At 41.2% G+C, this 144,179-nt stretch overlaps 4 protein-coding genes across 10 annotated transcripts; 2 read left to right on the forward strand and 2 right to left on the reverse strand.

Annotated features, from left to right (window-relative positions):
- Positions 1-8,375: 8,375 nt before the first annotated feature.
- TSPAN6 (tetraspanin 6) lies at positions 8,376-19,377 on the reverse strand. 3 transcript variants are annotated; one of them, XM_050777700.1, is made up of 9 exons: positions 19,292-19,377; positions 15,943-16,440; positions 14,890-15,078; positions 14,509-14,583; positions 13,252-13,350; positions 12,733-12,867; positions 11,815-11,898; positions 10,068-10,175; positions 8,376-9,297 (listed from the first exon to the last, which is right to left on the reverse strand). In XM_050777700.1, the coding sequence occupies exons 2-8, from the start codon at positions 16,027-16,029 to the stop codon at positions 10,107-10,109; spliced, it is 738 nt and encodes a 245-aa protein (XP_050633657.1). In that variant the 5' UTR covers positions 16,030-16,440; positions 19,292-19,377; the 3' UTR covers positions 8,376-9,297; positions 10,068-10,106. The 3 variants fall into 3 exon arrangements, with proteins under 3 accessions (XP_050633657.1, XP_050633658.1, XP_050633659.1); XM_050777701.1 differs by having other exon boundaries at positions 16,128-16,440; positions 19,292-19,375; XM_050777702.1 differs by lacking the exons at positions 15,943-16,440; positions 19,292-19,377 and adding an exon at positions 15,526-15,536.
- A 3,801-nt stretch (positions 19,378-23,178) lies between these two features.
- On the forward strand, positions 23,179-53,097 carry SRPX2 (sushi repeat containing protein X-linked 2). 2 transcript variants are annotated; one of them, XM_050777699.1, is made up of 12 exons: positions 23,217-23,525; positions 24,213-24,253; positions 25,204-25,415; positions 29,752-29,832; positions 41,091-41,282; positions 44,001-44,177; positions 44,481-44,607; positions 44,774-44,895; positions 45,993-46,172; positions 46,506-46,639; positions 48,452-48,573; positions 50,008-53,097. In XM_050777699.1, exons 3-12 carry the CDS (start codon positions 25,334-25,336, stop codon positions 50,186-50,188), a joined length of 1,398 nt encoding a protein of 465 aa, XP_050633656.1. In that variant the 5' UTR covers positions 23,217-23,525; positions 24,213-24,253; positions 25,204-25,333; the 3' UTR covers positions 50,189-53,097. The 2 variants fall into 2 exon arrangements, with proteins under 2 accessions (XP_050633655.1, XP_050633656.1); XM_050777698.1 differs by lacking the exon at positions 24,213-24,253 and having other exon boundaries at positions 23,179-23,525.
- Positions 53,098-53,671: 574 nt separating this feature from the next.
- On the reverse strand, positions 53,672-109,453 carry SYTL4 (synaptotagmin like 4). Of its 4 annotated transcripts, XM_050777697.1 has the most exons (18): positions 109,326-109,453; positions 108,734-108,827; positions 80,824-81,003; positions 80,354-80,569; positions 80,115-80,224; positions 79,792-79,894; positions 70,344-70,445; positions 69,799-69,874; positions 69,307-69,397; positions 69,094-69,197; positions 67,564-67,653; positions 66,275-66,453; positions 65,887-65,989; positions 65,198-65,359; positions 60,422-60,530; positions 58,516-58,615; positions 57,579-57,787; positions 53,672-55,360 (listed from the first exon to the last, which is right to left on the reverse strand). In XM_050777697.1, the coding sequence occupies exons 3-18, from the start codon at positions 80,931-80,933 to the stop codon at positions 55,212-55,214; spliced, it is 2,013 nt and encodes a 670-aa protein (XP_050633654.1). In that variant the 5' UTR covers positions 80,934-81,003; positions 108,734-108,827; positions 109,326-109,453; the 3' UTR covers positions 53,672-55,211. The 4 variants fall into 4 exon arrangements, with proteins under 4 accessions (XP_050633654.1, XP_050633653.1, XP_050633651.1 ...); XM_050777696.1 differs by lacking the exon at positions 108,734-108,827; XM_050777694.1 differs by lacking the exon at positions 53,672-55,360 and having other exon boundaries at positions 55,370-57,787.
- Positions 109,454-134,178: 24,725 nt separating this feature from the next.
- Positions 134,179-134,813, forward strand: LOC126945714 (thymosin beta-4-like). Its single transcript, XM_050775842.1, has one exon. The coding sequence runs from the start codon at positions 134,257-134,259 to the stop codon at positions 134,389-134,391; it is 135 nt and encodes a 44-aa protein (XP_050631799.1). The 5' UTR covers positions 134,179-134,256; the 3' UTR covers positions 134,392-134,813.
- Positions 134,814-144,179: the final 9,366 nt, after the last annotated feature.

The raw sequence follows: 144,179 nt of genomic DNA on the forward strand, positions 1-144,179 counted from the left end.
CGCTCACCATTTTTATTGAACATTGTACTGGAGGTTCTATCGGGAGAATTAAGCCAGAAAAACAAACATAAATCATCCAGACTGAAAAGGTAGAAGTACAATAACTCTATCTGCATATGACATAATCTTGTATATTGAAAGTCCTAAGGAATCCACAAAACAAAACAAAAACTATTAGAAGTACACCAAGGCCACAGGATATATGATCAGTGCATGAAAAAGATTATGTTAGAGTCTCATCTCACACCATACAGGAAAATTTATTCTCAATTTTTCATAGACTTAAATGTAAGAGCTAAAAACAGTAAGATGTTTAGAAGAAAACATAGGATAAAATCTACAAGACCTTAGGTTAGGTAAAGGTTTCTTAGATATGACACGAAAAGCACAGTCCATCAAAGAAAAAAATTGATAAATTGAGCCTTAGGAAAATTCAAAACTTTTGCACTTCGAAATGACACTATTAAGAGAACAAAAAGACAAGCAACAGACTGGAAGAAAATATTTGCAAAATACATATACAATAAAGAATTTCTATTTAGAATACAGAAAGAACTCTTGCAAGTTATTAAGCAGACAACCCAATTTTAAAATGTACAAAAGCTATGAGCATACTTTTCATCAAAGATGATCTACAAGTGGTTAATAAGCACATGACAAGATGCCCAACATCAGTCATTAGGAAAATGCAAATTAAAACCACTATTAATACCATTTTGCACCCGGCAGAATGAGAATGAAAAGTAAAACAAACAACAACAAATGAACAAATGTTAGTGAGATTGTGCAAGAATGCAAACTCTCATGAAATGCTGATAGGACCGTAAAATGGTACAGCCACTTTGAAAGCAGTTTGACAGTTCCTCAAAATGTTAAACATATAACTTCCATACAACCTGGCAATTTCATTCCTAGATATCTATCCAAGAAAAATTAACACATATGACTACACAAAGACTTGCATGGAAATGTTCACAGGAGCATTATTCGTAGTAGTCATACACCGGAAACAATCTAAATGTCTATCAACTGGCAAATGGACAAAGTGTGGCATAATAGAATACTACTCAGCATAAAAATCACAGACTACTAACACATGCTGTGTCATGGATGAACCTCACAAACATTTTGTGAAGTGAAAGAATCCAGGCAAAAGAAACCACATATTGTATGATTCCATTTACATGAAATTTCTGTAAAAGACAAATATTTGGAAATGGAAAGTAGACTAATGCTTGCCTAGGGTTGGGGGTGGGAACAGAGATTAACTGTAAATGAGCAGGAGGGATCCTTATTAGGAGAGTGAAAATGTTGTAAAACTCATTTATGATTGTACCACTCAGTAATGTTACTAAAAATCATTGAATTGCACACTTAAAAGGGGTTAATTCGGCTGGATGCAGTGGCTCATACCTGTATTCCCTGCACTTTGAGAGACCCAAGGCGGGCAGATCCCTTGAACCCAGGAGTTTGAGACTAGCCTGGGCAACATAGCGAAACCCTGTGTCTACAAAAAATACAACATATTAGCCGGCCATGGTGGCGCGTGCCTGTAGTCCCAGCTACTGGAGGGGTGAGGTGGGAGGATCACCTGAGCCTTAGAGGTCGAGGCTGCAGCGAGCCGTGATCACGCCACTGCACTCCAGCCTGGGTGACAGAGTAAGACTCTGTCTCAAAAAAAAAAAAAAGCCGAATTTTATGATACGCAAAATATATCTCAATAAAGACCCTTTAAATATTAGACTGACACTTATATAACACTGTCTTAAGTGTCTGGCATATAAGCAACTCATTTAATCCTTATAACAGCCCTATGAAGCAAGTAATATAATTTATCTTTTCATAAATGAGGAAACTGAGGCACAGATAGATTAGGTGACTTGCCAAAGAGCTCACAACCAGTAATTGGTAAAGATGGAACTCAAACCTAGTCAGTCTGGCTCTAGAGTCTGCGATCTTAACCATGGCTTCCATTTGTGGGAAGAAAAAACTGTACAAATACACATGTATATGGCAATGTGTGGAAGGAATCATAAGGTACTTTAATCAGTGATCCTCTCTGGGAAGTGGGAATAATGAGGGTGGGCAGCAAAACAAGACTTTCACTTATTACTTTATACTTCTTTGAACTTTGAAATTTTTATACATTTTTCTAATAATTCATGTACTCATTTTGTAGATAAGAAACTTCTGTTTTTAAATCAAAACATTGGTTATCTTTGATTTGTTACATTATACACTTTTAATTTCCCTGAACATTTTTACATTTTCCATGTTCTTTGGGATATGTGTGTCTTCGGGCCAAGTTCTCTAATAATTACCATGACATGTTTTCTGCTACATTTTGTCTAAGACAGTGTCAGAGTCCCAAGATGGGGCTGAGGCCAAGAAGGGTCGGGTAGGAGGCTAAGGAAAACGTCATGAAAGAAGGGCCTGTATTGCTTGCTCTGCTTGGGCAAGACTGTGATTGGGCTGGATTTAAGGCTGTCCTGAGCTGTAGTGTGCAGCTCTGAACTCCCTGGATTCCCTGGCACACTCTAAGGTGGGGCTAGCTGCTTCAGAAATTGCTTCTGTTCTGTAGGGGAATAGATTATCTGCATGCATGTGCACATGTGCGAATAAACCCATTTAATGAAAGCGGGAGTTTGGACTTGTACCTAAAGGGTAGGAGTGATTCTGCCCCCATGTGTGAGTGTGTAGCACAGGTGTTTTTGTTCTTGTTTGTTTCACTTAATATTTAAAGATACTCAAATGGGAATATGTTATGAAAGCAACTAAGTGTTGTGGAGTATCTTTCCTAACATAGGAAATATTAGTTTATAAACTTTAGGAAGCATTAGACTGTCAAGATGCTTAAAAGAAAATGGAAAGAGTTGATGTTTAGACTGCTATTAACTCTTTGTAATCATTCCCTTGGTTCGATAATGTTGAGGAGCTGAGGAGTAATAACAAGGTTGGTTGGTTTGTTTTTAATATGTAATTATTGTACACTAACACCCTACAAAGGGCATATTGTGAGAGAATAGGATATTCTTTCACGAAGGTTTTCTCTTTAAAGATTTCACATTCAATAAAGACTGATTAAAAGATATTTGGAGAGGTCGGGCGCAGTGGTTCATGCCTGTAATACCAGCACTTTGAGAGGCTGAGGTGGTCAGGAGTTTAAGACCAGCCTGATCAACATGGCAAGACCCCCGTCTCTACTAAAAATACAAAAAATTAGCTGGGCGTGGTGGCGGGCGCCTGTAATCCCAGCTACTTGGGAGGCTGAGGCAGGAGACTCGCTTGAACCTGGGAGGCGGAGGTTGCAGTGAGCCGAGATTTTGCCACTGCACTCCAGCCTGGACAACAGATTGAGACTCTGCCTTAATAATTTTTTTTTTTAAAGGATATTTAGAGAAGAGAATCTTTTTGTTTCTTCCTTCCATTATCTGGCTATGGGCCAGTGTCACACAATCCCCTTTGCTATTAAGATGCACCAAAATCCAATAAAAGAAGCATAGGCTTCAGAGTCAGATTTCAGTTAAAATTCCAGATCTGCCACTCAATGGCTACGTGACTTTGGGCAAGTTATTTAACCTAACCCTCAACTTTTTTGTTTTTAGGGAAAATGAGGATAGCACTACCTCCCCACACAAGGTAGTCTACTGAAGCAATTAGTAAATGCTCAATACACATTAGTTATCTTATTTCCCCACTATAGGAGAAGAAACCGAAGAGGGGGCTGGGCGCGGTGGCTCACACACGTAATCTCAGCACTTTGGGAGGCCGAGGCGGGCGGATCACCTGAGGTCAGGAGTTCAAGATCAGCCTGGCCAACGTGGCGAAACCCCGTCACTACTAAAAATACAAAAATTAGCTGGGCGTGGTGGCGGGAGCCTGTAATCCCAGCTACTCAGGAGGCTGAGGCAGGGATAATTGCTTGAACCTGGGAGGTGGAGGTTGCAGTGAGCCAAGATCGCACCACTGCACTCCAGCCTGGGTGATGAAGAGAGACTCTGTCACACACTCTCTCTCACACACACACACACACACACTCTCTCACACACACACACACACAGGGGGAAAAGGGTCTTTTCAAATGGCCTACCTTCTCTTATATGCCACTTTCTTTTTGTTGTTGTTGTTGTTGTTTTTAGACTGTGTTTTGCTCTTGTTGCCCAGGCTAGAGTGCAATGGCACGATCTCAGCTCACTGCAACCTCCACCTCCCGGGTTCAAGTGATTCTCCTGCCTCAGCCTCTCAAGTAACTGGGACTACAGGCACACACTATCACACCCCACTTATTTTGTATTTTTAGTAGAGACGGAGTTTCTCCATGTTGGTCAGGCTGGTCTCAAACTCCTGACCTCAGGTGATCCGCCTGCCTTGGCCTCCCAAAGTGCTGGGATTACAGGCCCTTATCTGCCACTTTCCTGCTGAGGAAGTGCATGGCCTTTCTGGACAGGAAAATGTGTGCAGAATCTCTTACGCTGTACCCTAGGTTGCCCTGTGTACATAATGTTGCCCTGTGTACATACTTTACCTTTCTAGTCATGATTCTGAGTATATATGTACCCTCCTATATACGCTGTATATAGCCATTGGTGAATTGTCTATATCCAGGCAAGTGCTATGTCAGTTTGATTTGCTTTGTGGATGTTGCTAATAGGTTTGTGTTTTCCCAGAAAAAGAAGTGGTGAGAAACTTCGACTGGAAGAAATAAGAGCCTTACCAACTCACCACTTCACTTTTTTTTAATGAAAATTTTGAGGATATGGTAATGAGAACACCATCAGATGAAGCATGACAATCCCAAAGAACTGATGTGCACTTGATAAATGCTTGTGGTTAGAACAGGTGACCCATTTTCCCCAGTTTCCATAAGCCATGTCCTCCCTGGTGAAAGAGCCAGGTAGGTCAATGTCAAATAAGTACTTACTGTTCATGTGTTAGATGTTTACAGGAGGAATATTTAAAATTTTTTAAGTGTTTGGAATGCTACTAAACTTTTAGGTATTGGAGAGGGGTAGGAATATAAGCAAGCTGCTATGACCAACACATAACTAAAGTGCATGTCCCAAGAATAAGAGGTTAGGCCTGATGATCATGTACATTTACTTCCTCAAGGTAAGGTCAGCATAATCTAAGAGCAAAAAGCTAAATATAAGCCCTTGGGGTCAGCCACACTTGAAAAGGCGGAGGAAATTCAAACAACAAAGTAAACTAGAAAGAGCAGTAAAAGGGAAGAAAATCAGGATGTTACACAGTCAAAACAAAAAAAAAGAAAAATATTTTTAGTGGTACCAAATGCAACAAAGACTTCAAGAAAGAGAAGCAGCAAAAAGCGATTTGACCAGGAGGAAGTTAGCAGTGGTTTCTGAGGTTAAGTGGTTTCTGACTGGGCAGGTGGTTTCTATTATATAAATGGTGGCTTACATAGAATGAGATGTTGAGATCATCTTATTTCACACCGAACATTAAAGGGCCATTATAATTAGACTCACTCATTCATTCATTTACTCCATTAGCATTTACTGTGCTCTTACAAGTGCCTGATGCTACTAAGCTCCATGGGGTCAGGGTACCTAATAGAAAAACCATAATTAAATCATAGTGGCTTCTCTCTCACAAGCAATCTGGGTGAAGTTTTAAAGCAATGACTTAAAAATGAAAGTCTTATTTCCCTATAGCTGTTTCAGTTTATATATTCATTTCTGACACATTAGCCTTTTTTTTCCTTTTTAAATTAGTAAAGTTTGGTTTGCCACATCATAAAGTGTCAACCTAGAAAAGTAGCAAACTTAAAAAAAAATCAAATCTCAAAGTATCTTATATATACTGTGAGGAAAAGCAGAAACGGCATTAATATCTTAGGTTATTTTTTTTTTCTGCAAACACAAAAACCCTCACAGAATAGTTCAAAGGAACCAAAGTTTACTGTTTCACAAGAAAATGCATATATGCTTTGTGTCTCTTTTTATTTATTATATATTTTTTTGAGACGGAGTCTTGCTCTGTCGCCAGGCTGGAGTGCCCATCTAGTGATCCCTCCCATCTAGTGATTCCCCTTTCTAACCAGCTACTCTAATTAGCAAACTATTAAAGACACGCGATCTCTGCTCACTGCAAACTCCGCCTCCCAGGTTCACGCCATCCTCCTGCCTCAGCCTCCCGAGTAGCTGGGACTACAGGCACCCGCCACCATGTCTGGCTAATTTTTTGTACTTTTAGTAGAGACGGCGTTTCACTGTATTAACCAGGATGGTCTCAATCTCCTGACCTCGTGATCCACCCACCTTGGCCTCCCAAAGTGCTGGGATTACAGGCGTGAGCCACCGCACCCGGCCCTGTATCTCATATTTTAACAGGTTTGCTTGGGTGCATCACCAACTTGGATTCTGACAGGAGGCTGAAAACATCAAGTCCCAGAGATTCTTTTGTGAGCTCTGAGGAAAACCAGAAATGGTATTTATACCTTGTATTAGGTATTTATTTCCACAAAAGTTTGATGCTTACAACATAAACCCAACAACCCACCTGGAATAGGCCATTGAAATCTACCAAGCTTTTCACACTTTCAGAAGATATACCTAGAGATCTCTGCTTCTCAAAATGTCACCTTGCAGTGAGGAACCTGGTGCCTGGAAATAAGGCAACCCACATCAATTTTGGGACATCAAAAATGAATTATTTTAAACATGGATATTAAATGAAGTAAAATGTAAAATTCTCCAGATTTCTATAAAATAAAACTCAAAAGCTCAAAACCCCCAGCCTGTGCCACTGAGGGAAACTCACTCCCTCTGCCATTAGGATTGTCACCATGGAAACGAGCAGACCTACCGCCTCCTGTGGAAACTGGATCTCTCTCTCCCATCTAGTGATCCCTCTTTCTAACCGGCTAGTCTAATTAGCAAACTATTAAAGACACGTGAACTTTCCTTTGTACCTGTTATCATCAGGTGAAATGTTTCCTCATTACTTTCAGAATTAAGTATACAATTCAGCACGCATATGCACATATCAGCTATAAGTGAGTTTTCTAACTGGCTATCCAAAATAAAACCATCTTAAAAATAAACCAATCCATCTGAAGAGTGATGTGTGGTGTTTTCCCTCTTTCTACATTCTATATTTTAATTTTCTATAATTTTTCCTTTTTAATAATGAGGGAAAACTTTTTTTTTTTTTTTTTTTTTTTTTTTGAGATGGAGGTTCACTCTTGTCGCCCAGGCTGGAGTGCAGCGGCACGATCTCGGCTCACTGCAACCTCTGCCTCCCAGATTCAAGTGACTCTACTGCCTCAGTCTCCCAAGTAGCTGGGATTACAGGTGCTCACCACCACACCCAGCTAATTTTTGCATTTTTAGTAGAAATGGTGCTTTACCATGTTGGCCAGGCTGGACTAGAACTCCTGACCTCAGGTGATCCACCCACCTCAGCCTCTCCAAATGCTAGGATTACAGATGTGAGCCACCATGCCAGCTGAGGGAAAACTTTTTAAAAAAAATTCTAACTATAACTTTAAAACGTTCTTCAAAACCACTGCAGTGAAAAATATGTATTTGAAAATTGCTGATAATCCTTTAAATATTTGCTTCTTTAATCTCAGTAGTCAAAAATCTGATTTGCTATACTTGAGTCACTATTTTTCAACTTAATTTTCTTATCACCTTATCTTACGTCAAAGGCCACACGTCAAATGTTCTAATGGAGAATATCCTTTTTCTGCAATAACTCCAAGCATTTTAAAACCCATACTCAAAATTAATGATTATTTAACTAGCAGTTTTTGCCCAGTTTTTTTTTCTAACTGTAACTAACTCCCCCTTACCATCAATTCAAGGACTGTGGCAATCAGACTAGATAGGTTCTACTAATGGATGTATAAAAAGACTCAAAACCAAAGAAATAATTCCCTGACTTCAACTCAAATTTTGGTAATTATTATTTTCCTTATTTCCTTATTATCCTGAAGATACAGGTTACATTCCTCCCTATACAACTTTTTAATGCAAACTATACAATCAAAAAAGTCTGATCTCTAGGAGAACACTAATCATATGGTATTTTATAACATGGAATATAATTTTTTCACAGGGAACAGTTAATATTTGCACTTTAAGATTTTTTGTTTACATTAAGTTCTGGGATACATGTGCAGAATGTGCAGGTTTGTTACATAGGTATACATGTGCCATGGTGGTTTGCTGTACCTATGGGAACAGATTTTTTAAACAAGAACATTAATTTTTTTAATACAGAGTTAAGGCCTCAGGCTTATATTTCACATCTAAAAACAGTACTCTGAGTAGAAATGTAGGGCTTAGCGTTCTCAGTGGAAAACAACAACCATCCCAGCAGATTTTCTACAAGTTAATTTAAACACGATCTTTTTAGAGGAAAACAGTATTTATTGTATAAAAGAGATATTAATCAAAGGCACAAACGAAAACTAAGACTTAAAGTTGACCATAATATTAACAAGTCATATCAATCTGGTACCAGCTAAATTTAATGAAGATAAGTTCCACTGAAATCCTAAGGAAAATACAATAATTCCGACACCATTTAATAATTAGAAACTTTCAAACAAGAGGGAACCTATGAACATCATAATAAATGCCTCAATTTGGAGGCAAAGAAATGTAAGTTGTGTGCTGAAACCTGATGTATCACAGAACATCAGTAGTCCCTTACTGTTATCACCATCTGGCACCTTGATGAGGGATGCCATCTATTGACTGACTGAAATTAAATCACACAATGTGACTCTCTGCCTGTCATCAGAACAGAGAGTAATAAAACATTTTAACTTCTTGGTGCGAATTATACAATCAAACCAGATAACCTTGACTGGGAAGGAGCCAGTTCAGAGAGGTCAATTTTCTATCACACTACATCAATAGCAAAGTCAGAGGAATCAATTTTCCATCTTGTAACACTACATCAAAATAGCAAATTCACAGTGCCTTCCAAAGGCCCCCCACTAAGAAAAATAACAGTCAAGAGGAACACAGGATCACTTCATTTACAATTTACTAGCTCTTCCAGTGTTTCAAAGGGATACAGGGTTTCAACGATCTAACACGAATGGGACAGAAGGTGGACTTAGAACATAGCAAACACACATCTTGATTGAATCAGCCTATTGCGAGCACAAATCTTGATTGAATCAGCCTATTGGTGTAGTTTTCGGTCTACATACATCTTGATTGAATCAACCTACTGGTGTAGTTTTTTGATCTATCAGTAAGTAGTGTCGTCAGTTCTCCAACCAGGCAATTTCTAATTCACGGGGGGAACCTAAATGTCCTAAAATTAAACAAAAACAGTTAATGTACTTGTTACCCAAATTTCAACATCCGTATTTGCTTACATACATTCTAATCTATTCCTGCTAATGAAGGCCTTCCTATGTGCTCCTAGTCAGTGGCTCAAGTAAAATGCAAAGTGTGCCCTAGGGATCAATTCAGTCAACAACAGTTCTCATAGTATTTTACCACTCAAATACTAATGCCATTGAAACACACGTCTTCCCAAAATCTGGTTCCTTACTAGACCAGATGAGTTTACGGCTTGAACGATAGCCCACCAAAAACATCTTTTTACCAAGAAAGCCACACTCTCAACGACTGATGGACTGTGGTAAATGAAAACTATGAAAAGGACTAGGGAAAATGTCAATATTGGTGATGAGCAGAGTGCACCTGCCAGGGAACCTCACAAGTAAGGTCATTATTGGGATTCTTTGCTTCTCTTCTCTCTAGGCTGAAACATGTTAGAAAAGGGACCACTTATGATCTCTAGGCTGACATGTGTATGTAAATATATAAACCCACACGGGGACTCTTCTGTTGCATAAAAACAGAGAGCATGCATAGAGAAGCTGTAGCTAAGTCATTACTTTCTGACCATGCCCTGTGTATAGAGACCTAACCTGCCTACACAGGGCTTACATAGCACCAGCTAGGTTTAAATATACTACTAGACAAGACGTTCTTGGCAAACTTAGTCCATGCATCATATACACAGGCTAGAATAAATATCAACACTGACAGAGCTGAGGACCAAAATGAACCCACCTTAAAGGTAGAGAGGAATAGGCCCGCAGATACATTGGGTTACACTATCTCATACTGGTTATTTGTTATGGCACGAGAGAGGCAGTAGGCGAGAAAGATTCCAATCAGCTAGAAATGAAATAGGAACAAAATTAAATACATACACAAAACAGCTTGAAGACCTCAAACTATATTCCCCTCTCACTTGTAATTCGCCTATAAATTTTCTTCCTTGAGTTTTTCTAGAGTTATGTTTAATACTCTGCAGCATCTAGATCACATTCAAAGAACGTAAGTGAAGTTTTATTGCCACTATGACCCAGAATTTCACAACTCTTACCAAAGGAAAATCCAGCAAACTGTCACTCAAGGAAGATTCAGTCACAAGTTCTGGAGAAACTTTTCTTACTCTCATTTCCCAGAAAAAAACAAAGACATGGTTTTCAGTAAGTATCTTAACAAGTGAAATCTCCATCAACGAGGGCAGAGATTTTCCTGGAAAGATCCAGAGCAGTGCTACAGTAATGAAAACGTTCTAGAATCCCTGTACTGTCTGATATAGTAGGCAGCAGCCACATGGTTACTAAGTATTTCAAATCTCCAGCAAACTGAGGTTTTAATTTTATTTAATAATTTATAACAACTCAAAGGTGGCTAGTGGCTACTGCATTAGCATAGATTTAGATATAGCTTTGCTTGCTACTTTAAAAATATATCAAGACTAAACTTGAATTAGTCTTATTTCTAGTGTTTAATCTAAAAAAGAAAATCGTTCAGAGCCATAAAACAAACTTCATGCTACAGTGAGAAACACAACTTGAGAAACATAATTTGATCTACAACGTGGAATCAACCCAAAACAACTGGTGCATAATGAATATGGGGGTAGCATCATCTAAATTTTAATAGGTTGGAACTTGTATGCAACTCATCAGGCAGTTGCAGCCCAGGAAAGATCCTGATAACGTTTTAGAATCTTGACTGACCGCAGAGAGAACCAAGGTTCCTATCTAATGTTTTGTTTCATGAACTATGATACTGGAAAGTTGCCATAACTAAGAGGGCACTGAGTCTTTCCACAGTTGACTGCTTTCAAAAGATATGTACTGCTACCAGTTAATTCTAAATCTTACATTTTTTCTTCTTTTTTTTTTTTTTTTTTTATTATACTTTAAGTTCTGGGTTACATGTGCAGAACGTGCAGGTTTGTTACATAGGTATACACGTGCCATGGTGGTTTGCTGTACCTATTAGCCCGTCATCTACATCAGGTATTTCTCCTAAATAAAGTATTTTTATACTGTGACCAGTAACTGAGAGTTTTGTGAAAATGCAACTTCCCTAAAAATGTCCTCACTATCCAGGCCCCTGAAGCAAAAACTTTAAGCCTTAAAAGTGAAAATATTGCTGAATGCAGTAGCTCACACCTGTAATCCCAGCACTTTGGGAGGCCGAGGTGGGCGGATCACTTGAGGTCAGGTGTTCGAGATCAGCCTGGCCAACATGGTGAAACCCCATCTCTACTAAAAATACAAAAAAATTAGCCAGGCGTGGTGGCACACACCTGTAATTCTAGCTACTCGGGAGGCTGAGGTGGGAGGATTGCTTGAACCCAAGAAGTAGAGGTTGCAGGGAGCTGAGATGGCACCACTGCATTCCAGACTGGGCAACAGAGCAAGACGCCAACTCAAAAAAAAAAAGTGAAAAAATTTCTAGCTTACACCTACAAGAGGGATGAAATATTTCCTAAGTAACTACAAAGACTTACTTGGAAGCAAGCAACTCCAAAGGAAATTCCTGCAACGACTCCCATTTCTGACTCTATAATGGTCATCACCTTTATAAAACAACCCTAATGGGAGGAAAAAAACAAAGATTAAATACAGTACAAGCAGCCTGTGCTTTTCTTTATGGTAATAAATACTTTGATCATATACCTCTGCAGAAAGATATATTTAGGGTAATAAATACTTCAATCATATACCTCTGCAGAAAGATGTATGTATCAGAGCCTTTGATTTTCATTTTATTGAAATCTACTCTCTTCCGTATGTTCTCAACAGAACAAATAATTATTCCCAACTATTTCCACCTTTTGGATTATATATTTAAAAGTGTTACTTCACTTGAACCCAGGAGTTCAAGGCTCCAGTGAACTATGATCACACCACTGCACTTCAGACTGGGTGACAGAGAGAAACACTGTCTTTAGAAAAAGTACTAAACAATAAATAAACAAAAAAGTGTTACTTGCTAGCTATCTGAACTCAAGTCTTACCTGCCTTATTTCAGCTTATATTTAAAAATTAAAAACTGGCCGGGCGCAGTGGTTCACGCCTGTAATCCCAGCACTTTGGGAGGCCAAGTCGGGCAGATCACGAGGTCAGGAGATCGAGACCACCCTGGCTAACACGGTGAAACCCCATCTCTACTAAAAAATACAAAAAAGTAGCCAGGCGTGGTGGTGGGCGCCTGTAGTCCCAGCTACTCAGGAGGCTGAGGCAGGAGAACGGGATGAACCCTGGAGGCAGAGCTTGCAGTGAGCCAAGATCGCGCCACTGCACTCCAGCCTGGGCGACAGAGCGAGACTCCGTCTCAAAAAAAAAAAAATTAAAAACTGGGTCAATTTTGCATTCAGTTAAGTCCTCAAATATTGTCAAATAGAAAGTTTTAAAAGGCACCTTACTTCATTGTTTACTTTGTCTGCATCTCTCTGTGGAGTACAATCTTCACGTTTACAGCAACTCTTAGGAAATCCTTTTTCTGAGTAATAATTAGTATTTGTCCAATCTCTATAATCGGTGACACCACAACAATGTAACTGAAAAACCCAACAAAAGCATTTACAGTTCGTATTACAACTTTGTAGTCAAACATTTAACCTAATATTGCAATTTGTGCTCAAAACACTTACTAATCTCAATGATCTCTCTCCTGAATTGATTCAAGAGATGAGCACTGGGTCCTTGATTAGCACCATGCATGACAGTTTTGTACTGGCTTTACTTTCCTGCTATAGTTGGTACTAACAGTACCCGGACTATGATGTAAGCAGGGACAGAAGAGAACAGGTGCACATGTGAGGAAAATGAAACACGTCACACTTCTTTCCCCTACAAGTGGATAGCATCTAGTAGCCAGATTCTACTCTTTTCTCTGAGGCAGCAGGGAATGTGTTCCCCTCTAGGTGGTGGTGACCACTTACCGTACTTTGGATCTTGTCTACTGCATGGCTTCTATAATCTCCTGTAGAGTTATACTGCTTCAAAGCCTTCTCATAATTATTCTTAAAGCTGTTCTTAATCTATAGCAAAGAAACACAATGTCAGTAAGAAAATCCTCTAGAAAGTTCTTTTGGTTTCAGGTCAAGTAACTTCTTGAATCTGACCAATGGTCATATCTTTGACAGCAGCAACATGTATGGTAATTAACTTCCATGGTACAATCCTGTCCTCTAAGGGATATAGGTTAGCTGAGGGGACTACTAAGCAAAACATTAAAATATATGATGAGAACCACTACAAGTTCAAAGTGCTGTGGGAATATGTATTTATCTGAGTGGCCATGCAGTACTGCTGTATTCTGCACCCTGCTAATCTTTTTCCACTTTAAACTGAGTACAAATTCGATGCCTATGGAATTTGTAAGCTACAAAACCTTACTTTGGGAGACTGTGCTACCACTTTATAAGAACTCTCATTGATGAGCCTTTGCTACTCACCGAATGATATTTGAACTACCCCAAGTTTACCTGATTTCTAATTCAATATTAAACTTTTTTTTTTTTTTTTGAGATGGAGTCTCACTCTGTCGCCCAGGCTGGTGTGCAGTGGCGCGATCTCAGCTCACTGCAAGCTCCGCCTCCTGGGTTCACGCCATTCTCCTGCCTCAGCCTCCCAAGTAGCTGGGACTACAGGCACCCACTACCATGCCCGGCTAATGTTTTTTTTTTTTTTTTTTTGTATTTTTAGTAGAGACAGGGTTTCACCATGTTAGCCAGCATGGTCTCGATCTCCTGACCTCGTGATCCGCCCGCCTTGGCCTCCCAAAGTGGTGGGATTACAGGCGTGAGCCACCACGCCTGGCCCAATATTAAACTTTTGATGATTTGCATTAAGTATATCTAATCTTTTCAAAATGCAAGGCATAAGAAGGTTATCAATTTTGTGCTTTGAATATTTTCCTATCAGTAAAGTTATAAATTGTACTATCTCTGTTTTAATAGGTACTTACACACAGAAAAATGACAGGAAATACAAGTAATTTTCTTCTGGTGACTATCAGTCTTTACAATTTTCTAAATTTTCTTTTAAATTAGAAGTGAACCAGAATGTTTACAAGAAGGCCATTACTGTCAGCTACAGGTTTAAATACAGAGGTCTGACTCTTCTACTTAAATAAATCCATTTTTATCTTTTAGAGGATAAATTTAACATGCTAAGCTTCCCTAATTCAGGCTTACCTCATGTCTGAAAACAAATCCTACGATGGCAGCGACCAGTTCGACCAAAAAAATGAGAGTCAGAAACATTGCATACTGCAGGATAAGAAAGAAAGTCCAAGTCAGCATAAATAAGATATAGCACAGCTGCAAAGGGAGTCAAAGAAAAAAATAATGGTCGTCTTCTCAATTGGTTCATCATGTTTTCATTGAAAAGGGCAGGGAAAATAACAACATGTCTATTTTGAAAGTGGAAACTGGCAGCTGAACTGTTACTTGACAAGTTTTCATAAGGAACAGGAAAAACTGTAAAGGGCCATGGCCAGTTCCAAGAAAGGAATCCTATAACATACAAAACTTTTCTAAAACCAAGAATCAATTCTAATGAAAACAAGGACTCACCAGTTTTAGCATCCACGCAGAAGCTCGGCAGGTAGCAAAACAACCAAAGGTGCCCAAAAGAATAATGACGGTACCAGTACCAATGAGCACGAAGGGGACATTGGTGGCCTTCTCATTTAAAAGAGAAAAGTAATTCTCCAGGCTCACCTTGCCCCAAATGCCAACTGCAAGAAGGATAACGCCAGTGATCTATGTGGGAATTCAGAGAATACAAACAGTTACACACTGTGTATAGTAGCATCTTCAAAACACAAAGCATGAGGTATTTAAAGCACAATAGGTGTGATATTCTGGGATATGGCAGATAAGGGGGAAGAGTAGAAGGGATGAGGAGCAGAGCTGCACACAAGAGTAGGCCGTGGACAAGGCATCTTATCAAAATTCTTAAAATTCATCTTTTTGTGTGTAAACACTAGCCCATGGCATATTTTACCCTAGGGATCAAAACTTCCTTAATTGTCTTACTCCAACCTTAGGAAGAAAACCTTGAAGGTGAAAAAAAAAAAAGTGATTTTATGAATTCCAGAAACTTCCCCCGTCCTCTCCAGTTAGGGATGAGCACAGGGTACAAAGGAATGGTACACAAAAGCAAGCCCAAGGATAGACTGGCGGGAGTGGAGGCATACCCATACTTACCTGCGAAACACTCCTCTCTTATGAAGCAGTGAAAAGAAAGACACTATTATGCAAGTGAGCCCTCAATGGGGCCGGGCAAGCCTTGCTTGCCTCTGCAAATGTCCAGGGTCACCGTCTGCTTGCTCTGGGGGCTTAACGCCCACCTCGCCTCCCGTATCGAACTCGAACGCTGGTACGTCTGGGTCCCAGCTCAGCCTGTCGGCTACCTTCGTCCCGCACTCCGACCCCAGCGCCGGCGAGATGCCTGAGCTCTTTGCTCGAGGCCCAGTCACTGGTCGCCGGCGTCAGGGTCCCAGGCGCGATGGCCGCCCAAACCCCACCCCATCCCCGACCTGAGCTCCCGCCGCTCAGGGTCACACCCCCCCACACCTAAAAGCCCGGGATCCCCTGCCAGCCCCAGGCGCCTTCGTCTCTCACCCAGAAAATAAAAGTGTAGATTAGTAGGACGCTCTTGAAACAAGTAATGACTGGTTTAGTCTGCAGTCTCCGAGATGGGGACGCCATGACTAGCCCGAGACCCTGCACCACCGCACCGGGCGATCGGAACACAGAGAGCGAGACGCGGAGTCCCCGAGTCTCCCCGGAAACTGCCGAAAACTTACGAGCGTCCACAACTGAGAAGGGCCGGAAACACTGTACAATTTTCTAGAGGGTAAAGTACGGGAGGCTGTCCGGAAAGTGGCAACAATTTCCAAGCGCCCCCTGCCGAAGGTTACCGAGAACTATATACAAAGGTTCTAGTGTCGGAAATTTCGTAGGTCTTCTAGTGGAGCTTTCTTCATTTTTTTTTCTATCCTAAGGAATCTTTCCCGTCCCCCCCCACCCCTCCCCTCTCCTTATAACTTCACCATATTGTTTATATCACCAGCAGAGCCCGCAGCGCTCTGAGATTGGGCCTCCCTGGCCCCTGGTGCCCTAGAGAGAAGAAAAAGAATGAAGAGGTTAAAAGTGACCTAGGAAAATACATGGGAAAATACCCACAAGAAATATATTTGCAAAAAGAAAGCGGGTTGCAAAGCAATACATACAGTCACGTGTGCTTAGACAAAAACTGAAAGGAACAGTGAAATTTACCCTTGGTGGAATTAGGCTGATTTTTTTCTCACTTGTGTGCTTTTCGGTTTGTGAACATTGTTTTATGGGGTAGGAAGGGGAAATATGAATGAATTGAGGAAAATAATAACCACTTGTTGAAAGAATTTCTAAGCTAGGTATTAAAGATAATAATGACTTTTAGAATTTCCCTGTAGGACTTTGCAAAACCCCAGTATTCCTCTCTTCTTTTATCCCCTAAGTAATTGGAAAGTTGAAGGAAAGTATTTTTACATAATAGTGAAATGTAAGTTCAGCTATTCGCTGCAAACTTTTAAAAAGAGAGTGCTATGGAAATTTCATCCCTGGTGAGTGTGACCTCCTCTTAAATGTTAAAACAGAAAGGCACTGTATATTCCAGCCACCTGTTTTTTCCCATCAAAACCCAGCTGATTACAGAGAGGTTAAAACCTAATGTTATGTATTGTGAACATATCGGTTTATGTTGTTACAGCACAGGAGGTGTGTTAAGGTCTGATTTCTCAACAAAAACGTCAGCTCTTTGAGGGCAAAGACTGAGTGTTAAGTGAGTATGTGTTATCTCTAGAGGAATGGGGTTAGAAGGCTATATCAGTTCCCTATGCAATCCAACCCTTCATCATTGACACAAGCTTAATATCACAAGTGGCTATTTACTTTATTGCCATTGCAAAAAGACCTGTATTTGTGGAGGAGAGATGAATACTCAGACTTTTCTGCTTGAAACGTTGCTCTAAACGTACATCTCAGGACCAGAACACAGGAAAGTTCCATTGACTTGGTCACACAGAGCTTCCCTGTGCTTCGAATATTGACCTAGGACCAGATCCTATAACATCTTGCCAGACGTCTGAGGTGCAAGGCAGCAACTATTGGAAAATTAATTATTGCACTGCCAGGCTTTATACTAAAATTTTTTACTAAAATTTGAAAGGCCTAATACACAAATACATGGAGAATGGATAAATGTACATCTACATACACCTTCAAACACTTTGAGGTAAAGTCGTTAGGAAATAGCAGATATTCAACATGGTGGAGGGAGGTGTCTAAGTACATGCAAAGATTTCTCCCTAGGCGAAATGACCCCAACTGAGGGGTTCTTATACTAAAAACAAGGGTCAAGGGAAGTCTTGATAACTTCTTGTCATCTTAAAGAGAAGTTTCTCTGAAATTTAGATTTGTACTATGTACTGGAAGGGATTTACAATGTGAGCCCAAGAGCAAAGAAATATATCTGTAGCTGAAGAAAAAACAAAATAGCAAAGCAAAAGCCACATCTTATTTCCAAGAATGTGTTGACTTTCCTCCTCTCCCTTCCTCTACCACTCACAACGCTGCTTTGTTTGAATAACACTCCGTGCCAAACTAAACCAAATGCTGACCTGGAAATTCATATTCCTATGGCCACAACACCTTGCACCATTGCCTCCTACTCTGCTACACCCACTTCCATCTCCCCACGCCCACCATGGCACCAAACCCAGAAATTCAATTTAGTTCAAACCTAGGCCTGGGTCTGGGTACAAACCCAGACCAAAGGGGCATCTAATCCCATTTAAGGCAATTTAAGAAGTATTTCCCTAGGCCATTAGATAAATGTATTCTTTAAAGTATTAATAATGACTGTGATAATGAGCATTGACTATATACCAACCACTATCACTAAGTGCTTGATACACGTTACCTCATATGCACGCATCACAAAAACCCTATTATGAGGTTGACACACCTAGCACCTTCATTTTACAGATGAAGAAACAGATTGAAAGAGGCTAGGTAAGCTGCCTAGGACTAAACCTGGGTAACTTCTGTGTCTTTCATCAGAAATGGGGCCCACTTTGTGATGAAACATAGCTGCTGTTGTACACACAGCTGCCTCCTCTCAGAGTAACCTGAGTAAAGACTGCTGTTGCACAGACATTTAACCACAAACAAGGGCTCCTCGGAACCTCTGAAGCTTAAGAACCTCAATGATTGCCCCAATTCTGCCTTGCACTTGGGGTTTTTTGGTTGAGTTTGGCTTTTGCCTTCACTCCAATAGCCCAGTCACCTAGGAAGTAACCCTACCTGCCCCAGAGTGATAAGGCAGAGAGTTCAGAACTTTTTCTTGTTCAACCTCTTAATTTCTCCCTCTTTCTGAGCACAGAAACACAATTTGATGCCAACCACGTAGGAAAAAAAGGAAAATACTTTAAGTATTGTTACTGCTTGTTTTACATTGAACATTTAGTACTCTCCCTTCCCAATTAACTTCCTGTAACCTTCAAGATTAGGTGTAAATGTTTTTCATTGCTAGACATCAGGCAAGCGAAATGACATAAACAAGGGCTCACTGTTAAGTCAGACCTCCCTTGTGCCACCTCCAACCTCCCTCCATCCCTACCAAGCCCCTCATCCCAATACAATCTCAACTGATTTCCTACTGCTTTTCCAATGTGAATTTTCCGCTCTGTACCAGGTAAGTACGATCAACCCCCCAATAAACAAGTCCTATTTCCTAGTCCCTGCCCACCCTCTACTTCACTCATACTTTCTGCTTCTACTGAATATCCAGCTCAATCCCAACTCAGTAAAAAGCCTCTCCTCCCTCACCTCTTTCTCTAACAGCATAACTGTCTAAACTACACACTCACTCCCATTAACTCAGCCGTTTAGTCAATTACTGCAATATCTGCTTTGCATTTCTACTTACCTATTCTACATCCTACCGTCTAGATGTTCAGAAACTACTGAAGAGCTAGTGTGGCAGGGCCCCTGTGTCCCCTTTTATACTGTCCTCAGTACCCTAGGACATAATGCCCTATTGATGAGTTCATTTTCTGCTCGGCCAATCCCTGTTGAGCTGATTGCTCACTGAGGTCATAACTGGTCTCTGGGAGTAACCATACAGTAATTACTCAGGATTGATTGTTGAAATTAAATAAAAAATTAAATGTCTAAGCCATCCCAGTATCACACTATCATAAAACAGAAAAAATTAAATTGAGTACCTAGATAATGTCTTGGGACATTCATACTGTCTCTCTTAGGAACCACTAAAAAAAAAAAAAAAAAAAAAAAAAAAAAAAATCAGCTGTATCACTGAGAGTACATCTTATCTCTTATTCACATAATAACTTTACCATTTTCATTTTCTAATCCGTTTTCTAGCATCCCTTCAATTACCTTTGGCTAAGTGACTATCATAGAATTTAAAGGCACATCCTACTTGTTTTCTTAATGTCTCACATTTTGTATTACAGCCATCAGATACCTCATTATTTAAAGAGCTAATTCATATGTACAGTTTTAAAAATCCGTTGCGTTAATGGAATATCTCCTTATTTCTATTGTCTCTTGTGTATTTCCATTCTCCTTCTCTGAAATTCTATTCTTTGTCTATTTTTATTCCTTTTTTTTCCCATCCACTCCTTTCAGATGCTCTGTGAAACCTTTACTCCCTTTCCATCCCTGATCTTGCCTTCTTCAAAAAAGCTCATAATATATAGTTTGGGACACACAGACATGATAAATACTTTTAAATGGTATTAAAATTCACAATTCTATGTCCATTTTCTAAGAAAGTTGTTTCTAGTCTAGCCTGGTTGAGCTTTCCTGAGATCTCAACTAGGGAAGTCAGTTTCCATATCTAATATTTCATAAAACAATACCTTATTTACTGCTGAGGGGCTTCATATTAAAAGTCTTAAAGTTGAAAATGGTACTGAACTTTAAGAAACTTAAGAAATTGACTATGCCTGGATGCTGTCAGTCTCCTTATCTACCTTTGTCTTATCTTCCCAACCAAACCATAGGGAGAGGTGTTTTATTTCACTTTATAGCCTTGCAGTGTCTAACATTGTGTTTTACACACTGAGTACATGCTGCAGAAACATTGGGGTTATTATGATTAACCTCACTTGTTTTGGGTGAGCTCTTTATATTATTTAATCCCAATGCTTCACAAGAATGCTGTCCCTCTCCTCTGACATATCCCCTTACTTTGATCTCCCTATGATTTCCATATTCTCCCCCTTCACGTTCTTCTTTAACCTCTTTCTGGAACCCCTCTATCCCACTCCTTCCAGCTTTCAGTGGGATTGAGGCCTTACGCAGCATCTTCACCCTGGCATGTGCTAGGTTTTGTGTTGGATGGCTGGGGATATGAAGAAGACTAGGATAAGGTTCTTGCCCTCTAAGCACTCATAGTCTAGTAGGAGTCAGAGATAAGTAAAGAACAATGTCAATAAGTGTGAAAAGTCCTAAAATGGAGATATGTACAAAGTGCTGTGAGAGAAAAGGCAGGCAAAGTTAACCAACTTGGGCTGGGATGGGCTGGGGGAAGCTTCTCAGCAGCAAGGGTGGGTAGAGCTCCAATAAGCCAAGAAAGGAGGGAAGGGACTATAGAGCAGAGTGAACACGTCTGTGCAGAGGCTCCGGGGTGCGAAAGGAAGAACAAGAAGCTCAAGGAAGAGCATGAGGCGGAGTGTGTCCAGAATTAGGAGGCATGGGATGTGCTTAATACTAGGCTAAGGACATAGATGGGGTTTGCTTGTGAAGAGCATGGTATGCAATGCTAAGGAACTCAGACTGTACGCTATGCCAAGAGGGAGCCAGTAAAGGGGGGTTTAAGAAAGAAAAACTCTGGTAGAATGTATTACTTTACTTGTTCCCTCTCTCTCTCTCATATTCCTCTCTCTCTCTCTCTCTCTCTCTCTCTCTCTCTCTCTCTCTCTCACACACACACACTCAAACACACAGACACACAAATTTAATATATTCACTATTTTCTCACATATAAGTTTAAAATAACCTCCTATATCTGATTTTCTGGCCCTACCCTATTTATTCAACTTTGTTTTCTGTCTCTCCCTGAAACCTGTTAGCAGTCGGCCCCTCCCTCCTCTGACCTAACAGTGAGCTCTTGTTGATGGCATTTCCTTTGCCTGAGACTAGACCAAGGCCCACCTCTTCTCAGATGCCCCCCTCCTCTGACCTCCTCCTAGCGTCCTTAAAGTCTGTAATGCAGCTTTTGGTAGTTTATTACCATAGGGAGTTGTATTGTTTTATAATTGATTGTGTCCCTTTTCTCTCCCCTACTAAACATAAACTCCGGGAGCTGGAGAGTAAGCTCCATAAGATCAAGAATCACACATTACTTGCTCACCACTGTATCTGCACTGCTCAGCTTATAGTAGATGACCAATAAAGATTCCCTAAACACACGCAATTGTAATTAAGAACATGCTTGTTTGATGTCTGTCTCCTCTGTTCCATGAGGGCAGGGATTTTTGTCTGTTTTGTTCACTGATGTTTCTCAAATACCTGGAACCACGTGTGGCACATAATAGATGCTCAACAAGTATTTGTTGAATTAATTATGAATTACAATGCCTGGGATTTTGTCTGTCTTGTTCACCACTACATCCACCACTCTTGACGTGGTAGATACTTGATAAATTTATGGAATGAATAAGGCCATGACGATCACGTCTTCTTTTTTTTTTTTTTTTCTTCTGAGATGGAGTCTCACTCCCTCACCCAGGCTGGAGTGCAGTGGCGTGATCTCAGCTCACTGCAACCTCTGCCTCCCGGGTTCAAGCAATTCTCCTGCCTCAGCCTCCTGAGTAGCTAGGATTACAGGCACCACCACGCCCGGCTAATTTTTTTTGTATTTAGTAGAGATGGGGTTTCACCATGTTGGCCAGGCTAATCTTGAACTCCTGACCTCGTGATCTGCCCTCTTTAGCCTCCCAAAGTGTTGAGATTACAGGCATGAGCCGCTGCGCCCAGCCACATCTTCTTTACATAGGTATTACTCTGTTAAGCACATGGTAGATACTCAATACATATTTGTCACAGGTGGATTGGAAATGAAGCAGGCTCAGGCTTGCTTTTGAACTTTGTATTATCATAAGTACAATTCTTCCCATTATGACTGAGAAGGGGTTACCAATTTGCTTGCATACACAGGAGAAACACCCTTTCTACAACAGCTTAAAATTCTTCCTTCTATAACCACTGATTTTCCAAGAGATGGAAATGTCAACTGTGAGGGGAGGGAGATTGTAAGTAGCTGGTCTGTGCTATGGCAGAACAGTCTTACTATCAGATACTAAAATGAAAAAATCTTGCTGAGTGAAATGTAACCCTCCATCAGAGACCACTGGGATGCAGCTAGATTTGCTCAAACAGCCTCCCACTAAAGCCTCTCCAGGCATGCTTTCCTTCCATTCTTAGTAAGGGAAATCAGTCTTGATTCTTCAGGCAAGAAGTACATGGGGTTTTTTTGTAAACAATATAATCTTAACAGAAACTGAAGTCCAGAGAAGTTAGGTCACTGGCATGAGGGTTTCAAAGTGTATCTGACCTGATACCATATAGATTGCAAGATAATTCAGAGTTGGGAGCCTAAGGAATTACAGGAGAAATCTTGTAGGGAATGTCAAAATCAGCTACATTCTTCCCCTCTCTTTGGTGTTTCTGTTTGTGAAATTCCTTTTCATTCAATTCTTATGTCATGCTGAGTCATAAAAAGAAGTGTTCTTCAGTGCAACACATCTCTGGAGGCCGCTTAAGCCAGCCTCTGTGTTAGTCATCACTATACTCACAGGCTTGGAGCCAGTGCCATTCACACTTCCCCCTCTTCTGCAGCAGACAGACTGAGTTCCTCTAATCCCTGTGTTCCTTCTCCCCCATCTTTCTAAAACCCTTCTCTGAGAGAGGAATAACTATAGCTTCGGGGATAATATAGCTTTAAGGAAACTTTTGGCAGATGCGGACGTCGTAACATCTGGGCAGTGTTAACAGAATCCCGGAGGTCGGGACAGACCAGGAGCCACTCGTTCTAGGAATGTTGAAGTAGAAGGTTTTTTCCAATTGATGAGAGGAGCAGAGAGGAAGGAGAAAGAGGAGAGAGAAAAAGGGCACAAAATACCATAAAACAGGTAAGATCTGCAACTAATCCCTCCACACTCCACTACCCCAATGCACAATTGTGAAGGGGATAAGGAGATCCAGAACTTGGGCAACATGGCTGGGGGTGGAGGTCGGGGGAGAAGTTATTTTATGAAGCTGGATCATATGCTGCTTTTCATTTATGCTGTGACCTGACTGCAAACACATGTTCCCAGCAACTTCTTGGCCCACAGCAGAGGGATGGGATGGTTGACTCTAGTGAGTCAAGTATTAAGCCTGAGATTGGGGAGAAGCTGGACACGTAAGAGGTCACAGGTTCAGAGTATTGGGTCTGAAAAAGGAATGCCTCTGCTCCAGAACAAAGGAACTAGATGGAGGCTAGATGTGGGAGAGGGGTTGGTGATTAGTTATCTGTTTGTTTTCCCAGATCTCTCTTTAATCTCCTCTTTCTCCTCCTTTTGTTGCCTCTTTCTGTGTTTATCCATCTCTTTCCTTCAGCTCTGTCAGATTTTCTTTCCTTCCATCCCACATCTTTCTACTTCCCTTTTCTCCTTCATTTACTCTTTTTCTCCATCCTGCCTCCCTGTCACTTTCTAGACAAAGTCTGAAACCAAGTAGCAATGAATTAGAAAATAAAATTTTCCCTTTCTTGGGCTTTGCATGTCCCTTAGGAACTCTGGCCAGAATCTACCACCTTTTTGTTTCTCTATTTCTAGGACTGACTCCTCCCCTGAGCATGGCATTTCATTGAAAGCATGTGAGTGAATGGGTGCTTGCTGAAATGCCCAGTGGCCAATTTATACCAATGGGCAGCAAATTTTAATACTGTCATTTACAAAGTATTTGCCTACTGGGAACCACAAAACTCTCATCCCATTAGGGTGAGGACAGGGCAGGAAGTGAGAGGGCAATTGGAGCTTGTTCACCCTCTCCTCATGTACCTCAGCAGGTCCTCCTCTACCTCGCTGACTTCCTGCTGGCCCAGCAAGGTAAAACTAGAGGGTTAGGCTGGACTTGAAAGCCAGAAGCCACTACCAAACCACTAAGCCTTAAAACCCAAAGCTAAGAACAGAGCCAGAGTATAGTTACTGCCTGGGAAACTAAAGAAGGGAAACATTCAGTCCTGTCCAATACAAAATTGGTAATAATATTGTCTAATATATAAATTACTTCCCTATATGACAGGCAATAATCAATTCATGAGGTAGAGAGTATTATTATTCCGATTTTATAGATGAGGAAACCGAGGCTCAGAGAAGTTAAAAAATTTGTCCAAGACCCCATAGCTAACAGGTGACAGAATTGGATTCACATCCAGACCTGTGTAACGTCAGTGTTCAAATTCTTAGACCACATATGCTAACACTTTCCCAGATTAGTGGCTAGGAAATGTTAGTTAAATGAACGAAACCTAATGGTAGCCTTTAGGTCACCAGGTTCCCTACTGGTTCCATGTAATTTTATGTTGGCCTTTTCCTAGTCTCAGTACTTCAGTGTCCCTCTCTATAACTTGGACCATGGAGCATTTGCATCTGATCCCACCAGGGTCAGTTGAAGATTGGTTGTTTTACGTCCTCCTCCTCCTGGGAGGAAAAGGGACCACAAATAACAAACAGAGTCTTGTTATTCTATAACATGAAAGATTCTTATGAGGGAGATAATATAAAAAGCATTCATTAATTATAAAATCTCTCTTCTTCCTCACAGATCCCATATTTCTGCTTCCCCACTTTTGGAAGTTAATTGATGGCTGACTTCTGAAAGTCACTTTCCTTTACCCTGGTACTTCAGGCCATACATACATCTTTTCTTGTCTCCATAATCCTCCCTTTCAAGGATGGCCAGTCAACTAACTCAAAGAGGAGCTCTCTCTCTGCTGTTCTTCCTGACTCCAGCAGTGACACCAACATGGTATGCAGGTAAGTTCTAGGAGCTGTTGTCTGTTATTTCCCGGAAGGATAAGTCCTAGACCAAGACTTGGAGAAGAAAGAGTTAGACTACAAAAAGAGACACTTATTTTCTATACAGAAAAGTATTAAAGGACAATAAAGATGGTTAAACATTGCAACAGACTACCAAAGGAGGCTTTTAAGGCAGTCTAACAAGAGCTATTTGAAATAGGCCACACTAGTACAAACATGAGAAGGTTGGACATCACCTTTGAGGCCATTGTCTCACCTGCTTGTGTACTTAGCTCCCTGAAAACCATTTTCTAATATGAAATCCTTTATGAGTCAAATCTTTATTAATATTAATCCTTTTATGAGTCAAATACCCTTGTCAAGACCACAAAAATGGACTTAGACCACAAATCTCATTTGGGAAAAATAAGGGAGCAGGCAATCTATTCAAGGGAAACAAGAATCCATCAGACTTCTTCCCTCCCTCCCTCCCTCCCTGACCTTATTTATAAAATGAGATTTTTATAGCCCTTTTATGCCAAAGCTGTTAGTGGTAATACAGATCACATCCTTTTAATCAGGAATTTCCCAGTTTCTTTTCATTTGTTCTTTACTTCAGAAGGGATGGAGTTTTCTGGATTCCTGAACATTTCATTCTTCACCCAGAGAGCCAGAGAACAAACTCAGTGAGAAGAGGGAAAGGGGAGAGGGAAGGGATGAGGGCAGGATAATGAAGTGGCATACAGAGGTTTTATATGGGGCCCAGCTGGCATTCCAAGTGCTAAGAATATTCTGTGGCCTGCAGTGTCTGCCCTCACAGGGGCCAGTAGGGAGGAGTGGGGGAAGGAGACAGGCCCAACCAATGGGGTTAGGAAAATATCCAGAGATGAGTAAATAACAAACTGCTCCCATCACAGCCACAGTCATTGCAGCTAAAATTTTCCACATGCCCTTAGCTCCTGGTGGAGGCCTTTGGCAGTAGCTCTGTTTGTCTGGAACAGCTGCATCAAGTTTTCAAACAAATATGCAAACTTCTTCCCCTTTTTGGCTTAACCTGGCTTTGTAGGGGGTGAAGCACAAGGACTGACATTGAGATGAAAAAATTCAAGTCAAGCCCTTGGCAGAGCATATCCTGTTTGGGGTTAAAGGTGCCCCAAGTCTCCAGGAGATAAATATGCGACTGTCCTCCCCAACCTCCCCTAGCTTCAGTTCATTTACAGAGACCAAAATCCAGCCAAAGACCACAGGACTAAAGCAGTGGAGATTACATGGCTCGAAGCCCAGTTCTGAACACCTGTATGAAACCTCATGGCACGCAAAGGTCTTTACCTTTCCCAAAACAGAAGCCTGAGCTGTTGGAGTCGTGAGCACAGAGCAGTTTTTTAAAAGTTAGATTCAGTTGAGGTTCTCAAAGGGCTATTTGAAAAGATGGAACTCCCCACTTCCACATGAATCACGAGTCACCACTCCTGAGGAGCTCAGATTGGTGAGGCCTCCGCCAGCCCTGCAATCCCACTCATCCTTCCCTCTTCTATCCTTAGGAGACCACATGATGAGAGACATTTCCCCTACACTGCTAGCTCAGCTGTTGGGCTTGCCTTCATGCATTTGTTCATTCATTCCTTCAACAAATATTTATTGAGCACTCTTTATGCATCCAGGACTGTTTTGTTTACTTCTACAGCCTTGTCTTCAAATGAGCATAGCACAGAAAAGCAGCCAAATGTGGATTCAGGGCTAATCAGAAAAAGGGTCCAGGAATAATCAGCAGTGGTTGGGAAAAGTTAAGAATATAAATAAAGCAAAGAATGGGTTAAAAGTGTGTGCTGGCGTATCTGTGCAGCCCCGAAAGTCAGACTGTATTTGTCATCATAAACCAAGGATTAATATGAATCTTGAAATAGTCTTTTAACTATCAATTACATGTCTAACTATACTTTTGTGAAGGGCAGTGCTTAGAGGGCCTGACTGTACTATGGAGGTTGGAGGAGCCCAGTAACAGACCACACAGTAACCAAGCACTGATTGATCTAAAGGAACTGAGGAATGCTCCCCAAGTCCTTCCCCCAGGGCTAAAGAGGGACAAGCAGACAGAATAATGTAGGGAGTGTTCCCCTTTAATTTCATTCTTATACCCATCTAAGAATTCCACCATTTGCAAAAAAGAAAAAAATACTCAAAGGTAGGCAAAGAGGGGAAATGGGAAAATGGAAAGGTGTAAAGTGGCAAGGTGGTCTGAACTTTCTCCACACAAAGCGTACTTCCGCACCCTGATGGAGACTGTAATTATCTTATTGAGTCTTCCCCCACAGTTTTCCTACATCCCCTGTAAATCTGGAATGATGTAAAATGCTTGGTGGCCTTCGATCCCACACACACAGTAAAAAAGCTGGATTGCAAAAGAGATTTTGGACTTTTACCCCAGTTGGACATCGTCAAAAGCTCTCCCCTAATCACCATCTTCAGTGGAGTGTCTGAGTTTGGTATCTAGGGGGTCAAGCAGACCTGGGCTGGAATGCCCACTCTGCTACTTAATAACTGGGAGACCTTGGACAACCCCCTTGGTTCCTCAAGCCCGTTTCTTCGGCTTTATATTGGAGCACATTAGTAATACCTACCCTGCTGACATGTTATGGTGACATAACGAGCTAACATATGTCATGTGCTTAACACAGAATGTAAGCTGAGAGATGTTAGCAGCCATTGTCATGTCTTGTTGTTGTTGTTACCATTATCAAGCCACAGGGCTTTGACACTCCTGTTTTCTCTTCTGGTAAACAGTCCTTTGCTCCCTGCTGAGCATTTCTTCAAAAGCTGGACTCTGTAACCGGAGCAGGGAGACCTAATACTTTAGGGAATCACACACATCTGGCCTCCTGTTTACAAGACCTATAAGGCTTTGAGGCTAATACCAAACTGAAACCGCTGACGAGAATTCCATGACCCCCCCTCCTCCCCCGCGCCCACCAATGAAACCTCCCGTTATGGGAGAAAAGAGAGCAGGGGAGATGAGGCCTGAGAAGAAATAAACAGAAGCCAGAAGAACTGAAATGGGAAAACAGAAAAAAAGAAAGAGGGGAAAAAGAAAAAATGAACTCTTTCCTTTGGAATGAGGGCAAACCAACGAGGACATGATTTCATAAGGCAAACTTTCAATTGATTCATTCCCTTGTTCACTAAATTGGACTGGTTTCCCAATACCTCACCTCCCCCACCCCTAGTCTGGGCTTGTGGGGAATGGAGGAGCTTCATCATCTCGCCCTCTGCTCCGCCCTTTAGTGCAGGGGGCCCTGTGCCTCTTCCCAAGAGGAGGAGGCGAGCTTGTGGCCTGAGTGTTTACACAGGCCAAAGGGCTCCAGCACTAAAACCCAGCCCTGTCCTGGAAGCACACCCTCTCCTGGAAATAACGGAATTGTCTCTTGACTCCAACACAGCTGGCTACGCTATTCTTGTGCGTGCGTTAGGGCTCGGGGAGGCTGGAAGGAAGGCTTCCGGAAACTTTGCTCCGGAAAGGACCAAGTTGTTTTCCAATTAGTTCGTATTCATGACCGATTTCCTGCCGTCTGGTGGAACACACTGTTTAGTCTCCCAGACAGCCGCAGACCTGCCTCCACTAGGGACTGGGCCACTTAACTGGATGGAGATAGATTAGGAATGTTCCCTAGCTCGGCAGCTCCGTTAAAGTTCCTTGTGATTAGAGAAACAGAAAATTTATCCGAAGGACTCTGCCGTCTCTGTTCTCCAAACCAGGGCAAAGTGCTCACAAAACTGCTTTCATTTCCTCTTGCCTTATAAGTCACCCCTCTTGGCCTTGGCACGCCACCCCCAGCAATGGTAATCCAATGACAAAAAGGCCCGTGCCCTGTGGGCTAGTGGAAACCTGAGTAACTGTTTCTCTTTGAGGACTGTGAGCAGGACTGTCACTAGGGGGAAGACACAGGTTCTGTTTTTTCCTCCTATCTGGGACCACAGTCCATTCTCACAGCTTAGTCCCCAGTGTCTTACCAAGACTCATGTGTTGCTTCAAGGAAATGGGTCATTTATAGTCCAGATTGACAGGATTGATGTATGGTCAGGTTCAATTTTTTTCTTTTAGATGGAGTCTTCTAGTGCTCGCAGTAACTGGCCCCACAACCATGAGCCTGCCCTCTATGCAACTGAGGTGCTGAGATTCACCCACAATAGTTCTGCTGCCTTACAACACAGGATTTCCCCCACTAAATATCCACCTGGCTCCCCACCCATGGAATGCCATGTCCTAAGGAAGTGACAAAGTTGGACGAGAGGGGGAAGGTTGGGAAGGACTTGAGTGAGAAATCAAGACACCATCTTGATATTGTCTTCCTTATTCTAGGTTCTGGCTACTATCCAGATGAAAGCTACAATGAAGTATATGCAGAGGAGGTCCCACGGGCTCCTGCCCTGGACTACCGAGGTAATCTACCCTGCTTCTCAAGCCCAGAAAAGCTCTTTTCTGGCCTCAGACCTAGGCCCTTCCCTGAAGCATCCCCATCAGGCTTGGCTCACATGTGCCCAAACTGCAGCACAGGGAATCAGGGGCTGTGATTTCTCGTCATGAACTTGGGTTACTGACTTACTGTGTGACCTCACCTCTCCAGCCTGAAGGTTCTCCATATATTATTAATCATTAAGTATCGACTAGTTACTCAATGCCTAATCTTGTGCAAGGTAAGCCTGTGGGTGATACAAGGTCTCAGATAGGGTTTTGTCCCCATCATGTAGCTGACATTCTGTTGGGGGTGATGGGGGTGTATAAAATTAGCACATGTAGGGCAAGTAAGTGTGAAGCTATGTGATAGCAGTAAATGCAGTAGGATTTAAGAAAAAGAAGTCAGGAAAGGGGTCACGAAAGATGACGTTTAGGCTAAGCTTAGAATGATAGGTGGGATTTTGAGAACTAGAAAGGGGAGGGGAGAGCACCCAGAAAAGCAGATGGCTAAAAATGTGGAAGTAAGAACAAACCTGGTAGAGAAGGGAGCTAAGAAGAAACCGGCCTGATTGGAGGAGATGGAAGGTGAAGGGAGTAGTATCAAAGAAAGTTAAATATAGGTCAGGTGCAGTGGCTCATGCCTGTAAACCCAGCACTTTGGGAGGCCGAGACAGGTGGATCACTCGAGGTCAGGAGTTTGAGACCAGCCTGGTCAATATGGTGAAACCTCATCTCTAACAAAACTACAAAAAATTAGCCAGGCATGGTGGCACGTGCCTATAATCCCAGCTACTCCGGTGGTTGAGGCGGGAGAATCGCTTGAACCCGGGAGGTGGAGGTTGCAGTGAGCTGAGAGCTGAGATGGCACCACTGCTGTCCAGCCTGGGTGACAAAGTAAGGCTCTGTCTCAAAAAAAAAAAAAAAAAAAGTTAAATATAAAGAGTGAGACCAAATTAGGAAAGACTCCGTGATCTAGGGACAATACTAATGAGAGGCAGGAAAACTATCTGTGATGAATGCTGCACAGTAAGTAATTCCTGCATTAAAAGGGAAGTTAGGCCAGGTGGTATCTGATATCCCTTCCATTTCTGATTCTTTGTTTCTTTGCTTTGCAAGCCAGGCAGAAGAGTTTAGCTGTTGTACTAGGATCTACAGGGAGCCCATCACATGTTTTTGCACAGGGGCATGACACAATAAATTGTCATTTTAGAACATTAACCTGATTATTCTATGCAGAAATAGGGGTTCAGTGGTTAGGCCTGAGTCAGGGAGACTCTCCAGGAACCAGCTACAGTAATGTTGGCTAGAGATGACTGAGGGTGGTGGCAAAGAAATGGAAGGTACAGATGAACCCCATAAATGTTTCAAAGAAAGAGACGACGAGACTTAGTACAGACTTGATGTACCAAGAGGCTAAGAAACAAACTGATGTCTGAAAGCACTCAGTCTGTACACCTGGAAGAATTGTAGGACCCCTCTCAGAAAGACAATGTTAAAAAAGAAAACTGGTTTGGTAAAGATGCCCTACAGGCAGCTGGAAGCAGAAAGATGAAGTTGTGTGAGTCATCAGCTTAGATAGATGGGTTGTCTGAGGGAGCAGAAGGCCAGGGTCAGAGCTTTAGAAGACATCTGTAGACATGAGTAGGAGAAGAGGAACCAGCAAGGGGAAAAAAAGAGAATTAGTGGTCAGTCATGTAGGAAGATATCTGGGCAGTACCTGTCATATTACAGAAGCCACAGGAGAAGAGAGTTTTAAGGAAAGGAAGGGGTAAGAGATAAATTGTGTCAAATATTGCAAAGAAATCTAATTGAGGGTAGAGAAAAGATTTTATTTGGCAAGGAGGTAAACAGTGACCTTTAAGAAAAACAGTTTCAACTGAGAAATTATCAGAGCTTTGAGCTCCTCTGAGCTCCTTCGTAGCTACCATCTACTCATGTTCTTCTCACTGCCAAATGGTCCACACCCACTCCCTCTCTCTCTCAGCACCCACTAACTCCTAAACTCTCTACAGTCTGTTTCTCACCCACTCACAAATCTACAACCTGAAATGACATCTCTTGAAGACAAAAGTTTTCTCCCATGAGAGAACCAATTTCCATGACCCTTTCTTGAGCGTGTCTCTCAGTCTCTCTAGCAGCAGTGAGCACCTTCCTTTCTTCTTAATCCCCCTTCCTTGGGCTCCATGGCATTTCACAATTCTGGTCAGAGCTGAAACTGGGAAAGGAGATGGACTCTCTGGTGGTGACAATAGAGAGAATGAGACTAGGATCTGAATTTGGGTCAACCCTGACCTGTCTCCTGAGCTGATGGACTACATCTCCAACCGCTGCTACACACTTCCATTTGGAGATGTCTAAAACAAAAATATTTCCTCTCTCCTGAAAAGGGTTCCACCTACTGACCTTCCTACTTCTGATAACACTACCATCATTCTCTTAGTTACTCAGACTTCAGAATACCTCAGTGTCACCTCTAATAGGTCCTGTCACCTTTAACAGCCCCCTTTTCCTCATCACTTCCTGCCAGTCAGTCACAAAGACCTGTCATTTCTTTATTAATCCATGGGAATAAAACTTTGACCTCACACATGGATAATACAGTTGCCTCTAACTGGATTATCTGACTCATGTTTCCCCCTCCCCCAAACCTAGTGACCCACAATGATCATTTTAAATCAGAATCTGGCCTCGGCCTAGCTTCCCAGACTAACAACTTCCTACCTGTTCTCCCCACACGAAATCTGCACTTTGGTCAGGCTGTGTTCAGTACTGTGTTCCCAACTGCTTTAGCCCACACTGAGCTTTCCCTTGCCCATTTATTCGTTCATTGAATATTTATTGAGTACTTATTAGGTACCTCTTCTGAAATAAATGTTTACTGTCTAGACACACTTATTTGGCCTTCATTATGCACTGCCTTTTTGGTTTACTTTTCATTACCCTCAAGAAAATAGTTCTGTATTTAACTGTATTTAACTATATTTCTGTATTTAACTGTATTTATTTGTGTATTTAACTGTTTTTAACTGTATTTAACTGTTTTTAACTGTATTTAACTGTTTTTAACTGTATTCCTGTATTTAACTGTTTTTAACTGTACTTGTGTATTTAACTGTTTTTAACTGTATTCCTGTATTTAACTGTTTTTAACTGTACTTGTGTATTTAACTGTTTTCAACTGTATTTAACTATATTTAAGGAGTCATGTGTGTTACTCTCACACAGCCATGGTTAAAAGTAGATGCTGACCACTAGCATCCTGGGAGCAGAAGCCAGATTATGGGAGACTATAGTTTGGAGAGGTGGCTAGTAAAAAGCAACAGATGCAGAAGGTACTTTCACAGAGTCTGCAGCCCTATTATTAACATTAACCTTCTTCATTGGTTCTTCTTAAATGAGCATAAAGCCCTTTGGAGAAATATAAGCTGCATAAGGGCCTTTGGTTTGGAGGTCTAGTGTCTCAAAGCTCCTTTTAGGACTTAGTCTTGGCATAAAATGAATTGAGTGAAGTTAGCAATGATGAAGGGGAGGGAGTGTCCAGGAAAAGTACAACCTGAGGCCCCAGCCTCCCATGTAAAGTCTTTGTGACCTTATAATCAATAGCTCTGCAACTGTAGTGCTAAAGAACTTTCCGTAATTTGGAGATGGTGTCTCCAGATGGCAGTCGTGTGTCTCAGTCACGTGCTCCAAATGAATGCTGGGAACCACAGCATGTTGCTGCTTCAGGAAAGATGGGACACTGGCTCAAACCCAGACACTGACTTAGGGAAAAAACATTCACAGGGTTGAATATTTTACAAATGAAATTTCGTTTGGTTCTCACAACCAGCCCTATGGTATGGTTTATTATCCCCCATTTTACCAACCAGGAAACTAAGCTCAGGGAAGTTTTAGATTCAGAGAGTCACAGAGAATTTAAACTCAGATCTGTCTGACTCTAGAGCCATGCTTAATCCATCTCTTTCATCAAAAATATAACTCATTGTTCTAGAAAAGAAGACTGGGAAAAAAACCAGAACAACCAGACCATTATTTCAAAGCAAATTGGTATGTCATTTGCTATCATCTTCACTCATCCTGCACTTTCTGTCATTCCCTTATCCTGACTCCTAGCTTGGAGTCAGCTGGGCTGTTGCTTTCCTTGCAGCTTGCCTCATCTGTGAGCAAGCTAGTCACACTGCCTGGGTTATCTGAAGATAATAGAAGATAACAGAGAAGGCCCTTTCAAAACTGTTGTCAGCACTTTATTTTCTGCATACACCTTAAAAAGAGATAGACAGATGAATAGCTACAGAAAGCAGAGACAATGGGCCTGAGTTCAAATCTCAGCTTCTCCCCCTTCCAGCTCTTGGACTCTGGACAAACACCTATTACGTGCCAGTCACTGCTATGTATTTTATAAATGTTATTTCATTTAAATAAATTGCACGCTTACTATGTAGTGATATGGAAGGATCTCTAAATACAACTGTTAAGTTTACCAAACAAGCAATGGAGGGAAGAGTGGACATAATATGCTACCCTATGTATTAAAAAGGAAGGAAAAATAAGAAGCTCTGCCAACATTTGCTTTATTTGCACAAAGAAATATTAAAAGTAGTTCTTTGGGAGGGGACTAAGTCAGGGTAGGCATGGGAGCAGGGGTTGGGGGAAGACATTGTACTTTGTAACTTTTTATACTTTTGAGGTTTTGAGTCATGTGGATATATTATCTATTCAACAAGGTCAGTGTTTACTTCAAAGTAGTAGCCTATTTTATATCTGCAGTGGCAGACACTGCGGTTACATAGGACATGGGGTTTGGAGCAGACAAAGCTTGGGTTCAAATTTCAGCTCTACCCACTACTTGCTTAGGGATCCTGGGCAATTTACTTCCTCATCTGCGAAAGAGGGAAAGACACCTACATACCTTACAGGGCTGTTGGGAGAACTGTATGAGATGATATATGTGAAAAGGAAAACATGTAGCATGGTGCCTAGAACACAGGAGATACACAATAAAGACTTACACATTTCCCACCAGACAATTTTGCCATACAGTATTTTTGGGTTTTTTTTAGGTGGGGCAGGGGAGGTTTTTTTTTTTTTTTTTTTTTTTTTTTAAAGACAAAGTTTTGGTCTTGTTGCCCAGGCTGGAGTGCAATGGCGTGATCTTGGCTCACTTCAACCTCTGCCTCCCAGGTTCAAGCAATTCTCCTGCCTCAGCCTCCCAAGTAGCTGGGATTACAGGCACACACCACCACACGTGGCTAATTTTGTATTTTTACTAGACAGGGTTTCACCATGTTGGCCAGGCTAGTCTCGAACTCCTGACCTCAGGTGATCCGCCTGCTTCGGCCTCCCACAGTGCTGGGATTACAGGGATGAGCCACTACGCCCAGCCTGCAATACAGTATTTAACCACATTCTTTTTTCTTTTATCGATACATAATACTTAACATATTTATGGGGCACATGTTGAGTGTCATGTGCATAGACTGTGGAGTAATCAAGTCAGGGTATTTGCGGTATCCATCACCTTCAGTATTTACTATTTTTATGTGTTGTTATCAAGTCCTCTCTTCTACTTAATTTGAAATATACAAAACATTGTTGCTAAGTACAGTCACCCTATTCTGCTATCAAACGTTAGAATTTATTTCTTCTAACTGTAGATTTGTATCCACAACAAACCTCTCTTCACCCCCCCTGCCACCTAGTTACCCCTCCCATTCTCTGGTATCTATCATTCTATTCTCTATGTCCATGAGATTAACTTTTTTAGCACCTACAATTAAGTGAGAACATGCAGTATTTGTCTTTCTGTGCCTGGCTTATTTTGCTTAACATAATGATTTCCAGTTCCATCCATGTTGCTGCAAATGATAGGATTTCATTCTTTATTATGGCCAAATACTATTCTATTATGTATATGTAGCACATTTTCTTTATCCATTAGTCCACTGATGGGTACTTAGGTTGATTCCATATCTTTGCTATTGTGAATAGTGCTGTGATAAACATATGAATGCAGATCCCTTTGATATATTGATTTCTTTTCCTTTAAATAGGTACCCAGTAGTGGGACTGCTGAATCATATGGTAGTGCTAGTTCCCTCCCTTCCTTCTCTCTCTTTCTCTCTTTCTCTCTCTCTTTCTCTCTTTCTTTCTTTCTTTCGATGGAGTCTCACTCTTGTTGCCTAGGTTGGAGTGCAGTGGTGTGATCTTGGCTCACTGCAACCTCTGCCTCCCAGGTTCAAGCGATTCTCCTGCCTCAGCCTCCCCAGTAGCTGGGATTATAGGCACCTGCCACCACGCCCAGCTAATTTCTGTATTTTTAGTAGAAACAGTTTCACCATGTTGGCCAGGCTGGTCTCGAACTCCTGACCTCAGGTGATCCACCTGCCTTGGCCTCCCAAAGTGCTGGGATTGCAGGTGTGAGCCACCACGCCCAGCTAGTTTTCATTTTTTAAGAAATTTCCATACTCTTTTCCTTAGTGATTATATTAATTTACATTCTCATCAACAATGTATGGTTCCCTTTTCTCTGCATCCTGGCCAGCATCTGTTATTTATGTCTCTTTTTTTTTTTTTTTTTTTTTTAAAGACAGAGTCTCACTCAGTCCCCCAGGATGGAGTGCAATGGCATGATCTTGGCTCACTGCAACCTCCACTTCCTGGGTTCAAGCAATTCTTCTGCCGCAGCCTCCCGAGTTGCTGGGATTACATGCGCCCACCACCATGCCCGGCTAATTTTTTTATTTTTAGTAGAGACGGGATTTCACCATGTTGGCCAGGCTGGTCGCAAACTCCTGACCTCAGGTGATCCACCTGCATAGGCCTCCCAGAGTCCTGGGATTACAGGCATGAGCCACTGCACCTGGACTTTTTAATAATAGCCATTTTAACTGGGGTGAGATGATACCTCATTGTGTGATTTTGATTTGCATCTCCCTGATGATTAGTGATGTTGAGCATTTTTTCATATATCTGTTGGCCATTTGTGTGTCCTCTTTTGAGAAATATCTACTCGTGTCATTTGCCCAATTTTTTTAGTGGAATTATTTGTTTTTCTACTGTTGAGTTGTTCGAGTTCCTTGTATATACTGGACATTATTAGTCCCCTGATGGATAAGTAGTTTGCAAATATTTTCTCCCATTCAAGAGGTTGTCTCTTCACTCGGTTGTTTGTTGTTGTTGTTTTGCTGTGCAGGAGCCTTTTAGTTTAATATAGTCCTCTTGGTCTATTTTTGTTTCTGTTTCCTGTGCTTTTGAGGTCTTAACCATAAAATTGTTGCCTAGACCAATATCCTGAGGAGTTTTCCCTATGTTTTCTTCTAGTAATTTTGTACTTCTGGGTCTTACATTTAAGTTTTTACTCCATCTTGAGTAAATTTTTGGATATGAGAGATGGGGGTCCAATTTCATTATTCTGTAAAAGGTTATCTAGTTTTCTAAGCAGCATTTATTGAAGAGAATGTCCTTTCCCCAGTGTATGTTCTTGATGGCCTTGTCAAAGATCAGTTGGCTATAAATAAATGAATTTATTTCTGGGTTTCCTATTCTGTTCCATTGATCTATATATCTATTTTTATACCAATACCGTGTTGTTTTGGTTACTATAGCCTTACAATATATTTTGACGTCAGGTAATGTGATGCCTCTAGCTTTTTTTTTTTTTTTTTTTTTTTTTTTTTTTTTGCTCAGGATTGCTTTGGCTATTCTGGCTCTTTTTTAGTTCCATATGAATTTTAGGATTGCTTTTTCTATTTCTGTGAAAAATGATGTTGGTATTTTGATAGAAATTGCATTGAATCTGTAAATTGCTTTGAGCAATATGGTCATTTTAACAATATTAATTCTTCTGATCCATGAACACGGGATATCTATTTTTTGTGTCCTCTTTAATTTCTTTCATCGATGTTTTATAATTTTCAGTGTATAGGTTTTCACTTCTTTGGTTAAGTTTATTTCTAGATTTCTTTGTAGCTATTGTAAATGGAATTGCCTTCTTGATTTCTTTTAACCACATCCTCGATCAGCTTCCCATGGGCATTCTTTGGGTACAGTTGCTCAGCCACTTATGAAATTTTAACCATATTGTCACCTCTCTTGTATTTCATCTCATCCACATCAATGACATGAAAAGCATTGTCACATGCCTCACTTACTTCCACATAGTGTATCCACTATTTCCCCTGCTCTACCAGTCTGGTGACCCTGCCCAAACAGGAAATTAGGTCAATCTGGAATTACTTGTTCCAGAGGGTTCCTGGAGATCACTACTTCTCTGTGTAACGCATACGCCTTACGTTTAAATATTCTAGAACACTATGCTATCAGTGCTGTCAGTGTCACTAGGCTATAGCTCCCAGAGACTTCTTCCTTATTTGAAAACTGAGATTGTGTTTGCTCCTCTCCAGCCTTTCAACGTTTTTGTCTTTATGCCAGGATTTTTTCTGGGTCAGAAAATTTGAACTTATTTACAATAGTTGGGGCCTCTTCTACTGTCTCAGCATTTAGCCTGACCTTTATATTTCCCTTTACCGTTCTTACTTATTCTACCCATTCCAATCTGATGTGTATTTTCCTTGACAGACTGTGGGAGAGATATAGAATGGGAGTGATTGTTGAGGTCCCAGCCTGCCAAGTAAGATCTTTGTGATATGTGTTGTGGCCTTATAATCAACAGCTCTGCAACTGTAGTGCTTAAAAGATTTTCTGTAATTTGGAGATGGTGTCTCCAGATGGCAGCCATGTGTCACTGCCACAGGCTCAAAAGTAATGCTGGTAGCCCCAAGAATAGTGTTTACTGAAGAAAAGATTTCTCACTGTCATCTGTCTTCATTCTCCAGTTGCACTCAGAAAGAGGCTCTAGCTTTTCTTTGTTCCTTTGGTGTCTCATCTACTTTTTTTTTTCAAAGCTCCCCCCTTTTTTTTGTCCCTTAGGATGTGGGAACTGAATCAACTCATATGGGGCTTTAGCCTTCCCAACCCTAGGCTAACAGACCCATGCCATGCTGTGTGTGTGCATCCTTGGGCAGGTGGCTCTCTGCTTGTTTTTATGTGCCCCTTTAAACTCTGAACCCACTAAAGAGTCAGTTATTTTGTATAGCCTGTGAGGCATCTTTATGATGCCTTTATGATTTAACAGCCCTATAACCTTTTGTGCTCAGTACTGAACTGGGATTAGACTTTCATTCCAAAGAAGCCTTCTTTGATGTCACATTCCCTTCCTCTCTCTAGTTTACATTTTTGTATTATCCTTTAAATTTTTATGTTAAACATACACACAGAAAAACTCACTCTTTTTGGTGTACAGTTCTGTGAGTTTTGACAAATGCATAGGGTCACATAACTCCCACCACAGTATGAGACAGTTCCATCACTTCAAACTCTTGCCCAGCGCTTCCCCTCTGATGTTATTCCTTATCTCTACCCCTAATCTCTGGCAAACACTGATCTGTACTCTGTCACTGTATTTTTGCCTATGTCCCTATATTTTTGTTATATAAATGGAATTCTACAGTATGTAGTTTTTTGAGTCTGGCTTCTTTCACTTCCCAAAATACATTTGAGATTGATTGATGTTGTTGCATCATGTATCAGCACTTCATTCTTTTGTATGAATACACCAGTTAGTTCAGCCATTCACCCGTAGAAAGACATTTGAGGCTGGGTGCGGTGGCTCATGCCTGTGATCCCAGCACTTTGGGAGGCCAAGGCGAGCAGATTAAGAAGTCAAGAGATCGAGACCATTCTAGCCAACAAGGTGAATCCCCATCTCTACTAAAAATACAAAAATTAAATACAAAAATTAGCTGGGCGTGGTGGCGCACGCCTGTAGTCCCAGCTACTGGGGAGGCTGAGGCAGGAGAATCAAGCTTGAACCCGGGAGGCGGAGGTTGCCGTGAGCCGAGATTGCACCACTGCAGGCGACAGAGGGAGACTCTGTCTTGAAAAAAAAAAAAAAAAAAAAATTTGAGATTTGAGTTGTTTCCAGCTTTTGGCAATTATGAATAGAGCTACTTTTAACTCTCATGTACAGGATTTTGTGTGGACACAGGTTTTTATTTCACTGGCATAAATACCTTTAAGTGGGATTGCAGAGTCATATGGTAAGTGTACCTTTCTTTATAAGAAGGTATCGTGTTACCTTTATAAGAAATAGCCAAAATATTTTCCAAAGTGGCTGTATTTCTGCATTTCCACCAGATATGTATGAGAATTCCAGTTTCTCTCCATCTTCACAAACACTTGGTATTACCCGTTTTTTTTTTTAAAGGATACCCTCCCTGATGGATATATAGGTGGTATTTCATTATGATTTTAATTTGCATTTCCCAAATGATTAATGATGCTGAACATCTTCTTATATGCTTATTTGCCATCGGTATATCCTCTTCAGTGCCATGTGTGTTTATATCTTTTGTCCATATTCTAACTGGACTGTTTGCTTTTTCAATGTTTTGAGAGTTCTTTCTATATTTTAAATACTAGTCCCTTTTTATGGCTTTGTCTTTTCGCAGAGCAATTTTTAATTTTGACAAGGTCCAATTTATTAATTCATTAATTTATTAAAATCTAATTTTTCTGGCCGGGCACAGTGGCTCACGCCTGTAATCCCAGCACTTTGGGAGACCGAGGCGGGCAGATCACGAGGTCAGGAGATCGAGACCATCCTGGCTAACACGGTGAAACCCCATCTCTACTAAAATACAAAAAATTAGCCGGGCATGGTGGCGGGCGCCTATAGTCCCAGATGCTCGGGAGGCTGACGCAGGAGAATGGGGTGAACGCGGGAGGTGGAGTTTGCAGTGAGCCGAGATTGCACCACTGCACTCCAGCCTGGGCGAGAGCGAGACTCCGTCTCAAAAAAAAAAAAAATTTAATGTTTCTTTTATTATTTGTGCTGTTGGTATCATACCTAAGACCACTTTGCTTAGCCCTAAATCCCAGTGACTTTCTCCTGTTTTTTCAAGTCCATGATTCCGTTTGAGTTAATTTTTGTATAAGGTGTGAGACTTAGGTTGAGGTGGGGTTTTTTTTTTTGCATATGGAAGTACAAGTGCTCCAGCACCATTTGTCTGAAGGCTTTCTTCCACTGAATTGTTTTTGCACTTTTGTCAAAAATAATTTCAACACACCTGTGTGGGTTTACTTCTGGGCTATTTTTTTTCATTGACCTATTTGTCTGTCTTTTCACCAACACCACACTGTCTTGATTACTGTACTTCTAGCTTGTCTTTCTTCTATTGCTACAGTCCCCCGATGGTGTTATACATTAAATATCCAGGATGGAGAAGCCACATGCTACTCACCGAGGGGAGGAAATTATCACAGCAGCCTGGGCACACGTTGTGAGCTCTCCTGTGACCGGGGCTTTCGACTGATTGGAAGAAGGTCGGTGCAATGCCTGCCAAGCCGTCGCTGGTCTGGAACTGCCTACTGCAGGCGTAAGTTGTGTGTGTGCATATGCTGATGCATGTATTCGAGAGAAGCCAGCCAGCCAGCTGCTGAGGGTATATGCCTGGAGGTGTTACTAATATGCCCTTCTCTCAAGTGCAAATTGAGAATATTCCACAAGCCCCCCAGCAGGGCCTTTCCCCATCCTAACATTCGAGTTCAGTTTCTCTGGGTTACTGTCCAAGCAATATGAGCATTTAAGGAGCAACCATCTCTTCTGACTCGGGGAGCCCAGGAGTGCATAGCCAGAGCGAAGGCTTGGGCCTGAGGTCTGATGTGGACCTAGATCTTCTTCTGGAGCTCCTAAGGACGTGTGGTCTTAAGACTCTTTTCCACTTGTGGTCAACTGCTGTACTTCCTGGCCTATAGCCTTAGAAGACCTTGACAGTGAAGCTATGAAACATCTGCTATTCTTCATTTTCTTCTGAAAGTCAGAAGAAAAATCCCTAAGTCTAGAATGTGAAAATGCTGATATATACACATTCCAAATCATTTCCCCCTTCAGCTTCCAAATCTCTACCTCTTACTCAAGTTCCACAGCCTTTCAGCAGCTGAGCTTTTCCTGTCCATATGTCCATGGCAGAACACCATTTGTAGGACACCCATGTATGCACAGCCCTGTATTGGTCACTTCCTGTATTACTCAATTCTTCAAATACTCCCAGGCTGCTTATAGATGAATGGGATAGAAACACAAATGTGTGCACATGAATGTCATGTAACTGGATGCAGAAGTGCTGAGCATTCATATAGAAATGGGGCTAGTCAGAGAAGATGCTGTAGAGAAGAGAAGCTTGATAGCCAGAAAGCAGGCAGTCACCACACCCCTCTCGGTGACTGGAATTAAATTGTTTCAGGACTTAGATCCCATCATTTTCAACAGGAATTTGAATCGGTCTGATACAATTGAAAAATACAGAGCTGTAAAGTACAAGTGAACATAAAATCAATTAAAAGAATGGTGGCCGGGCGCGGTGGCTCACGCCTGTAGTCCCAGCACTTTGGGAGGCCGAGGTGGGCGGATCACGAGGTCAGGAGATCGAGACCATCCTGGCTAACACAGTGAAACCCTGTCTCTACTAAAAATACACAAAAATTGGCCGGGCGTAGTGGCAGGCGCCTGTGGTCCCGGCTACTCGGGAGGCTGAGGCAGGAGAATGGCATGAACCCGGGAGGCGGAGCTTGCAGCGAGCCGAGATCGCGCCACTGCACTCCAGCCTGGGCGGCAGAGCGAGACTCCATCTTAAAAAAAAAAAAAAAAAAAAAAAAAAAGAATGGTGACATACATATTTCCAGGTGCCTACAATGAGTCAATTACTACATTTGAGCATTGAATCTGGCTTTGACTTTCCTCATAAGAGACAAAAGGGCAAATGCTTTGGATCTATCATATTTCCTGTCATATGATACTAAGCAAACACATTCATCTGAAGAGACAAATCTTTTGTCTTCGCCCTGATTTCAAGAAGGTCATTTTTGCATAGGTCTTTACAAAGGGACACTGGAAAACAGAAAATGCAATAATCTTTAAGTCTGGTTTGCCAAGAAACAGAATGAATATAGCTAATACAGATCTTTATTCAAAGCTTCAACAATTGAACTTAGTCAGGATTAGAAGTTAGACAACCTAAAGGAATATATGGCCTCCTTCTCTCAAGTATCAGGTATCTCCAACAAGACTTTAGCAAGCATAGGCTCACAATTAATCCATGGTGACAGGCTCCACCTCTGCCACATGTGGTGTCCAAGGCACATGGATTCCTCTTTTACCAAATACCACACCTGGCCCTCCAGGCACTGCTCTGACTTGTATTCTTGCCCAGTCAGCCCAAGTTGGCATGTAAGTGAGCCTCAGCTGAGCAGTGCCTAAGGGAGCCCCAAAATTATATGAGTATTGCCTGGAGGAGAAAAGCAGCTTTGAACGTGCTCAAGGGCATCTAGCATTTGAGGAATAAGAGACAAAAATTCTCAGTTGCTAAGGCCCTAAATGAGCCCAGAGGATATATGCATTGTTTCTTTTAATTTATACAACAATCCTATGAGGTATCCACATTTCACTGAAGAAACCACTGAGACTCAAAGAGATGAGGCAACTTCTTAAAGTTACAGAGCTAGTAAGAAGTAGAACTGGGATGCAAACTCAGGTCTGATTTTTTTTTTTTTACTCTTGATAAGTTGTTTTACTTCCCCCTCTAAAATAGATTCTATTTGTTTAGAGAAGTTTTAAGTTCACAGCAAAATTGAATGAAAGATATAGATATTTCCCATTTATCCCCTGCACCCACACATGTACAGCTTCCCCTGTTGTCAACATCTCCCACCAGAGTGTTACACTTTTTACAGTTGAATGAGCATACATTAATATATCATTGTCACCTGAATTCCATAGTTTACATTAAGGCCCACTCTTGTTGCATATTCTATGGATTTTGGCAATGTACAATGTTAGGTCTGATTTTGAAGTCTATATGGTTGGACAAGTAATTTACTTTTTTGACACCCCTCTGCCCAAGGGTGCTGCTATACTTTACGAAAATACAAAGACAATTAGGGGAAAAGGCAGTTAGGCACAAAAATGTAAGGGCAGTTCAGGTAGGGTTTTTGTATTTTCTGCTCTCTCTGATATGTTTCTCCCTGTGCTAGATGCCCAGACATCACCTCCACATAGTTGCACAAGCCACTGAGCTTGCCACTTGGTTTTCTCTTAGAGATGAGATGCCACGCACTGCCATTCATCACTAGTGGCACTTACACCTGCACAAATGGAGTGCTTCTTGACTCTCGCTGTGACTATAGCTGTTCCAGTGGCTACCACCTGGAAGGTGATCGCAGCCGAATCTGCATGGAAGATGGGAGATGGAGTGGAGGCGAGCCTGTATGTGTAGGTAAATGCTGGTTGCTCCCAGTTGTCCTGGTGCAAAGAGCCACCTCAGCATTATATCGACAAGAGATGTGGAATTCTCACCACAGAAGGCATTCCTCTTAGCTATGAGGGTAGCACCCTGGGTATTTGCTGAACAAAATGATCTTCTCCCCTGGAGTTGGGCTTCCTTCCCCAGTTTCCTTGAGCACCTTGAACTTTTTACCTACCCAGCGTGTGGTGTGTGGTGTGTGGCACTGCTTCAATGGATTCCCTCCAGGGAAAGCAGGGGGCCCACGAGTCAGCACTTGATTTTTCACCTTGGCAGACATAGATCCCCCCAAGATCCGCTGTCCCCACTCACGTGAGAAGATGGCAGAGCCAGAGAAATTGACTGCTCGAGTATACTGGGACCCGCCATTGGTGAAAGATTCTGCTGATGGTACCATCACCAGGTGAGCCTGAATAATGGATGCCGCTTATGCCTTCCCTCGGCTTCTCTCAGTCATTCAGGCTGGTCACACTGAAACTGCACAGGCTAAGGTGACAGTGGGGATGTGCCTCAGACTTCAATTCTAAGGGTTTCTTTCCTCAGTGTTTCTTTCACCCTGTCCCATGCAGGGTGACACTTCGGGGCCCTGAGCCTGGCTCTCACTTTCCTGAAGGGGAGCACGTGATTCGTTACACTGCCTATGACCGAGCCTACAACCGGGCCAGCTGCAAGTTCATTGTGAAAGTACAAGGTCAGAAAGAATTCTTTAGTTTCCATATTGTTCATTAATCCTGCTCTACCCTGACCCACCCCATGTCTCTCCTCTCTATGCCTGGAAGAGACACACCTCATTTATACTGGGGAGGGAGAAAAACAAGTTCACCAAACAGGCTTATTTAGGAAGCCAACATTACATGTGCATACACATGTTTCTGAGACCTTGACTCTCCAACAAGACTCTCATCAACAAGACTCTCGTTATCCTAAATCCAGATAAAATTCACAAGGATATTCTTTATCCATTTCTCTTCTTAGACTTCAAAATGATCACATGTAATCTGCCTTCATTCTATCATTCACCTCTGCTAAAATTGGTGGTGTTGGCTACCTGATTCTTCCTCTTTGCTTTGTGTTGTATTGTTTTGTTTTGCTTTTCTCATTATAAAGAAAATTCATGCTTATTGTTGAACATTTGATAAATAAGGAAATATATAAAGGGGAAAAATGTATTACCCCATCATCCAGAGGCAACTGCTATTAGCTTTTTGGTATTTTCCTTCCAGTCTTTTTTCTATACATACTTTAAAAAACATATAGTTGCGATTATACTGTATATCCAATCATAAATCATCCTTTTCACTTTTCATTAACAAAGTAATTGTCTCATGTTATTTTAAAATTCTTCAGAAATATTTTTAATGACAGCATAATATTCTACTCTAAGAATATATCATAATTTGCTAAACCCTTCTCCTACCAATGAACATTTAAGATTCCTCCAACTTATTTCTGCTATTAAGAGGAATTCTGCAAGGTAGTCATCTTTACACAGCACGTCCATAAAGTCTGGAAACAGATAATATTTTCTTTTAAAGATTGTCAGTCTTTTGATGACAACATGTATATTCACCTGTGTTTCCAGACTTTACAAACCTTTGTCTGCATTTCAGATTTAATTCCTTAAGAAAGGAAAATTCCAGCTCCATCTCCAGCCACTGGAAATATAGAAAGGCCATTTTTCTGATCATCCTAAGTCTTCTGGTCTAGAAAGCCCAGCATGGGCACCCTCTTAGCCTTTCTTTCTTATAAGGAACACCATAACTTCTAACTTGAGCTCCTCCCTGACAGTGAGACGCTGCCCAACTCTGAAACCTCCGCAGCACGGCTACCTCACCTGCACCTCAGCAGGGGACAACTATGGTGCCACCTGTGAATACCACTGTGATGGCGGTTATGATCGCCAGGGGACACCCTCCCGGGTCTGTCAATCCAGCCGCCAGTGGTCAGGTTCACCACCAATCTGTACTCGTGAGTGAAACAGGGGCAAGTGGATGTGGTGATCTGGGGAACTTTGGAGGATCTTCCTCATGGCACAGGGGTCCAGTAACAATGTATATGATGTGGGAATGGGGGGTTCTGGGATGTGTCTAATTTAAAGACTAACATTCCCCCATAGACTACTCCTACCCCAAGAAGAAGGGTTTAAAATCTCCAAGTGTTCTTTTAGGATTTCCCCCAAGGGACAGGAGAAACAGCCAGAGAGAGGTAACCTGAAAGACTGGAACACCTCAAGATGTTAGGTTACCTAAGCTGGGATGGAGGAGAAGCCGTACTCTGACTGGTCACCTGCTTTTGCCCTAGCTATGAAGATTAACGTCAATGTCAACTCAGCTGCTGGTCTCCTGGATCAATTCTATGAGAAACAGCGACTCCTCATCATCTCAGCTCCTGATCCCTCCAACCGATATTATAAAATGCAGATCTCTATGCTACAGGTAAGGCCCATTCCCCTAATGAGGGCTTATCTCCTGTAAATTACCCTTTACCTTTTCCAAATCAGAGATGTTCTCTGCAGCACAAACCTTACCTACTTCCTGAAACTTTTTGTGGATAGCATTTGATCAGTCTTACCATAGACATATTTAGCACATTTTTGAAACTGCTTTTACTGAAAAGGCAATAAAGTCACTGGAGTGGTGGCTGTGACTTGCAGGGAGCTGGGTGAAAGATGGGAAGGGAGTGTGGCAAAGCACTCTGAAGAGACTTGCAAGACAGCTATGATCAAATGTAAATGTTGGGAATTAACTATGTTTATGTTTTCAAGGAATAAGAGCACTAATGAACACTTATGCAGTAAGTGCTACGTAGGTATCCAGTACTGATCTATGGGTTTTACACATATTCATCCAATTCTCACAACCCTTTGGAGGTAGATACTATTGTTATCCCCATTAAATAGGTGAGGAAACTGATGCATAGAGATTAAGTCACTTGCCCAAGGTCACTAGCTAGTAAGTGGTGGAGCTGGGATTGAACACAGGGAGTCTGGCTGCAGAATCTGTGCTCTTAGCCACTACCAGTAGCAGAAAAGAAGGAAAAGCGTTATGATATCTCAAAGTAAAATGAGAGTTGCATGACAGTTTTTAACATAAGAGATACCTAGCCAAAGCCACTGGTAGGGAGAGGTCGATAGGACAGAATAAATATGATTATGGGGACTTATAAAAGAACAGGCTAGGTTACTGAAGATAATTCAGGGTATGCTGACAAAACTAACAGAAGCAGCTCTGGGGAGCTGCAAGGGGCTGGATACCCATGTGGGAGAAAAAGCTACTTAGGAGGTTTCTAAAGGTTGAATCTTAGAAGTTGCCGAGTGAATATTCAGGGGCCCAGGATGGAAGTAGTTTTACAAAAAAAAAAAAAGCTGGAGGGTCTAGACCAAAAAGACCTTATTCATCCAGAGACCCAAAAAGGATGACAAAGGCAACAGTTCAGTTGGAAGCAAGGGAGTAAGAACAAGAAAAGGAACCTGTCAGCAAGCATAGTGACCCTGAGGGTGAGGACTAGAAGGGAAGCCCAAAGATGAAACAGAGGTGGGGTGCCGGGGAGTATTCAAGGTCTCTTTAAACCTCACCCTGGTAACTGGCTAGTAGGTAATCCTGCAAGACAAGGCAGGACGGAGATCCGGGGTTGGACTGCAAGCTGCGCTGCCCAGTGCGAGGAAGGTAACAAGGGGTAATGAAAAGAGCACTGGGCACAGTTTTGGAGAAATCCTGGAGACTGAGCGAAGGCCCTGGCCAGGTAGCCTATTGGTAAAGAGCACATGCTTGGGCAGGGGGCATCAGTCCTCAGTTTGAATCTTGGCTCAGCATGTTATTGTCACCACCTGGCTTGTGAGGGGTGTTGTGAGGATTAGATTACGTCTACAAAGCATTAGGTTTGTGTATTCAATAAACAACAGCCATTATCATATCACATTGGCTATTCATTAAGAACTTATGTAATTTAAAACCTATGCAAACTTAAACAATGATTATGTTCCTGCAATTTAGTCATTGAATTTCTCTTCTCTACCCCACTTTGTGTAACTGGTTTCAGTAGAATGAAGGAAGCACCGTTGGGGCAAGTACTTCCGGAATGACACAGGGAACAGGTTGTTGTAGACCCCACAGCGTGATTACGTGATCACTGGGGGAGAAGGGGCTCCTTTCCCACACTGCTTCATGTGGTCCCACGAGGAATCAGCCAAGTAGCCTTAGGTTTGAACGCACAGCCCTGTTGTGTAAAATGTTCTCTCTCCCTCCCAGCAATCCACCTGTGGACTGGATTTGCGGCATGTGACCATCATTGAACTGGTGGGACAGCCACCTCAGGAGGTGGGGCGCATCCGGGAGCAACAGCTGTCAGCCAACATCATCGAGGAGCTCAGGTCCAGGCTGGGAGGCTGCCAAGCGCGGTGTTGGGGAGGATGGCTGGGGCCGGGGGAGAAACCCTAGGCAGGACACTGGCAAAAGCAGACTACTGGGGAACCATCAGACACTACTCTCTCGGGGCACTTCTTGTGTTTGAACTCTTATGGATGCATTAGGTAAGACCAGAGAGTTCTTTACTTTGGCAGAACATCAGAATCAAATGAGGGCTTAAAATACACATGACCAGGCCCACCCTACACCACCTTAGGAATGTGCTTTTACAAAGGCACCTGAGGGGACGCTGAAGCACAGCCAGGGCTGAGACAGTAAACCCAAACTTGACTCAGATAAGCCCCGGCTCTTATTTTCTGGCCTCATCTCTTTGCCTTCAGTCTCCAAAGGAGCAAAAGGCATCTTTTTTTTTCTTTTTTTTTTGAGATGGAGTTTTGCTCTTATCGCCTAGGCTGGAATGCAATGGCACGATTTCAGCTCACTGCAACTTCCACCTCCCAGGTTCAAGCAATTCTCCTGCCTCAGCCTCCCGAGTAGCTGGGATTACAGGTGTGCGCCACCATGCCCAGCTAATTTTTGTATTTTTAGTAGAGACAGGTTTCCCCATACTGGCCGGGCTGGTCTCAGACTCCTGACCTCAGGTGTTCTGCCCACCTCGGCCTCCCAAACTGCTGGGATTACAGACATGAGCCACCATGCCCATCACAAAAGGCATCTTTAAGCACTGAAATCTGAGTCATATCTATCAACTCCAGGGGAAGAGAACATTAGAGGTGACAGGTAATGGAAGAAGTGGGTCTTTCTCATTATCTATCCAGTATCACCCTTCTAATACCTTCACATATATTCAGGGCCAAGAAAGCCATTACTGCTCTGTTTTAGAGCAGTGCCTCTAAACAATAGAGAAACTATACCTGCCTCTAGAGCGCAGTCTCAGTGGGGACAGGAAGATTCAGTCCCAATTAGAGAAGAGACTAGAAAACACTCAGAGGGAGACTGCAGACTTGCAGCTACAGATGGAAGAGTTAACCAGAAGGTATTTATCAACCTAAGGACTGCCATGTATGATGTGCATACACAGCACAGTCTCTGCAGCGGGTGGCCCCTGGAGTCACCCTGTGCAGCCTGCACAGCAATATGTGATAGCCCTGCTTAAAAGGGCCTACAATGAAAGCACTGCCTGTTAATAACAAAGCTGTCGCAGCTGAGTTGAGGAAGGGACTGCTTAGCAGAACTAGATGCATAGAGGCAGCAAGAGTAGAGTCTGAACACAGAAAAACAAAGAGACTTGAGACAGGAAGTAGAGGGGATGGGGACCAGGGATGAGGTGGGGAAGGAATTAGTCCATGAGTGGAGGTGCAAAAAGTCAGAGGGTAGTAGAGCCTGGGGGGATAGGTGCCCAGACAAGGTCTCATACCTCCCTGGGCTGCTCTCTCTAGGCAATTTCAGCGCCTCACTCGCTCCTACTTCAATATGGTGTTGATTGACAAGCAGGGCATCGACCGAGACCGCTACATGGAACCTGTCACCCCCGAGGAAATCTTCACATTCATTGATGACTACCTACTGAGCAATCAGGAGTTGACCCAGCGCCGGGAGCAAAGGGACATATGCGAGTGAACTTGAGCCAGGGCATGGTTGAAGTCAACGGAAAAGCTCCTCTAGTTAGCTGAAACTGAGACCTAATAAAAGGAGGAAATGGTTTCCCACAGTTCTAGGGACAGGACTCTGAGGTGGGTGAGTTTGCCAAATCCTACAACGTTTCCAGGCATCCTTTTAGGGCTGTTTAATAGTTTCCCTAGAAGCTAGGTAGGGACTGAGGACAGGCCTTGGGCAGTGGGTTGGGGGTAGAAGTTCTTCCTTTCCTAACCCGGGCCCCTGCCCAGCTCTCCAAAGTCTTTCAGAAAAGTAAATCCTAAATTCACTCACGAACTGGCTGTTTTAACTGGTTCCTCTACCCTGAGGTGACAGCAGAGGGCAGCATGAGCACAACAGAAACCAGCTTACACTTTAAGCAAGTGTAGCTGGATTTTCCTTATAGGCTGAGGTAGCAGGGTACAAAACTTTTTTTTTTTTTTTGAGATGGAGTCTCGCTCTGTCGCCCAGGCTGGAGTGCAGTGGCGCGATCTCGGCTCATTGCAAGCTCCATCTCCCGGGTTCATGCCATTCTCCTGCCTCAGTCTCCCAAGTAGCTGGGACTACAGGTGCCCGCCACCATGCCTGGCTAATTTTTGTATTTTTAGTAGAGACGGGGTTTCACCGTGTTAGCCAGGATGGTCTCGATCTCCTGACCTCATGATCTGCCCACCTCGGTCTCCCAAAGTGCTGGGATTACAGGCATGAGCCACCGTGCCCGGCCCAAAACACTCTTGAACTTGTTTGTCATTTCCCCTTCTAGGGCATTGGGCAGCAAATGTTATCTGAACCATTACTTCACTGTTAGGAAAACCCTGCAGTGGGAGAAAGCTTGGGAAGATGTATCCAATCAGAGCAGAATGCTCTCTGGGGCCCTCCAGCTGGCTCACGGGAAAGAACCGCTTCTTCCTGAGGCCTCCCGTTTCTGTAGCAGAAGGCAAACAATTCTCTCCCTTCTTCAGAGGAATTCCCAGCTTGTTACTTAGGAAACTTCAAAACCACCACTGCAGGTTGCAGGGAAAGAAAAGCAAAACAGACCCGCCTCATGTATTCACTTCTTCAGATACTCATCCCCTTTTGAGAGATGAGCACAGAGCAGGTGGGAGCTACAGCAGCACAAAAATCAAGCCATACCAGGCCTAAAATTCGAGGTGGAGCCACACACAGATCCCTGCTCTGACTGCAGTCCCTCTCAATGGTGTGCCAGTGTCTGAAAGAAAAGTGTTCTCTCCCTTGCTGCTGAGAAGCTTCTTTCATACAGTCATGAAACCCAGAGTCATAGCTAAGACTCAGCAGCCTCTCTCCTTCAGCTTTACTCAGGGGGTCATCAGTGGATGACTTCAGGGGAGAAGGAAGCAGGCTGGATGGGGAGGCAGAGCTCATCATGCTCGAGCACTATGTGCCAGGTGCTGTTCTAAACACTCTACTGATTGGCTCTGAAGTCTTCACAAGAACCCTATGAGGTAGGTACTGTTATTAACCCCATTTTACAGATGAGGAAATTGAAGTTGAGTGAGATTAGGCAATTTGCCTAAGATCAGACAGCTAGTAAGTGGCAGAGTCAGGATTTCAACACCAGCAGCCTGGCTCTAGAGGCATAATGTTCTTAGACATTATGCCATCCTGATGCTACTTCTTTTCCTACTTTCCATTTAAAGACAACTGAAAGCTGTAAGCAAGGAGAAAATTTCCATGTTCTATAATCCTACCCAGACACAAGGCTCAGAGTGGGCTCAGGAGGAAAGAGGGAAATGAAAGGCTCTCAACCTGAGAAAATTCAGTCTTGAAAGCAGAGTGATGGGACATAAATCATGAGCCCAGAACAAATGGGGGGAGCAGTGAGTCAGAGAGAAGCTCCTTCCACTGGGATTTTAGTGGAAATCTCATTCTTTAAATGCAAAATAAAAAATAAGGGAGTTGCTGGGTAGAATGGAACATGGAGGAAATGTTCAAAGTTGGAGCAAAAAGGTCCCTTCTCCCTCTTCCCTCCAGGGAAATATGGGAACTGTGAGAAGCAGCAGGCAAGTTTTGGGCAGAAGGCAGATACAATGAGTTCATGTGGAAAATCTCTGGTCAGACTAGGTCTGTGGTTCCAAAGGCAAAGACTGCACCTTGGGCGAGATGAATGCCCTTCCTTGTGTTTATCGCTAACACTTCAAGTGGCAAGCCAGGACATGCTAGCAGGTCAAAGGCCCAAACAGAGCAGGCCCACTATCTGCGAAACAGAGCTCCACCTGGACCTGACTCAAGGAACATTTATATGCAACTGAGGAGCTTTTGTTTAATTTCATTTTGAATAGTCAAGGCAAGTCAATCTTGCTTTCTTTATGTAAAGTTTTACAGTAACCTCCTTTGTAGTCCTTTGAAGATGAGGACTTGAGAAATCCTAACTTCTAAAGTAGGGGAGAGACAGCAGCAGAATAAGGCCCACAGCCAGACCCAAAGGGGCTACCCCGACCCCTGTATATATTGTACCTCTCTCTCTACCCACCTCTCCTCCACTTCTCCCCCATGCCCCACTCTCTCTTATCCTGCCTGTCCCTCTCCCCTACTTCTCTCTTTCTCACATACACACACACTCACTCACAAGCAGTACAGTCACTAAGTTGGCTAGGTAATATCCAAAGCATTCTGATTGTCCTACTTTTTGTAAATTGAACTTATTTAATATATTTTAGAAGAGATGAGTCATCTCTTCCTTTGACTCTTCACCCATCACACACATATCATTCTCACAGGAGGCCGCATGGTGCAGTAGTCAGACTTTGGTTCAAAGCCCAACTCTGTCACGTGACAGTGGGCTTGAGTTTCCTCATCTGTAAAAAGGGAAGATTTCCTACTTCATAAAGTGGTTGGAGAAATTAAAGAAATAGTATATGAAGCCTTGTACATAAGCAGCATTTGACATCTATTAATGCCCTTTTGCACAAGAAGTCAAGAATTGCTTGGGTTCTACCTAGAAATCAAGAGCCTTATTTCTGAGCTAGGTTACTTGGCACCTGTGTTATTTCTCTCTCAAAACTACATAATGGTAGGAGGAGTAAAAGAAAAAGTCCCCGCCTCCCAGAGAAATTGAAGGATCCAGAAAGAAGTGCTTATAGCAGGGAATGTCTTCCCTCACCTCCTGTATGAACATCTCTCTCCTTCCTCCAGTATAGGAGTGTCTACAAAGCTAAAGGAAGGGTTCCTTTGTTACGAGATAGAAAAGTGGTGCCACTTTTAGGATGATTTCTCAGTTCTCTCCTTAGATACTAAACACAAAGGACAAGGGATCAAGCTCAGCAAAGGTATCAGGCATTTAAGGTATCAGGCAGCAATGCGGGAAAAGGCAAATTTTCTTCAATCAGCACAGGATGGTTAGGGAAGAGCATTTATCACTTTGGTTCTTATCCTTCAAGCCATGGGAAAAGCAACAGTGAGTTGGGACATCAGAGACAAAAGCATTTATAGAACTAACAAACGCAAACATTTGACAAGTGAGAAAGCTTTATTAAAGCACACGTACATGTCGGGGGGTGGGAAACAAAAGAGCAAGTTACAGCCTGGGATCCCAAGTTATGCCTTCCATTACAATTGCAATCCACACCAAATCAATCTTTGAAAACATTCCTCCATTCGGTTCATACATACAATAGAAACCATTGTAGCTGCCCTTAATCCAGTGTCCTTATAGGAAATCAGTTAGCAGCTGACTCTGTTGAAAGGGATTTCCTCTCTGCTATACACTCCTTCCACACACAACTTTGGCTAGAAACGCTTATAAGAACAGAAAGGTCAGTTTGGATCAGTGAGTACCAGAAGATGAAACTTAGCTCACTAGACCCTTCTTTGAAAAGCCTCAACACACTACACCCATGTAATATGTAGGTCAAATTTAGGAAACAATAGCAAAAACAGGAACTGAAAGCTCATCAAGCAGGAAGTCAGAACCACAGGGAGACTCTGTCTACATTCCCTTAGAGCCCTTAACAGTCCCCAGCCTGGAGAAACACTGGGCCAGTTGAGATAACACTTGGTTCTTCTGACTGACACAGTGGTATGTAGACCATGCTGTCTGATAACACACCCCAGACACAAACACTAAGACAGATGTGGTACATGAGGATGAATATATCTCATCTTTCATTCGAGAAATGAGGAGCTCTCTCTCCAATGACTGCAATATCAGTTTAAAATACAGAAAATTCAGCATGGGCTGTGAGACATTTTACCCTCAGTCACTCCAGTCCTCTGAGATCAGCTAGAAGCTCTCACTGGGCATGCTCATGACTTTTAGTCAAAATACATTATCTAATTAAAGTGCTTTTCTAAAGCAGCTCCATTATAAGAGTCCCCCAAAGGTCTAGTAAAGATGTCTAGAACTGGAAAAAGCTTGGGAATTCTGTTAGCATTTCAAAGAAAAGCATTAGACCAAAGCAAGGTGGAAACTGCTTAAAAACTAGAACAGTTAAATTTAAAAGCCAAGTTCCAGAAGTTTATCAAGGTAGAAAATAAGTTAAAAGCATAAACCAGAGAGGAGAAAGAGGAAGGAACTACTCACCTCTCCCCCACATTCCTCTGTCTTTAGTAACCCAACCCTGCTTCCCAGAGCCTTAAAACCCAGACTGGTCCTAATGCCAAAGGTAGCCAGGGTTTCCTAGGGAAGTAGGAACAATGATAGCAAGACAGAAGATAAAAGCTTGTTTTAAAAGATGTTTTTAAGTTAAGTAAACCTTATAAAGACATAAGAAAAAATGGACTCTGAAAATATACTAGATTATACACAGAAACATTTTGAAGAGATGCTTATTCTTGAGACTGCTTTAAAAAGGAGAACAAGTCTGCATCACTCTAGCCAGCATAATGAGATTTGCAGAAAATACATGTTTGTACATGTACACACACACACACACACACACACACACACACATCTATACACACACATTAAATTATAAATCTTTGCTCTTGGTTTCTTCACTTCCTCTGCCTGGCCCTTGCCAGGGCTGGACCTGCAGAAGAGGACAGGGACTCATAAACCCAGCTTCTGCTTGGCCATTGAGGAACGGAGTTGCAGAGTCCCTTCTGCCCAAGACCCTGGGTACTGTCGCATCTTCTGCCACAGGCTCACTTCTTCCCCAGTCGAGTCCATCCAGTCCACCACTTCCCCATTACTGTTCCCTGAGGAGAAACACCAGAGGAGGCTAAAGAGGGGCCCCACTCTCAGCCCACCAGGGAAGATGGGTTGTACAGCAAGAGTAGCCACCCCATAATAGACAGTTTCCTGTGAAGATGGGCTGATGGGCACAGCAGTCTGGGAAGTGCTCCCTCACCTGTACTCCTGAGACTCTTGTCAAGAGACTCTGGGTTGATGAAATCAGACTCCAAATGGCATGCAGTTACTAGAGACTTTGTATTCTGAGGCTGTTACAGAGTTCTAGCGCCTGACACCTCATGCCAGAGCTACTGCCAAATGTACTTAAACTTTTTCTTTTATTATTATTGTTATTATTATTCTGAGACAGAGTCTCACTCTGTCACCAGGCTGGAGTGCAGTGGTGTGATCTTGGCTCACTGCAACCTCCGCCTCCTGGGTTCAAGCGATTCTACTGCCTCAGCCTCCAGAGTAGCTGGGACTACAGGCCTGCACCACCACGCCCAGCTAATTTTTTTGTATTTTTAGTAGAGACAGGGTTCACCATGTTGGCCAGGATGGTCTCAGTCTCTTGACCTCATGATCCGCCCGCCTCAGCCTCCCAAAGTGCTGGGATTTCAGGCGCGAGCCACCGTGCCCGGCCAACTTTTTTCTTTTAAAGCTAAACACCTTTGCTCTAGCTGCAGACTCCAGGTCAGAAGTGAGGATCGTATGTGGCCCCATTCCTATTCTCTTGTATATTCACCCATTAATTCAGCAAACATTTATTGAGTGCCTACTGTGTGCCAGGTAGTCTTCTAGGCTCTAGAGACACTAGTAAACAAAGCAGAAAACGTCCCTGTCCTCAGGCAACTTTCATTGGAATAGAGAAGATAGAAAACATACAAGTAAATAAGAGTATTTCAGATAGTGAGATTAACATTATGATGTAAATAAACAGGGTGATGTGTAGTGCCTGATTCAGGACCTACTGTGCAGATAGAGTGGTCTGAGGACTCTCTGAGAAAGTGACATTTGAACCAAGACCTGAAGGATGAGAAGGAACCAGACTTTCCATTGAGAGAAAACAATAATTGCAAAGGCTCTGAAGTGGGAATGAGCTTGGTATATTTGGAGACCAGAAAGTTATGTGGTTGAAGCATAGTGAGCAAGGGGAAGAGTGATATGAGACGGATCAGAAAGGAATAGAGGGCACAGGTTACACAGGGACCTGCAGGCATGGTAAGAACTTTGGATTGTTTTCTAAGCACAACAGAAAGCCACTGAGGGGTTTTAACAGGGGACTGACATGAATTGACTTACATGTGTAAAAACATCAGTCTATATGCTTCATGTTAAATGTTCTGTGTGATTATTAATATGTAAGTGTATTAATATACAAGTACAGAGACTGGACAGAGGGCAAAGAAGAGGATCCGAGACTAAGCTCTACCAAGCACCAACATTTAGAGTTTGGGTATAGAATGCAGCAACTACAAAGAAAACTGAGAAGGGGTGAGCAGTAACTTAAAAGGGAATCAGAATGCAGTGTCAATAGAAGTTCAGTGTTTCAAGTGAAGAGGAGTGATCTACTATGTTAAATAGTGCTGAAAATTCTAGTGAGATGAGAACACCACTTTGGCAAGAGCAACTGCTCAGCAGAGTGATGGGACAAAAGCAGATCACAGTGAAGGAGAGCTGAAGGAGAGGTGAGAAGTGGAGACAATTCTTTCTAAGAAACTAGAAGGGGAACATGTGGTCAAGGGAAGGTTTATTTTTGTTTCATAAGATTGGAAATACCAGAGCATATCTGTATTCACCACTGGTAGGTAGGGAGGATGAAACTGAGAGATGAAGATTATAGAAGTGAGGTCATTGCGAAGGGTGGGGGGAGGTGGCCCAGAGCACTTGGAGAGAGCTTGGCTTTTGCTAGCAAGGACCCTTGTTTCATTATTAACAGGAGGGAAGATGGAATGTATAGGTACATACATATAGGCAGGTTTGTAGATTTTTTTGGTGGGAAGATTATGGAGTTCCTGGCAATCAGGGTTACATTTGTCTGTGCATATATCAGTGTATGAGCTCAGCCTTCCCCTAGTCCTGGCACATAGTAGGCACTCAATAAGTATTGGCTGAATGTTAACTGAAAGGAAAGAAGACAACTGTCATCACAGAGGAGCTTTGTGTTGGGGGGCTGGGGGTGGTGATAGGAGTCAAACAGACAAGAAGCCTTCAAACAAGTGAGGATGAGGGAGGGGATCTCACCAGTGCCAACACCCAGCCTGACCCCTCCCAGGAAGTCATTGCTGGCCAGGGGCTCCCGGTCCCACACAGTCAGTTCCAGGCACATATGTTGTAGATCTTCCAGCCTCACACCATTGTAGACAAACGTATGGTTGTAGTGAGGATTCAGAGTCTTCTTCATCACAGGAGTTTTACGTTTACTGGCCTTGTTCCTCATGGGAAGGAGGTATCTGGCAGAGGGTGGGGAGTAATCAACAGCCTACTCAAAGCTGGCAGTTATCTCTCTAAATTCCCCTTTCCCCTACCACAGGTCTAGCCCAGGAAGATGAACCCACATCCAGATCCTAGTACACACGCCCCTCCTTGAATCTGCTGAAGCAGAGTTCCCACTATCTCTACTAGATCATTCACCTGATTCAATTCCTTTAACCTAGACAGAAAATGAATGTAATAGTATTAGTGAGGCTATTCTGTGCTCCACTGAAAATGGGTCTTAAATATTTGGCTCTGTTTCTACTAGACAATTTATCTCTTTAAATAAAACCAACAGTAATATCTATAAGCTTAACCAAACATGATTTCTAGATAAATTAAGTCAAATCTGTCATTTGGGGAAAGCTTAAAAATTGTGGGAAACAAAGCCCTGAGCTCCCAAATCTAGACAGTCAGAAGGCACAGGTTTTTACCCAGAATTAATTAAGAGCATGAGTCAGACAAAAGTCAGAACCTGTCTACAACTCTCTTATTTGGAATATCAAGTCTACAGCCCAGTCCAAACTGGGCTCAGAGCAGTGCAAAGGTGGTGGAGGTTTTGTCATTACCTAATTTCAGGAACAAATTTTGTTGCCGGGAGTGGTAAGACACACTGGATAATATCCACAGAGAAAGTTAAATTGGGTTCTTCTCTTAGCTCTCTTGTTCTGAAACTGGTTAGTTTGGGGCTGGTCTAGGGACTCACCCCTTGACAAAGCTGTCTGAAGTCCCTCCTGCTTTGGCAGCCGTCAAGTTCTTGGCTTCTTTGATCCACACCTGGAGCTCTCCCCCTTCCCCACCTTTACCTGCAAGGGATGTCAGCCATAGCAAGTGAGCCCCTTACACTTCTAGGTTTATCTTGAGCTTTGTTTATGCAGCACTTTCTTTCCTTGCTCCTAAAGGCAGCGAGCTCCATAACAGAACCATGCCTGTCCTGTTTCCTCAGTGCCTAGCACAGTGCCTGCCAGTAAGCAATAGGCGCTGTATTAATAACAACCACAATATCAATAAATGCCTATTGAAAACTGGCTATGTGCCAGATACCATGTTAAGCATTTTATTCTCAAAACAACTCTAGGAGAGTCACACTATTTTGGTCCTCATTTTGTACATGAGAAAATTGAGGTTTAGAGACATAAAGTTGCCTGATATTTGTTCAATTATTTAAAAAAGAGGGAACTCCGTTTGAGTTCTTGATTCCACCCCTACTTCACAGGACACACCAGGCATCATCAATTTCAATCCCCACCTCCCAATTGAAATATCTCTTTCTCCACTAGTCCCTAACCCTCAGTCTAAATATATACTAATCTCATCTCTTTGAAAAAGTACTTCTAAAAGAAAAGCTCCCTTTAACCTTATCTCTTCTTCAAGCTATTATCCATGTCTCTACTTTCTTTCACCATCAATTATCCTGAGGGAAAAAAAGTCCACACTTACCACCTCTACTTCTTTGCCCATTCACTCACCCTAGTTTCTAGTGAAATCTGGTTTCTGCTTTCACTGATCCACTGAAAATGCAATCTAATGCCAATTGGCCATGTCTTCTCAGACCTCATCTGGTCTGACCTCCCTGTAGTATTTCAATACTGTTGATAACCCCCGCCCCTTCTTCTTGAAGCTCTCTCCTGATAACCTTTTACTTCACTGGTGCTTCTTTCTCTCTTCATGCTTCAAAATGTTGCTGATCTCTCTGGTTCTATACTTGCCTCTCTTCTCTAGTCATTCTACATACCCTCATTGGGGATATCATTGATTCCCCCCAAACCTTCTAGATGTGACTCTGCCAAAGGTGTATTTTTTCAAAGAACTTAGGCGACACATTGCCAGTGGATCAAGTGAAACTCTTTATGTTCAAGGCCCTCTTCAGTCAGGCTCCCACCTCATGTCCAATTCCAGCCCCACACCCACATCTAGTGTACCAAAACTCCAGTCCCACTAAAATAAGGGACACACTCACAACCCCACATTTACCATGCCTTTTTAAAACCTTTGCTTATGTTATCCCCTCTTCTAAAAATGCTCTTCTCTCCTCATCCTGCTCCTTTTCTGTCTGGTAAAGTTTTAAGATCCAGTTTTAATGTTACTTCTTCAAAACTCTCCCAAATGTAACCAGACATAATTGACGGCTCCTATATCTGTGTCCTTTTAGCACATGACAGTATTTCTTGCCAAAACTTAAGCTCTTCAAGGGAAAGCAAATATGTTTTACTCATCTACACAACCGTAGTCACTAACCCAGTGGCTGGCATGTTGAATTATTCTTCCCCAGCTTTCAACTTCCTGTCCTTCATACTTTACCACCTCTCCCAGCCACCCTTCTCAGCCCCAAAGTTTCTGTTCTCTTCTGCCCTCTTAGTAGCTTGCCACAGCTGGACCAAGACCAAGTCCATTTAATAGCCTAAAAAAAGAAAAGAATGCCAACCCTAAGGCATTCTCTTCTGGTTGGAAAAACGCAGAGAGGCTTCCTTAGTAAAGGAACCTCCCTAGCAGATCCAGGGAGCACCCCAATCTGGTCTCTTCAACAGTGCTAGCCAGTAGCAAGCACCGGCCTCGCACAGATCCTGTGCAGAAGACTGACAGCTAAATCCAGGACCCCAAAGAAAACTCACTCTTTTTCCGGTCACCTCCAACAGGGGGTTTGGAGGCTGGGATGTATTTCAATGAAACCACCAACTCGCCTTTGTGTGATGGCAAGCCAGTCGGGGACTCAGCACTGATCTGAAACACAGGGAAACCCAACAGGTCAAGCTGGGTCTCTCAGGAATTGCTGGGACTTCTCCCTGAGAAAATTCTAAAATTACCCCCCAAGAACAGCATCAGGGCAAAAGAGGATCCTTCTTCATATGAATATAATCCAGGGTCCCTAGGCCATGGCAGCCACAGGTTTCTATGGCAGTTTCTTTATAAGGAAACAGGGCAGAACCAACAAAGAGTCTTCTGCAATACCCACTATTATGCCACTTTGGGGGTATAGTTACTCTATTCCAAATACTCTCAAAGATCTTCAAGCAAGGTTGCCATACAAACTCATGAAGGACTGACAGCATGACGGAGAATCTTGCTACCAGCATTGTTAGTAATAGCCAAAAAGTGGAAACGACCTAAATGTCAATCAATATAGAAAGAGTTAAATGAATAATTGTAGTGTCCTTGTATGGCATATGGCACGCAATCATCAAAAAAGAATGCAGTGAATCTGTACATGCTGACATGGAAAGATATTCAAGACATAGGGTCAAGTCAACAAAGCAAGATGCAGAAAAATGTTCCACTTATATTAAAATATATTCATATTTGTATATGTGACTATAAATGTATGTAAATAACGATTACCATTATCACTTATGTTAGCCCTTACTATGTGCTAGGCACTGTTATAAGTACTTTGGGTGTATCATTTTGTTTGATGACTGTCTCTATGAGATAGGTACTATTATCCCCATTTTACAAGTGATGGAAGAGAGGAACAGAGAAGCTAAGTAACTCGCCCAAGGTCACACAGTTAGTAATCAGCAGAGCCAAGATTCAAATTCAGACAGACTGGTTCCAGAGTCCATGCTTTTAAACACTATACCACACTGCATAGAAAAACCCAGGATACGAACAAACTTATCAATGTTTCCTCTAGGGAGGGAACAGAATAGGGAAACGAAAGACGATGTTCCCCTTTTTACTCAAATAAACATTTAGTGTCTTTTTAATGTGAATAGTTCATATCATTTGTATGGTATTTCAAATACTTTGTATTTTTAAAAAGAGGGCTTGTTGGGGGGGAAAAAGAGAGAAAGAGGGCTTTCAGCCAGGGGCAGTGGCTCACATTTGTAATCCCAGCACTTTGGGAGGCTGAGGTGGGCAAATGCTTGAGTCTAGGAGTTCAAGACCAGCCTGGGCAACATACCAAAACCCCGTCTCTACAAAAAACACAAAAATCAGCCGACTGGGTGGTGTGGGCCTATAATCCCAGCTACTTGGGAGGCTGAGGCATGAGAATCACTTGAACCCGGGAGGCAGAGGTTGCAGTGAGCCAAGATCGTGCCACCGCACTCCAGCCTGGGTGACAGAGCCAGACCCTGTCCCTCCCCCCAAAAAAAGAAAAAAGGAGGGCTTGCAAGGAGTTGAAGGATAGGTGAAACTCTGTTACACGAATTTGAATATGCCACAATTATAAATTTTGCATTTATGTAAATTACCTTTGATCAATGTCTGTCTCTACCACTAGAGTCGAAGTGCCAAGAGACAGAAATCAAGCCTATTTTTGTTCATCCTAGTATGCCCAACACTTAGCAAAGTATCTGGCACATAGTAGGTGCTCCACAAATATTTACTGAATGAATGTAAGAGTGAACGAATGAATTTCTGGGATGAGCAGCAAGTGGCCTATTGTCTTTGGCTTTGATTGGCAGAACTGGTTTACTCTACTGGATCTCTCTGCATGACTTTGTTCCTTATGCTTTAGTATCCAGAGCATGAGCTGATGCAGACTAAAGGTGCCCTTTCACCTGCTTGTTTTGTTTTCGTTTTTGTTTTTGTTCTTGTTTTTGTTTGAGACAGAGTTTCACTCCCACAGCCCAGGCAGGTTGGAATGCAATGGTGCAATCTCAGCTAACTGCAATCTCTGCCTCCCAAGCTCAAGTGATTCTCCAGCGTCAGCCTCCCAAGTAGCTGGGACTACAGGCGCACACCACCACACCCAGCTAATTTTTGTAGAGGTGGGGTTTTGCCAGGTTGCCCAGGCTGGTCCAAAACTCCTGAGCTCAAGTGATTTGCCTACCTCAGGCTCCCAAAGTGCTGGGATTACAAGCAAGAGCCACCGCACTTGGCCTTGCCTGTGTTAATTGGGGTTCCTCTAACCTAGGTCCTCACCAATGCTAGGAAGGCATAATCCCCACAGGTTTGGATCAACATACCACATACCCAGAACACACAGTTTAATATATGTGAGAGAGACAAAAGAATCAGGAGGTAGATGCAGGCAAGGGAAAACTGAATACGAGCAAATGGATTGCTAGGGAAAAAACAAAAACAAAACCAGAATCAACAAATGTAGAAGTTAAAATCGATATATAATATGGGAGTGGTCTTTCCGTTGTTTATAAAATGTCTACACAATTTATTCATTTCTAGAAAATTAATTTTTTAGAAAAGTTCTGTGAGTTTCAGTGGATTCTTAAAAATTTGAGTTTAGCATTAGCTAGAAACTGGCATATTTATTTTAGTAGCACATTTTTATTCTGGCTCCAAATATTTGCAAAGAGCAAATACCTCCATGTTAATGTGATTTCTTCTCTTTATATAAAACAGTTTCATGGCAGTAGTTCATGATGATTTACAGTGACATTTCCAATATAATTATATTGACTGTAGAGAATGACTTGGGTGCCAAATGGTTAAGAAATTCTAAATTTGTAATAATATGTTATAGTTTGGTAATAATTTCTTTCCTGTCTTTTTACTGATGTATAATATTTGTATGTATTTATGGGGTACATGTGATATTTTGTTACATCCATCATTTTGAACATTTATCATTTCTTTGCATTGGAAACATTTCAAATCTTCTAGTTATTTTGAAATACACATATTTTTGTTGACTATAGTCATCCTACTGTGCTACTGAATGAATTCCTGTTTTTATTAGTATTTAAAGGGACAAATTTAATGTTGTCACTATTTTTTTTTTTGCAAGGGCAACAGCTATCAAAATATTGGATGTATATTTCCTTTCACTCAGCAATTCCACCAACAGGAATTTCTCTGACAGTTACATTCACAAAAGAAGACCAAGATATATTACAGCATAGTCTTAAGAGCGAAAAAGAATTCAAACAACTTAAATGCCTATTAGTCGGGGAATGGTAAATAAATTATAATACAGGCACATGAAAAAACACTATGCAGCAGCAATTAAAATGAGATAGATCTGTATGTGATGGCACAAAAGGATGCCCATGATATATTGTTAAATGAAAAAACAAAGATGTGTACAATGAGGTACATGTGAGCCCACTTGTGTAAAAAAAGAAAAAATATACATGTAAATACACGGATGCATATCTGTGCTGCTTAATACAAAATTTCTTTTTCTTTTTTCTTTTTTTTTTTTTGAGATGGAGTTTCACTCTGTTGCCCAGACTGGAGTGCAAAGGCGCAATCTTGGATTACTGCAACCTCCGCCTCCTGGGTTCAAGCGATTCTCCTGCCTCAGCCTCCCAAGTAGCTGGGATTACAGGCTTGAGCCACCACGCCCAGCTAATTTTTTTGCATATAGTAGAGACGGGGTTTCACCATGTTGGTCAGGCTGGTCTCGAACTCCTGACCTCAGGTGTTCCGCCTGCCTCCACCTCCCAATGTGCTGGGATTACAGGCGTGAGCCACCACACCCGGCCATAAAAAATTTATAGAAGGATACACAAGTAGCATTAACACTGGTTATTTCTAAGGAATGGAACCTACTTTCCTTTTAATATACTTTATGTTGTTTTAATTTCGAACCATGTGTACATAAGTCCTTTTTTGCTTATTTTTTTTAATATGGTAAAAAGTTCAAATGCTTAAAAAGGGGATATAGAGAAAACTAAATATTCCTTCTACCTCAGTCTCCATTCCTAGAGGCAGCCACTATGACTAGTTTCTCATCTAACTTCCCAAAGATAGTCTATGGACCATGTAAAACCATCCCACATTTAAAACGCTAGTGTAAAAAAAATTAAAGATGAACTTTGTCATGTCATTGTATAGTTCTGATAATCAAGAAGTTGCTGAATAAGTCCTCTGTTTTAGCAGTTTCTTCTTAGCCAGATGATTTCTCTACATTATTTTATAAGTTAAGGGACTCATCTAGTTGGCCAGTGACAGAACCAGGATTCCAATACAGGTCTACACTCAGATCCCAGGCATGATTATGCCATACTGCTACACTCTGGCCCGAGGTGCCATCTCCAAAGTAATATTTCCCTGGCCTCTGTAACCAAGAGCATAGCAATTGGAGCTCCATGAATTGCTTTACTTCCCATTTGGAAGTAAAGCGGTGGCTTGGCAAAAGGATACAGATTAGGATATACACAGAAGGTTAGCTTGGAGAAGAGGTGCGAGTTAGGATGTTAGGATACACCCGGATTCTGGAAGGTTAGGAGACAAAGCTTGATACACATATGAAAATTTTTTCAAAGCAACACCATGGCTTCATACTTTGCCTGGTTTACACAGAACTCACACTTGATATACAAATGCCTCTGAAATTGCTGTCAAACTCAGAAACAGCAGCAGGGGGCACTAGAACTCCAGAGAAGACTACATTCAAAGACGCTACCAACATAGACCAGCAGAGGCTACTGCAGACAATTCTACCTCAGATCCAAACTGCAGGAGTTGTTAAAGCAGACTACCTTTCCATGTAAAGGGAGGCAATGATCCAGTTTCTTATCAAGCTTCCAGGAATCCATCTGGATCTCTGCCTCTCCAAGGAAAGTGTTTCTGCCAAAACGGCCATGATGCCAAACTGAGAACTGCAGGGTCCTCTGAGTCAGGAGAGATTCTGGGATCTCATACTGTGAAGGGAAAGTAGAAGCCCAAGATGATTAGTTTAGGGTAATTCTTCAGACAAGATTATTCCAAAACCTGAGCAACCATTCCTGAAGTCACTAGTCCTGAATACCAAATTACTTTATATCCCCTAAGCACTTTGAGTTTCCTGACTCAAAGCCTCAACTTAACCCATTTTATAAAAACCTACCATATTCCATAGAAGGACCTGGAAAATTAATTTTTTCTTGAGTGGATGAGATAACACTGGATCGTCCAAAAAGAACTGCCAAGGAGACGCCTTATCTCAAATGTCTTTTTAAAATGAGATTTGTGGTCATGTGAATCTCCAACTTCACAACAATCCAGGAAAGGCAGATCGCCTTTGTTCTCTTCACTGGGAGTTCAGGATGTGAACAGATACCCGATGTATCCTCAGACACAGATATGGCCCACTGAAATCCGTGTCACCTGGCCATGTTGCAGAGGAATAGCTACAGCTTAGGGCACAAGACAGAACAAGTTCTCTTACCCTTGGGGTCTAGATACTTACCCTGAGGGTCTCATCATATAGTGGATTAATGGTGTCCCGCTTGATGCTGGTTTTTCTTTTTCCTTGGCGGGACTTGTCAGGCAGAAGGTAAGTCTTCACATATCTAGAAACCAAAGAGAGTACTGAGTAATTTGCTGGCTTTTCTCAAGCCTGCTTTTCACTTTCCTGCTCTCCATATAAATATGCCATGGTGACATGTGATGACAAAAAAGTCACCTCAAGCCCTCTTAGACATGCCATTCTTGCTTTTTCCCAATCCTGGTTCTTTTCCTACATCACACCTCCCTGCTCCCCCAGAAACAGATAAGCTCTGTTCGAGAGTGCCCAGACAGATGCCGGGGTCTGGTCTCTGGTCTCAGAGCATCAGTCAGGTTCCAGAAGCACTCACGGGTTAGAGCGCTTCTTGGCTTCATCAGCATAGGCCAGCTGATGGCACTCCTTCACATGGACGACCAGACTCTGGGTTTGCTGCTCATACTTCAGGGAAAAGGCAATCCTGCCAGTCACAAAGATGTTCCCGAAATCACCAGCTTCACTGTAGATGCTCATCATGCTGCCGATTGTACTCTGAAGATAAAGCACCCACGAACATCTGGGGAAGGCACACTCCCCCGCCCACATCACTCACATCTTCCCTCATGATAAAGCCACAGTCACTCAACAGAAGTTTCAGAAGCCCCTGCAATAAGCCAGTGCTGCTGACATTCCTTGACCCAGAGGGTAAGAGAGAACTACCAGCACTTACAACTGTTCAGGTGAATAAATCAGCTCATGGCTCACCTACCTCTTAGCTTCTCTTCCTCTCCTCTTTTTACAAATGTTAGTGTTCATTTTCACCTGCCCCAGGAGGTGGGCAGGGAGCAGAGGCAAGGCGCAGGTAAGTCCATTTGGGGAATGCGTTATATACACTAAAACACCAGCTAGAAGGGGGCTAGTCACTAACTAAAACAAGGTGCCTTAATTATCTGTGGGTTTCTCTTATCCACTTTATGTCTATCAGGGCCTATAGAGAAAAGAGATTTGGCCAGAATTGGAAGTGAGTGGGAGGGAGGAAACCCCACCAGAAGTGAAAAGGCACCTTCCTCTCTGGTAGTAATCGGTCATGTGAGCTGACATTCTCTTCCCATGTGTGAGTGTGAACAAATTCTGTTCACCCTTGTTCCTATTTCCCTAAATATCAATCTTCATGCTTATGACAGAACCAGGCCCTGATTCTTATATGTTCCTTTAACTTCATTATCCTGACTGGTATTACTACTTGTTAACCATACCCTGATGTCGATTAACCCTGCCAGAGCCCCTTTCATGACAGTCACTTTCCTCTAATGTTGAGAATTTGGAATGGGCTATGATGACGAAATCTGATCTTGCTCACTTCATAGCCTGGGTACCCCTTCAGAGGATAAGTTAAGGTTATTGTTCACAAAGCTGTGATGAAAAATGTCCCAAGCCTTAATTATCCAATGTCATAATCTCCAGGTGGGGACTCAGGAAGTCACCTAGATGTACGCTAAGCACCTATAGTCTAAACTGAGGATAGGAACAAACAAATGATCTTACTTACCTGAAAAGAGTGACTAGGATGGTTTCCCCAGGTTCCGAGTCTGCTCTAGGGAGGTGCTTCTTTTCTTCCTAGTACCCCAACATGCCTGTAACCACAGATCTAATAGAACTTACCATGGAGGAACCACTTTGCATGCTGCTTCTGGCCAGCTTCTGGCGATGTAACTTCACTAGGTGGTCAATGTCTTCTTCTTCCTCCTCTTCCTGGAACAATAAATGTAGATTCAGAGTTAATAAAAGAAAGACTTTTCTTTAGCTTCAAAGAATAATATCTTTCCTTTAAAGCTCTGAGTTGTCGTGTGTATGCATATGCACATATACTTCTTTTTTTTCTTTTTTTCTTTTCTTTTCTTTTTTTTTTTTTTTGAGACGGAGTCCCACTCTTGTTGCCCAGGCTGGAGTACAATGGCGCAATCTCAGTTCACCGCAACCTCTGCCTCCTGGGTTCAAGCAATTCTCCCTGCCGCAGCCTCCAGAGTAGCTGAGATTACAGGCACCCGCCACCACAACCGGCTAATTTTTGTATTTTTAGTATAAACGGGGTTTCTCCATGTTGGCCAGGCTGGTCTCGAACTCCTGACCTCAGGTGATCCACCTGCCTTGGCCTCCCAAAGTGCTGACATCACAGGCGTGAGCCACCGTGCCCGGCCTCATATCCTTCTTTTTACATGTCTTCCCATTTCAGGGTTCCCAGCTCTATTCCAACCATCCTTCTCATATCTCAAAAGAATAAGATAAGAATATTTAATGTTTCTCATAGAAGCTATTACTCTTTTCCATTTGACTTTCCCCAACCCTCTTTACATTTTAATCAAAAGAAGTATTTATTTGAGCCCCAGCCATATATCCAGCAATTTATTAGAAAATAAAAGAGATGGCCAGGTGTGGTGGCTCACGTCTGTAATTCCAGCACTTTGAGAGGCAGAGGCAGGTAGATCACTTGAGCCCAGGAGTTCCAGACCAGGCTGGGAACACAGTGAGACCCCCATCTCTCAAAAAAAAAAAAAAAAAAAAAAAGTAGCCGGGTATGATGGTTCACGCCTATAGTCCCAGCTACTCAGGAGGCTGAGGTGGGAGGATAGCTTGAGCTCAGGAGTTCAAGGTGGCACTGAGCTATAATTGTGCTACTACACTCCAGTCTAGGCAACAGAGTGAGATGCTCTCTCTTAAAAAAAAAAAAAAAATTGGGAGGCCAAGGCAGGTGGATCACCTGAGGTCAGGAGTTTGCGACCAGCCTGGGTCACCTGGCCAACATGGTGAAACCCCATCTCTACTAAAAATATAAAAAATTACCCGGGCATGGTGGCGCACACCTGTAATCCCAGCTACTCAGGTGAGACAGGAGAATTGCTTGAACCCAGGAGGTGGAAGTTGCAGTGAGCCAAAATCGTGCCATTGCACTCCAGCCTGAGAAACAAGAGCGAAACTCCGTCTCAAAAAAAAAAAAAGAAAGAAAGAAAAAGAAAACAGAAAAAAAAAGAGATAGCAAAGACAGTCCTTTCCTTTAGAAACTTGGGGGTATCAAGTTTCATGTTGCCTTTTCCTAAATAATTAAATAGGTTGATTGAGAATATCAGGTACTAAAGCCAACTCCAGATAAGTAAAATTTCATGTAGTGACCAAGTAAAATATAAGGGCACCTACCATATCCACATTGAGGCCTGGGACGGATTTGCTTCTGTCTCCCAAGGAGCCACTTTCATGTCCCACATCTTCTGGGCGAAGATCTATCACAGATTTAGTGTACTCTGAGGGGAAGACCAAAAAAGCCAAATCAAAGAGACTTATTCATACCAAGAGCCCATCAAGGGTACTCAGAACTTCAGTCTCAAAAGACCAGTAAGGAAAACCAGTTACCTGAAGGCCTGAGGATTTTTCTGGTGTTCTTCTTAAATATCATCTCACCCTCATCCACAAATACCACATTTTGACCTCCAGGCTGAGTTTCCTAGGAAGGAACAAGGGCAAGAAAATGGAAAAGGACAGATGGATAGGAAGAAGGAGTGAGTAAGGAATGACAGTCTTAAGAAGAATAAGGCTCAGATTTTCGCTAAACTACGACAAACTTAAAGGAAAGATTAAATGCCTAGAAATAGTACAAAACCTATTTTCTCACACATTTCAACCAAAACTTTAGAAAATGCTCCCAAATGAATCTGAACTGAAATTTGTTTAGTTGAAATTCCTGATTTAAATTCTGCCTAAGAGAATGGAGGGAGGGAGGGAGGGAAGAAAGAGGAAGAGAAGAGTGAGGGGGAGGGAGGGAGGGAAAGATGGAGGGAGACAGGGAGGTGAAGGAGGAAGGGAAGGAAGGGAGGAAGGAAGGTGGCTCAATAACCTGAAACTTACCTTTTCTACTCGAGATTTGGGAGCAGACATCTTCTTCCATTCTGGAAAGAGGCCAGATTTATCCAGAGAGTCTCTCCTGGAGGTAGATTCAGAAGTTATAACTAAGTCACCTCCTACCCTTCCCCTTCTACCCAGGAATCAAAGCTCTATGGAAGGAGAGCCAGTGGCTTGGGTCATCGTAATAACCAAATTCAGAAGATACACTTCGCATGTGATTTACCTGGGAGGAATGCAGAAGATCAGAGAGGCAACTTTGCACAAACACAAACACTCATACCCTCATTCTTAAGGGACAGCAGCATCAGTTGCTACTGGGCTAAGAAGAATACTCCAAGGTACTGGGGGAACTGACTAGGGATGCCAATATGTTCCAAGAAGCTGTGCTCAGAGCCAAATAGGTAGACGTGCTACTTAAAAGACTTCTGGTGAGGACACAGAAAATACTTCGTTCAACTTCCTGAGGACAGAAGTCAGGAACACTGATGATGCAGAACAAAATCACAACTTGGGTTTAGAGGAGATGAGGGAAATGGGGGGAACCCCACCTGGAGGTGCTATCCGAGTCAGCTGTGAAGCTATCCAGACTCTCACTCTCAGCTTCCAATGCACTCTTTCCACTTTTCAGCTTTGGCACTTCAAATAGCACACTAGAATAAAAACCAAGAGCCAATATTGAAAGGAAGCAGGTTCTCCTGCCTCTAGTCAGGCCTCTTTCCAATCCATTCACAATCGTAGCCTGAGTGATCTTTCTAAAATAAATATGAGTATACTTTAAACATATAATAAATAAATTAATTAAGAAATAGGGTCTCACAATGTTGCCCAGGCTGGAGTACTGTGGCTATTCACAGGTACCATCATAGTGCACAACAGTCTCTAACTCCTAGGCTCAAGCAATCCTGCTGCCTCAGCCTTCTGAGTAGCTGGGAGTACAGGCATGTACCATGGTGCCCAGCTGGGTACTTTTTTGTTTTTTGGTTTTTTTTGAGACAGAGTCTCACTGTGTCTCCCAGGCTGGAGTGCAGTGGCACAATCTCGGTTCACTGCAAGCTCTGCCTCCTGGGTTCACGCCATTCTCCTGCTTCAGCTTCTAGAGTAACTGGGACTACAGGTGCCCACCCCCAATGCCCGGCTAATTTTTTTGTATTTTTAGTAGAGACACGGTTTCACCGTGTTAGCCAGGTTGGTCTCGATCTCCTGACCTCGTGATCCGCCCGCCTTGGCCTCCCAAAGTACTGGGATTACAGGCATGAGCCACCGCACCCAGCCCTGAGTATACTTTTAAAACTCTTCAGTGGTTCCCCATTGCTGTTGGGATTTAGCTGAAACTCCTTAGCATGGCAAAAAAAATCCTCATGATTTGGCCCCTGCTCACCCTCTCCAGCCTCATCTTTCACCCCCTACTCCTCCTCAAGCTTTATATTTTAGAAAAACAAAGTTATTTTGTTTCTCTGAATATCCTGAAGCTCTCCATCTTCCCTCTTTTATCTGTCTAAGATATTCTTTTCACAATGGCCACTTTTTTTCACCTGGCTCAATCTACTCCTTCTTCAGGTCTCTCCTTATATGTCAATTCCTCCAGATCTCTATGTCAATTCCTCCAGATCTCTCTGGCCACGCCCCCATCCTAAGTCTGGATTAGTAACCTTTCTCTGCGCTCCCATAGCATCCTAATTTCTTAGTAACAGTCACCACATATGTAACTATTTATGTATTTTAAACAAACGATTTAATTGGTTCAATAATTTAAACAAATTAGTATCTTTCTCCTCCATTCGACAAAGTTCCATAGGATCAGTGACCACCTATCTCATTTACTGATGTGTTCCCAGTGCCTTGAAAAGACACTAGCATAGAGTACGCACTCAAGAATTTTTATTGACTGAATTACTGAATAAATGCCCTCAGTGGGACTGAGATATATCCATAAATAAGCAGTATGTCTAGAAGACAGTATTCAGGTGACCAGAATTCTTTTTTTTTTAGCTTAATCGCCTTAATGATGGATGACTCTGGGCATTCAAAACACCAGTTCTCATCTTTCAAAGGAAGGACATCGTTCCTGGGCCCCTTACCTCAAAGAATTAGTGAGAGCAGCAGGAAAAAGGAAAAAAAAAAAATCCATTCTTCCTCAAATATCTCAAATAACTTCCCTTGGCTCCCAGGACACCACATTCTCCTGGTTTCCTCCTCCAACCTCACTGGCTGCTGCTTCTCCCATAGACCTCTAATATTTAGATTATGTCCAAACTTCTTCCTCGGGCTGCTCCTCCTCTCTATCTAGAATTATTCCTAAATGATCTCATCTAGTCTCATGGCTTTAAATATCCTCAATAAACTAATAACTCAAATATATGTATTTTTACTTATTTTTTATGTTTTTTTAGATGGAGTCTCTGTCACCCAGGCTGGAGCGCAGTGGCACAATCTCGGCTCACTACAACCTCTACCTCCTGGGTTCAAGCGATCTCCTGCCTCAGCCTCTTGAGTAACTGGGATTACAGGCTTGTGCCACCATGCCTGGCTAATTTTTGTATTTTTAGTAGAGACAGGGTTTCACCATGTTGGCCAGGCTGATCTTGAACTCCTGACCTCAGGTGATCCATCTGCCTCAGCCTCCCAAAGTGCTGGGATTACAGGCGTAAGCCATCATGCCCGGTCTCAAATTTATCTCTTACTCAAACTCCAGACTTGTTTTCCCAATGGCCTACTCAATGTCTCCATGTGGATGTCTCAAACACAGCGAGCCCAAAACCAAAGCCCTAATCTTCCCCCCAAAACTGCTCTTTGCTCTGTCTCATCAAATGGCAATTCCCTTCTTTCATCTCTCAAGTCAAAAATGCTAAAAATCATCTGTTACTCCTTTTTTTCTCACAATACAAATCAAATCTTTCAGCAAATCCTCTTCAATGTATACCTAGACTCTGATCTGTTCTCACTGCTCCACTGCCATTACTCTGGTCCAAACCACCGTCATGTAGCTCTTGGATGGTTGCAGTAGCCTCCTAACTAATCTTGCTTCTTCCCTTGGCTTTGGCTTTCCCTCAACAGCCAAAATGAGCTTTTCAGACATAAAACTATCATATGACCCAGCAATTCCACTCCTGGATACCTACCCAACAGAACTGAACAATATATGTCCACACAAAAATGTTACATGAATGTTCATAGCAGCATTATTCCTAATAGCCAAAAGGTGAAAATGCCCTAAATGTCCATCAATGCATGACTAGACAAGCAAAATGTGGTACATTCATATAATGGATTATTCATCAATAAAAGACAATGAAGTTCTGATACATGCTGCAACATGGATGAACTTTGAAATCATTATGCTAATTGAAAGAAGCCAAACACAAAAGGCCACATATTGCATTACTGCATTTATATGAAATGTCTAGATTAGGCAAATCCATCAAGACAGAAAGCAGATTAGGGGCTGGGGTAAATGGAGGTGACTACTTAATGGCTATTGGGTTTCTATTTGGGATGGTGAAAATGTTCTGAAATTAGATCATGGTGATGGTTGCACAACATTCTGAAAGTACTAACAATCACAGAACTTTATACTTTAAAATTGGTAAAATAATTTCATGTTATGTGAATTTTACCTCCATTTTTTAAAAGAAGACAAAATAAGGCTGTGTCCCTCCGAGCCATCCTTCTTACTTGGAGTAAAAGACAGAATGCTTACAAGTGCCACCAAAGTCTTAACATGATCTGCTTCTCACCCCATCTCTGTCCTCATCTCCTTCCTCAGCCTCTCTTGCTCACTCAGTTTCAGATTACTCAAAAGTGCCAAACAAAAACTCATCCTAGGATCTTTATACCTCCTTCTTTGCCTATCTACATGCTCTTCCCCCAGATACCCTAAGGGTTTGCTCCCTCATTTGTTTCATATCTTTGCTCAAATGTTACCTTGTTAAGACTTGCCCTGGCTATCCTAAAGAAAACAGTATATGTACACACATTCATTCCTGGCACTCCCTATACCTTTGGTCTACTTCATTTTCTCCACAGCACTTGTCAACATCTGAAATACCATACATTTACTTGACTATCTGTTTATCTCCCACCCCAGAAATCTAAGCCCCACAAACAAGGGGCCTTGTATTCACCAGTGTATCTCAGGGTCTAAAACAATGCCTGACACATAGTAGGCATCCAAAGATATTTGTCAAACAAACAAACAAATAGATGCACAAAGATGAAGTAACCAAAATATATAATGTCTTAGCCAGTAACGAATAAACTCTCCAAGTTGGCACATGATGTTTGAAATAGTTCTGTGAAAACAGACAGCAGGGTTGAAATCCTAGGACTTGCAAGAGGTGAAATGTCGGTCATTCCTTGAAAGATGTATTAGCTGTATAGTACGAGACATAGCAGGGGGGCTTGATTTCACTTTTTACTTTAGAATTGTCCTTTTTCCCCTTTTGCCCCCAACCCCACCCCCACCAAAAAAACCCAAGCAGAACCATTCCTCCAGCGAGGTACTTTTAACGATGGCCCATGGAGAGTGTTTTTTGCTTGTATTTTTTTCCAAAAGATTAATACATACCAATCCGAGCTAATACAAACAACCCAAGGGCAAAAAAGCAATTATTTGACATCTGTGCAGTAAAAAATAGACTAAGAGATGGGAGCCCTGGGCTCTAACTATCTGTATGATCTCAGGTAAATCACTTATCCTGCTTTCTTTTCTGCAAAAATAAAGTGGTTGAATTAAATTATCTCTGAGGCTCCATAATTTCATGGGAAAGATCATTTATGGTCACTTAATCTGTTTTCATGTTTAGGATAAATAAGAGTCTTCTGGGTCCAATGAGACAAGAGATCACAGACAACCAGAAGCAGTAGGTTTCAGAAATTACATTCTGACTGATGATGTCAGATGTGTTAATCAGGTTCAGCAAATAAAAGCCATTCTTATCCCTAACTCACAAAGAAAAAAGGGGGCCTCATCACCTGGAACAGATGAGTCACTCATCCAAGGCTGTGCAGATAAAAATCACAGTCCATATATACAATGAAACATCATACAGATGTCAAAAGAATGAAACAGATCCTTGGTGCTGACACAGAAAGATGTTCATGTTATATCTTTCTACAATTCTTTTCTTTTACACTTTGAGTAATAACTGACAAAAATAAGCTGCACACGTTCAAGTGTGCAACGTGACATTTTGACAAATGTAGATATCTGCGAAACTATCACCAGAATTAAGTTAATGAGCATATCTATCACTCCCAAAGGTTTCCTCCTGCCCCTTTCTAATCCCTCCCACCCTTCCTGTAAGTGTTGATCTGCTTTCTGTCACTGCTTTCTAGTTTGTATTTTCTAGATTTTTATACAAACAGAACCATATACAGTATGTACTCTTTACTGCTTGGCTTCTTTCACTCAGCATGATTGTTTTGAGATTCATTCATGTTGTTGCATGTATCAATAGTTCATTTTTTCCACTGCTGAGTAGTATTCCATCATATAAACAAATCGGTTATCCATTCACCTCCTGATGGACATTTGGGTTATTTCCAGGGTTGGGCTATTACAAACAAAGCTGCCATAAACATTCACGCAGAAGTCTTTGTACAAACATACATTTTCCCTTCTCTTAAGTAAATACCCAGGAATGAAATGACTTCATCACAAGGTAGGTGCACAACAAACTTTTTAAAATACTGCTAACTGCTTTTCAAATTAGCTATGCCATTGTACATTCCCACCAGCAGTGTACAAGAATTCTAGTTGTTTATAATAGCAAGGAGGAAATGTAGAAAAGAAAAAATTTTTTAAATCCAGTTGTTTTACATCCTCACCAACAATTGGCATGGTTAGTCTTTTTAATTTTAGTCATTCTAGTGGGTATGTAGTAGTATCTTATTGTGATTTTTAGTTCAAATTTATTTAATGACTAAAGGTGTTGAGCATCTTTTCATGTGCTTATCTGACATCTCTATATTGTCTTTGGTGAAATGTCTATTCAAATATTTTGTGCGTTTTCTATGGGATTGTCTATATTATTGAGTTTTTAAAGTTCTTTTTCTTTCACTTTTTTTCACTTAACATGTATATAGGATCATCCTTTTTTAAAAAATAAGAAATTAAAAACTTAGGAACCCAACCCATATATGTATATTTAGACAGCTTGGTAGTCCATATGCCAAAACTATTCACAACTATTAACGATAATTATCTGAGGAAGAAGCAGTGAGGTTACTGGAGGACTTACTTTATACATTTCTATACTGTTTTTCAACAATCATATGAAACATGATAAAGTCATTTCCCTTTGGGTGAGTGAAAGTTTGTGGAAAAAACACACACACCATACAAAAGCTAAAAATTCACCGCCACAATCAAATGAGTCAAAAATAAAGCCTCAAGTCACAGATTTCAAAAAGTCATGCCTATGAAAACAGAAGATTTAATTCAGCAAAGCTCCTTAAGTAATCCCTTCCAATGTAGCAATTTGCAGATTAAGTGAGTGAGTAGTCAAGAAAAACAGAAGTCTTCAAGATTTATAGCCCCAGGTACCACTGTAGAACCCCAACAGAGACAGACAAGACTGCTGCAAAATGTCATCTCCCAGGGCACTGGTATGAGCTAAGGGATTAACCCAGATCTGGGACAAGTAAGCACTGAACCAGGACATTTAAGAGAATTTCAAGAGACCAAAACTCAGGACCCCAAGTTGCCTTCTGCACCCACCCCTTCAGGTTACAAGGAAGGAAATATAAAAAGCAATATTCAGTCCTTAAACTAAAGTACAGCTGGGAATGGGGAAAAGATAAATTGTTTCAAGTTGAGGTGAGCAGAAGAATTCACATACACTGTATCAGAGGAAACAAAAGATACAGAGAAAACTTCCCATATTAAAGTTGAGTGAAATAAAGTAAAATAGTCTGGCAGATATATAAATAGCCATGGGGTGGAGAGAAATGAAAATAATTTGCAAGATGGATGAAGAACCGAAGAACCATGTCTGGAGAAGAATTAACCCTAGTAAAACAAGTAGGTTTCATGTGAGTGCTTTACACTACAGGGGAACTAATAATATAAATTCAATAAAGTGCAAGAATTCAAATACAAGATGATAAAACAAAATAAGAGAAAGAAGATTAGAGCAAAGAACAAATCGAAACCTAAATAATTTACTCAAATAATTAAATTAGAAGCAGCAAAAAGTAAGGAAGGGAAGGGAAAAGGGGCATGGGAAGGGAAATAAACTGAAAACCAAATTAATAGCATGGAGGAATGGGTTGGGCTAATCACAGTTAGCTGCTTTCACCATTTTTCCGATTCCATTCACTAATAAAAGAAAATGACAAAAATAGAGGATAAGAAAATCCAGTATCTCTGAGGTGGAGAACTTAACTAATAAAACAGAAAGAAAAAGAGTTCAGAGATATGATACAGAAAAATTTTCCAGCAATGAAGAAAGAACTCATCAAGGGTATATCACATATAGGGGAAAATGATACAGAATGATCACCATTGAGTTATAATCTTGTTAAATTACTAAACTTCAAGAAAAAGAAAAGAAAATTTTCAGGCAAGTCTAATCTCTCTCTCTCTCTCTCTCTCTCTCTCTCTCTCTCTCTCTCTTTCATCCATAAGAAAGAAAAACAAGAGTCAAGGTGTCCTCAGACTTATTCACAGTTACATTCAATGGAAGAAGACAATGGAACAATGTCTACAACATTCTGAGGGAAAGAAAATGTGGCTCAAGAATATAATATCCAGCCAAGATACCACTCAAGTATAAAGGCACCTGGCAGACATTCTTAACATGTAAGAATACAATAAATATAGCACCTGCAAGCTCTTCTTGAAGGAACTCCTCAATGATGAAATCCAGAAAACCAAGAAATAAATCAGAAATAGAGAAGCTGTGGTATAAGGCCTGGTTGTAAGCATACAATCCTTTTAAGTATAAAACTAAAAGGAAACAAACAGATAAAACAAACAGATGATTTATGGTTATATAAGAGAATGTAAATATTATAAACCCTGACAAACGAAAAATAATTTGAGTAACAAATAGTGGGGACGGAAGAAAATAACTGGAGGGAAATGTAAGAAAGCTAACTGCTTCCTCTTTCACAGTAAAGCATCCACTGATAATGTTAAATATTGAAACAGGTAGATATTTTAAATGACCACTAACTCCAAAGTATCTATCTTAGAAAAATGAAAACAGGCCAGGCATGGTGGCTCACACCTGTAATCCCAACATTTTGGGATACCAAGGCGGGTGGATCACTTGAAGTCAGGAATTCGAGACCAGCCTGGCCAACATGGTGAAACCTCGTCTCTACTAAAAATACGAAAATTAGCTGGGCTTGGTGGTACGTGCCTGTAATCCCAGCTACTTGACAGGCTGAGGCAGGAGAACTGCTTGAACCCAGGAGGTGAAAGTTGCAGTGAGCCAAGATGGTGCCACTGCACTCCAGTCTGGGCGACAAGAGCAAAACTCTGTCTCAAAAAAGAAAAGAAAAGAAAAGAAAAGAAAAGAAAACATACATCCACACAAAACCTTTAATGAAAGTTCATAGCAGTATTACTTTTTTTTTTTTTTTTTTTTATTTGAGATGGAGTCTCACTCTATTGCCAGGCTAGAGTGCAATGGTGCGATCTCGGCTCACTACAACCTCCGCCTCCCGGGTTCAAGCAATTCCCCTGCCTCAGCCTCCCAAGTAGCTGGGACTACAGGCGCGTACCACCACATCTGGCTATTTTTTTTTTTTTTTTTTTTTTGTATTTTAGTAGAGATGGGGTTTCAACATGTTGGCCGGGATGGTCTTGATCTCCTGATCTCGTGATCCACCCACCTTGGCCTCCCAAAGTGATGGGATTACAGGCGTGAGCCACCGCGCCCGGCCCAGCGTTACTCTTAATAACCAAAAAGTAGAAACAATCCAAATGTTCTTCAACAGATGAACAGATAAAATGTGATAAATACATATCATGGGTATTATTTGACTATAAAAAGGAATGAAGTTCTCATACATGCTATGACATGGATGAACCTTGAAAACGTTAATGTTAAGTGAAAGAGGCCAGTCAAAAAGGACCATATACTGTATGATTCCATTGACATGAAATACCCAGGATAGGCAAATATATAGAGACAGAAAGTAGACCAGTGATTGCTTAAGGATCGGAGAGGGTGATAGCTAAAAGGGTAAAGGGTTTTTTTTTTTTTTTTTTTTTTTTGAGGTGATGAAAATTTTCTGAAATTGATTCAGGGGATGGTTGCACAACTCAGTGAATAGACTAAAAACTATTGCATTGTATACAAAAAACGGGCAAATTGTATAGTATGTGAATTATATCTCAATAAGGCTGTTACCTAAAAAAAATCCACTAAAAAAGTGGCCAACTGCTCAATGGCTTTCATAATATTTTTTCTTAAGCTTAGAGGAATGTTAACAACTAATATCTTTTACTTTAAAAAAACATTTGTCTGAAGATGAGCTATTCTTTCATTTTATTTTGGTGTTTTATTCTGTTAAATTAAACAGGATGATTTTAATTTATTATACTATGATCCAATATTAAAAGGATTTTTCAGTTTTTCCATCCAGTCAACCCGTTATGTATATACATAGAAGATACATGAAATAATTTCCACATAATGTGAAAACTGGGGTAGTAGGAATGTGAGTGATTTGTTGCTTAATAATGAGTATGCGTTATTTTTATTTGTCTTCAAATTGTTCTTATAAAGAACAAACTATTCAACTTGAGAAAGCTGACTGCAAACTATAAAAAATAAAGAACTAAGTGAATATACCAAAATGTTAATGTCTACATATAAGCAGTGGGATTAGGAATGATTTTTTCCCTCCTTTACTATTTTCTGTACTTCTCAAGTTTTCCTATAATAAACATCTATTATTTTATAAACAGAAGAAGTAAAAAGAATAGTAAAAGAATTAAAGGGATATTGTAAGCATTTCTTTAAACAATTACTTGATTCTTACCTGGGCTCCCTCTGCCGCTCCTGAATGATCTTTCTTCCTGGCCAGATGTCACCCATCTGTGTCTGATGAAGGAGGGACTGTCCCACTGTCTCTCTTTTACTCACTTCAAGACAAACAAAAGTATGCCAGGGTGGTGGTTATGAGTAGGAAAAAAAGGAAACAACCCTCATAGCAAATCCCCTGAAGTACACCATGCTTGCAGAAGGGATGACAATACAATCTTTGATTCTCCACAAACTGGCTGAGCCCATGGATTTAAGATGCCACCAGTCAGAATACACTAGGATTCCATACCAAGAACCATCTCTAGACAGGTCCAGTACCTGCAGGTTTGTGGCGCAGGGACATCCTGATTAGCTCACTACCTGTGCGGTAAGCAAAACGATTCACTTTCTGGTCATAAAACCAGTCCCCAGTTGCTTTCTTCAACTCTCTGGGAAGAAATAAAAGAAAACGAATAGATGGATAAAGAATGGTTCTTGTCTAATAAAGGCTAAGGAAAGAAATTCTCACCACAACCAGGGCCTCATCTGCTCTCTATTCAGCCATAGGTGACACTCACATTTCCTTGGCGCACACCTTGCACCTCCAGGTACCATTGCTTTCCTGTATGCGGCAGTCCCGACACACCAGGTGATTACAACCCCGACAAGTATTGGTTTTGGGACTCAAACGGCCCAGGCTCTCCTGGCACCGGGCACAGGTCCGATCACTGTAGTGTTGGCTGCCCCTCTTGGCTCCTTTCCTTTTTATCTCCAGTAACTCATTCTTTAGTCGCCTGCCAAGACCCAAAAAAGAAGCATAAGTGGATTCAGGATATGCATAGATTGGATGGAGAGGGGTTGAAAGGCAAACAGAGTGAGACTATTTGGTTCTGTGGAAGCAACAAACTCAGAGCCCAACGTGACCCAATATGTAGTGGTAAACATCACATATACAAATTCCTATGAAAGTCAGGTGGGAGACATAAGGAAAAGCCCAGACATCATTGGTCAAAGGCCTGGGACCCTATTCGTTTTGGGGAACTCTTACTTAATCCTTTTCTCATCTGCCTTCCGGACCTCCTCATCTCGCTGTAGAACACTGAGAATCAAATCCTTTTCTTCCTCAGACAGAAAAGAAAGGTCCAGTAACTCCGACATGATTTATTCAACTTTTTCTTCTACTCTTCTTTCTTCAAAACAACCAGACAAGGAGAGCTACCAGAGTTGCCTGAAATGACAAAAGAACTAATTTCACACAGATGATTTACTCAAGAATAGGCCCACAGCCCTAAACCCTTTCAATAGGTTACTTTCCCCTTGAGCCAAGCTAAAGAGACAAAGTAGAAGTATCTGACCTATTTACTCTTCCTACTCCCATCCGAATCATGCCCTGAAAATGAAGAGTCCTTGATTTTTCAGAAAGAAAAAGTTATTCATGACTCTGGGAAAAGGACTGGTTATTCAGTATATGCATCTTAGTCTGGAAAGAACATAGAACAGCTGAGTCAATCTCCCCCTCCACCAAGTGAGTCCTCAATCATCCAATTTTTAATACTTTAAATGTTCTCAAATCTCAAGCCTATTAACCCAAATAACCAGGCAACTGGTCTCTGCAGTGAAGGAGAAAAGCACATGAAGGCTCCTGCCAGTTTTGGCCCAGTTCTCTATTCCTGACCAGCTTCCATTCTCCCAGGAGTCAGTCAGCTTTCTGCTATGCTTCAAAACTTCCATCACCTACTCTATCTCTCAAAGTTCTTATCATACTAGTACTCTAGCACTACCTCCAGGATATCTTTCCCAAATTCATGAATACTTGTTGAGCACTACTCTGACAGGCATTCTGTAAAGTGCTGGGGATACAAAGATGAGTAAGGCACAGTTCCTACCCTTACGAAAATCACAGAGTAGCAGGGGAGACAGACACACATAAATACAGTACAACGCATTAAGTGCTATCAGAGGGATTATAAATTAAGTGCTATGAGAACTTAGGAAAGAAAGTAACTCATTCTATCTTACATAGAGAGAGGAAAGACAGCAGCGTACATGGGAAATTTTACAGAAGAGGTGGATTTTGCCTTATCAGAGGACAAATTTCCTGGTAGGAAAGAATGGTAGGAAAGATAGTTTGGGCCCAGATTATATAAATCTTTTTTTTATTATTATTATACTTTAAGTTCTAGGGTACATGTGCACAACGTGCAGGTTTGTTACATATGTATACATGTGCCATGTTGGTGTGCTGCATCCATTAACTCGTCATTTACATTAGGTATATCTCCTAATGCTATCCCTCCCCGCTACCCCCTCCCCACAATAGGACCCAGTGTGTGATGCTCCCCTTCCTGTATAACTCTTAAAAACGTTTAAAAAAATTTTAAGAATTTTGGCTCAGCATGGAGGCTCTCACCTGTAATCCCAGCACTTCGGAAGGCTGAGGCAGGAGGATCGCTTGGGCAACACAGGGAGATCAGCCTGGGCAACACAGGGAGACTCAGTCTCTACAAAAAGAAAAATCAAAACTCAGCTGGGTGTGAAAGTTCACACCTGCATTCCCAGCTACTCGAGAGGCTGAAGTGGGAGGATTGTTTGAGCCGGTGAGGTTGAGATTACAGTGAGCCAAGATCACACCATCACGTGTGGCCCACTCTAGCCTGGGCAACAGAGCAAGATCCTGTCTGGAAGAAATTTTTTTTAATCTTAAAACTTACTGCATAGACAATAGAAATCCATCAAACATCTCTGATGTTGCTTTTTGATTCTGGGAAATCACATGATGAAATTCATTTTACAAAGACATATTATAGCTATATTGCTCTAGCTATAATATGAAAGACCGATTTAGAGGACAAATCAGAGGACAATTTGGTAGTACATACATTTAAAATAAGTATACCACTTAACCAAGCAATATGACTTCTAAGAATCTACCTAATAGAAATATTCATACAAATGCACAAGCAAGATTATATGCACAAGACTATTACTGCAACATTATTTTTAAGAACAGAAACAGTTATTTAACAGAGGAATCATTAAACAAAACAATACGTCCACATAATGGAACATTATGTTGCTATTAAAAATGTAGTAGATACGCACATATTGACATAAAAATATGGCCATGAGTGAAAAAGTAGTTGTAGGACAATAAAAAAAGATCTTGTATAAAGAATTTATCTAAATATTTGTATATGCAAAGAGAAAGGTCTAGAAAAAAATCTGCTATCATTGGTTTCCCTTGGTGAGTAGAATTGGGAAGGGGTAACTTTCACTTTTTACTTTATATAGTTCTAATTTGTTTTTATACATATCTTCCATTTATATCTCAAAAAAGAAAACAATGCAAATGAGGCAGAGATATTATTACAATACTCCAGCAAAAAACAACCTAGATTTACTAACTGTGAATCTAAATAATTAGACCAGTCATTTTATTTTTCATTTCATTTTATTTTTCATTTTTAGAGACAGAGTTTCACTATGTTGCCCAGCCTGGACTCAAATTCCTGGGCTCAAGCGATCCTCCTGCCTCAGCCTCCCAAGGAGCTGGAACTAGAGGCAGAGCCACCGTGCCCAGCAGAAGTCGTTTTATTTCTGACCCTTTCGTTTCTCATCTACAAAACGACCCACCTCAAACGTTGTTTAAAAAATTAAATAATGTGTATTAAAGGGCCAATCACAATGTTTGGAGTACAATGATAAAGGCCTTAGCCGGGCAGCAAGAAAAAACAGAATAGGTTTGAGAAGTAGAATTGACAGAATAGGGAGACTGACTGAGCAGAGAGGATGAAGAAGGTGAAGTCAAAGATGCCTAGTTCACATGTCTGGATTAAACAACTGACTGGCTAGTGACAGCCCTCATAGCGACAGGAGATAGAATGAAAGAAACAGGTTTGGAAGTAAGGCAAAAAATTTTGTTTTAACCCTATTAAGTTAGTGTTGCATACTTGATATCCAAGTAACTGGGCCCAGGAAATAGTTGGAGACACAGGGCTGGACCTCAGGAAGAAAAACTGTATCTGAAAATATACATTTGGTAGTCATGGGAGTCAAAGAGCCCAGGGTAGACAGAGAGTGAAAAAGGAAATGAGAATCACACTTACCTTCTCTCCTCTCCTTTGAAACTACACAACAGGCCCCTTTCACTTTTTTATTTTTTATTTTTCTTTTTTTACTAATTCCCTACGAGACAGTGGAGAAAATAAACAACACGGCAAAGCTATACAGGTTCCTGCAATATTTCCTCAACTTGTATATTTCCTGGTCTTTATCGAACTATAAGATGTTAAGCCTCTTTCACACACCCTTTCTTAGTCTTGAGGAAGTCTTCTTAGTTCTTATCACCAAGGAGAATATATACCCTCCGTGAAAACAAGGATTTTTTCAATCTTCTCCTTTGTATCTGCCCTAGCACTTAATGCAATATCTGGTATGTAATTTTGCATATGCTGCCAATATTGCAATCACTGTCATTGTCACCCCAACAGTATCCTTTATTGAGAATCGACTATATGCCAAACAAGTACCTTACATATATTAACTAATTTAATCCTTGTCACAACACCAAGAGTGAGTGACTATTATTACCCCATTGTATAGATGAGGATTCAGAAGAGGTTAGGCCAACTTGCCCAAGAATAAAGAGCAAGTAAGTGAAATTGCAGGGATTCAAGCCCAGAAAATCTGACACTAGAGTTGGTGCTCTACAGGCTCAGTCTAGGCAGAATTATAACCAAAGCAACTATAAAATACTAAACAGACAAATCAAAAGCATTGTGGAAATGAATTCCCATATGTGTGATTACGGCTGAAACACTGTGCGAAAAAATCAGTGGCTCCTGGATAAAAGAGGTATTATCAGTTACCTGTCAGCTAAAAAGCAAGGATAGCACAGGCACACTAGAAATGAGAACCATAGCAGATTAAAAAACTGGTGCCTGTGGAGAGGCAGCAGAATACTGTGATGAGAAAGGCATGTTGGCATAATAATGAGACCAAGTAATATCAAAATCCAGGGAAGTAAGAAGATCCTTGAAGATAGTATCTTAAGAAAATGGAACTACCAACATTGTACATCTTCCCTTTCTTTTTCATTATGGACCTGACCAACCAGAACTGCCCCCTCTGAAATCTTAAATTCAAGAATTCCCACTTTCCAACCACAGCTCACTCTCGCTGTATCTGTTCTTCAACCTTATCAAGACCACAGTCTCTTGAGCTCCACGTTGTCTCTTGGTCCACTTGCCTTCTGCTGATCTATCTTCCCTCCATACCCATCCTGGATTCCAGATGGCTCAACATTTGAACCACTCTCACCAGTACCTTCCATATCCGTATACCTTCATCCCTCTGCCACAACTGCCCATGAAAATCCCAAACCTGTGCTAATGCTCTAGCCTGCCTTGTCTGCTCCCATACCCAGGTTCTACATAATTCCTGGTCTACAACCTCAGCTGAACCCTCACTGTCACCCATAAATCCTGTTACTTATGCCTGTTCAATTCCTTTACCTAGTCCCTTTGGGTTCTATTTAAGCCTTCATTCATCTCACACTCCCACTTCCCTTCCCTCAAGTCCCATCAGACATGCCAGTCTTATACTTGTAAAAAGATTTTTATAAGACCATCAGCCATGGACTCTATCAGCTCCCTGCCTCCTCTTCCCCATCACTTGCCAATCTGACTCCTTTCAGAAAAGCCATATCCCACCCCAAGCCCCACCTTCCACCATCGGTTGCTGTTGTTTCCAACACTAACCCTGTTAACAGCCAGCTTGTTTGCAATGGGATCTTGCAGAATCAGTAACAAAGAGAAGAAAACAAATTAAGAACAAAAATTAAAAGGCAAGAAGACAAAGGTAAGTGCAGAAAAAAATTGAGACAAAGAGAAAACAAAAGGTAAAATGGTAAAAACAAGTTCAAGTATATCAATGAATATGAAACTCATATATGAGCAAAATTCACCCTTTGAAATACAGGGATTAACAGACTGGATAAAAGGAAAAAATCCAGTTATGTGCCATTTATGAGAGACACATCTAAAACATAAATTGAAGGGAAAATTGAAAGTAAAAAGATGGGAAAAGATAAACCAGGTGCTAGCCAAAAGAAAGCTGAGGTAGCTACATTAATATCTAAAAGTAAAAAAGATAATAAAAGCATTATAAAGGATAGATAAGATCACTACATAGAGAGAATAAACATGCATCCACTCATAAAACATCACTAAATATACAAAGGAACAAGAGAGAGAAATCGAAAAATCGACCATCAAAATGAGAGGTTAACATATACCTCTTTGTTGTTGCAATTATGAATGGTACGAACAGATAAAAACTAGTAAATATATAGACAAGTTGAACAACAAAATGAGCTTGATTTAATGGAAATACGAAAAATTTATATATCCAACTGAGGAATTACATTATTTTCAAGCACATATAGAATATTTACCCCCAAAACTGACCATGTACTAGGCTGTAATGCAAGTCTCCATAATTTAAAAAAATTCCTTCCCATACAGACCAGTCTCTGACTTCGAGGAAATTAAATAAGAAACCAATTTAAAATATGATAATTTCTTATCATGATACTTTTTGAAAATTTAAAAAGACACTTCTAAATAACCCACATGTCAAAGAAGAGATCATAATGGTACTAAATCTATCCTTAACATCTTAGAGAAAAAACCTGCCTCCTACCTCACTACCATCCCCATAGTATGGCATCTAATGTTCTCTAGAAATTCAAAAAGGAAAATATGAAAGAAAAATACAGCTTTCATATGCAATAAACCAAGCAATATATTTTTATGGTAAATAGTACATCATATTTTGAAAACTAGAACTCAGGAAAATAATGGAGGCACAAATGCAGTCATAATAAGAAAATCAGACAGATGTGAAGTTAGAAAAGCTATGACTATTCGGATACTCCCAGTTTGTGGCTACTAGGGTTTAATAGAGAAACCAAAGCCCAAGAAAACTTAAGACCCTTCATTACGTTCAGTCCCAGGTGTATAATCAAAAAGGCAAGATGATCTGTTGAGAAGATCACGGCTCAGGTAACATGAGTGTCAGAATCTGAGCTCAGATGGACAACTTGTTCTGTGTTAGTCCTGAGGTGTCAAGATTCAGATGAAGTATCTTAATATAGCATCCTTGTGGGACCCGTGCCCATAAAAAGATATTTTAGAAAAGGTGGTTTGTATCATTCTCAGCAAACTAACACAAGAACAGAAAACCAAACACCGCATGTTCTCTCATAAGTGGGAGTTGAACAATGAGAACACATGGACACAGGGAGGGGAACGTCACACACCGGGGCCTGTCGGGGGGTGGAGGGCTAGGGGAGGGATAGCATTAGGAGAAATACCTAATGTAGATGATGGGTTGATGGGTGCAGCAAACCACCATGGCACATGTATACCTATGTAACAAACCTGCACATTCTGGTATCCCAGAACTTAAAGTATAATAAAAAATGTTAAAAATGTAAAGATGGCTTACTTAGCAATTATACCTATTTATTGCTAAAAAAAAAAAAAAAAAAAAAAAAAATGAGGATAATATGTTAATGCAAATACTTACAAAACCAAAGGAAAAACTAAATCTACCATAAAATGGGAAGTTAGAAGTTACCATACCTCTCTCAATTACTGATAGTACAACAGATGAAAAATGAGTAAATATGTAGACAAGTTGAACAACACAATAAGCTTGATCTAAAGGACATATGTAGAATTCCATATCCAACTGGATATATCCAGTCTATATCCTAATCCTAATGACTGAGAAATAATAACAATGAATGAAAATAAACACTAACACAACTGGTTTTCAAGAAGGGGATGGGCGAGCTATCTCAAATTATTTCAAATTCTGAAAACCAATTTTAAAAATGAAAAACTAGGCAAAACCTGACAGGAAGCATAGAATCATGAAAATAGTGGTGAAAGACAGACTTGGGTTCAAATCCTAGCTCTCATATAGCTTAGCTATATGACCTTGGGCACGATACTAGAATATTAAAAAGATGACTAAAAATACAGAATTCCTCGTAAGAATAGTACTCAGATTAAAAATAATAATTGGTGTTCCCAAAATGAAAACTGATGTGAATTAGGAAAACACCAAGTAATGTCCCTGCCCTGAACAGCAAATACAACAGATTTTGCTGTGTTGCATGCAGGCCACACATAAATGTGAAGATGGTGATATATTGTGCTTATGCTCAAACTAGAAACATCTACCAGATGTAACCTCTTTGAAGGTAGGTACTATATCTGGATATCATAGCCCCAGGAGCTTGGCACAGTATGTGACACACAGTATGAGTTCAACAAAAGTTTAGTGAATGTCTTTATCCAGAAATCTATTTGTGTTTGCATGTTTAAACTTAAACCCATGGAAACTGAAGAGCTGTAATAGAGCTGAGAGAAAAATGTTTTTGTTTTCCTGAGGCAGTGTGTGAGCTGTGGTTAAAAGCTTGGACTCTGGGCCGGGTGGGTGGCTCACACCTGCAATCCCAGCATTTTGGGAGGCTAAGGCAGGTGGATCACTTGAGGCCAGGAGTTCGAGAACAGCCTGGCCAACATGGTGAAACCCTGTCTCTACAAAAAACCAAAAACAACAACAACAACAACAAAAATTAGCCGGGCGTGGTGGCTGGCGCCTGTAGTCCCAAATACTCAGGACACTGAGGCAGAGAATGGCTTGAACCTGGGAGGCGGAAGTTGCAGTGAGCCAAGATGGTGCAAGTGCACTCCAGCCTGGGCGACAGAGTGAGACTCCGTGTCAATAAAACAAACAACAAAAAAGTTTGGACTCGAGCCAGACTGCCTGAACTAGAATCCCAACTTCCCTATTTACTAGCTGTGTGACTTTGGGTAAGTTACTAAACCTCTCAGTACCTCAATTTCCTCACTTGTATAATGAAGATAAAAATTGTACCTACCCTTTGGTGCTTGTTGTTATAAAGATTAAATGCGTTTTTAAAATATGTAAAGTGCTTAAAGTAAGGAGAACACAAAGAATGCTAAGTGTTACCTATTTTTGTCAGTTTGTATATGTTCATTTGTGCTTTCAGACTTAAACTAGGTCTTAGAAAATGACATTTATTTTCTTTTAAAGCATGCAGATGAATTGTGAGTTAAACTGTCTAGACATCAGTTAAAGTTTCAGGCTATTGTTTTTGTTATTTAAATTTTTTTATTTCAATAGCTTTTGGGGTACAAGTAGTCTGGGTTACATGGATGAATTTATAGTGATTAATTTCAATGCACTCATCAGAGGTCACTGTTTTTGAAGTGAGGAACCATGCTCACAGTCTTATAGATGACAGAAAATTTTCTTAAATATTGACCCATGCTCAAGGACCAAAAGGCTGAACTGGTATTAAATTATTTCTCTAAAGTTATAAGTAATAATTACATGATGGTTTTGCAAATACCTTCTAATGGATTATCATATCCTGCCAAAGTGATATAATAACAGTATTTTGCTGTTTAGGCTAAAGACAATGGACAATTTTATACCTCACTGAACACGAAAAAGTGACCCAGAGTCTTTCAAAACATATTTGTTTAACCAAGAAGCCTGAATTAAACTGCTCTTGTTAAAATGATACTGTTTTACACAGAAACTGATTAATGAGTTTTATACTGATGTGAGATTTACACTGCTGCATGCCAGATTCTGTATACTTTTGAACATGGGTATTTAGAACTGATTTAGCTATGTCAAGAAATGTGATGGTGTCTACACTTTTTTCAAAAGATGAGAATTTAAATTGGGCTATAAATTATAATTGGTCATAATTGGGGATTATAAAATGTCAAGGTGGAATGAACTTCTACCCTGCCTGAAACAATAACAACAACAACAAATGCACCAAACACATGAAACAATGGTTTTCAAATCACTGAACATCAGGCAATCAAGGACTATGATTTCTGAGACGGGAAACAAATAAGGTGAGCCCTTTGATTTTCCCAGCTTACTGTCTTAAGGGACTTTCTAGATAATGGTACAGAAAGGAAGAACCCAGGTAGAGCCTAGTAAATTCCCTGAGTTCTGGAGACAGAGCTGAGAGTCTGGGAAAAAAACAGGTAGCTGGAGTTCATAGGACAGAGGACCTGAGAGAGCTCCACAGAAAGAGAAAGAGATCTTCAGAGGCCTGCAGAAGATTTCACTCAAGTATTTAGCAAAGGAGTGATTAGCCCATGATATGCCTGTGAGGAAATTACTCTGGGCCAGGGAAAGAACTACATGAAAGGATTCGAAAGAACAATGCCTGTCATTCACACAGGGCTAAGAATAGTGCCTGTTTCCGCCAGCCAAATTGGAAAACCTCATGATTCACAGGACACGAGCTGAAGGACTCAGAAGGGTCTTGCCTCAGTGGTGGGAAACAGCCCAGATTATGCACTGCTCTGGTCCTGCCTAACAAATATAAACAGCAAAACCTTAAAGGGTCACTCTGTATCTAAGTAATTTAAGTGCATGCCAGAACTCAAGTATATTTATAGTAATACAAAAATATGCAGTACTCAACAAGGTCAAAGTCATATTTGGTACCCAGTAAAAAAACTCACAGGCATGCACAAAAGCAAGAAAATATGATCCATAATAATGAGAAAAATCAATCAAAAAGACCAAGAACTGACACAAATGTTAGAATTAGTAAACAAAGTCATTAAAGCAGTTATTATAACTACATTCTATATGTCCAAAAAGTTAGGTAGGGGACATGGGAGATGTAAAAAGACTCAAATCAAACCTACGGATAAAAGGTACAGTGTCTGAGATGAAAAATACACTACTTGGGATTAACAGCAAATTGGACATTACAGTAGAAAAGAGTTAAGAACTTGAAGACATAGCAATAGAAATTATTCAAAATGGAACGCAGAAAGAAAAAAATTGAAAAAAAAGAAAAAGGAATTAATGAGCTGTAGGACATCAAGCTACCTTCTATACATGTCATTGATGTCACCAAAAATAATGGCCCAAATTTGGTGAACACTATAAACTCACGGATCCAAGAAGCTCTATGAACATTAAGCACCAGAAACATAAAGAAAAATACACCATGTGGCACACCATAAATTGCTTAAAACCAGAAATAATGGGAAAATCTTAAAAGAAGCTAGAGTGGTGGGGTGGGGTGGGGTTGGGGTCTTGGGGAAGGACACATTATATATATACAGATGAACAAAGATCATGATAACAGCAAATTTATCATTGGAAACAATGCAGTGTAAAGACAGAACGACCTCTCTAAAATACCGAAAGAAAAAAAAAAAAAAAGATCGACCTAGATAGAATTCTACACGCAGCAAGATATTATTCAAAAACAGAGGTGAAATAAAGACTTTTTCAGACATGCAAAAGTTGAAAGAATTAATCACCAACGGACCTGCACTATAAAAAGTGTTAAAGTCCTTGAGGCAGAAAGAAAATGGTACTGCACAGAAATATAGGTCTACAAAAAGAAATACAGAGCACATGCAATGGTAACAATGTAGGTAAAAATGCTTTTTTCTTATTATTTAAATCTCTTTTAAAATATAATCGACAGTTTAAAGGAAAAATAACGATATATTGTGAAGTTCAAAACATATGGTAGAACAAAGCTGAAACTTAACCTGATTTCAAGAGACACTATAAATCCACAGTAATCAAGTCACTGTGGTATTGGGCATGAAGATAGACAAATAAATAAAAGGAACAGAATAGAGAGTATGGAAATAAGCCCTTATGTTTACAGTCACTTGATTTTTTTAATAAAGGTTAAGGGAAGTTTAGTGGAGAAATGACAGTCTTTTCAACAAGTAGTGCCGGAAAAACTAGATATCCATATGAAAAAAAAAGCAAGCATTTCTGACATGACACATAAAAGCGTGATCCAGAACTTGATAAATTAGGCTTTGTCAAAATTTAAAACCTCTGCTTTGTAAGAACTTTATTAGAAAATAAAAAGATAAGCCATATACTGGAAGAAAATATTTGCAACTAGTATATCTGATAAGGACTTATATCCAGAATATATAAAGAACTCTCAGAACTCTACAATTTTTTTAATAACACACATTTTAAAAATAGACAAAACATATGAATAAACATATCACCAAAGAAGATATACAAATAGCAAATAAACACATGAAAACATGCTCAACATCATTAATCATTAGGGAAATACAAACTAAAACCACAGTGAGATATCACTACACACTTATTAGAATGACCAAAATTTCAAATACACCAAATGTTGGCAGGCATTTGAAGCAACTGGAACTCTCATACACCACAATGGGAATGTGAAATGGTATAGCCGTATCAGAAAACAGCTTAGTAGTTTCTTAAAAAGTTAAACATATATCTCCCATATGATCCATGCTTTCCACTTTTGGTATTTATCCAAGAAAAGCAAAAGCATATGTAGGCCGGACACGGTGGCTCACACCTGTAATCCAAGCACTTTGGGAGGCCAAGGTGGGCAGATCGCTTGAGGTCAGGAATTTCAAACCAGTCGATCAACAGATCAACATGGTGAAACCCCATCTGTACTAAAACTACAAAAAATTAGCCAGATGTGGTGGCAGGCGCCTGTAATCCCAGCTACTTGGGAGGCTGAGGCAGGAGAATAGCTTGAACCCAGGAAGTGGTAGTTGCAGTGAGCCAAGATTGTGCCACTGCACTCCAGCCTTGGCAACAAGAGTGAAACTCTGTCTCAAAAGAAAAAAAAACAAAAATTAGCTGGGTGTGGTGGTGGGCGCCTGTAATCCCAGCTACTTGGGAGGCTGAGGCGGGAGAATCACTTGAACCTGGGAGGTGGAGGTTGCAGTGAGCTGAAATCACGCCACTGCACTCCAGCCTGGGCAACAGAGCGAGACTCCGCCTCAAAAGGGGGCGGGGAAGCAAGCACATGCCCACACAGATTTGCATGGAAATGTTAACAGCATTATTGGTAATAGCCCAAATCTGGAAACAACCCAAATGCCCACTAAGAGGTAAGTGAATAAACAAATTGTAGTATACCCATGCAATAGAATACTATTCAGCAACAGAGAAGAATGAACTACTGATACACACAGCAACATGAATGAATCTCAAAATGATTATGCTGACTGAAACAAGCCAGGCAAAAAAATAACACTGTATGATTTCATTTATATAAAACTCTAGAAAATGCATAGTGACAGAAAACAAAATCAGTGGTTTCAGGAGTTGACAGGGGGTGAGGAGGGTAACAGTACAGAGGGACAAGAAAGAAGGATTACAACATGGCACAAGAAAATTTCTGGAGGTGACAGATGTTCAATATCTTGATTCTGGTGATAGTTTCATGGATGTACACAGATATCAAAATTTGTCAAATTGTATACTTTATATATAATTTGTCTATTGTAGTTCAATAAAATGTTTTCAAACATTTTAGTATTAAATGTAACTAAAGTTTCTTCTTGTAATCATGTTTTCCAATCCCAGAATGCCTACAAGACACTAGGAGCCTTTAAATTAATTGAAACACTAAAATATTTTATGTCAAGGTTTTTTTTAATAGAGAATAAACAATACAGAGTAGGTTTGAAATATTTCCCTTACTATACAGTTTTGTTATCTAAAAGATGTTTCACCTTTTAACTTTTCAATTTGTTAAAAATGTAAAAGACACCAGGTTCAGGAACAGCAATAAAATGTTTGCATAACTGGTGCCTGGAACTGTAATATGAGTATGATTATTTAGTAAGTGCATCCAAACAATATACTTTATTTTAAAATGTATATACTTTATGAGGCATCAGTCTTTAAAATCAAGTATAAAAATAAAGAGAAGTTAGAATCAGATGTTCAAGTAGCTGTATCATAAACCAAAATTTTGTTTAAATGAAGCACACTTCATGTCATTGGTCTCATCAAAATGAGAGCAAAGGTTATTGCACCATTAATAAATATTAGAATTAATTTTAAAAAGTTCATTTAATCTCTCATCCTTTATTTCTATTTTTGTACTTTTTCTTTGAGACAGAGTCTCACTCTGTCACCCAGGCTGGAGTGCAGTGGCACAGTCGTAGTTCAGCATAGCCTTGACCTCCTGGACTCAAGCAATTCTCCCACCTCAGCCTCCCCAGTAGCTGGGATCGCAGGCACAAGTCACCACACCTGGCTAATTTGTTTTTATTTTTTGTAGAGATGGGGTTTCACCATGTTGCCCAGGCTGCCTCGGCCTCCCAAAGTGCTGGGATTACTAGCGTGAGACACCACACCTGGCCTGTGCATGCTTTATAATATGTGACCAATACAGTGGTAAATAATGTAGTTTACAAATACTTATTTTAGGAGTGATAAAAATTTGGGGTGATAAAGGTGAGTAATCAAAAAAGCTGGGAAGTCCCTTACTTAAAGGCTGGTTAAGGGAAACTATTCCACAAATTGCCATATATTTTCATGATTCTGCTTGTATAGAGATATGATGTATGTTAATTAGGAAAGAATAAATCATTCTGATGATTGTAATGCAGTTGTTCTTATGCAAGTAGTACAGCATAATGAATAAGAATTTTTGCTGTCATAAGACACATTCAAAAGTGGACTCTAGGCTAGGTGAGGTGGCTTATGCCTGTAATCCTAGCAATTTGTGAAGCCAAGGTGAGAGGATCTCTTGAGCCCAGGAGTTTGAGACCAGCCTGGGCAACATGGTGAAACCCCATCTCTACACACACACACACACACACACACACACACACACACACACACACACACACACATTAGCCAGGTGTGGTGGTGTGCGCCTGTAATCCCAACTACTTGGAAGGCTGAGGTGGGAGGATCACCTGAGCCTGGGAGGTCAAGGCTGCAGTGAGCCGAGATCGGGCCACTGCACTCCAGCCTAGGTGACAGAGTAAGACCCTTTCTCAATCTCTCTCTCAAAAAAAAAAAAAAAAAAAAAGTGGACTCTATTAACTAATTGTGACAAAGGCAATGGCAGTATATAAAGCAGATTAAGCTAAAGTACTGTCAAAACTAATACCCATTATTTGTGTGGGTTTCCAGAACATGGGTGAAGCATAGCCCTAAAAGGTAGCAAAATCCAGTACCCATGGGCGGGGGACTAGTTATTTGATAATCTAAAGGTAAAAGAGCTGATTTGGCTGGGAATGTTGGCTCATGCCTGTAATCCCAGCACTTTGCGAGGCCAAGGCAGGTGGATCACCTGAGGTTGGGAGTTCGAGACCAGCCTGACCAACATGGAGAAACCCTGTCCCTACAAAAAATACAAAATTACCTGGGCATGGTGGCGCATGCCTGTAATCCCAGTTACTCGGGAGGTTGACGCAGGAGAATAGCTTGAACCCGAGAAGCAGAGGTTGTGGTGAGCCGAGATCATGCCACTGCACTCCAGCCTGGGCAACAAGAACAAAACTCCCTCTCCAAAAAAAAAAAAGTTGATTTTAGAGCACGGAAAAATGAGACCAAATCCAGAGTATATGGTGGTCTGCAAAACTTAAAAAAAAAAAAGAAAAAGAAAAAAGAAAAACACTCAAGTAGAAAAGAAAGGTTCCAGGGATGCAGGGCTTCCTAAAATTCCCTTGTCTGCATCCAGCCACCCATGCACAAAAATGCCAATGGATAACATCTTACTGGTAACATTTGCATGAGCATACAACATTGCTTACAGTCAATAAAATATTTGCTTTGGGATATTGTGTTGGTTATTTTATCAACTGCCCCTTTCAATTTTAGGGTGATGTCTCTCCTAGAAAACTATAAATATGTTTATTAAAATATATCTGTCTTAGATACCTATTCCAGGCTACTCACACAAATTCAAAGAAGATTCATATTATAATCTGCTAAGTCTGGCTTCTTAGAAGTTTCAAAGTTCCCTTTGGATTCAGAACCTAGCTCGCATCTCCCCAAATCCTTTCTGGCTCTTGGGTTAAATAATGTAAATTACCTGGCCCCAAAGACTTTTCTGCAAGAGCTCCCTCTGCTGTCCTGGTAATTATCTTTGAATGTGTGCATGGTTTCAGGCCTTCCAAATCCTACTTCTTTCCCTGTCCTAGAGCTCTGTATTCTGCACTGTTACAGAATGCTAACTAGTTAGGAGGGCCAACTATGTGCTAAGTGATACACTAGCTGGCTAAGAAGAAAAGAACAGAGCGTAGTCCATGCCCACAGAGTTCACAGTTTAGTAGCAGAGACATCTAAATAATCCCTAAAAAAAAAAAAAAAAAACGGTAACCAAAGAAATATATGCATGATATATTATAAGAATACCAAGGGAGGGCACGTAATTCAGGTTGGGGAAAGGGAACTAGAAAGAGAATATCCAGCAGTAGCATATGAACTGATTGTAAATTAATGTGTTTCAGCTGGATAAGCAGGAGAAAGAGGGCTTTCCAGGCAAAGTGCGTAGCATTTACAAAAGCATGGAGAAAGAGGGCTTTCTAGGCAAAGTGCGTAGCATTTACAAAAGCATGGAGGCATAAAGCAACGTGGTATAAGCAAGTAGTACAATGATGCTGGTTGGTTTAAATTGTAAGGGAGGCCGGGCGCGGTGGCTCACGCCTGTAATCCCAGCACTTTGGGAGGCCAAGGCGGGCGGATCACGAGGTCAGGAGATCGAGACCATCCTGGCTAACACGGTGAAACCCCGTCTCTACTAAAAATACAAAAAATTAGCCAAGCGTGGTGGTGCGCACCTGTAGTCCCAGCTACTCGGAGGCTGGGACAGGAGAATGATGTGAACCGGGGAGGTGGAGTTTGCAGTGAGCCGAGATTGCACCACTGCACTCCAGCCTAGGTGACAAAGCGAGACTCCGTCTCAAAAAAAAAAAAAAAAAAAAAAAAAAATTGTAAGGGAGAATGCGGAAGAGCCAGGTGGGGAATCACATCACATGTGGCTGGCGGGTGCTCCATATGCTATGCTCAAAAACATGGCTAATTAGCCTTTGACAACAGAAATCATTGAAGAGTTTTAGGTAAGGCAAGGACTTGTTGGTAAGGCAAGGACTTGTTAGGGCACACTGACAATTTTGCAGAATATGGATTTGAGGAGGCTGTGGCATAAATCCAGGGGAAAGATAACAAGAGCCAAGAGTAGATGGCAGTGGCACTAGAGATGGAAAGGAGCATATTAAAGACAACACAGAGAGAAAATCTGCAGGACGTGTGAATGTTCTGTAACACAAGTACGGCCTCTTCTACTAGGACTTGGAGTTCTGATGTGCTAGATTTCTAATTAACGACAGTATAGCATAGAATTGTGCTTAAAAGCACTGGATCTGAGCTGCCTGGGTTTAAATCGCAGCTTTGCTTTTTCCCTGAGTTAACTTTGGACAAGTTATTTAACCTCCGTGAGTCTGTTTCCCCATTTGTAAAAATGAGGATTAATAATAAGAGCTCCTGCCTATGGCTGTGAGGATTCAAGCATGCATCATGAGTAAAAGGAATAGCATAGTGCCTGGCCTAGAGTAAGCACCCAATATTGGTAGCTGTTTAGTTTTAATTATTATTAACCATATGCTTTGGAAAATATATGAGCATATGGCAGTTTTGACATCTTTCTATGAAATTTGAGAAATCTAATCAGTATTCTTGCCTAGATGGAAGGTCACCGTACCTCTCTGTATGGAGGGAGGCTGACAAGCATAAATATGAAGCAAATGTTAGTAATTAGATATGATCAGTTTAAAGGATATTTATTTATATACTGTTCCAGACAAGATTTAAAGTGACTTACAAAGATGCATAAAACATCAAAAAATAGCATACATTTTAAAATAGGATATAAAAGAAGAAAAATAGGAGTGGAGACAAACTGGCAGAGTCAGTATCAAGGCTCCAAAACCAAAGGGCAACTAAGGCTTCCTAGGAGTCAGCTGGGGTCCAGACCCCCACCTGTCCATCCATGGGGCACATCTATGCCTCACATAAAATCCCCTAGGGCCTGCTGAGTCCATTCTCAAACGCTGTATGGAAGCAAAGCTGTATTTTTCCCTAACAATGAGAAATTTACAATCAGCTCTTAATTTTACAAAATTCTGATTTTGCACTAAGGTTGTGGCTCCCTACAATCCTTTTCAAAATAGATTCTACAAAAGTAGAGTTTGCAGGTGCTGAGGCATTTTGTGCTTTTCACTTTTTTTTTTTTTTTTTTTTTTTTTTTTGGGAGATGGAGTCTCACTCTGTTGCCCAGGCTGGAGTTAGCTGGTGACATCTCAGCTCACCTCAACCTCCGCCTCCTGGGTTCAAGGGATTCTCCTGCCTCAGCCTCCCCAGTAGCTGGGATTACAGACGTATTCCATCACACCTGGCTAATTTTTGTATTTTTAGTAGAGATGCGGTTTCACCATGTTGGCCAGGCTGGTCTCAAAAGCCTGACCTTGTGATCTGCTCACCTCGGCCTCCCAACATGCTGGGATTACAGGCATCAGCCATCTCATCTGGCTGGTTTTCACTCCTTTTACGATATCCACCAACTGATGAAGATGATGACAATAATAGTTAACACTTCTATAATGTATTATTTACGATGCACTTTTCTAAGCACTTTAGTCCTCACAATCACACTATGAAGTAGGTACTAAATTATTATGTCTACTTTACAAATGAGGAAAGTGAGGCACAGATTGAGCAAATAACTTGCTCAAGGTCACATGCCCTGTGACAGTCTGGTTTTTGGACGCAGGCCATCTGGTTCCACAGTCCAAGCTCTTAACCGCTATACTATATTATACTGTCTCTTCATATTCTGGCAATATTGCTCTATATAGTGATTTTTGGAAAAGGGGACATCAGCCTCAGGAACTTGAGGTGGGGTTTCAAAAAGTCTTCAGCTAATAACAAACATAATGTTTGACAGGCCCTGAGTCTGGCTTACTTTCCCAGACCCCTGACCTTGTCCTGCAATATGTGAAACAGGCCAGAGCAACTCTAGCTCAAAGCAACATTATACACAAGAAAATAACTCATTCCCCTCATCCAGGACATCCCTCCTAAAAGATGGCAGGTGCATAATGGTGGGGCAGGGGGTGGGAGTGGGCAGCAGGGTGGAAGAAGGCAGTGGTAGTAACTAAAATACCTTTTTTGTTAGCTCTTAGAATCATATGTGGGGACAATTTCCTCCAGATGGAATTCACATAGCTACCTTTCAATGCCAACAAATTCTGTTCATAAATGGTTTGTAGAAATTCCCACTTAAAATAATATATAACACTCTAAAACAAGTCCCAGAAGGAAGTCATATATCTTAATACTATATATTCACTTCTCCTGCAGAATGGTTGTTTTGGATATGTGGAAATGTGGTCTTTCATGATTTCACACATTTTTTCCCTTGCTCCTCAGCAACTTTAGAAGATGCCTTAAACCCACCACCAATCCTAGATGGCAGATTTCCATAAATGTGGTACATAGAAGTAAATCTAAAATATTATAAAAACAAGACCATGTGTCCAAACACCCTACTTGGCAACAGGGAAAATACATATATTAAAGCAAATCCCATTTAGCTTTCTGGCTTTCAAAATCTACATTTGAAGCTTCCTCTAACATGAGCCAGACACAAGAGCCTCATAAGGTTGACGGGTGTAGGATGGCCAGTTTACCCTCTTCTCTGACAAACGCCCCTTCCTTGACACCCCATTTTTTAGATTTTTTTAAAAATCTAAAATCCCCAACTAAAAGAATGGACTGTTTTAAAATCTAGGTCATTTATATGTATAAAACATTTTTAAGTCCAGTGAGAGCTGACACATTGTTATTTTTCAATAAGCCTCATCACCTCCCACGCAGAACACTATTATCTTTCCTTAGTCAACAAGCTTTGATAATGCAGCACCCCCACAGGGAAGACCCTCTTCTCCTGCCAGGATCACAGATGGTGGGGATTTCTAAACTAAACTCTAGCTGGCATCTGATTATTTCTTGCAGACCATGTCACCTAAAAATTACCCACACAGTCCCCTTAAATGTGAAATCATCATGGTTCATGACTAATCCAACCCATGCTCACACATAACTGTGATTTCATGCATTAGGTTTCTTTTTAATTTTAGGGATGCTGTGATCTGGCTATGGCCACAGAAACCTTAAAACAATAAAAAATAACCTGTAGTTGAATTTAAATTGAACTGCATATGTGGCAGGTAATTTTAAAGTGTTACTTGAGGCCTATAAGATGCCAAATAAATGCTAATTTCTTTCAAATAAAATATTAATAAATATATACACGAACATATGTACATTAAAAGGTAGGTATAAATTGGAGAACAATATAAAAATAAATGTAAAATATTAACTTATTACAAGCCCTCTTTCCCTCCTAAACTGCTTAACCATAATTACTTTACACATTACATCAAATCCCTAGAGCAAGATTAGTACATGCATTATCAACATCTGGTCTACAGCTAGAAGCAATATCCTAATATTTTAAAGAAATAAAGTATAAAAAATTAAAACCAATAAAATGTTCAAATTAGATTTGTATATATTTATTTTCAATATTGACATAGTAAGTAAAAACACCTTAAAAAGTTGTAAGGGGACAAGAGGTACGAGTTTTCATAATTCAGTTAGTATAACTTGAGATAAAGCAAGATATTGAAAATGCCTAGATGGACCTTCTTAGCCCTATATATGTAAATATTTGATCCTAATATTATCATTAGTTACAAATAGAGCTACACATACCGGAATCAGCACATCAATAAGGATGTTCTTTTAGTTTATAAAAATAATCTTCCCCACTAGATTGTAAGCTGTATGAGAGAAGGGACTTTGTTTTGTTCATCTCTGTACCTTTGGTGCCTAGAGCACTGCCTGGATCATAATATGCACAAAATAAATATTTGTTGAATGAATGAGCTGGCATCAAGAATACCATATATCATATTCAGCCACACCCAAGAGCTTATCATCTAGGACTCTCCCACCTTTGATATAATTGATTCAACACCCCCTCTCTGACCACAACCTGCTGTGCTTCTAGCCTATTCAGTCGATGAGCCCCCCAACTAGCCCCATTCCTATTCTCAGATTTCTTGGGTGGGGGCAGTCTTCCATAGACCCTTCTGCTTTCACCTTGTCAGCTCCTTCCCACCTTTACTTCCTTTCCTAGACAATTTAAATTTTATTGTTTCTTTCTCCTTTTTTTTTTTTCCTGAGACTTCTCTGTCGCCCTGGCTGGAGTGCAGTGGTGTGATCTCAGCTCACTGCAACCACTGCCTCCTGGGTTCAAGCGATTCTCCTGCCTCAGCCTCCTGAGTAGCTGGGATTACAGGTGTGTGCCACCACGCCCGGTTAATTTTTGTATTTTTAGTAGAGATGGGGTTTCACCATGTTGGCCAGGCTGGTCTCGAACTCCTGACCTCAGGTGATCCACCCGCCTCAGCCTCCCAAAGTGCTGGGATTACTGGTGTGAGCCACCACACCCAGCCAATTCTATTGTTTCAACTGCACTCTTGTCAATATCCTCAATAATGCATAATTTCACTGCAAATATCTGATTTAAAAAAACTATAGCTCTTCTAAGCCCAACTGTTATACTTTATGCATGTACAAGGACTCCTGAGATCTACTGGAGAAAAACGAAAATCACACTCTGGTAGATTATTATCCATATGAATTATTGGTCACCAAGCTCACCTTAACCCTGCCTGGCACTACAACTATGCTTCCCTAGGCTGCTCTCCTGTTCTCCACAATAACTATTTCAAACCTTCTTCAAACACCACAAATATCTAACTGAAACCTTGTCCCATCTTAACCCCTGCTCTAAGAGGTTGGCCTTAACTATTATATCATAGAGAAATAGAAATACCATCAGACAAGTTCCTGCTGCCAAATCTATGAACCTACTTTCATCTATGCCTATTGAGCATAATCCTCTCTCTCAATCTGGATCCCCTCCCATCTGGCATAAGGACTCTGCCCTCCAAGGATTTTGCTCTATTAATTATTCCCTCCTTCCCACCAGCCTTTAAAGAAACTCAAGTCCCTCCTAAATAAATAACAGGTCCTTGATCTCAACTCTTTGCTTGCTACTACCCTTTCTCTGCTCTTCAAAGCCAGACAGATTTCTCTAAGGAATTGTACATAATCACTGCCTCCACTTCCTCATTTCCCCAGTCATTTCTCAACCCACCATAGTTTAGCTTTCTGCCTCACAGTTCTCTGAAATTGCTCTAAGGTCACCAAGAACTTCCTAAATCCAACAGATAGTTCTTGGTCTTCCTAGATTTCTCTGGATCTTTAGTACCACTGACCATATTTTTAACACAGCCATTTCATTTTGAGAAACTTATTCTACTGATATTCAAGTAAATTCACAAATATATATTGTGAGGATGCTCAGTATTTGAAACAGCAAAAAAAAATTAAAGAACATAAACATCCACCAATAGGAAACTGACTAGTTATGGTACACACATATTAGGGAATATCGTGCCTTTGTTAAAAAGAAGGAGGTACTGTAGTTCTATTTATACTGACACTGAAAGCATATTAGGTTAAAAAATTGCAAATCATATATATTATGATTCCAATTTTATTTGTTTACATTTTAGACAGATTAGATCATGGATGAATGGAAAAATGTCTAGAAAGAAATACAATCTTAACATTGTTAGCTCTGTAGAGTGGGATAAGCAGGAACAGAAGATTTATATGTTATCTTTTATTGGGTCAAGTAATAAAAATGTAGTCCCATCCCTAAGCACAGCAACACTTCAAGGTAAGAAAAAAATTTCACAGGACATCAAAAGGGAACGGCCGTAGAGACTAGGGGAAAATATTTTAAGGTTGCCAGGGCTAAGAGAGAAAGGAGAGAAGTGTATCTAATGGTTTCAAACATGGAATGAGAGATCTATTAAAAACAAGAAGAGGTAAGTATCCAATAGACAGAGAGCGTGAACAGATAATTCTTAAAGGGGAAAAATCAGATGTCCAATAGATATCAAAAAGAAAAAGTTTCACTCTTACTGGCAATAAAGATTTTTGTATGTTTGCTTATTGATTCAGCAAAATTTTAGAAAGACAATTTTCAGTTTTTAAAAAGGATTTAAGAGATATTCTCATATTTTGCTGGCAAATGTAAATTAGGAAGACCTGTTAAAAAGCAATGTGACAATTTGATTTCTAAAAAAACTGAACTTCACAGAACTTATCACAATTGTAATTTAAAAACTATGTGATACAATATTTAATACACACTTCCCCTGCCGAAATAAGTTCCAGGAGAAAAATGGCCATTGTCTACCTTCTTCTCAGCCATACCTCAAGCATCTAGCTGGGTTGATGGATGGATAGATGGATAAATCTACATTGTAGGATCCTGGCTGTAGGCTCTCAGTTGGTACAATGTAAATCCTCAGTAAATCAACACAGAGCATGGCACATCGTAGGCCCTGAGTAAATCAAATCATGCTTTCTGATGAGTTTAAAGATACTGGTACTAATGGTATTCTGATGCCTGAATTGATAGAGCTACAAACAAGAAGCAGTGTAGATGCCATGGAAATTTTCTACTTCTTAAAAATTATTCAAGTTCAAGTTAGGTTTAGATACTCACAGATATGAATATGAAAGCCACAGTGGTCCATCATTTCAACTATTCTTCTGCCAGGGCCATCCAATCTCCAGCCCTCTCCCTATTTCTGTCACAGCCACCCAGAAAAAATCCCTCATACTAGATTGTCCACACTGTGTTCCTGGTCTGATGAGTGCTGCCGGAGAGAATGGATACAGGGTTCTGCGACTTCGGGTGGAGACAAATTCAAGTTACCCAAGCCATTTTAAAATTTTTTCCCACTTTTATGGAGGTATGCTTGACAAAAATTGTACATATTTATGGTATACAGCATGATATTTTGAAATACATATACATAACCTAGATGATATGCCGCTAAAGAACTCCTCTTTTCATCTCTCTCAAATGTTATTCCAACCCTTCACCGTTCTTCCCCTCTCTACTCTCTTGTTGGGGGCGCAGGAGCTCTCTCAAAATCCTGCCCCTCTACAGCTCCCTCCTTCTCCATAGTTTTTACCAAGAGGATTAGTGAATCCTCTTGTCTCAATGGAAGAGCCACCACTCTTTCTCTAAGGCTAGCCTTTTCCCCGCTTTCACTCTGGCACTCCCACCCTCTGACTTTCTCAGGGACCTTGCATCATCAAGCTGTATGCCATCTGCACATAAATGGGCTCATCTCTCTCTTACATTGAAAGTAAAACAAAATTAAATAAAACAGCCTTTTTATCCCCTGTGCCTTACCGTCTATAAGGGACACTCTCTCTTTCCCATCATAGCCATGCTTCTTCAATGTATATACTACATTTTTTTAATAATATAAATTTATGGGGTATACATGCAATTTTGTTACATATGCAGTGGTAAGTCAGAGATTTCAGGGTATCTATAACCTGAATAACATACATTGTACCCATTAAGACATTTCTCATCATCTACCCTTCTCCCACCACTCACCCTTCTGAGTCTCCACTGTCTATCACCCCACTCTCCATGTCCATGTGTATCTACCACATTTTTTATCAGTCCTTCTCAGTCCTCACTGCCCAACCCTCTACAATCTGCCTTCTCTCCTGCTGTACTGATGTTGTCATTGGCCTCCTAATTGCCAAATCTAATGAACATGTTTTTTAAATGTTTTATAGTGGGTTTTATCTGATTATGAGAGGGGTACGCATCATGAACAAAGTTATGACATATGACAGACTAGAGAGAAAAAAACTTGCACTATATAACAGGCAATGGGTAAATATAACTAATAAATATAGTGTTCTTACAAACAAATCAAATATATAACCGAAAAGATAAATGTGCAAAGGATATAAAGGAGCAAGTCTCGGAAAAATACAGATAGCTAACACAAATGAAAAGATGCTCAGCCGCACTAGTGATCAGAGAAATGCCAAGTTAAATCAGTTAGATACTATTTTTCACCTATCAGATTGGAAAATATTAAAAGTGTCATCCATCCTCAGCAAGGGCAGGAGGAAAACCACTCGCAATAGTCAAAGGGTAAACCCTCTTGGATGTCACTCTGGTGATGCCTACTTAAATTGTTTAATATATATATATCCTTTGACCTAACAATTCTATTAGAAAGCTACCCCACAAAAATACTTGCATATATATATCCTTGAGCATTATACAAGGATGTTTGTGGCAGACTTGTGGTGGCTTGGGCTATGGTGATAGGCAGAGGAGATGGAGACGTGTGGCAGAATACATGACACAGTCTGAAGATCAGGTCAGCAGGACTCCCTCATGAATTAAATTGGGTGGAGGGCAGTGAGAGAAAAAGAAGAATCAAGGGTGATCTTAGGTTCTTGGTTTGAGCAACTGAATGGATGATGGTGACATTTTACTGAGACAGGGAGTGCTGAGGGAAGAGGGTGGGAATACAAGGGCAATCAGGAGTGCCATTCTGGCCACGTTACATTTGAGAGGTCTATCTGATAGACAAGGAGAGATGTCGAATAGGTCATTGGATATATGAGGCTGCAGCTTAGAAGAAAGGCCTGGGTCACAAACATAAATTTGGGAGTGACGAGTAGCTAGACAGATGTTCTTCAAAGCCATGCAGCTTGGAAGAGAGCCTCTCTGAAGATTTTAAATGGAGAAAAGTCCAGGGACTGAAACCTGGGTCACTGCAATGTTCAAAGGCAGGGGAGACAAATTTAGTAGAAAAAGAAGCTGGTCAGTTTTTTGTACAAATTTGAGTTTCAAATAAGTTAACATATATTAAATGATGAGAATCACATATTTACCACCTTATGAAGGGCTCAACTCTTTCCAAGTCTGTCTTCTAAGACATTCTGGCCTCTTCCTTTCTGAACATTTCAAAACACTTTTAAACAGAATAGCACTTTTTTCTTTTATGTTACACAGTGGTTTCTTCATACTGCACAATCGTCCTGGTAGAAAACTAGTTAAATACACAAACAGCACTCAGCTATGGCTTTTCCATAAAGTTCCATAATCCAATAACCACCTCATACCTAAAAGGCTATGGGTAACTTGAAACCAGAAGCCTAATTTGTGCCATCCGTTATTCTTTTGAGCTGTTCGCTTCCCCATTGCACAGTAACTTTCTCCAGGCTCTTACTGATCTTGCAAAAAGACTGAAAGGCCTCAAGACATCTGACAATCCACACCCCTTCCTCCCAGTGCGGCCCCGTTTCTACCAACAAGAAGCACAACATTTTTACATTTCCACTTTTAAACTTTAGAGATTTCCATCCAGAGACCCATACTTTTAAAAAATAAGAGAGGCCAGGCGTGGTGGCTCACGCCTGTAATCCGAGCACTTTGGGAGGCCGAGGCGGGCAGATCACGAGGTCAGGAGATCAAGACCATCCTGGCTAACACGGTGAAACCCCGTCTCCACTAAAAATACAAAAAAATTAGCCGGGCGTGGTGGCGAGCGCCTGTAGTCCCAGCTACTCAGGAGGCTGAGGCAGGAGAATGGCATGAACCCGGGAGGCAGAGCTTGCAGTGAGCCGAGATCACGCCACTGTACTCCCTCCAGCCCGGGCGACAGAGCAAGACTCCATCTCAAAAAAAAAAAAAAAAAAAACCAAAAGTAAGAGAGAGGAAGTACTTCCAACTAGGTCAAAGTTGGCATCAGTAATGCAGTCTCAAAGCAAAAATCAGCAGAAGTAAAGCTGAATTTTGGGCCTGGGGCAAACTTAGGGTGACAAACTGGGTAGGCTTAGTTTCAGGTCCAGGAGTGCCTAACTCCAAGACTGCCAAATTCCTAGAGTGGTAATGCCATTCATTCATTAACAAATATTAGTATGCATCTATGATGTACCAAGGACTGTTCTGGGTCCAAAAGTCTACCGGTGAATACAACAGACAGCAATCCCTGCCCACAGGGTGTTTATGTTATGGTGGGTGAGGGAGTGGCAGGGCAGACAATAAGCAAGAAAAATGTAATAAGGTAGGGAAAGGGCATATGGAACGTTCAGAGAAGGGATTACACGTTTAAATAGGGTGATCAGGGCAAACTTGTAGCCGTGGTATTTCAAGCACCTCAGGAAGGTGTCTTCTGTACTCTCAACCCCACCATCACTACACCTCAGCACCTTGAAGGAATGGCATGGTACATCCGGTTACTGGCACAAATATTTGCCAATATCTTATATTTAAGACAAAGGGAGCTCCAAGATCCAGACCTTGCCCTTAGAGAACTTACAGCCTTCCAGGTGGAAAAACAACTAAGCAGTGTTAAGGGCTGTACTGAGGTGTAAACAAAGTGCTTTAGGACACAGGATAACTGGCAATTCTGCTTGGGGGAAGAAGTATGTGTTCAGTAAGGCCGTTCCAAAGAAGGTGACTTTAGAACTCAATCTTGAGGGATGGATAGGAATTAATGTCAGGGGAATGGGCATGGGGGAGGAAAGTTAGCTTTTTAGGAAGAAAAAAAGGAACAGTTTGAGCAAGGTCCCAGAGCTGGGAATAGGGAGGACATTTTCTTCCTATCCCTGCCTGTGGTACTCCATCCATCCCATGACAAAACTAGCACACGATCACCCTCAAGCTCTCTGGTATGGCTGTCAGGAAATCCCTATCACTTATTTCTCCCCTAGCCAGCAGGAGAGGAAGAAATTGAGTCAGGCGCACATCCCTGGAATCCAGGGTTACCCTCCTCTAACTTCAAGACAATTACCACAGAGCTGAGAACCCGGGAGATTTCATTCATCTAGGTACACTCAGGGATGTGTACTTATAGTGGTAATGTGGCAACTGGCCCATGTCAGAAATGAAGTGGGTAAGACATCAGTAAGGTAAGTAGTCCATAGTCTCGGCAGTGAATCTAAGGGGGAATCAAGGAGCAAAACATATACTTGGAAGGAAATTTTTTAATCACTTAGTCCTCATTCATGAGCTATTCAGTGCTCCCAACATCCAAGACAATAGAGGTGGTGTGACAGGATAGGAACACAAGCTCTGCCTCCGAGATTGTGAGGGCAAGGCACTTACCCTCTAAGTCTCTTTTTCATCATAATATGGTTATAACTGTAGCACCTATTGTATAGAGTTACTGGGAGGATTGCATTTTTATGTAAAGAACTTATCACAGTGTCTGGCTCAATGGAGCCTAACAACCAGAGCCTAACAAGCTCAGAGAGCCGGAATGCTACATATACTCACAGATCAGTTACCCCAGAACAGGCCTCCGAGCTCCATTTCACTGCTCTGACCAAGAGTGAGACACCTGAAATCGTGTTAGCAGAAATGTTCATCCCCTGCCCAGACAGAGCCTCACAAGCCAAGTTGGTGTGCTTTTCTACTAGGGTGCTAAAAACCAAACCACCAAAACTGCGGAAAACTTCATCAAGGCCACATCTCTGCATTGAACATTGTTCCCACAGCGACAAAAGTCTTAAGTCATTAATACCGCAATATTAATAGATTTATGAGAGGTGGGGGTGGGGAGCTTAAAGAGCAGAAAAGAAGCCAGTTAAATATAGGAGGTCCAGGATGTACAGAAGACTCATTTTTTGCCACAAATATACAAGGTCTAGGGTCAACCCTGCCAAGAGCAGTACTCTGGAATTTTACGTCCTCTAGTCCCGAAGAAGAAGGGTACTGGGGGAAGAAAAGCTTGGTTAATTAGAAACTCACCACTTTTCAAGCCACCAGAATTCTAACCAAATGATTTCACCACCCCAAATCCCATCTCAATGTTAAGGGTTGGAGGAACACCTTTTTCTGCCCCATTACAAACCATCACAGGAGACAGAAGCATTCTGTGCCCCTTCTGAGATCTCGGGGACCCTCCTCCAGTACCAGGTCTCTCACAGCCTGCTTGAAAAGCGGCAAGATAAACAGCTCCACAGCACGTAGCCAGGTCCCCAGCCCCAAGCGCAGAGGGAGCCCACTGAGGCAGGACTCCGGCCGACCAGCCTCCAGCCTTTACCTGTGGCTGACTGGCCAACGCCAGAGAAGCCGACGCCGAGATGTCGGAGGTCCGAAGAGAGTGCGGGTTAGCGACCCCGCTCGACGGCCAAGCGCTGCGAGAGAAACCCACGAAAAGGTGACTGCACGCCTTGGAGGGCGCAGTTCCCGCTAGGAGCTCGGCCCCGCCCCCGCCCCCAGGGCCAGCTCTCGGGAGGGGCACCAGCTCGGGCTGGCGGGAAAAGCCCGGGCACTCCGCGCGAGGGGAGCCGGAGAGGAGAGGGGAGGCGGCTCCCAGAGGGGCACAGCCCGCATTAGTGCTAGGTGGGTCAGGGAAGGGGCCAGAAGAAGCCCTAGAGAAAGAAAAGTGGCCGGGAGGGACCGCCCAAGCAGACGGGAGTCCAAGCCTGGGGGGTGCGGTCGGGAGAGGCGGACGGGGAGAGGGAAGACGAGGTCAGCTAGGGAGAAGGAAAAACTAGGGGAGCAGAGAGCAGGTAGGGAAGACGCACGACCCCGATATGGGGGTGGGGGCGCTTCAGCAGCGAAAAGGAGCTGGGGGTCCAGAAGGAGCCCCCAACCGAGGGCGAGGGGGCGGCCGCTGGCTGCTGACCTACCTGTCACCTGCAACAGGTGCCTCCAGAGAGCTAGACGTCCCAGTGCCGGTTTCGAGGGAGGGTCTCTGGCTCCGGGAAGATCGCCACCCAGCTCCGGCGGCCGGCCCTTCTCACCCTCCCGGGAGGCGGAAAAAGCTGCAACTTTCCCTGGAGCTGGGAGGAGCTGGACTCTTAAAGGGGCCGCACAGCGCCCCGGGCTCCTTAGTAGGGGGCCGCTCAGCCCGAAAGGGAGCTCTGGGACCCAAAGCCTTGAGACACAAGAGGAATGAATGTCCTTCCAGGTTAGGAGTGGGAGCCTAGGGACCGAGGATAGGGGTCTAACACTAGACGTGCCTCCCCACCCCCTTACTTCCATCTGTTGGTCGCTCCCTTAGATGGTGAAATCACCTGCCCCTTTCGTTCTGCTGAGTCAAAAGTTGTCAAATTGTCTCACACTTCTAAGGAGATAAAAGAATATGAACTATCTAATTTGAGTAAGTAAAATATGATACCATTCTGATCCTTTAACTTATGGCCTTTTATGGCAAATTGTCTGTCTAAAATAGAAACGTTTTGGGCAAAGGAGTAGACTAAATTCACACATACACACTCAAGAACACAACTGGTTAAAATATTCAACTCACTAGTAATCAAAGAAAAGCAAATTAGAACAATAATGAGATTATTTGGCAAAGAGTTTTGTTTTTTATTTTTTAAATAACACTTAATGATGACAAAGTAGCCACCAAACAAGCTCTCATAATTGCTGATAGGAGCATATGTTGGTTAAAAACCCTTTTAGAAAGCATGTGAGCAGTATATATCAATAGACTTTAAAATGTTTATACCTACCCAGTAATTGCAGATTCCCCTCCCTCTCTTTCCCATCCCTCTCCCCCTCATTTCACATCAGCAATTAAACATGCTCAAGTATCTACCATCTTAAAACAATATCCTCCCTACACAGGAGGTCCCTCTTCAGGTCCTCTTTATGGGCAAATGTATTGAAAACATACTTTACAGGTGAAATTGCAATTTTTATTCCCTTACGTCTCATTCATTTCTCAGCTCTCAGCAGTCTGGCTTCCTTCCCCCACTGAAACTTCTCAATGAGATAAAAAACCAATGACCCTCAGTGTCGATAAATCCACAAATAAGTAAGGTATTTTTGGTCCTTATTTTGCTTGACTTCTCCCCTACATTTAACACTGTTAACCATTTCCTCCTCCTTGAAATGTTCTATGGCATCTATGACATTATACTCTTGCTTTTCCTCCTACTCCTTTGCCCTCTCCTCAGTGACCTTTGTAGGCCACTCTTCTGCTATCTGACCTCTGAAAGTCAGACATTCTCAGGGCTAGGATACATATACTCCCTCCCCCAAATAATCCTTTTCACTCACTTGGCTTTAATTATCATATATATGGTCACAACTCTAATTCTATAACTCTACCCAGACCGCTTTATTGAGTTCTGTTTTCTTGACATCTCCACTTGAATGTCCTGCAGACACCTCAAATTCAACACATCCAAAGTTAAACCTATCATCTTTTCTCTTAAATTTGTTCCTCCTCCAGTATTTCCTATATCAGTAAATGGCAACATGCCACTCAAGGCAATGGATTCACCAGTCTAGATGCCATTAAGAAAATTCATGATTCATCGGAGAAGGGCAAAATATCAGCATTAACGGGAGTTTGGAAGAAGTTAATTCCAACCCTCATGGATGACTTGAAGAATTCAAGACTTCAGTGGAGGAAGTCACTACACATGTAGTAGAAATAGCAAGAGAACTAGAATTAGAAGTGGAACCCAGAGGCCGGGCGCAGTGGCTCACGCCTGTAATCCCAGCACTTTGGGAGGCTGAGGCGGGCGGATCATGAGGTCAGGAGATCAAAACCATCCTGGCTAACATGGTGAAATCCAGTCTCTACTAAAACTCCAAAAAAATTAGCCGGGCGTGGTGGTGGGCACCTGTAGTCCCAGCTACTCAGGTGGCTGAGGCAGGAGAATGGCATGAACCCGGGAGGCAGAGCTTGCAGTGAGCTGATACTGCGCCATTGCACTCCAGCCTGGGCGAGAGAGTGAGACTCCATCTCAAAAAAAAAAAAAAAAAAAAAAAAGTGGAACCCAGAGATGTGACTGAATTGCTGCAATCTCATGATAAAACTTGACTGACCAAGGAGTTGCTTCCTGTGTGAACAAATAAAGTGATTTCTTGAGATGGAATCTACTCCTGGTGAAGATGATGTGAACACTGTTGAAACAACAACAAAGGATTTAGAGGCGGGGCGCGGTGGCTCACGCCTGTAATCCTAGCACTTTGGGAGGCCGAGGCGGGCAGATCACGAGGTCAGGAGATAGAGACCACCCTGGCTAACACGGTGAAACCCCATCTCTACTAAAAATACAAAAAATTAGCCGAGCATGGTGGTGGGTGCCTGTAGTCCCAGCTACTCGGGAGGCTGAGGCAGGAGAATGGCATGAATCCAGGAGGCTGAGCTTGCAGTAAGCCAAGATCGCGTCACTGCACTCCAGCCTGTGTGACAGAGTGAGACTCTGTCTCCAAAAAAAAAAAAAAAAAAAAAAAAAAAGGATTTAGAATGTGACATAAACTTAGTTGATAAAGCAGTGGCAGGGTTTGAGAGGATTGACTCTAATTTTGGAAGAAGTTCTACTGTGTGTAAAATGGAATCAAACAGCATTGCATGCTACAGAGAAATCTTTTGTGAAAGGAAGAGTCAATCAATACAGCAATCTTCATTGTTGTCTTATTTTAAGAAATTGCTACAGCCATCCCAACCTTCAGGAACCATCACCCTGATCAGTCAGCAGCCATCAACATCAAGGCGAGACTTCCCACCAGCAAAAAAATTGCAACTCACTGAAGACTCACAGGATCATTTGCATTTTTTAACAATAAAGTTTTTCTTTTTTTGAGACAAGGTCTTGCTCTGTCACCACCCTGGAGGGCAGTGGCACAATTGTAGCTCACTGTACACTCTATCTCCTGGGCTCGAGTAATACTGCCACCTCAGCCTCCGAGTTGCTGGGACTATAGGCACACACCACCATGTGCAGGTATATATATATTTTTAGTATTTTTATTAGAGACAGGCCTCACTATGTTGCCCAGGTTGGTCTCAAACTCCTTAGTTCAAGTGATCCTCCTGCCTTGGCCTCCCAAAAGTGCTGGGATTATAGGCATGAGCCACCGTGCCTGGCCTAAAATATTTTTCAATTAAGGTCGTTGGTTTTTTAGACATAATGAATGCTATTTCACACTTAATAGACTGCAGTATAGTGTAAACATAACTTTTATATGTACTGGGAAACTAAAAAATGTATGTGACTTGCTTTATTGTGGTGGTCTAGAACCAAACCCACAATATCTCCAAGGTATATCTGTATGCAAGAATTTTTATTAAAATATTGATAGTGGATGTCTCTAGGGGATGGAACTAAACAAATCTTTAGTTTTACTCCTACTTTTCTGTCTTTTTCAACTTTCTTTTAATGAGCATGTATGGCTTTGACAATATTTTTTAAATCTTCTTGAAAAATCTTCAAAAGCTAAAAAAAAAAAAAAAAAATTAATTCTAGCAGACAAAACAGTAAAAATCCATCTCCCAGGCTCTACCCAGAGTTTTTTTTTTGTTTGTTTGTTTTTGTTTTTCTGGGGCTTTTTTATGTTTTAGCCCTTCAATACACTGCCCCACCCTGAAGTGTGAGGCCACTTTGAAAAGGAAATCCTTAGCCTAGATGATGGATTGATAGATGCAGGAAACCACCATGGCACATGTAAACCTTCACGTTTTGCACATGTATCCCAGAACTTAAAACAAATTTAAAAAAAAAAAAAGGAAATCCTTTTGTTCTGTCTAGCTTTGCTAATTCAGCTCTCCCTCTAGAGCCCTCTACTCAGCCTTGGACTTTGAATGTGTTCCGGCCCCCAAATCTGGCCTGTGGGAACCCAGACCAGGCACTTCTCTGCTCCTTCTTTGCAGCTGGTGCTTGGCAGGAGCTGGAAACACTGTCAGCCAGAAGTAACTTCGGAAACATTTTGTCCAACTCCCTTATTCCTCAGCAAAATTTTAAACTTTACTTCTTTATATGTGTGCAGTTTCTCACTGTCCAAGGTACCCCTCACTAAAGAGGATGTGAGGATTTGACCCCTCTTCTCTAAGACAGTCTCACTGACCAGCTTCAAATACACAGAGAGACAAACATAACTAATGAACCAAAGCAAAGTTAGTCAGTGGCCTGTTTACATACATTCTGTGCTTTGCAAACTGCTGCCCATTTCTGTTTTATCCTCCTCGTCTGCCACAAGTTCAAATTCTTTTATTTTATTTTATTTTATTATACTTTAAGTTCTAGGGTACATGTGCACAACGTGCAGGTTTGTTACATATGTATACATGTGCCATGTTGGTGTGCTGCACCCATCAAAGTTCAAATTCTTATGCTAAACATTGAGAGAGGTCTAATGAGAGCAAACCCAGGCACTATCCTGGCAAAAATGTAAACAGGAATGTATGGATTATCACCCCATGTATAGTATATGATCTCCTGACCCATTGTGAATGATTGAATTCAATGAGTTGATTTTGCTATATTGAGAGAGTTTGGACCAGTGCAAACTTTAAAAGATGAAGATTTTCCTCAGCCCCAGGTGAAAGGATACCTCGGTATTGAGCAATTACTCTTTTGAAACAGTTTTAAATTTTTCAAAAACATGTAAACATATAGAGAATAATATAACAACAAGGACATGCCCACTACCCAGCTTATGAAGTAAGGCATTACCAAAACAATCGAAACTCTCTGTGTCCTCCTCCATCCTAAGGCTTTCACAATCTCAGATTTGGTCTTGATTATTTCCATGAAATCTGATTTTGCCACACTGAGCAAGTTCTGACCAGTGCAAACCTAAAAAAATGGAGATTTTCCTCAGCCCCAGGTGACAGGATACCATGAAATTCCTTGTATGTCTATACACATTTACTAAATATGTGTCTATCTCTAAACAATACGTAGTACCTTACAGAAATGTTATCTTTCTGTATGTACCTTCTGCAATTTGCTTTCCTCACTCAATATTATTCTTATGAGATTTATCCCTGTTGATAGGGGTAAATTTATTTTCACTGCTATAGAGCATTCCAGGGCAATTTATATATCTGTTTTGCCATTGATCAGGTACGTTTTAATCGCCAAAGTTTTAATTCTGGTTGCCAGGACACTCCCTTTTCATCTCATGTTGAGTTTACTTTTGTAAAAATCAAAATAAAAAAAAAAAACAGGCTTCCTAACAAGCATATTTAGTATACCAGTGGTCTACAGTGAGTATAAAGTATAAAAAGTAAATTCAAATCTCTCATTCAGTCAAGATCAAGGTTTCTCAGTCTCTACACTATTGATATATTGGAATGGATATTTCTTGGGGTCGGGGGAAGGTGCTATCCCGTGCACTGCAAGATGTTTAGCAATGTATCTGACCTCCATCCACTAAATGCCTTTATCCACTAGATCACTTTCCAAGTTGTGACAACCAACAATGTCTCCAGATACTGACCAATGTCCCCAGTTGAGAACCACTGGTCAAGATGTACTCAGTACCCACTACATGTGAAGCACTTTAATAGGTACTATGGGAAAATAGATGAACAAACACTGGGGGAAAAAAAAGGCCATTCATTCAAATATAAATATACTGTGCTAGTTAGGCACTGGGGTTTTGGTGAGTCTTTCTTCTGGGAGTTCACAGTTTATTGAATGGGGCAGGTGAAGGCAGGTAAACCAAAAACATAAATTTACAATACAGTGTGGAAAGCGCAAAGCTGGGGAGATGCTCAGGATATGGGAGAATGCCTCAGAAGGCCATTTACATCAGCCTGATTGGAGAGTGGTCAGTGAAGGGTTCCTGGAAGAGGAAATTGCTTCTCTGAATCTTAAAGGATGAGTAGGAATTAGCTAGACCAAAAAGGTAGAAAGGCATTCCAGGCAGAAGAAGAGCATAAGCAAAAACAGAAGGGCTAGAAACACTGGATATGTGCAAAGGGGGTGCAAGGAAGTTGCTGGAGCATAAGGTGAAAGGAAAAAGTGATGATAGATGAGGCTAAAAGGATGATGTATTAATTTATAAGAAAGTACCAAAAACTGAAGGGAATAAATAACACAAACTTGGCCGGGCGCGGTGGCTCAAGCCTGTAATCCCAGCACTTTGGGAGGCCGAGATGGGCGGATCACGAGGTCAGGAGATCGAGACCATCCTGGCTAACACGGTGAAACCCCGTCTCTACTAAGAAATACAAAAAATAGCCGGGCGAGGTGGCAGCGCCTGTAGTCCCAGCTACTCGGGAGGCTGAGGCCGGAGAATGGCGTGAACCCGGGAGGCAGAGCTTGCAGTGAGCTGAGATCCGGCCACTGCACTCCAGCCTGGGCTACAGAGCGAGACTCCGTCTCAAAAAAAAAAAAAAAAAAAAAAAAAAAAAAAAAAAAAACACAAACTTGTTTTCTTACAGTTCTGGAGGCTAGAAATCTGAGATCGAGCTATCTGCAGGGTTCGTTCCTTCTAAGGGATGTGAGGAAAATCTGTTCCATGCCTCTCTCCTAGCTACTGGTGCTGTGCTGGAAATCTCTGGTATTTCTTGACTTGTAGAAGCATCATCCCAATCTCTGTCCTGATCTTCACATGGCATTCTTCTTGTGTATGTGTCTCTGTGTCCAAATTTCCCCTTCTTATGAGGATACCAATCGTGTTGGATTAGGGTCCGCCCTAATGACCTCATCTTAGCTAATTACATATGCTATTACCTTATTTCCAAATTAGCATACATTATTAAGTACTGGGGATTGTAAGTTCAACAGATGAATTTGGGGGCACACAACTCAATCCATAACAGGTAGGTAGGTACTAGAACAACAGAGGCTTTGTGAGTCATGTTAAAGAATTTGAACTTTATCCAGTAGCTAATTACAGCCATTTGAGGAGCCTTGAAATTCCCTACTCCATCATTTTGTGACATCACTCAAATAATTTTTCATCCTTTTGTGACTAGATAATATTCCACTATGTGGATATAATACCACATTTTGTTTATCCACTCAGAAGTTGATGGACAATTGAGATTTTTCCATGTTTTGGCTACTACAAGTAATGCTACCATAAACATTCATGCATGCTGTTTTTGTGATCACATGCTTTCAAAATGCTTGTGTATCTACCTAGGATTGGAACTGCGGATCATGTGGTAACTCTATGTTTAACCTTTTGAGCGATCACCAGACTGCTTTCCAAAGTGACTGCACCATTTTACCTTCCCATCAGCAATATGTGAGGGTTCCAATGTCTCCACATTCTCAATAGCACTTGTTATTATCAGTCTTTTCGATTACAGACATCCCTGTGGGTGGAAATTGGTATCCCATTGTGGTTGTGATTAGCATTTTCCTAATAACTAATACTTTTGAGCAACTTTTCATGTACTTGTTAGCCATTAGTATATCTTCTTTGAAGAAATGTCTATTCAGAACCCTTGTCCATTTTTAATTAGGTTGTCTTTTTGTTGTTGTGTTATAAGAGTTCTTTATATAGTTTATTTATATTCTTGAAAAGAGAGGTGAGTAGGAGAAAAGGAGAAGGACATCCTTAGGAGGGGAATTCTCATGGAGTTGTATGCAGACATAAATAGCAGGTTTTATGGTTTGATTCAAGAGGAGAGTCCAAGTCAGGGGAAAACGTACTAAGTTGTATTGAGGATAGGTCCTTTATGGTTAATGCCAAGTACGTGCTGGTTTGTTCTTTGGAGGTTGGAAATGCAGGGCTGAAAACTTTTAAGACCTATTTTCAAAGATTTATTCTCGTTGGTAATTCATTTTAATAAAAGCATCTTTCAGGGAAAGAAAGCCAATATTTACCAGAACATGAAAGCAAAAATTGGGGCTGCTTGTTACACAAGGCAATGACAATTTTTTAGTTTTATTTTCCTTTTATCCTCTAGCAATGTTTGACACCATTGCCCACGCCTGCCTTATTAAAATCTCCTCTCCTGTGGTTTCTGGACATCATGACCTCCTTGTTCTCCTGTCTCTCTGACTTTCTTTCCTAATATTTTGGATTCCACTTTTTCTGCCAATATCTTAACACTGAAGGCTTAAATGTCATATCAATTTATTCATGAAAAATCTGAGAGAACTAACATTTACTACATTTACTAGTGCCTGTTATATGCACTGTTTTTTAGGAGTTAGAAGTATAGCAGTAAAGTCTTGCACACATGCAACTTATAAGTCAGAGAAAAATAATAGCACTAATAGCAAATGCATATAGCACTTACTACTATTCTAAGGTACTAATCTAAGATACACAAACACATGCATGCACACATGCACACACACACACACACACACACATTTAGTCCTCACAAAAATCCTATGGTGCAGATACTATTATTACACCCATCTTACAGATAAGGAAACTAAGTCACAGAGAGGTCAAATGGTTAATTCAGTATTTGAAGCCAGATAGTGTGACTTCAAATTCCATAATCTTAACTAGTACTCTATTTTGCTTCTCAGCAATAAATAAATAAATATATATATAATATTTCTCTGTGTGTGTGTGTATATATATATAATACATATACACACATACACACAAGATGTATATTTGTATGTATATGGGGTTATGTGTATATTGCTACATATATTTGGAAAAGGATGTTAAATGGGACTTTTTCTGTTGTTTCCCAAAGTTTTGACTGAGGCTTGAAAGTTAAAGACATACATACCAGGGATAGTCACACATTCTAAAGAGGGGTGTTAGACAGATTCCCACAGGACTTGCTAAGAGGTAACCAAACTGGTATTTCAATTACTAATCCCCACCACTCAACTCCAGAATTATTATAAGATATTTCTAGAGATTAATTGAAGCAACAAAGAGGATTTTTTGAAGGGAACTCATTGGAGTAGAAAGCACTATGGTTCCCCTGCTCGAGACAAGCAAAAAAGATCCTAATTAAGCCTTTCGAAGAGGGACTGGCATCTTACCCCCAGGCTGGAGGCTTGCTGCACTACAGAAGTTTTAGCTTTTGTTGCTACTGAAACAGGATGGGTTCACGAGAGGACCTCACATATGTCCTCTAGTACTATGAAAAGATGGAAACTTATACTTGACTTTTACCTAAAATCTGAAGGTGGACGGCTGGTTTAAATTGCTCATAATGGCAGAGCAAAGAAAGAGATCTAGACTTCCAAGGAACCATGTTTGCTGCAGACCAGGTAGTTTCTTTTGAGCATAGCTGGCAACTCCCACATAAAAATGAGGATCCCATGAAAAGAAAGTTGTGGGGGCAACAGCCAAGGGGGAAGACAGTCAGATGGTACATTGTTTTTATCAGGGAATGGTGTAGGGAAGAGATCCCTGCTAGCAGGAAGAGGAGTGAGAAGGTCCCTGAATAGACCACGAAAGCACACTACAAGAAAAGGCAGTATTTGGGCATCTACATCACAAAGGATATTCATAGCCAGATTACACCAGCACCAGTCAATTCAGCTTCTCACTGTCCCTTTAAGACTCCCCTCTCCTTACCCACCCCACCCCTAAGCCCTGGAGGAGACAGAAGCAGTAAAACAAGTAGGGGAGGAGGTAGAGCAAGAAGAATGAAAGAACACACCAAGACACTTTTCTGACTAGAGATCTGTAGGATTGCCAGTCAAGCTGCACTGGAGGTTGGGGACTGGAGGAGAAGTTTTAAACTGGGTGTGAGATGGAAGTTTTGATTTGACTGAACTTTTAAGTGCCTACAGATTAAACTATTGTAAATATCTGAAAGTAACAAAAAGCAAGTGGGTTAAATACATAACATAATATGGGATATTGAAACGTTACCCAAAAAATCAGAGTAAAGGAATACAGTAATATTTTATATACGTTAGTCAAGCAAAGCCTCTCAAAAGAGGTGACACTAATAAAGTACAGAAGCAAGCCATGGGAATGTCTTTGGCCCTCATCTCTCTTCAGTATACTCATTGTCCTTGGATGATCTTAGAATAGAAGCTTGTAAGATAGACAGGGAGCAGGTCATGAAAGTCTTTCTAAGTTATGTATGTATAAGACTCAATTCTGAGAACCACCGAGAACCATTGAGTTTCTCCATGATCCGATTTGGATTTGGGGAAGGCCACTTTGGCAGTGGTGTGGAAAACAGATTGGAAGTAGGGTAACTATTCCAATGGCTTCAGTTTCCCCGTACTGACTCTCAATCTTGTATCTCCAACCTACATTTTCTCCTGATCTTCAGACTCGTATGTTTAATGGCTACCAGCCATCCCCACCTGAATGATCACAATCACCTCAAATTCAACTTTTCCAAACTTAAACTTCATTTTCCTTACAAATCTTTTCTGTCCCCAGTGTTTTCTATCCCAGTGAATAGCACTACTATCTACCTAGCAGCACAAACCAGAAACTGTTCCCACACCTAACTAGTCCCTAGATCCTATTGTTCTCATCACCTAAGTAGATCTTGAATTCCTTCCTACTGTCACTGCCTTAACTCAGGCCATAATCATCTCTCACCTGAACTACACAAACAGCCTCCTGACTGGTTACCCTACTTCCAGTCTGTTTTCCACACCACTGCCAAAGTAGACTTCCCTAAATCCAAATAAATAGGATCATGGAAAAAATCAATGGCTCTCGGTGGTTCTCAAAATTGAGTCTTATACATGGCTTTGAAAGACTTTCAAGATCTGCTCCCTATCTGCCTTATAAGCTTCTATTCTACCACTCTTTGTCTTGACCATTCTGTTTCTAGGCAACCTGAATGATTTTCACTTTCCTCTAAACACCAAGTTCTCTCATGGCTCTTCCATCCTCCTTTTATCTTCTCCAGGCTAAGCCTTACTTATTCTTTGACTCAGATATGATCTCTTCTGGAAAGCCTTTCCTGTACCCCGCTAGTGTGGGTGCCCCTCGCCTGTGCTCCCATTGTTCCATAACACTCTTTATATATTTCTGACGGAGTACTCACTACACAGTATTTGCATTGTCTTTTCAAGTGGTTGCCTTTACCACTAAAACATGAGCTCTTCGAGAGCAAGATCTATGTGTTATTAACCTCTGTATTCATAAGGCCTGCATATGAAATAGGTTCTCTTTTTAAAATACCAACTGTTCTTCTGCCCAGACTCTTCTTTCCTTCACCCTCCCTTGCCCTTTGAATTCCCAGTCACTACTAAAGATTCAATTTATCTACCCCTACAGGGCGTTTGTATGCCAAACAACTAGCTGATTTGTTTCTCCTAGGGTTTATTCTCCACCAAAAACAATATTGTTTCCCCCTGCCCAGGGAACATTTGGCAATGTCTGGGGACATTTTTGGTTGTCACAACCAAAAGGAGAAGTGCTACTGGCATCTAGTGGGTGGAGGCCCAGGATGTTGTTAAACATCCTATAATGCACAGGACAGCTTCCCACAACAAAGAAGTGTCCGGCCCCAAGCTCAGTAGTTCTGAGGCTAAGAAACTTTGCCCCTTAGCTGTGGTGTACTTTTCAGCCTTGTTTCTCTTGTGCTGAATTACAGCGTTTCCTGTGAAATTCAGTCCTGCATTCCGGAGTCCAAGATAATGACAAGAGGAAAAAGGAGTCATAAAGATAAAATTCTTGTGGGCTGGGGTTTCATTTGGTCTTGCTGAGGAGCAAAACACATTTGTACATATGCTAAAACCCATATTTGGGAAAACATTCACTTACAGAGAGATGGGCCATTTGTAAGATAGGGCTTTAAATTCAGAGAACACTTTAAAGCCACTTTTATGACTCAAGCTAAGCACACTAGACAAACTCCTGTACAAGTGGAAAAAAAGAGGAAAATAATTATTTGTTGAGCTATTTCTATAATGTATCATCTCCTTTAATCATCACACTAACACTATAAAATTAGGCAGTATTATTATCTCCACTTTACAGATGAGAAAACTGGCTCAGAGAAGTTAGGTAACACATTAATGCTAAATGAAGAAACAGGGACTTAAATCCAATGTCTTTCTATCATACCATGCAAGGATGATTTAGTGTTCAAGGCACAAAAAAATTAAAATATTTTCTAATGCTTGCAACATTTTGTTTGTGTTGTCAAACTTAAAAAAAAAAAAAGCAGTTTGGCATTCACTGCAAGTCCAGTTAACCCTTTGTTTGAGTCTCCACACTTGAGTAGGACGCATCTCCCTTTGGTATATTTCCATCTAGGGGCACTGTAGTTCAATAGGATCTTGCCTGGGCTGAGAATCAGAACATGTGAACTTGTTCAGTTTTTTGTTTGTTTGTTTTGTTTTGTTTTTGAAAAAATGACTGTGGCAATTATCTCACTATTCCTTGGTTTCTCATCTGCAAAATTATGTTTTATTATGATAATAATAGACTATGATAAATATGATATATCCAACATATAGGCCTTTCTTTCTTTTTTCTTTTTTTTCTCAGATGGAGTCTTACTCTGTCGCCCGGACTATAGTGCAGTGGCACGATCTCGGCCCACAGCAAACTCCACCCTCTGGGTTCAAACAATTCACCTGCCTCAGCCTCCCGAGTAGCTGAGATTACAGGCACCTGCTACCGCGCCCGACTAACTTTTGTATTTTTCGTAAAGACGGGGTTTCACCATGTTGGCCAGACTGGTCTGGAATTCCTGACCTCGTGATCCACCCGCCTCGGCCTCCCAAAGTGCTGGGTTTACAGGCGTGAGCCACCGCGCCCAGTCACATATAGGCCTATCTAATATGCAACTTCGGGGTCCCTTTTCAGGCCAAGACTCCCCAGCCAAAGGCCCCTAGGATTCAGTCTTCTTTTCTCTTTCCGAAAGTGCTGCCACCCCCTCTATCCTTTTGGGGTGCTGCTCAGTAATCTTTTACTCCCATTGTGTGAAGTGGGACATGGTCTCAATGCAATCACAGGAATTCTTCTACTGTAACCAGTTACAGCACTACTAAGCTAGCTTTCCCTTATCAGGAGTAACTATTGCTTTGGCCAGATTCAGAGAAAAACATGGACTGTGCAACTTTTCTGTTGTTGTTAGGAAGACCATCAAAGACTGCTCTAGCACCATTCATAATGCTTCACAGGAATGGTGGTCATTGTAATAGGAGTGTACATATCTTATAATGTCTCAATTACTCAATTGTCAACAGCTGCCTCAATGCAAAGGGCAGCTTAGGCTGATGCAGCATATAACCAGAACATTGCACACTATAATTTGCATTAAAAGATAGCCTTTCCACCCACTCTGCTTGTATCTACTCTTACATCACAAGCTTCATCTTCAAGGATCTTGAGGTCACATCTCCACTACCTTGCTATTGCCATTCCATTTTTCATAACGCAGCTCAAAATTTCTCTCTTCAGACTTACAAGGAAGAGCTATCTGCAAATCGCTTCAGCTGGGTTTAATCCCTGCTTCCTTTTCCTAAAATTTTCTTTATGATTCTTCTTGCACTCTTACTTGACAATCTTAAAACTGTTCTTACCGTGTATCCAAAGGTATGTAAGAATGAGGCTTGACACAAATAAACTGCAATCGGATGTGAAGGCAGTTACTACGGAGCTTCTGCAAATCTGTCAAGCCCTGGCACTCATTTTAAGCAAACAAACAAGTTTACTGAGAGTTCACCCTGCCCAGATACCTTTCTATTTGAAGCTCAGTAAATGTACAACTATCTCACCTCAGCGTGAACTGAAAAGGTACAACAAGATTTCCAAAAGAAAAGTATTTGACAAGCAGAGTTAAAGTGAAAATTAGTATTTTCTTTAAAAAAAAATAAGAAGATTGGGTTCCTCTGTGCTCCAAGTCCTATGATTGTTTTTTGACAAATTTTTCACGTTGTTATCTCTTTTGTTAGATCTTCAAAAACACAGACTCACAAACAGGATATTTTAAAAGTGAAAACCATGGTCTTGAAAAAGAATAGAAAGAACGAGCAAGAAGAAGAGTGTCCAAATTCCATCCTTCTGTTGCTACTGCTAACTGTCCAGAAAGGGGAACTGGTAGACAGTTGATGCTTCAATTGCTGTGAAGTAGTGAAATAAATAATAATATAGGAGGCCCCTAGGAAGAAAGACTATGCATTGACACCAAATCAGCCAGCGTAGAGTAGCCTCCACTCTGTATGTCTCTTCTGTACAAATTCCTTCTCTCTGGAGGCTATTTTCCCAGCCTAGTTTATAAACATCATGACAAAAGAGTTGGTTATTTGGGGTCAGCATAACACCGGGCAGTGGAAAAGCAAATACAGAGGACAAGATGTTCTACACGTACATAATAGTGTCATTTCTTTTGAGGAGACACAGGAATCAAATAACAGGCATTTTTGGCTCTTCAGATTCTGAAGGAAAACAAAATGACCTTGGCATCTAGCAAATAAGCTCGAATTCAGAAGATTGAAGTTATTACCCAAAATAAGATTAGATTCTGCCCTGTGGGGACACATTTGTATTCCACAGTCAATTTGGGATTAACCTTTTCAGGGCTGGTGGAGAATTAATTGGTTCTTTACTTCTCTCTCTGAACTGCCTCAGGCTCTAGAGGTTTCCATGTATTCCAAAGGAGCTTTGTGCAGGGCAGCCAGCTGTGCAACTGTGACTTATTTACTCATGCTTCTGGCATAGATTCCTCTGAATGTGAGAACTGGAGAAGGCGCCCCTCCCAGAGAGCACACAAGCCCAACCCAGTATAGCAGGACTTAGTGTGGGTGGGGTCCATCCAGTGCATCAATTATGACCGTCCAGAAGGGGACTGATCTGTGAAACCTCCCCAGGTCTGTTTCCTCCTCCATGGTGCTTCTGTTTTCTTCAGTTGCTCCTGCTTTGTCCACACTACCACAGATTGGGCAGTTATGGTAATTCCAAAAGCCCAAGAATTCAGGCTGGCACTGCCTCAGGAACTGTGTGTTTTTAAAAGAAGCATACAAGTTCAATATGCATAGTTTTAAAAAGATATCCATCAAAATATTAACAGTGATTATTTCTGTGGAGTGGGATTACTGAAAATTTTTGTTTTTCTCTTTGTGGTTTCCTAAATTTTCTGTTTTGATCATGTATTACTTGTGTAGGTTTTTCAATTTTCTTCCTTTAAAAAGGTAAGCTTCGCAAATGAATCATTTGTTATTTCCCCAGTGCTCTATCTCCAAGCACTGTAGAACAGCCCTGAAAGTGTACAGAAAAACACCCAAGTGGGGAGTTTCACTTCCAGCATTATTTTTCTTTAAAATCATGGAAATAAGGCAAAGGATGAAGATATGAACACATGTTATCAGTGGGGCCTCAGCAGAAAAGTAATTCACTCCAAATGGCTCAAATGAAGAGAATTTGTGAAAAACTACTTATAGGAAGTGGTCAGGGTTATAGACCTTGTTACAGAAGAAACAAGGGATAGTGAGGTTTGAGTGGGAGACTGTTACTACCCCTACAGCCAAAGGATAAGCAAAGAAACAAAGTTATCAGAGCCCAGTAAGTGCTGGGTCTATGGAGGAGGAGTTGTCCAGTGGGTACTCTAGTTGTGCAGAAATGCAGCTACTGCCAGGGATGCAGTGCACAGCGGAGAGAGTAGGGAAGAAATATTCCTGACGCCTCGCTCCTTCACTCTCTGATCTCCTATTATTTTTACCCCTTTACCAAACCCAATGCAAGCCAAGTCAAGGGAACCAAGAATATGCAGTCCATAGGAGTAAACCTTCTAAGACATAAAGAGGGACTAGGAAGAGTAAAAAATTGGTGAAGGTAGGAGATAAAGACCATCTAGCAGTCTACTCCTTTTATTTGAAAAACCACTTTATTGTGGAATAATTGACATAAAAATTATACATATTTAATGTCTACAACTTGAAGATTTTGGAGAAAAGTATGCACACGTGAAAAAATAACCACAATCTATGTCATAAACACATCCATCACCTCCAAAAGTTCCTCCTACTCTCTTCATTTATTATTTTTTATAAGAACACAACATAAGATCTACTCTCTTAGCAAATTTTTAAGTATATAATGCAGTATTGTTAACTGTAGGCACCATGCTGCACAGGAAATGTCTAGGACTTACTCATCTTGCATAACTAAAGCCTTCCCATTTCCTAATACCTTCCCATTTCCTCTCTCCCTAGCCCCCAACAACCACTATTTGACTCTCTGCTTCTATGAGTTTGACTATTTTAGATTCCACATAAGTGGTATCATGTAGTATTTGTTCCTCTATGTCTAGACCATTTTACTTAGTATAATGTCCTCCAGGTTCATCCATGTGTTACAAGTGGTAGAATCCCACTCTTTTTAAAGGCTGAATAATATTCCATTTTATGTATATACAGTAGTCCCCCCTTATCTGTGGTTTTACTTTCCACAGTTTCAGTTATCCCTGGTTAACTGCTGTCCTAAAATATTAAATGAAAAATTTCAGAAATAAACAATTCATAAGTTTCACGTTTTGTGTCATTCATAGTAGTATAAGATCTCACACTGTCCCCCTCAGTCCCACCCGGGATATGAATCATCTCTTTGTCCAGTGTATCCACACTGTATATGCTCTCCACCCGTGAGTCACTTAGGAGCCACCTAGGTTATCAGATCAACAGTGTCAATATCACAGTGCTTGTGTTAAAGGAACCCTTGTTTTGCCTAATAATGGCCCCAAAGCACAAGCATAGGGATGCTGGCAATTCAGATATGCCAAAGAGAAGTTGTAAAGTGTTTGCTTTAAATGAAAAGGTGAAAGTTCCTGACTTAATAAGGAAAAAAAAATCATATGCTGAGGCTGCTAACATCTATAGTAAGAACGAATCTTCTATCCAGAAACTGTGAAGAAGGAAACAGAAATTCGTGCTAGTTTTGCTGTAGCACCTCAAACTGTAAAAGTGATGGCCACAGTGCATGTCAAATGCTTAGTTAAGGTGGAAAAGGCATCAAATTTGTGGGTAGAAGACATCAATAGAAACATGTCCTGGCCAGGCACAGTGGCTCACGTCTGTAATCCCAGCACCTTGGGGGGCCTAGGCGGGCGGATCACCTGCACTCAGGAGTTCAATACCAACCTGGGCAACATGGTGAGACCCAAACTCTATTAAAAACACAAAAATTAGCTGGGCGTGGTGGCGGGCATCTGTAATCCCAGTTACTCGGGAGGCTGAGGCAGGAGAATCACTTGAACCAGGAGGCGGAGGTTGCAGTGAGCCAAGATCATGCCACTGCATTCCAGCCTGGGAGACAAAGGGAGACTCCACCTCAAAAAAAAAAAAAAAAAAAAAAAGGAAAAAGAAATAAAGAAAAAAGAAACATATTCTGACTGGCAGCAATGTATTGCTCCAGAAAGCATTGAGTCTATATAGAAAGACTTAGCAAGAAATTCCCTGAAATGAGCAAGCCATTTACTGTAAGTAAAGGATAGTTATACAGATTCAGGAATAGGTTTGGACTGAAAATATAGAAATTACTGGAGAGGCTGTGTCTGCCAATGAAGAAACTGCTGCCACATGAGTACAGTACAATAAGATATTTTGTGAGAGAGACCACAGTCACATAACTTGTATTACAATATATTATTATAATGGTTCTATTTATTATTGTTGTTGTTAATCCCTTATTGTGCCTAATTTATAAGTTAAACTTTATCATAGGCGTGTATGTATAGGAAAAAACATAGCATATAGAGGGTTTGGTACTATCTACAGTTTCAGAGATCCACTGAGGGTCCTGTAAAGTTATCTCCTGAAGATGAGGGAGAGACCACTATACCACATTTTCTTTATCCGTTTGTCCATCCACGGACATTTAAGTTGCTTCCATGTCTTGTCTATTGTGAATAATGCTGCAATGCAATGAACATGGGAGTGCAGATCCCTTCCAGATCCTGATTTCAGTTCCTTTGGCTATATACCCAGAAGTGGGATTTCTGGATCATCTGGTAGTTCTGTTTTTAATTTTTAAGGAAATTTCATACTATTTTCTATAGTATCTGTACCAATTTACATTTCCATTAACAGCGTTCAAAGGTTCCCTTTTCTCTACATCCTCACCAACACTCGTTTTTGTTTCGTTTGTTTGTTTGTTTTTGTTTTGTTTTGTTTTGTTTTGAGATAGAGTCTCGCTCTCTTGCCCAGGCTGGAGTGCAGTGGCGCAATCTCGGCTCACTATAACCTCTGCCTCCCAAGTTGAAGAGGTTCTCCCACCTCAGCCTCACAAGTAGCTGGGACTACAGGCACGTGTCACCATGACCAGCTAATTTTTGTATTTTTGTAGAGATGGGGTTTCACCATGTTGGCCAGGCTGGTCTCAAACTCCTGACCTCAAGTGATCGGTCTGCCTCAGCCTCCCGAAGTGCTGGGATTACAGATGTGAGCCACTGCACCCAGCAATACATTATCTTTCGGTGTTTTATAATACTCATCCTAACAGGTGTGAGGTGATATCTCATTGTGGTTTTGATTTGCATTTCCCTGATGATTGGTAATATTGAGCACCTTTTCATATATCAGTTGGCCATTTGTATGTCTTCCTTTAATAAACATCTATTTAGTTCCTTTACCCATTTTCTAATTGGGTTGTTTTTGGTATTGAGTTGTATGAGTCCCTTATATATTTTAGATATTAACCCCTTATCAGATGTATGGTTGGCAAATATTTTCCTCCTTTTCACTCCTGCTTGTTTCCTTTGCTGTGCAGAAGCTTTTTAGTTTGATGTAGTCCCACTTGTTTATTTTTGCCTTTGTTGTCTGTGTCCTTGGTGTCTTGTCAAGAAATTGTTGCCAAGATGAACGTCAAAAAACCTTTTTCTCTGTATTTTCTTCCAGGAGTTGTACAGTTTTGGGTTTTATGTTTAATTCTTTAATCCATTTTGAGTTGATTTTTGTGTATAGTGTATGATAAGGGTCCATTTTCATTCTTTTGCGTGAGGGTATCCTATTTTCCCCACAGTTTTGTCACTCAGGAGCCATTCTTGTCCTTGGTTCAAAGGAAGAACTCTCATCTATAATACAGAGGAGACACAAAATTCTATGAGCTACCGTATCATCTGGGGCTGTGTTGATTTAATTACATTCCTATCTGGAACCTAAATTATAATATTAGTCACCATCAGACTGTTCATCAAGGAAGGAAGAAGAGGGGAGTGAGAAAAAGAAATAGTTGATTAACATAAAATATGCATAGCTGTTACAGTATCCAATTGCTGAAACGGGGAATGAATTCCCTCATCTCCCTCTCCCTACACACAGGGAATCAGCCCTCCTCAGCATAATATCTTAAATAAACACCCACAGGGCAGTTACCAGGCAAGCTTGTGTTGAGCCTCTTCTGGATCCACACTCTCATCTGCTTCAAGTCCATATAGAGAGTTAGACTCAACAATAGCATGAATTACAAAAGAACAAGGCCTGGCCCAAGAAAGACAGCTTTTATCCCAAAAGAGTCCTAAGACCTCACCAGTCTGTATTGACTGAAGCACAGGAAGCATGTTCAGAAGTGAGTTCTAAGGGTATGAGTGAGACCAAGGAGGAAGAAATATAAGACTTGATAGAGGTGAATTCTTCAGCACAGGTGTATTCATCCAGAATTCAAAATTTAAAGTTCAAGCACTAAGATATGTTGTAATGGTATGTTAAATTGGCTAATTAAAACCTGGACCCAGGGATGGCCTGCAGTTATTGAAGTTTAAATGCCTGAACTTCTCTGATGTCCTATGGAATACGGAGTCCAAAGGTTCAGGGTAATGGATATAACGAAATGGATCTATGTACAAACTGTTTAGCTATCCCCCTAGCCATGCCTCCTGGAAACACACAGAGGACACTTCCTTCACCAAGGCATTTAGAAAAAGGCATCAATGTCTTTCCTCTTTCCTCTCATTCCTGGGAAATTTCGTCTGAAAGCCATTAGGTGGAGGCAGAGCAATGGAGGCATCTGAAGGGCAGAATGTTAAGTCTGAGTAGAGTAGAAAGGTGTTGTATAGGGTTATGGAGCTTAAGCAGAGTATGAGGGCACCCATGCATGTATGGAGGGCATCACACATAGGAACAGCCTGAATGGAGTGGCGAAGCCCAAACAGGGAAAGGAGGAACTTCATGAAGAGGGGTCGCCTGGCTTGGGGTTATAGCACTCAAGTAGGATTAGGAGAGTGTCCACACTACTGGACAGTCCAGCATGAGGAGTCACAGCCAGAGCAGAGGGAGAAGGACATCCCTAAGAAGAGGTGGCTTTAGAGTCTGAAGATGGTGAGGAAAGCATCCACATGGGTTAAAGGGGAATGCCTGATGTGGAGAATCAGAGCCAAAGCAGAGTGAGGAAGGCATCCTTCAAGAATGGAACAGGGTGCTTCTTTTTTTTTCCTCTCTCTTTTTTAAAAATTATACTTTAAGTTCTAGGGTACATGTGCACAACGTGCAGGTTCGTTACATAGTTATACATGTGCCATGTTGGTGTGCCGCACCCATTAACTCATCATTTACATTAGGTATTTCTCCTAATGCTATCCCTCCCCATCCCCCACCCTCTGACAGGCCCCGGGGTGTGATGTTCCCCACCCAGAACAGGGTATTTCAAAGCCTAAGTGAGGTTAAAAGAGTGTCCATAGTGGAGCACAACCCAGCATGCAAAGTCAGCGCTGAGCAGAGTGAGGAAGGCATTCACACAGAGATGCAACCGGGCATGCAGTATCAGAGTCCAAGTGGAATGAGAAGGGTGTCTGTGAAGGCAGGCAGACTCATACAGGGCAACAGATTCTGTGCCAGGTGAAGAGTACCTCAGTGAAATGAGGTGGCAGTCTAAAGCAGGGTGTCAGAACCTGAGCAGGGTGAAGAAGGCATACATGCAAGGGTAAGACCTGGAATGGGGTGACAGAGTCCAAGGAGAGTGAGAAACCCTTCTCACTCTCCCATCCATGGATACCCATTCATGAAGGGGAGAGACTTCCTGGTGCAGGGTGTAAGAGCCCAGGTGAGAGGCTCCCTGGTGTGGGGCATCAGAGCGCAAACAGTGTAAGAAAAGCATCCATGTGGGAAGAGGGGCAGCCTGTCATTGAGGGGTCAGAGCCTGAGGAAGAGCAGGGTAAGGAGGGCATCCCTGGAGAGAGATGGCCTGGCGTGGGGTATCAAAACCCGCAGTGCAGTCAAGAGTATATCCACACAGTGGAGGTGAGGTGGGGTGGGGATGGGCGGTGTACAACATCACAGACTGAGTAGGACAGAATGAGAATCCTCACCAAAAACAGTATCCTGGTATGGCACACCAGTAGCCAAGAAGGGTGAGGAAGGCATCCATGCCGAGTAGTGGCCTGGCAATCAGGTGTCAAAGCCAAAGTGGGGTTAGGAGATATCTTCATAGGGGAAGGGGTGGTAAAGACATAGATTAACTACATAGAGGGAGGGGTGTAATAAAATCATTAAGGATAACTGAAGTCATGTTTCTCACTGTCAGAGAAGGGAGTTACCAATATGGTAAGGGAAAAATAATAAAATAAACCTTATGGTATCCGATTGGAGTCAGAGGTCCAATTAAAACTTGTAATTTTAAATATAAAAATATAGATGTAGGTCAGGCGCAGTGGCTCACGCCTGTAATCCCAGCACTTTGGGAGGCTGAGGTAGCCAGATCACAAGGTCAGGAGGTCGAGACCATCCTGGCTAACACAGTGAAACTCTGTCTCTACTGAAAATACAAAAAAATTAGCCGGGCATGGTGGGGGGGCACCTGTAGTCCCAGCTGATGGGGAGGCTGAGGCAGGAGAATGGCGTGAACCCAGGAGGCGGAGCTTGCAGTGAGCCGAGATCGTGCCACTGCACTTCAGCCTGGACGACAGAGCCAGACTCTGTCTAAAAAATAAATAAATAAATAAATAATGATAATAATAATATAGCTAGATAGACAGATAGATAGATGTATACACACACACACACGTATATGTATGTCCTAGCTCTATCTGCTGAGATAGCCTGGGATTAATGACATCCCAATAGAAACAATCACATTTAGCATACCAGATCCCAGTTTCTAAATACCATTCTTGGCTAAAAGAAGCCAGAGGTCCTTGGAGAAATGACTGATTACAGAGCTGGGACAGAAAATGATAAGATGAGCCTGGAACACCCCTTTGAGCTAGAAAGCAAGGAAGTGCTCAAGAATGACTGAAGGCATGTCAAAAGAACATATAAACCAGCTTAAAGTGACTTCCATTGGGCAAATTAGTGACAATTTGAGGATCAGACTAATGATAGTAACACGTTATTGAATAAAATAAGAAACAATGAGTCTATACTGGTACAGATACTGCTTGACTTACCATGGGTTTACACTCCGGTAAACTCATTGTACATTGAAAATATCATGGGTCAAAAATACATTTAATACACTGAATCTAGCAAAATCATAGCTTAGCCTAGCCTACTTTAAATGTGCTCAGAACACTTACACTAGCCTATAGTTGGGCAAAATCATGTAACACAAAGCCTGTTTTATAATAAAGTGTTGTACACAAAAGTGTTGTACACAATTGGGCATTTTGTAGACACAATAAGATGTGAAAACACAAAACACAATATCCAAGTAATGTTGTCAACACAGTCTACTATAAAATTTTGGTTGTTTACCCTCATGATCTCATGGCTGACTGGGAGCTGCCATAGTCGAGCATCGCAGGAGAGTACTATACTGCATATTGTTAGCCTGGAAAAAGATTAAAATTCAAAATTTGAAGTACAGTTTGTACTAACTGCATATTGCTTTCACATCACTGTCAAACATCACAAGTCGGGGACCGTCTGCATGTGTATATATAGCCACAAATGTATTCTTAACAAAATAGGGAGGAAATACTCATGACAATTATAATCTGTGTTTCTGTAACTGGTCTTGTGGTCGTAGCTGGTATTTATAACTATGTTCTACTCCCATTCTATATTCCCTTTGCCTTCAAAAAGCACCTTAGTTGGTTGTGGTTCTTTAATTGGCATGGTGACCCAAACATTTATTTGAAGGGTGTGGGTCATTTGTGCTCCTACCTGAATTGGGTTGTTGCAGTTTCCCCTTAACCTCAGCCAGAAGGCATGCTAACACTAAGATGCCCTAAGGGATCCCTTGTATTCTAAACATACTCTTTCTTACCTCCTTTGTAGAGAACTAATCCAATTTCCCCTTGGTAGTCTGGATCAGTCACCCCAGCTAACACCATAACTCTCTTCTTAGCCTGTTGACTCAGAGTTATGAGGGCCCAAAGTGGCCAGGTGGCAGTTTTAATTTCCAGTTCAGTGGAATCATTGTTATGTCTCCTGGTGGAAGCATTTCTCCCTCTGGAACTAAGACCTCCAGGCCAGCAGAGCATAAAGTCATAGGAACAAGAAGCAAAAATTTTGCTTGTGGGTCACTACAGGTAATGATAAGTGGTGTCATTCCCATGTCCACCTCTTGATTCCTGGACCTGTGCATCATAATTACGGGAGATACAGTACTGTATATTAGACACTGATTAAGAGCAGAAACAGCCTTCCAAAGAACCTTGCCCAGCCCTGCAAAGTACTGTCATCTACCTGCTACTGTAACTGTGTCTGCAAAAGGCCATTCCATACCACACAGCAATTAAAAAAGAACAAAATGGTACCGTTTGCAGCAACATGGATGCATCTAGAGGCACAAATATCTTCACAGTTTTTGCTAGTTCAGATGTCCATCCACATACCTCTTCCCCGTATTTCTTTGTCATCAGTTTCCCAATCATGTTCCTTCCAAATCCCTGACTATGTAGCCAATCCACTGGCCACGTTCCATGAATTGGTCTATAATTACATGTCTGGTTCTTTCTCTTTTCAAGCAAAGTGAAAAGCCAGGTGTACTACTTGGTATTCTGTCCACCAGGAGGATTTTCCTTCACCATAGTTCTTTAGGGATGTCCCAGAAAGGGGCTGTAGTGCTGTAGCTGTCCACTTTCTGGTGGAGCCTTCATATCATGAAGAACTATCTAAACCAGGCCCAAGTCTTCTCTTCCTCTGTCAACTGATCAAGATATCTGCAAACTAAGTTATGACATAGGGCTAGAGGGCTGATATACCCCTTCACAGGCAGAACAGTGAAGGTGTATTACTGGCCTTTTCAGCCGAAAGCAAACTGCTTCTGATGGGCCTTATGGATAGGGATGCAGAAAAGGGCATTTGCCAGGTCAATAGCTGCATACCAGGTACCAGAAGATGTGTTAATTTGCTCAAGCAATGAAACCACATCTGGTACAGCAGCTGCAATTGGAGTCATCACTTGATTAAGCTTACAATAATCCACTGTCATTCTCCAAGATCTATCTGTCTTCTACACAGGCCAAATAGGAGAGTTGAGTAGGTATGTGGTAGGAATCACCACCTTTGCATCTTTCAAGTACTTGATGGTGGTACTAATTTCTGCAATTCCCCCAGAAATGAAGTATTGCATTTGATTTACTATTTTCCTAAGTAGAATGCCTCTAATGGCTTCCATTTGACCTTTCCCACCATAATATCCCACTCTCCATAGTAAGGGAACCATTGTGGGAATTCTGCCAGCTGCTAAGTATGTCAATTCCAATTATGCACCTTGGAACTAGGGAAATAACTGCAGGATGCATTTGGGGTCCCAGTGAACCCACTGTAAGTTGGACTTAAGCTAAAACTCCATTGGTAACCTGACCTCCATAAGCTCCTACTCTGAGTGTACGGCCATAGTGATGTTCCAGGTCTCCTGGAATCAATGTCAGTTTAGAACAAGTACTCCCTGAAAGATCTGATTTTTCCCTCCAATGCACAGTTACTCCTGTAAAAGGCCACAGATCCCCTTGGAGGAGGCTGGGACAAAGATTAACAGTATACATTTTCGGACAACTTGGTAGTGGCCACTGCGCAGACCAGACTTCGCTCGTTTTTGTGTGCCTCGCTCCGCTTTTCCTCCACAACCATGTTTGACAAACCCGATATGACTGAGATCGAGAAATTCGATAAGTCGAAACTGAAGAAGACAGAGATGCAAGAGAAAAATCCACTGCCTTCCAAAGAAACGATTGAACAGGAGAAGCAAGCAGGCGAATCGTAATGAGGCGTGTGCCGCCAATATGCACTGTACATTCCACAAGCATTGCCTTCTTATTTTACTTCTTTTAGCTGTTTAACTTTGTAAGATGCAAAGAAGTTGGATCAAGTTTAAATGACTGTGCTGCCCCTTTCACATCAAAGAACTACTGACAACGAAGGCCGCGCCTGCCTTTCCCATCTGTCTATCTGGCTGGCAGGGAAGGAAAGAACTTGCATGTTGGTGAAGGAAGAAGTGGGGTGGAAGAAGTAGGGTTGGGACGACAGTGAAATCTAGAGTAAAACCAAGCTGGTCCAAGGTGTCCTGCAGGCTATAATGCAGTTTAATCAGAGTGCCATTTTTTTGTTGTTGTTCAAATGATTTTAATTATCAGAATGCACAATTTTTTAAATATGCAAATAAAAAGTTTAAAAAAACAAAACAAAAAAAAAACCCACCAGTATACATTTTCAGTAGTGTACCAGGGTTTTTCCTTGAGGAGACCCAGCCTCCCCTTCATTCAAGGGATTCTGGGTTTGTAAACTGGCTCAAGTCTGAGAATTGATTGAGGGACCATGATTCTCTGCTTTTATGATTTGGGTTAGACTTTTATTGATTTGACCTGGAAGTTTTCTGCTCACACAGATTAAATAAAAATTTAGTATGCTACCCCAGTATTACCCTAATACCAAAACCAGGAAAGGACATAATAAAAAAAGAAAATTCCATACCAATATCTTTGATGAACATAAATGCAAAAATCCTCAACAAAATATTAGCTAACTGAATTTGACAACCTATCAAAAAAATAATACACCATGGTCAAGTGGGTTTCATACCAGGGTTGGTTTAACATACACAAGTCAATAAATGTGATACAGCACATAAACAGAAGTAAAAACAAAAATCTTATGATCATATCAATAGATGCAGAAAAACCATTTGACAAAATCCAGTATCCCTTTGTGACTAAAACCCTCAGCAAAATTGGCATAGAAAGGACATACCTTAAGGTAATAAAAACCATCTATGACAAACCGACAGCCAACATACTGAATGGGAAAAAGTTAAAAGCATTCTCCATGAGAACTGGAACAAGACAAGGATGGCCACTTTCACCACTTCTATTCAACATATTACTGGAAGCCCTAGCCAGATCAATAAGACAAGAGAAAGAAATAAAGGGCATCCAAATTGGTAATGAGGAAGTCAAACTGTCACTGTTTGCCGATGCTGATTGTATACCTTGAAAACCCTAAAGACTCATCCAAAAAGCTCCTAGATCTGATAATTAAATTCAGTAAAGTTTCAGGATACAAAATAAATGTACACAAATCAGAAGCACTGCTACACACCAACAGTGACCAAGCTGAGAATCAAATCAAGAACTCAACCCATTTTACAACAGCTACACACACACACGCACAAGTTGGAATATACCTAACCAAAGAGGTTAAATATCTCTACAAGGAAAACTAGAAAACACTAGGCCAGGCGTGGTGGCTCACACCTGTAATCCCAGCACTTTGGGAGGCTGAGGTGGGTGGATCATGAGGTCAGGAGATCGAGACCATCCTGGCTAACACAGTGAAACCCCATCTCTACCAAAAATACAAAAAATTAGCCAGGCATGGTGGTGGGCGCCTGTAGTCCCAGCTACCCGGGAGGCTGAGTCAGGAGAATGGCATGAACCTGGGAGGCGGAGGTTGCAGTAAGCCGAGATCATGCCACTGCACTCCAGCCTGGGTGACAGAGCGAGACTCCGTCTCAAAAAAAAAAACAAGAAAGAAAGAAAACACTGCTGAAAGAAATCACAGGTGACACAAATGAGTGGAAACACATCCCATGCTTATGGATGGGTAGAATCAATATTGTGAAAATGACCTTACTGCCAAAGGCAATTTATAAATTCATTGGAATTCCCATCAAAATACCATCATCATTCTTCACAGAATCAGAAAAAAAAAATTGTAAAATTCATATGGAACAAAAAAGAGCCCACATAACCAAAGCAAGACTAAACAAAAAGAATAAATCTGGAGGGATCACATTACCCAACTTCAAACTATACTATAAGGCTATAGTTACCAAAACAGCATGGTAGTGGTATAAGAAAAGGCATTTGGACCAATGGAACAGAATAGAGAACCCAGAAATAAAGCCAAATACTTAACAGCCAACTGATCTTTGACAAAGCAAACAAAAACATAAAGTGGGGAAAGGACATCTCCACATTCAACAAATGGTTCTGAGATAATTGGCAAGCCACATGTAGAAGAATAAAACTGGATTCTCATCTATCACCTTATGCAAAACTCAACTCAAGATGGATCAAAGACTTAAATCTAAGACCTGAAACCATAAAAATTCTAGAAAATAACATTGAATAAAATCTTTCTAGACATTGGCTTAGGCAAATACTTCATGACCAAGAACCCCAAAGCAAACACAACAAAAACAAAGATAAATAGATAGGACTTAATTAAACGAAAAAAGGCTACTTCACAGCAAAAAAAAAAAATCAGCAAAGTAAACAGACATCCCACAGAGTGGGAGAAAATATTTGCAAACTATGCAACCATTAAATGAAGGATTAATGTCCGGAATCTACAAGGAACTCAAACAAATCAGCAAGAAAAAAAAAACAAATAATTCCATTAAAAACTGGGCTAAGGACAGGAATAGACAATTCTCTAAAGCAGATATACAAATGGCCAACAAATATATGAAAAAATGCTCAATATCACTAATTATCAGATAAATTCAAATCAAAACCACAATTCAATACCACCTTAGTCCTGCAAGAATGGCCATAATTAAAAAATAAAAAAAAAAGATGTTGATGTAGATATGGTAAAAAGGGAAAACTTTTACACTGCTGGTGGTAATATAAACTAGTACAGCCACTATGGAAAACAGTATGGAGATTACTTAAAGAACTAAAAGTAGAACTACCATTCGATCCAGCAATCCCACTTTTCCTCTGGGTAGAGGAAAATAAGTCATTATATACAAAAACAAACAAACAAAAAAACACTTGCACATGCATGTTTACAGCAGAACAATTCACAATTGCAAAAATATGGCGCCAGTCTAAATGCTCATCAACCAACGAGTGAATGAAGAAAATGTGGTATATATACCACAGAATACTACTCAGTCATAAAAAGGAATGAAATAATGGCATTCGCAGCAACCTGGATGGAGTTGGAGATGATTATTCTAAGTCAAGTAACTCAGGAATGGAAAACTGAAGATCATATGTTCTCACTTACAAGTGGGAGCTAAGCTATGGGGATGCAAAGGCATAAGAATGATATAATGGGCCAGGCGTGGTGGCTCACACCTGTAATCCCACCACTTTGGGAGGGTGAGGCAAGTGGATGACTTGAGGTTAGGAGTTCAAGACCAGCCTGGCCAACATGGTGAAACCCCGTCTCTATTTTAAAAATATGAAAAATTAGCCAGGCATGGTGGCACAGGCCTGTAATCCCAGCTGCTTGGGAGGCTGAGGCAGGAGAATTGCTTGAACCCAGGAGGTGGAGGTTGCAGTGAGCCAAGATTGTACCACTGCACTCCAGCCTGGGTGACAGAGCAAGACTCTGTCTCAAAAATAAATAAATAAATAAATAAATAAATAAATAAATAAATAAATAAAACGATATAATGGACTCTGGAAACTTGGTGGGAAAAGTGAGAGGTAAGGGATTCAAGACTACACATTGGGGGCAGTGTACGCTGCTCAGGTGATGGGTGCACCAAAATCTCAGAAATCACACCTAAAGAACTTATCCATGTAACCAATCACCACTTGTTCCCGAAAAACTATTGAAATAGTAATAATAATAAAAATAATTTTAAAAAAGAATGTAGTAGGCTTCCCATCTATTTCACTTCTAAGAACACCATGATTAATCGACCAATGCTGTAGTCTACACAAGTCAGAGTATTCTGATGGTTGCTCTGATTCTGCTGTTCACCATAACTATGCTCACCACACCTTTGGCAGTTGAGTGCTGCCACTTGGCCCATGCTACCCTGGGATCCAGTTACTCCCACGACATTTAATTTTACCAGTTGAGTCACTGTGGTTCCTACTGCAAGGTCTGGCCTACAGAGAACAATCACAGAGCTTTTCAAGGATGTTGGGGTTCCACTTGGAAATCTATTTCTTAAAGTATTGGCAAAGGTTATGTCTTCTGAACTCTCCCAAAGTGGGTGAGTAGGTCTTAAATGGCAAATCTACCCTAATTACATTCCAATCTCCTTAAGCCTCTCAAGTTCTTCCTGTATGTTAAATCAAGAGATAATAGGCATCTCCAACTTACACACCATGAGTCATCTTTTGATCCATCTTTCAGCTAAACAACCAAACTGTCAAGAGTCCTAACTCCCTGAGTTGCAACATTAAATGAAGGCTCTCTTCTTAGTAGGTCAATATCAATAAATTCATTCTGATCCAACTTTATGTTCCTTCCATTACTATACCAAACCCTCAATATCTATTCCAACCCATGTTTCCCAGATTTCTTCTTATATAAATTGGAAATTTTTCAAGTGGTTCTTTTGGAATGCAGTGCACCCCTCATGGGTCACACTTTGTACCTCACCTTTAGGGGCCTGCTGGGGCTTCAGTCTAGTTATAAGTCTAGAAACAAAGAGGGGTGGTGGGGGATAGGTCCGGAGAAAAATCTGAATTGTCTTGCTTGACAACTGCCTTAGGAAATGCCATTACCATTTCCTCAGGCAGTGCAAAGTTAATCCCCTCAGACAGAGGTGGAAAGGCAGATGCTGCTGTGGGTGGGGAAGGCTGCTAACATTAAGGTTGGGATGCCACTGCTGCTAGGGGTGAAGAAGCAACTTCCACTGGCATAAAAGACTCATCCAAATTTAGGAGCTCAATGTCCCCAGCTTCATCAGAGTCTTCCCACATGTCCACATCCAAACTTATAGGATCCCATTCTTTCCCAATCAATGCTCTCACTTTAACAGTAAATACTCTGCAAGACTGGGAGTTCAACTTTTACTGTAATTCAATTATATAATGAAACTTTGTGTTTGGTTTTTAGCAATTTTATCCCTGTGGCTACAGGACATAAGATTCTCCCTCAGGATACACCTAGAAACTCTTAGGTCACATATGCATTGCTTGAGCCTAGAATTTGAATCTGTGAGCTCATCCTTTTCTTTCATCACTTTATCCAGTGACATTAGGAGCAACCAACCGATATCATTATATTCCTTAGTTTTCCACAAATGTTTGAAAGTATCGTACATAGAGAGTCACTGAGTTCTTTACCCTCTTGTAAGTGGTTAATCAGGTGTATCCAATGCAGACATTTCCCTTATCTCTATAAACAGTTCACACCATGGGCTATCAGTGCTTTCTGTACTATTGGGAAATAGACATTTTAGCATTTTTAAGTCTAATCAGATTAAAAAGCCAATTCCCAAAACCCCAAAACCAATTCAGGAGACTGATCCTTAAAATTCTCTTCCTCTAGAACCACTCTTGGTATGAAAATCTATATTAGTCAGAGTTCTCCAAAGAAACCAAACTAATAGAATGGATGGATAGATAGATCATAGATAGATAGCTAGATAGATGATTGATTGAGAGAGAGAGAGAGAGAGAGAGAGAGAGATAGATAGATAAGAGGAGAGGAGATTTAATAGGGGAATTGGCTCATATTATTACAGAGGCTGAGAAGTCCCACAACATGCTGCCTGTAAGCTGGAGAACCAGGGAAGCTGGCAGTTTAGCTTAGTCCAAGTCTGAAGGTTTGAGGACCAGGGGAGCCAATGTAACTCTCAGACTGAGGCCAAAAGTCCGAGAACACAGAGAACCACTGGTACAAGTCCAAGAGTCCAAAGACTAGAGAATCTGGAGTTCTGATGTTCAAGGGCAAAAGAAGATGGGCATCCCAGCTCCGGAAGAGACAGCGAGCGAGCAAGTTCACATTTCCTCTGTTTGTTGTTGTTGTTCTATCTGAGTCCTCAGATGACTGGATGACACCTCTCCATATTGGATAAGGACAGATCTTCCTTATTCAGTCCACTCATTCAAGTGTCAATCTTTTCCTGAAACATCCTCACAGACAAATCCAGAAATAATGCTCTACCAGCTATCTGGATATTCTTTAATCCAGTCAAGTTGACACCTAAAATTAACCATCACAATATGTCAACAGCACTTAATAAGCTGACTATCTATTCGATTTCTAGTTACCCGGTGATCAATTAGCCATTGCCACAGATTCTTGTGGGTCAAAACATTCAGATTACCATTCTGTTCCTGCGTACTACTGTGATAATGGTCCCTATCTTGTCCACCTGACCTTTACCACTTTGGGATCCCATTGTTTCTATTTGAGGTCAGGGGACCGAATTGTATTACAGTATCCCTCACCATTATTTCTGGCCTTTAGAATATAGCCACCATTGAGCTTATCAAGGATGCAGGTGCTCCACTTACCAATGCATATTTTTATTAATGTTTTTTTTTATTTTGAAGCAATTACAAGTATACAGAAAACTTATGGAAAAGTGGTAAATACAAATGACACTTTTTTCTGGAACCTTTTTAGAATAAATTGCCAACCTGCTGCTCATTCACCCCCAAATACTTAAGTGTGTATTTCCTCAGATATTTAAGTGTGTATTTCTGACAAACAAGGACTTTCTCCCATATAATCACAAGTCAATCATCAGTATCAGCAAATTAACACTGCTACATTATTGCCATCTAATCCTCAGACCCCATTCAAGTTGTGACAATTGCCCATCAGAGGAAAAGGATTCAAGACAGAATCATAGGTTGCATTAAGTTGTAACGTACCTTTAGTCCCCTTTAGTCTGGAATGTTTCCTCAGTCTTTCCTTAACTTTTATAATCTTGAAACTTGTGAAGATTACAGTTATTTTGGAGACTGACCCTGAATTTGGATTATTCTAATATTTCTTCATGATTAGATTAATGTTATATATCTCTGGTGGCTTTAATATTTGTCAACAAGTTAGGCTGAACTGCATTTTCCAGAATTCCCTTTTCTCTATGCTTCTTGTTAGGGTGGGCCACAAAAGATTCCTGTGAGACATTTGGAGGATGGAAGTGAAGCAATAGCCGTTTTGCAGCTCACACATTTGCTGCTTATCTGCTGGCTCACCTTCTTTGTGTGGCGCACATCTGGGCCTACAAATGCTCCACCTTCTCTTAGGTCCTCCTTCAACTCCTTCCACTCCTGAGCCAGGTATGTGTTTAACTCCCAGGTGAAAGGCCTGGCTTCTGCAGGATCTCCACACCACTAAGATCAGAGGCAACAATAACTGCCAGCTTGGGCTTGAGTGTTGCAGCTTGTCTTTGTTCTCCCCACTTTACGTTTATCTTCCCCTTCCAATTGCCTGACCTGTGAACTTCAAGCTCCATCATCAGACATGAGAACAACAGGTTTGCATAGACTGCTTAATCATTTCCCACAATAGTAGATGATCAAATCTCTGTAACAAATTCCTTGAGACTTTGCTTCTCTCATGGAACCCTGACTAATAGAGCATGTGTTTTAGGCTGTTCTTGTGTTGCTATAAAGAAATACCTACGGCTTTGTAATTTGGAAGAGAGGTTTAATTGGCTCACAGTTCTGTGGACAGTACATATAGCATGGTGCCAGCATCTGCCTCTGGTGAGGGCCTCAGGAAGCTTACAATCATGGTGGAAGGCAAAGGGGGAGCAGGCATCCCACATGGTGAGAGTGGGAGCAAGAGAGAGAGGTGGGTGGTGCCTCATACTTTTAAACAACCAGATCTCATGTGAACTCAGAGCAAGAACTCATTCATTACCAAGAAGATGGTGCTAAACCATTTATAAGGGATCTGCCCCCATGATCCAAACACCTCTCACCAGGCCCCACTTAAAACACTGGGGATTACATTTTAACATGAGATTTGGATAAGATAAATATCCAAACCATATCAGCATCTTTGACAGAAACATCACAGAAGCAATGCTACATCCTTCTTTATCATATCCTATCAGGTGGTGAATAATTTCTATTTGTCTCATTATTAATGGTGTCCGCTTTTATCACTTGATTAAGGTGATATCTGCCAAGCTTCTCCACTGTAAGGTTACTCTTTTTATCTTTTGTAATTGATAAGTATTTTGTAAGCAAATACCTAGAAACTTTAAATAATCATTTCTCATCAAAATTTGTTTATTTGCTTATATGTACACCTTATGTTCCTAGTTTGCTGACAGCTTTTATCATAGAAAGATGTTGAATTTAATGAAATGTTTGTTCTACATTGCTTAATATAATCATGTGATTTTTCACTTTTAGTTTGTGATGTGGTAGATTATACTGAGTGATTAAATATTGAACCAGTATTGAATTCCTGGGACAAATCCCATGTGATCATAATGTATTATAATTTTTACATATTGATGGGTGGAATTTGCCAATATTTTGTTTAGCATTTTCATGTCTATGTTCATGGAGGATATTGATCTACAGTTTTCTCTTTTGTACTGTCTTTACCTAGTCTTGATATCAGGGTAGTGCTGGCCTTATAAAAAGAGTTGGGATTTGTTATTTTCACTTCTATTTTCCAGAAGAGATTGTGTAGAATTGGTGTTACTGCTTCTTTAAATGTTTAGTAGAATTAGGTGTGCTATGGTTTGGATGTAGTGTGTCCCTACCAAAACTCATGTTAAAATTTAATTGCCAATGTTGGGAGGTGGAACCTTTAAGAGATGATTAGGTCAATAAGATGGATTAATTTCTTTCTCATGAGACTGAGTTAGTTCTCCTGAGACTGGATTAGTTTTCATGGGACTGGGTTAGCTCTCACAAGAGCAGGTTGTTATAAAGTAAGGTTGTACCTAACATTTTGTCCCTTTTGCATGCCTTCTTCCCCTTCCACTTCATGTGGATCGAGTCCAGGAAAGCTATGGGGGCAGGGCTGCCTGACACTAGAGGCCCAAACCTCTAGTGTGTCCAGGAGGTGGCATGTGGAGTGAAAGATTATTTTGGAGCTTTAAAGTTTACAGTCTGCTCTGCTGAGTTTCAGACTTGCTTTGGGCCAGTTACTTCTTTCTTTCTGCCTATCTCTTTCTTTGGGAATGGGAATGTTTTCCCCATGCCTGTCCCACCATTATATCTTGGAAGTAGATAAGTTGTTTTTTATTTTACAGGCTCACAGCTGGAATTTGCCTTGAGTCTCAGATGAGGTTTTAAATTTTTGAGTTGGTACTGGAATGAGTTAACACTTTGGGACTATTGGAATGGAATGATTGTGTTTTGTATTTGAGAAGGACATGAGTTTTGGGGGTCCAAAGGCAGAATGCTATGGTTTGGATGTGGTTTGTTCCTGCCAAAACTCAAGTTGAAATTTAATTGTCAATGTAAACAGTGTTGGGAGATGAAGCCATTAGAGGTGACTAGGTTAATAAGATGGATTAATGTCTATCTCACAAGACTTAGTTAGTTCTTCTGAGACTGGATTAGTTCTTGGACTAGTTCTCACAAGAGTGGGTTGTTATAAAGTGAAGTCATGCCTTAGATGTTATCCCTTTGGCATACCCACTTCCCCTTCCACTTCTTTGACAATTTATAACCCAGTATGAGGCCCTCACAAGAAGCTAACCAGATGTGGTTGCCAGATCCTACACTTCCCAGCCTCCAGAACCATGAGCCAAAATAAACCTCTTTTCTTTATAGATTACTCAGTCTCAGGTATTTTGTTATAGCAACAGAAAATGAATTAACACCAGTGAAACCATTTGAGCCTGGAGATTTCTTTTCTTGGAATGTTTTC

The sequence above is a fragment of the Macaca thibetana genome, chromosome X (genome assembly GCF_024542745.1).
Source record: "Macaca thibetana thibetana isolate TM-01 chromosome X, ASM2454274v1, whole genome shotgun sequence".
Lineage (NCBI taxonomy): Eukaryota > Metazoa > Chordata > Mammalia > Primates > Cercopithecidae > Macaca > Macaca thibetana.

Coding starts and splice junctions, on each gene's coding strand:
- SYTL4 (XM_050777695.1), bottom strand. CDS start 80,933: ATGTCGGAGTTACTGGACCTTTCTTTTCTGTCTGAGGAAGAAAAGGAT. Junction 65,990..66,274: donor GCCAAGAAGCGCTCTAACCC/GTGAGTGCTTCT, acceptor TTTGGTTTCTAG/ATATGTGAAGACTTACCTTC. Junction 57,788..58,515: donor TCAGACAGCTTTGTCAAGGG/GTGAGTCCCTAG, acceptor ACCCTCTGCCAG/ATACCTCCTTCCCATGAGGA.
- SRPX2 (XM_050777698.1), top strand. CDS start 25,334: ATGGCCAGTCAACTAACTCAAAGAGGAGCTCTCTCTCTGCTGTTCTTC. Junction 46,640..48,451: donor TGCAGATCTCTATGCTACAG/GTAAGGCCCATT, acceptor TCTCCCTCCCAG/CAATCCACCTGTGGACTGGA. Junction 48,574..50,007: donor AACATCATCGAGGAGCTCAG/GTCCAGGCTGGG, acceptor TGCTCTCTCTAG/GCAATTTCAGCGCCTCACTC.
- LOC126945714 (XM_050775842.1), top strand. CDS start 134,257: ATGTTTGACAAACCCGATATGACTGAGATCGAGAAATTCGATAAGTCG.
- TSPAN6 (XM_050777700.1), bottom strand. CDS start 16,029: ATGGCGTCCCCATCTCGGAGACTGCAGACTAAACCAGTCATTACTTGT. Junction 15,079..15,942: donor TCTACACTTTTATTTTCTGG/GTGAGAGACGAA, acceptor ATTCCCACATAG/ATCACTGGCGTTATCCTTCT. Junction 11,899..12,732: donor CAGACAAAGTAAACAATGAA/GTAAGGTGCCTT, acceptor TCCTCCCATTAG/GGTTGTTTTATAAAGGTGAT.